This window comes from Armigeres subalbatus, chromosome 1 (assembly GCF_024139115.2).
Source record: "Armigeres subalbatus isolate Guangzhou_Male chromosome 1, GZ_Asu_2, whole genome shotgun sequence".
In the NCBI taxonomy this organism is placed as follows: Eukaryota; Metazoa; Arthropoda; class Insecta; order Diptera; family Culicidae; genus Armigeres; species Armigeres subalbatus.
In genome coordinates this window covers 301,304,257-301,441,895 of record NC_085139.1, presented here as the reverse complement: position 1 = coordinate 301,441,895, position 137,639 = coordinate 301,304,257, and the positions used below count along the sequence as shown (strand labels likewise).

The 137,639-nt window shown below is 43.3% G+C and overlaps 4 protein-coding genes, 1 long non-coding RNA gene and 1 pseudogene across 6 annotated transcripts; 3 read left to right on the top strand and 3 right to left on the bottom strand.

Moving 5' to 3' along the window:
• Positions 1-8,875: 8,875 nt before the first annotated feature.
• LOC134216535 (enhancer of rudimentary homolog) lies at positions 8,876-10,681 on the bottom strand. Its single transcript, XM_062695404.1, has 3 exons — positions 10,471-10,681; positions 10,032-10,301; positions 8,876-9,179 (listed from the first exon to the last, which is right to left on the bottom strand). Exons 2-3 carry the CDS (start codon positions 10,218-10,220, stop codon positions 9,057-9,059), a joined length of 312 nt encoding a protein of 103 aa, XP_062551388.1. The 5' UTR covers positions 10,221-10,301; positions 10,471-10,681; the 3' UTR covers positions 8,876-9,056.
• Positions 10,682-16,527: 5,846 nt separating this feature from the next.
• On the bottom strand, positions 16,528-17,636 carry LOC134216529 (uncharacterized). The gene is made up of 3 exons (XR_009980709.1): positions 17,349-17,636; positions 17,074-17,270; positions 16,528-16,995 (listed from the first exon to the last, which is right to left on the bottom strand). It is a non-coding gene; the product is annotated as an uncharacterized LOC134216529 (long non-coding RNA).
• Positions 17,637-19,393: 1,757 nt separating this feature from the next.
• On the top strand, positions 19,394-23,977 carry LOC134216516 (uncharacterized). 2 transcript variants are annotated; one of them, XR_009980707.1, is made up of 3 exons: positions 19,394-19,969; positions 20,032-20,331; positions 23,826-23,977. XR_009980707.1 is itself a non-coding variant. In XM_062695386.1 (2 exons), the coding sequence occupies exons 1-2, from the start codon at positions 19,598-19,600 to the stop codon at positions 20,083-20,085; spliced, it is 426 nt and encodes a 141-aa protein (XP_062551370.1). In that variant the 5' UTR covers positions 19,394-19,597; the 3' UTR covers positions 20,086-21,021. The 2 variants fall into 2 exon arrangements, 1 of the variants encoding a protein (XP_062551370.1); XM_062695386.1 differs by lacking the exon at positions 23,826-23,977 and having other exon boundaries at positions 20,032-21,021.
• A 2,175-nt stretch (positions 23,978-26,152) lies between these two features.
• On the top strand, positions 26,153-122,887 carry LOC134207518 (uncharacterized). Its single transcript, XM_062683223.1, has 3 exons — positions 26,153-27,116; positions 33,374-33,690; positions 122,773-122,887. Exons 2-3 carry the CDS (start codon positions 33,374-33,376, stop codon positions 122,885-122,887), a joined length of 432 nt encoding a protein of 143 aa, XP_062539207.1. The 5' UTR covers positions 26,153-27,116.
• On the top strand, positions 43,101-43,813 carry LOC134219263 (uncharacterized; annotated as a pseudogene).
• On the bottom strand, positions 46,790-71,966 carry LOC134219260 (putative nuclease HARBI1). Its single transcript, XM_062697975.1, has 6 exons — positions 71,628-71,966; positions 58,898-58,962; positions 58,404-58,833; positions 57,942-58,083; positions 57,495-57,813; positions 46,790-46,928 (listed from the first exon to the last, which is right to left on the bottom strand). The coding sequence occupies exons 1-5, from the start codon at positions 71,964-71,966 to the stop codon at positions 57,512-57,514; spliced, it is 1,278 nt and encodes a 425-aa protein (XP_062553959.1). The 3' UTR covers positions 46,790-46,928; positions 57,495-57,511.
• Positions 122,888-137,639: the final 14,752 nt, after the last annotated feature.

The window sequence follows — 137,639 nt, the reverse complement described above, 5'->3', positions numbered from 1 at the left end:
TCGAAAAATCCTCTTTGGAAATTATTTTTTCACTTACCCCACAAGTGGGGCAAGTGAAAAATTCAAACAGACTTTTTGGATTTCTAAATATTTTGTATTCTAAAAGTATTTTTCAAAAATCTTGTTCGCAGACATATAAAGATTGGATAGATGATTTGTTATAACATAAATATGATCAATTTCAATATTATATTCAACTGTTATGACTTGATGAACATTAACTATACGATTTTCTTTACCCACTTGCCCCACTGTACCTTACATATGTATTGCTAATAAAGGAATACATTCAACAATGTTTGCTTTTTCTGGGATTCAATAATTTTTGAGTGAAATTTGGCAAGAGTCCGTGATTATATTTGTAGCGATGTACACATCAACTTTATTGGACCATTGCCTTATTAAACAGAGGTTCTGGATAATTAATTCTGGATATGGCTAAATCTGATTCTTTCCTATTATTGCTAGAGCTTTTTCTAAGACCACCTGTGCTCAAATTTAGCCTGAACATTTTCTGGTCAAAGGGCTGCGAAATGGTGAGTTGACATCCGGGAAGGGGCGCCTAACATAGCTCTGGTCCTCACAAGTTCCAATAATCACGCTTCCACGGGTCTTCCGATGACAATTGACCGCCAGCTAAGGGTTGCGTACTTAGCTGGTAGTGCAGCCTGGGCACTGTTGTCCTTCTGACATCAGCTAGAGTGAGAGGGTGCGTACGAGGCCTTCTCGTGTAGAGTGCTGCACAATGGGGTCTTGTCCGACCCTATCCGGGTCGTAGCTGGTGTGAGGCAAGGATGTATTCTATCACCGTTACTGTTCCTCATCGTAATCGACGAGATTCTGCTAGATGCGATTGACCGTGAACCAAACCGCGGGCTGTTATGGCAGCCTATAACCATGGAGCACCTAAATGACTTCGAATCGGCGGATGATGTTGCACTCCTCGCGCAACGGCGCTCTGATATGCAGAGTAAGCTCAACGACCTTGCCGAGCGCTCCTCTTCGGCAGGTTTAGTCATCAACGTCAACAAAACCAAATCGTTGGATGTAAACACGGTAACTCTTTCCAGTTTCACAGTAGCCGGGCAACCAGTGGAGAATGTTGAAAGCTTCCAATATCTTGGTAGCCAAATGGCGTCAGACGGCGGTACCAAGATCGACATAGGCGCACGGATCAAGAAAGCAAGGGCTGCCTTTGCGAGTTTAAGAAATATCTGGAAAAACAGGCAGATAAGTGAACGCACAAAAATACGAATTTTCAACTCTAACGTGAAATCTGTGCTGTTATACGCTAGTGAAACATGGTGTGTATCAGTGGAGAACACTCAACGGCTGCAGGTGTTCATTAACAGATGCCTGCGGTATATAATTCGGGCCTGGTGGCCTCACAACTGGATCTCAAACAACGAGCTCCATCGTCGTTGTCACCAGAGGCCGATAGCAACAGAAATTCGGGATCGGAAGTGGGGCTGGGTCGGCCACGTAGGGGCGGAAACGAAATCTGTAAACAAGCATTAGACTGGAACCCAGCGGGACATCGCAGCAGAGGCAGACCCAGAGGCTCATGGCGGCGAAGCCTCAATAAAGAAATAAAAGAAGTCGACCGAAATCTAACCTGGCAACAGGTTAAAGCGCGATAGCCGGGTAACGCTCAGGATGGAGATCTTTCAAGTCGGCCCTTTGCACCACCGGAGGTGTACATGATCCATAAGTAAGTCTGTCGCCACCTTTGGATCACCTCAATCTCGTTCGTAAGAAGGTTCCCGTTTATGTCCTTATACATATCAGGCTGTGACACGTGGCCCTTACGTGAACGGTTTAACTTCTCATAGAACTTTCGTGTGTTATTAGCGCGGTACAGTTGCTCCGTTTCTTCACGGTCTCGATCTTCCTGCTGGCGCTTTTTCCTCCGGAAAATCGAGTTTTGTCTGTTCCGCGCCTGTTTATATCGTGCCTCGTTCGCCCTCGTGCGGTGTTGCAGCAATCTCGCCCATGCTGCATTCTTCTCTTCCACTAACTGCTCACATTCGCCGTCATACCAGTCGTTTCTCTGATCCGGGGGCACCGTGCCAAGTGCAGCGGTTGCGGTGCTACCAATGGCGGATCGAATATCTCTCCAGCCATCTTCAAGAGACGCTGCGCCTAGCTGCTCTTCCGTTGGTAGTGCCACTTCCAGCTGCTGCGCGTATTCTTGAGCTAGTCTACCGTCTTGTAGCCGCCCAATGTTGATCCGCGGCGTCCGACTTCGACGTGTGTTGTACACCGTCGAGAGTTTTGAGCGCAGGCATACTGCAACGAGGTAGTGGTCGGATTCAATATTCGCACTGCGGTAAGTGCGGACGTTTGTGATGTCGGAGAAGAATTTACCGTCGATTAGAACGTGGTCGATTTGGTTTTCCGTTTCTTGGTTAGGTGATCTCCATGTGGCCTTGTGGATATTTTTTCGGGGAAAGAAGGTGCTTCGGACTACCATTCCATTCTTAACACTATCATCCTTATTTGCTATGTTATATTTTTAGTTATTATTAATACATTTCAATTGCCTCTGGCAGTTAGAATTTTTCCTCTGGTTGAATTGAACCATGTAGGAATTACAATGTTTTCAACTTAAACTAAACTTAACCTATTTTATACTAAGGGTACAAGGAGTTAATCGTTGCAATAGAAGATTGCAACGATTTTTGTCTAGTATTAGAAATTATTTTATTGGACATTTGTTGCAATGTCTCAAGATTAGAAATTCTATGAAGTTCATTGGTACTATACCACGGAGGCAACTTCAGAATCATTTTCAAAATTTTATTTTGAATCCTCTGAAGTGCCTTCTTTCTGGTATTGCAGCAACTAGTCCATATTGGCACAGCATACAACATGGCTGGTCTAAAAATTTGTTTGTAAATCAAAAGTTTGTTCTTAAGACAAAGTTTTGATTTTCTGTTTATAAGTGGATATAGACACATAATATATTTGTTACATTTGGCTTGAAGGCCTTCAATGTGATTTTTAAAAGGATCTAGCAGAAGTCCTAAATATTTAGCTTCGCTAGACCAATTAATTGGAACCCCATTCATAGTGACAATATGTCTGCTAGAAGGTTTCAAATAAGAAGCTCTCGGCTTATGTGGGAAAATTATAAGCTGAGTTTTGGAATCATTCGGGGAAATTTTCCATTTTTGCAAGTAAGTGGAGAAAATATCCAAACTTTTTTGCAATCTACTACAAATGACACGAAGGCTTCGCCCTTTGGCTGAGAGGCCCGTGTCATCTGCAAACAAAGATTTTTGACACCCTGGTGGTAAATCAGGTAAGTCAGAAGTAAAAATGTTATACAATATGGGCCCCAGTATGCTGCCTTGGGGGACACCAGCCCTTACAGGAAATCTATCAGATTTGGAATTCTGATAGTTTACCTGCAGTGAGCGATCTGATAAATAATTTTGGATCAGTTTAATAATGTACAGAGGAAAATTAAAATTCATCAATTTTACAATCAAACCTTCATGCCAAACACTGTCAAATGCTTTCTCTATATCAAGAAGAGCAACTCCAGTCGAAAATCCTTCAGATTTGTTGAGCCGAATTAAATTCGTAACTCTTAATAACTGATGAGTGGTTGAATGCCCATGGCGAAAACCAAATTGCTCATCAGCAAAAATAGAATTGTCATTAATATGGACCATCATTCTATTTGAAATAATCTTTTCAAACAGTTTGCTTATTGAAGAAAGCAAACTGATTGGGCGATAACTAGAAGCCTCAACTGGATTTTTGTCCGGCTTCAAAATTGGAACAACTTTGGCGTTTTTCCATTTATCTGGGAAGTATGCCAATTGAAAACATTTGTTAAATAAATTAACCAAAAAGGATAAAGAACTCTCAGGAAGTTTTTTGATAAGTATGTAGAAAATACCATCATCACCCGGGGCTTTCATATTTTTAAATTTTCTAGTAATAGATCTCACTTCATCCAAATTAGTTCCCAACGAAGGGTCAAAAACATTCTCTTGATTGAGAATGTCTTCAAAGCTCCGTGTAACCTGATCCTCAATTGGACTAGTGAGACCTAGACTAAAATTATGGGCACTCTCGAACTGCTGAGAAAGTTTTTGAGCCTTTTCGCCATTTGTTAATAAAATTTTATTTCCTTCTTTAAGCGCTGGAATTGGCTTTTGAGGTTTTTTAAGAATTTTCGTTAATTTCCAAAAGGGTTTCGAACTGGGATCCAACTTCGAGACATTATTCTCAAAGTTGGTATTTCTCAGAATAGCGAAACATTTTTAATTTCATTTTGCAAATCACGCCAAATAACTTTCAACGCGGGATCGCGATTTCTTTGGTATTGCCGTCGCCTCACATTTTTAAGACCGATCAGTAGCTGAAGATCGTCGTCAATAATAATGGAGTTGAGTTTAATTTCACATTTAATAATTGCAATGGCTCTGGCTTTGACAATTAAATTTGTTAAAGATACGATAGCATTATCAATTTTTGGTATCGAGAGGAATATCAACATCAAAATTCCTATCTATATACGTTTTATACAATCAGCCCTATGATAATTGAAAGTAGAGCTGATTGGATTATAAATGGCTTCTTGTGAGATTTCAAATGTCACAGGAAGGTGATCAGAGTCAAAGTCAGCATGAGTTACCAATTGGCCACACAGCTGACTTGAATCCGTTAAAACCAAATCAATTGTCGAAGGATTTCGAGTGGATGAAAAACAAGTTGGGCCATTGGGATATTGAATAGTATAATATCCCGCAGAACAATCTTCAAATAAAATGTTGCCGTTGGAATTGCTTTGAGCATTATTCCATGAACGGTGTTTGGCATTCACCAATTACGGAGAATTTTGATTTGTTGCGAGTCAGAGTTTGAAGATCAGCTTTCAACAAATTCTTTTTCTGCCCATCGCATTGAAAAGGCAAATAGGCTGCAATGAAGGAAAATTGATCAAAATTAGTTTCAACAGAAACTCCCAAGGTTTCAAAAAGTTTGGTTTCAAACGAAGAAAATAATTTATGTTTGATACGTCTATCAATGACAATGGCGACCCCACCACAGGCGCTGTCAAGACGATCATTTCTGTAGATCAAATAATTTGGATCTCTTTTAATGGAGAGTCCGGGCTTTAAATAAGTCTCTGTTATAATGGCAATATGCACATTATGAACTGTTAGGAAGTTGAACAATTCATCTTCCTTACCCTTTAGAGAGCGGGCATTCCAATTTAGAACTTTCACACAATTATTTAGATCCATTAAAACGGAGTCCGATAACAATTTTTTGTGTGTACTTTATACCAACCTGAACAGCTTCTGGTATGGTATTTGCTTTGAACATTGCATCAATCATGTGATGCAATTGTTCAGTTAAAAAATCAAAATCGGAAGCCTACCAGCAGCGATGTTTGCATACGTAGGTACATTCGAAAAATTGGAATTTACTGAAGTGCTTGCTACCCGTTGACGAGCGGCAAAATTTGTTTGTGAATTGTGGTGGGTATGAATTGCTCGACCGGTAACTGGTTTCGAAATTTGAGCGTTTGAAAAATTTCTACCCCGTCGAATCTGGGATCCGATTGGAATTTCCCGTCATCAATTTTGCACGGGAATTCAAAACTTTTTAGCGTGAAAGGCATTCCCAGAAATTGGATTTATGATTGCCCCCACAATTTGCACATTTAAATTTATTGGAATCTTCTCTCACAGGACAGGCGTCCTTGGCGTGAGAGGTTCCACCACAAATCATACATTTAGCATCCATGTGACAATGTTTGGTTCCATGACCCCACTTTTGGCACTTACGGCACTGGGTGGGGTTTTGGAAATTGCCCCCAGGCCTGCGGAAATGTTCCCATGTAACACGGACATGGGACATAATACAGGCCTTTTCCAAACTTTTCATATTATTTAGTTCACTTTTGTTAAAATGAACTAAATAAAATTTTTGAGAAATGCCCCTCTGGGAAGTACCAGAGTGAAATTTCTTTTTCATCTTAATTACTTGGACTGGTGAAAATCCAAGTAATTGAGAAATTTCAATTTCTCCTTTCAAGACGACTTTGAACAATCGCTCAGTTTTGTCGTCGTATGTGAAGAATTTATGGCGCTTCTCAGTTAAATACTGAAGAAGACGTTTGCGATCGTCAAAGGATCCCGGCAAAACGCGACAGTCACCCTTCCTAGCAATCTGAAATGAAACCTGGATCCCCTGAAGGTTACTCAAGATTTCATTCCGAAAGCCAGAACACTCGGCAACAGATACCACAATTGGCGGAACCCGTTGTTTCTTCGCATGAATCGAATCACCTGGGCTAGAGGTATAATCGATTTGCTCAATTTCATCATTAATCAAATCGAACTGATTGCTCAGTTCGATTGGAGAAGAATTATTTCCGATATTAGAGTTAGAAGGAATATCTGAATTCTCCAGCTTCCTTCTATTTTTTCCGCGCTTGGGCAGGACGGTCTTGAAACCTTGTTTCTTTGAAGGAAGTGGAGAATTCAGAGACTCTTCCTCTTGTTTTTACTGATGCTGATTGCTGAGCGTGGAGACGTGACCTTCTAAGCGGTTTTTCCCAGAACCGTGTCCCGGTAGGATTACCGCCGCTTGTCGGAATTTTACTTCCGCAAACGGGTCCAACGTAAAACGAAGGCACGGGTCCTTGCAAAGATCGTAACGGGATCAGTGGGTACAAATAGCGCTAAGAAGCACCGTTGAAATTAAAATAGCTTCGGGTAGTATTAAAAACTTCCTTCCGCAAAGAGAGAAAGAACCGCACAGCACGAAAGCACGATGCGGTCTCTTGGCAAGTTTTCTGATGGAACGCATCAGGTTGCGATCTTTCTAGGGGCCGATTTGATCACGCTTGACATACGTGCAAAGCACGGACGTCCACTTCCCGGCTTCCGCTGCTTATTATAAGAAAGCATGAGAGTAAATCGTCGATTTCCCCTCTTGGGAAAAAATGTTGAAAAATTCAGTTTTTTTTGAAAACTAAAGCGAAATACAACCAAATGAAGCATCCACCGGATATGATTATGTCTTCGCTATTGGATGATGTAGTTTAGACACAAAAACCCTTCCCCCATCCAACTGGAGACTGCTTTTCCCCTCGGTGGGTGGTTTTATTACTGGGGGGTGGTACGAGCACGTGGCTGTCTTTCTCGTCAATGACTGAATGACGGTAATTTGAGCCTTAATGATTAAATCATTAAATTTTAATGAATTGTAATTTTTACACCGCTATTGTTATTCACCAAAAGTTTTTCGTGTGAAAAAACCACGTGGTTCGAGAGCAACATCCCCCCCCCCCCCTATTCCCGTGTGGCTTATCGTGGTCATTTCCCAAAACCCCCTCCATCTCTCCATATATGACCACGTGGTTTCTGGACGGCCCCTACTGAAAATTGGCCAGATCGGACTGTACTACATATACTACACTATTTGTATAACACACGAGAAAGGCTCCATCACCGCTGGGAGGTATAATCTGTTTTTTTTTACTTTACCCTCTCGTTCTTTCGGAACCTGCACTTTCAGAACTCTCCCTTTTCGTCAGATTCGTTGAATCATTATGGCTCCACCGTACAGTTACTCATAGACGCGTGAAATGCGTTTTTTCTTTCTGTTAATTCCGCAACGTCAAGATGTCCACTTAGCTCCAACTTCTGCGTTACTGCCAACGCTGATAAATGAGTGCGACCGCACCCTTGCACCTACAGAAGGATCGTCGATTGAGTGAATGTCAATCACCAAATAGATGTTGAGAACAGACAAAAGAGTAGATGCTTGAGCTGAACACAACAAGTGGCATATCTAAAACGTATTTCTAAATCCTATAAGTTATACACAATTGTGCGTAGAATCCGTATAATCTAATCCGTAAAATACTGTGCGAATAAGGCAAATAGGTATTATTGAGAAACTCAAACATCTAACGTAGTTTAACATGAATTTTTTGCCCTACATTGTGCTCAATTTTTATTGCATACAGCTAAAGTTTATTATCCTAGAATTTGTGAACTATCGCATAAAAATATTATTATTACTAATTTAATACCTAAGGTGAGATCATGCAAAGAAATCTATCTTAAAACTAGAGCCTTCATTAGTGTATTGCCTAATTAAATTCAGGTACAAAACTCCACCAAGAAGGGGTTAATCAGAGCCGAAGCTCAACGCTTTGAGGCGATAACGAATCACCAAAAGTAGGTCGCGATATTAAGTTGACTATATATATATGTGCCTAATTCGATTTCACATATTCATAGGAATTTTGTAATTTTACGTCCATTCTGCCGGAATAAAATTTACTGAATCAAGGATTCGTCTATCGCTCGCCAACACTTTCCATCGAGGAATAATTACGTTGATTAGCCAATGTTTGCCTCTTTTTACGGGTCGCGCAAAGGGCTGAGTACTTGTACCTTGTCACGTGTAGTAATTATCTTGTTGAGTGTCAATCAAAGGTCAATGCTTTCGGAATTCATTATTTTACGACAAAGTTTATCTTTTCCATTGTTATTTCATTTTATTCATCATTATAATTATGCTCACCTAAACACGCTTTGTTCTGCTTATTCATCAGTTAGCAAATATATTTTAAAATAAAATAGTAAATTAAATACACATAATTTCATCTTCTCATCATTCCTCGCCTACGTTGAACTGTTTTCGTGTGTGAAAACAGAACAGCAGGTCCATGTATCGCGTATTTGTCCCTCACCAAGGTCAAATTTGAACAACATAATCTAAAATTCCGTCGTGGCATTGCGTTATCCGCGTTACTCCAGAGTCTCGGTAAAGAATTGCCGATTTCGAATTAGGTACCGATTTAGTAATCGAGAGAGGGGTGAGAATCAACCAATTCTATTTGTCGTAAAATATCGTTTTATTCTTTCATGGACACATGACGTAATAGATAGCGCTTTTGTAAGAAGAAATGAATATGAAAGGAGAACTTAGGAGAATATGAGTCGGCCGGGGAGGCACGGGCTTTTGTAGATTTGTGGCGGGAGATGGGGACAGCTCACCTTCGGTCCCTGGCTCTAGTCCGTGGTACCTGCCGCTTGCCGTAACAGGACGTATATCTTCTCCTTGATCCATTCCTTGTTGTACGGGGCGTACGTATTGGTAGACTTTTGATATACGAGGCAACTCAGATCCGCTAACTGAAATGAAGGAGAATTGAAGAAATAAAATAATTATAAGCTTTTACTTGTGATACAATTGAATGTAATTTGTTCTGGCTTCGAATCGAAGACAGAACTCAATTTATTTTGAGTAAGTTAAATATTGTTGATATGTACTACATTTTCAATTTGCATTCATTTGTAACGATTTCTTAACTTCACAATCGATTATCATTTTTATGTAGACTGTTTAGGACAAAGTGATTTGTGCATCATAGATGGTACGCATTTTAAAAACTTCAAGGGCACTAAATAGTTGATGGAATCTTACGAAAATTATAGCACTCGTGTCAATCCCAGTAGCTCTGATGTTCGTCAACCTTGGAAACTTTGCTGTTATTCAGTCGGCTAATCTCTTCCTAGATCCAGAGCAGAAAAACGTATGTCATCCGCGTGTGCTCCCAGGTTCGTCACCATACGCCATCGTTGTCTTCTTCGCAGTGCTGTCGTGACCTCCAGATCACATCACACTCGCCTGAGGCACGAGTCCTTAGTATTTTAACTATTTTTTTTCAATCTGGACTTCTGGCGTTTCGATTCTACAGCGCCAGCCCCATATCATATTCTAAATTTTCCGGACCGTTATTGTCGTTGAATATGATATAAATATGTCGTTGAATATGTCTGTTCAAAGCGATATCGCAAATGTGTCAGAGCTGAACACAATTTTGATTACACTTTGTCTACATTTCCTCATGCTTTGAATCCTAAATATCTAAGAAAACAAACTGCTCGCCTAGATACTAGCATATCCAGTAATTCCGAAAGAAAACCTCGAACTGTACAAGTCGCAGACTAACACAAAGATATTGCTCCCCCTCCCGGACTCACCTGATCGACAAAATCGAACAACTGGCTGATGTCGTACGTGATCGTCGGTGTGTTCGGATTGCGCCGTTTCAAATGTTCCTCGTAGATTTTGCAAACCCCTTCCATACACTCGTTGACGCTCTCGTAGTCACTGTAGGTCCTCGTCTCCGGATTACGACCCGGCTGCACCAGCAGAATGGTATGCGACATCCTTCCGAAATGTTGCTCAACTACTTTTCGTCAGTGAACAATCAAACACGACGCTATAATTCGCCGCTAAACTTAAATTCCCTAAAATGAAAAAAGGATCGCAAATCAGTCTCCATTCCATTTGGAAGCGGCAGTGGTACAAATCCGTTGCCGGAATCTTAGGTTATGGAGCGCCCAGCCGACACAACCGAAGCAGTGTATCAACAAAACAAAAATGGAGCTCCATCGCGCACCGATCGATTGCACTTGCCTGAATATTTTTTGCACAATTTTCGCCCTTCGCTAGCGAATGAATACTGTTCCGTGGGGTTGACCGAGTGACGCACTTAACGACTGGTTTCGGACCGACCCGGAATCACTTAACATCGATTCTGGACCTTTTTAATTTGATTTCTTTTCTAAAACTTTCCGGCTAGTGCGCTGTTAACTTTTTTTTTATGAAACTCTTCGAATGTCGAATGTTTGACAGATTGAAAGCGTGAGTTACTGTCGGAGACGCCACCGCGAAGGTGGTTCAACATGGAACTAAAATGAGTGCCACATAGCTGTTGGTTCGTGTTAATTTGAACTGTCTCTTCAAATGTATTTTCAAATTAATTTATTTATTATTTATTTATTGCGATTTTTTTCACCATTTAGACTCTTATGATAAAAATTTCGTCTTATATGGGGCACACACTTGTGGTATTCGTACCATGGTACAAGGCGACAAGAAAATAATTTCAAGGCTATCTTTAATGAAGACAATTATTGGTTTGGCACTCATTTCAAGATTTTTGTACCATGGTACGAATACCACAAGTGTGTCCCCCATATTACTTAGATTTCGCTTTCGATTTCGCTGCTGGCTACCGTGCGCATTTCACTTGAAGATTGTGACAGCTGCCGCAAGCCCCCTCATGTTTACATATTTTTTCATTGTTCTTAGCTCTCCAGCTGATCATGTTTACACAACAAAACCAGCTGGTGCTTCGATGTTTACATTCAGTCCCATTGTTCTCAACCGACCACGTGGTTGACAATCAAGGTAATCTATGAAAAGGTTGTCGAAAATGCCTTGAAATACAAAATTGACAACTCTTGAATTTCGTCGATCGAATCTAATCATTCGAGAAAAATACAATATTTTACAAAATTATAATTTGTTCAGATTATGAAATTATAATCAATTAATCAATCAATCAATAAATAAAACAATCATTTAATCAATCAATCAATCAATCAGTTGAATTTAGATTAGATTGGATTTGGATTGGATTCGAATTGTATTTGGATTGGATTTAGATTTGATTTGGATTGGATTTGGATTTGAATTGGATTCAGATTGATTTTAGATTTGATTTGGATTGGATTTGAATTGAATTTAGATTGAATTGGATTGTGTAGATTACGCGTTCAGTGAGCTAACGGACACAGCAGAAGCACCGTCACGCCAACTCACCTGTCTGCGGGGGAAGACTGTACGATTTCAGGATGTTGCGCGTCGGGGGGTGGAGCCTCAGGTTTGGCCACATTCAGGATCCCGCCAACGACACCGGACACTCACAAACCTCACAGTATACAATACCACAGAATACACTTTACTATTGGCAATTTCTCACCTTTTCACTAATAATTACATAATTACTAACTTATAAGTTTTACTATACTAATTTATTTCAGAATAAGTTAGATTAAGTACATTTTAAATGCTTCTGAATGGCTTGAAGTTCTTGATAAAAGTGTAGATTTTTCTAGATTTTCATGCATGGCATACTTCGATGGTTGTTGATTTGATTACCATGACGACACGTGGATGCGGCAGACGTCGACGCCGTGGCACCTTTTATCTCGGACGCCAATGACGTCACAGATGTTCTCGCTGCTGCAGTGTTGACAACAGATTGGATTTGGATTGAGTTGGATTTGGATTAGATGTGCATTTGATTTGGATTGGATTTGGATTTGATTCGGTTTGGATTTGGATTGGATTTGAATTGGATTCAGATTGGATTTGAATTGGATTCAGATTGATTTTAGATTTGATGTGCATTGGATTTGGATTGGATTGGAATGAATTTGGATTGGATTTGGATTGAGTTGGATTTGGATTAGATGTGGATTTGATTTGGATTTGAATTGGATTTGAATTTGGATTGGATTTGGATTTGGTTTGGATTTTGAATAGATTTGGATTTGGATTTAAATAGGATCTGGATTGGATTTGGATTGGATTTGGATTGGATTTGGATTAGATTTGGATTGGATTTGACTTGGATTGGACTGCAATTAGAAGGGATTTGGATTATATTGGATTTGGTTTGAATTTCGGATTGAATTTGGATGTGATTTAGATTTCGAATCGATTTGGATTGGCTTTGGATTGGATTTGGAATAGATTTAAATGGAATTTGGATTGAATTTAGATTGGATTTGGATTGGATTTGGATTAGATGTGGATTGGATTTGGATTGGATTTGAATTGGATTCAGATTGGATTTGAATTGGATTCAGATTGATTTTAGATTTGATTTGGATTGGATTTGAATTGGATTTGGATTGGATTGGAATGGATTTGGATTGGATATGGATTGAGTTGGATTTGGATTGGATTTGGATTGGATTTTGATTTGAATTGGATTTGAATTTGGATTGGATTTGGATAGGATTTGGATTGCATTTGGATTGGATTTGGATTTGGATTAGATGTGAATTTGGATTAGATAAGGATTGGATTTGGATTGGATTTGGATTGGATTTGGATTGGATTTGGATTGGATTGGAATGGATTTGGATTGGATATGGATTGAGTTGGATTTGGATTGGATTTGGATTAGATGTTTGATTTGATTTGGATTGGATTTGGATTTGAATTGGATTTGAATTTGGATTGGATTTGGATTGGATTGGAATGGATTTGGATTGGATATGGATTGAGTTGGATTTGGATTGGATTTGGATTAGATGTTGATTTGATTTGGATTGGATTTGGATTTGAATTGGATTTGAATTTGGATTGGATTTGGATTGGATTTGGATTGGATTGGATTTGGATTAGATGTGGATTTGGATTAGATGTGGATTTGATTTGGATTGGATTTGGATTGGATTTAGATTGCATTTGGATTGGATTGGATTTGGATTTGGATTGGATATGAATTGGATTTTTGTGGGGCCCTCCTTAGCCGTGCGGTAAAATGCGCGGCTACAAAGCAAGACCATGCTGAGGGTGGCTGGGTTCGATTCCCGGTGCCGGTCTAGGCAATTTTCGGATTGGAAATTGTCTCGACTTCCCTGGGCATAAAAGTATCATCGTGCTAGCCTCATGATATACAAATGCAAAAATGGTAACTTGGCTTAGAAACCTCGCAGTTAATAACTGTGGAAGTGCTTAATGAACACTAAGCTGCGAGGCGGCTCTGTCCCAGTGTGGGGATGTAATGCCAATAAGAAGAAGAAGATGGATTGGATTTGGATTTGGATTAGATGTGAATTTGATTTGGATTGGATGTGGATTTGATTCGGTTTGGATTTGGATTGAATTTGAATTGGATTCAGATTGATTTTATATTTGATTTGGATTGGACTTGAATTGGATTTGGATTAGATTAAATTAAATAGGATCTGGATTGGATTTGGATTGGACTTGGATTAGATTTGGATTGGATTGGATTTGGATTGGACTGCATTCAGAAGGGATTTGGACAAGGGGTTAGAAACTCTACCACACCAAATTGTGTTAAACTGCTCTTCCGTGTGTTTATGTGTGTCAAAGTGTGTTTCCCGATCCCGGTGTTGACGACAGACAAAATCAAAGAAAAAAAAATCTGAGGTCAACAAAATAAACAAATAAACAAACGTCAAATGATATGCAGTGATGCCAAGATACTTTTCAGTGAATCACTGAATGTGCCGAAGTGTGTTAAAAGGTGTTTCGTGGAGCAAAAGTCGGTGTTGCCACGTAAAGACACTATAAACAAAGACGGGAAATGTTCCAATTGGAATTCCAAATTTACTGTCAGTGCTTTTCCAATCGAGCAGAAGAACTGTCATTCCAAAAAATCACGCAGAACATTTGGTAAGGGCTAATTTAACTTCCGCAAATAAACATGTTTAAATTATTGTTGTAATATTTTTGGATCAATGTAGCCTAATAAAGCCCTACAAGTGGTAGAAAATGACTCTCAACTTGTTTATATTGTATTTGCTATCTGATTTGCGTGGGTATAAGCGTTACTAATCATTTTTTTGAAATTAGGAAAATCACTTACACCAATTTGAAAACTTTATGCAATATGAGCAGTGTTGCGCATTCGGGGTTGCCTGTCGAATTATTTCCCCAGGGATCAGATTTCGCGTCTTTGTATATAGTGTCTTTATTGCCACGTTGTGGCAAAGTTTCTAACCCCTTGGACCACGCCCACCTTGATTTCTGATAGCAATCTGGATAAGGATTTCAAAAGAAAAACATGAGTATCACTAGTGTCCAATCTACGAAGTACACCGTAACTATGCTATGCTATGCTCTTAATCAGGTAGAAAGTGCTGCCGGAACTTTATATGAACTCTTAGAAACTTCAAAGGGGATTTTATTATGCAATTAGGCTTTCAGCGATCGTGTACGTACACGCACGTTTCACTCACACTTTTACTCGGTTTGTTTGCAACCACGAGCAGCTGTCACGGCAAAATCAAATGGGATTGTTTGCAACTACGAACCTGCGTTCGTGTTGGTGAGAAGTGACGAACTTTTGGTTGCAATGACGAACTTGAGGTACTCCCGATTTGTTTGCGAAAACTTCTGATTCTGACGTGCCAATTTTCAACCGAACAATGGGCAACTGTTGGCTATTGTCAAACGTAGTGGGTAGGATTGGGGCTGCCAGATACCTGTTCGCGCCCGACCGAGTTTGTGCGAAAGATGTTTTAGTTACACACACTTAATTTTTTTTACCGGGATCTCAGCAAAATGTTGAACTTTTACTGAGATTCGCACAGCCGTGCCCCAGCAAACATGTTTTGACGTTGGACTTACGTCTTTCTTTACTATACTGGGTGTCATTTAGATTTTTGGAAATCGAGAGCGTTACGCTGGAAGGGAAGATTTTGAACGTTACTAGCGCCTTTATCTTTCGATGGATTTTGAAGATTTATATATCAATCGACTCGGACACTCTCCAGTATTTTGCCTATTTCACTGAAACTTAAGATTATTAACGATAAGCTATTGAAAATTTCAATTCTTGTCAAAGCCAGCAAAAGTTTCATATGTAACCAATCCCGTGCATTCCTAACATGGACATCAGAATGCGGTATGTCAGGCCTTCGGGTCCGTCGGAAGATTTTCTTTGTGTATAAAAGAAGCAGTGCCTGCCGCGTGCGAGTCATTACAATTTGTGACAGCAGCGCGTACTGACGTGCTTTTAGCTCGCGCATTTTTCGTTTCGTTCGTTCATTCGCTGTGTTTACCTACACAGCGACAGCATGCAGTCACCAGCGGCAGAACTGCCGGAGGGTCTGCGAATATGCATGAAAGAAGTGGGCGAATTTTTTTTGTCATTCTGTGCTTGATGATGGTCGCGTGCAATGGTGTCGGTTGCGATGGATGCAATCGCCCATCGCATCGCTCGGAGTTCGGTGGTGGATGAAGAAGAATAAAATTAGAGAGATTTGGTCTGCTCATTCAGGTGATTGGTTTCATAATTCAAATGATCCCGGGATGAGTACGAGTCATGTCATATGACTGACCATATGTTAAGTTGTGCTTGTAGTACAAACGACATGTACATTAAAACATTTCTGATTTCATATAAAAAAAATCAACTACACTGATGAAAATAAAAATTTGATTAAAATAATTACTTTCATTTATTTGCAGAAGCTATTAGCAATTAAAGATGCACAATCAGCAATAGTGTTAATATCCATTTTAGATTATTACATGTTTGCTGAATTACATGTTTTAAAAAAAGTCCGCAAAAAATAATTTCCAGAAGAATATTTAAATAAACTTTATCTTATACTTTGTTTTTTATTTTCTAAGAAATTGTATCATTAAGCTTGACGTAGACATGGAGTTTGGATTCAAAACATTATATAATTTTTCGTTGATGTATTAGCAGTATCTGCTCTATTATAGTAGGGTCACTGCTCCTTGACTTGATTCTTATTGTTGTGATTTTTTTTTCATCAGTAAGCATGCATGGTAGCAAAAAGAAGCAACGAAATTGGTGTTGCATTTCTTTGTTTGCACTCAGAATAAAGTGCATATTATTGCTATTATTTTCGCACATATATTTTGACCAGTTACTTTGGCTGTTGTAAAATATGTGCGACACTAATAATTAATGATCAACGCAGTCATGATAAATTATATGTGCAGACCATTTATAATACGATAAGACCTGCGCATAGATTTCATAACGATATATTTCAAATCATTTATTAGTGCTGCACTTAATTTTGAATACAAATCTCATAGGAGAAGATAGCAAGACCGACATTATTTATGCAATAAGTAATTTATTTCTAATATTAAGGCATGTTGTCCACGTAAAGCGGCTTTACAACGCCACGTGCATCGATCCGGCAACGCTGCTTTACCGCTTTTCCCCGGTGCACACCTGCAGCATGCTTCTTTGAATTTGATTGAATTCATTTTTCTTCAAAATATTTTCTGATTGGTCCCTTCACTTTTGGTATGAAATTTGAATTACCAATTGTCTCGAAAAATGGGACCCTTCTGTTGGTGGACAACAACCGCATTCTGTTCAACATTAGTTCCTGAAGAATGTACCTGATCCGAAAAGAAAAATATACAGAATTGAAAATGTGTTGTGTTTATCATGACTAGTAAAAAAGAAATAAAACTCACGACTGCATGTTCCACGTTTGACCTGTAGCATCCTGCAATAGAAACAGAATAACTTCCGCTGTGAGATGTTCCTGTTTCATATTATAGCAAAAAACAGTAGGGTTAAGAGCTTCGGGAAAAGTAAACCTCAATTTCCAGGATGGAGCTGTTCTGCAGGCTTTTAATTTCAATTCTTAATCGTTTTTTTTGTTTCACTCCTATCTAGAAAAAAAAAATGAGAATCATATATATAGATGGTAAATACGAAACTTTGAGATCTCATTTTGGTTACTTACCGTTTAATCAATAACTGATATGGTAATGCCGGTGAAGCTGATATTGATTTCCGAGCAAATTTGTCTAGCAGATTTTTCCGGCTGAAGGTTTTTGTTGTTGTTTTTGCTTTATGACAAGCTTTTAAATTATATGTGCAGCATATTATTTTCTATTTAGTGCACTTCAAACTCATTCAACTAAATATTGTGTTCCACAAACCTTAGAAATAGTTTTTATTAGGCGCATATAAATCCTAAATTGTGCCTCCAGTTAAAGTTTTAAGTGCGAATACATTTAGAATATATCATTTGATTTATTTGAGTGTGGAAAACGGGACAGTTCCCCCAAAATAGCATATTTTGCCCAAGTCTGAAAATTTTATAAATAGAATTGTTTAACTTCAAATACTATCATCAATAAGAGATCTATAAATGCCCTACACTTGCTTGAGTAAATAAGGGCTTAATAGTTAGAAACAAAGCAATTCTTATTATGTATTTAATTATTAGTTTTATTTCCAGAAGTTTTGAATACACAAATTGCTAATATTTCAACACAACAAACAAAAGTTAAAAGTTAAATGTAAATACGTTACGTTTATACAAGTCCTACGTCTACTCGCGGTTATGTTGAAAACATTACCCATTGCTCGTTTTTTGCCGAGATTTCTGTAAAAATAGCTGAAAACCAGCAAATATTTTGCCGAAAATCAGCTAACAAACGTCATTTTTGCTGAAATATCAGTTTTAAATTTTGCTGGCGCACGGCTGTGCGTATTTTTGCCAAGCTGCAGAAATAAAAACTGAGTGTGCAAGATAAAGATTTTCGCATTGGTTCCCTTTATTGTAGGGTGCTGTCAGTACGATACACCGCGCGGCAGTTGTAATGTTTCCAAAAGCGCATTTGCACAAGATTCCACGCGGCGTTTCCCATTTGAAAGGAACAACCGCACCCTAGGAAACGCCGCAATGTTATCTCCCCATAAGAATCGAGTATACGGGCAGTAAAAAGCGCGGTGCGTCGTTTCTTTTGGGGAGCGCCGCGTGTACTTTTGGGCAAATGCGTTAATATTCTTCTGCTGTTCGAAACGTGTGTGGTACCGAACTGTCAAATCGTATGTATTTTACCTTCATAGACATTAAGCACCCTATTCTTGCCAGCGAAAGATGTTCCGGACATCGACGACAGTGACAATCTTTATCTTATAACTATATAGGGTAAAATGCCCAATAGTGGACCCTCCAGCCATTTTTTCATTATTACAGCACAATGAAAACATTTTGCTATGAAATTCCATCGGGAGAACCTACCCTACAGTCCTATGATTTGATTACATGCATTGAAAATGCTATGGAAAGTAAAATTAGATGACTTTTTACAATTCTATAGAAAATAAACACGAGAGTGTCCATTATACACTGCCAGAAATAAAATAAAGATTTTCATAATTTTTGCCTTATGAAACCGCATGAGTTCATTAGAAATTGGATCCATAAGGTTCGTACGAAATCGTTATGTTTAAATATGCATTTCATAATGTGCCTTATGAAATTCATTGGTGAATATTGTGCGAAAACATAAAACTGCTTATGAAACTAACTAGTACTTTTGGTCGAGTTCATTTGCTTTTTTAAAGTAACTGTCTTTTGATTGTTCACTAAGTCTTATCCTCGGTTTTATTAAATTTTCTTCCGTGATTTCAATCTTGTTAAGTTTCTGTTTGTTGGAAACCGGTGCCCTGTATTTCTATGGTGGATGTTATGATTTATGATGTGATGGTTACAGAGAAGATAAAGATAGATTACAGGAAATTTAAACCTAGACTTAAACAGTGAAATTAAGATGAAGCAACATTATGCAGCGGAAATCATGTTGAAATCCAGACCTGTAGTCACAGAGAAAGGCAAGTTAAAAAACGGTACACCAACAAGAACCAATTTACCGGTGGAGCTAGTGGTCTAATTCGCGGCAAAGTGCACCACTGAGCAAAACCAGTTGATTCGAGTCACTTATTGTTAATTATTGTAATCAGTAATCTTTTCCATATTTATTTATTTACAGTCGATGAAAGATCCCTTCTGTAACAATGGTATCATCCAAGAGGTAGCGGTAGGAGAACAAAATAACGGCATCGTTCCTATGATTGTTTAATAATAGAAGCCCACTCATAGTGAAACAAGTGAAACAAAACATCAGTATTCTGGAAACGCTTCCAACATCAACCTGTCAAATAACTTCCATAGTGAACCGAATGATCTAACTACTCTTCATGACTGCTTGTCGGAACCAATGTCGTCAAAGATGTGGAACACTGCACCTGGAAAACGGAACCCATACGGACGATCCGATCATCACAATCAATCAGCCTGTCCTAATCTCCAGCTTAATTTCTAAGCTCGGTGGTAAACAAATATTTCGAGGAGTCTCTATATGTCGGGGAACTGGTTTTGGCAGTGGAACTGGTAACTGGGTGACAAAACTCATCGTTACCCTGCAACGGAGTTGTCATGCCAGTGATGTTTTGGAACCAACGGATGGAACCAACGTCCGGTACAAGACTACAACAGTTAGCCCGCTGGAGGTGATGGGGCAGCCTAGCATGGTGTTAAGCGTGGATTTGTTGAAAACGTTACCTGCCCAGGTAACATTTTCCGTATTTTTAAAGCAAATTAATATTACTTGTTAACATTTATATTATTGCAGATCGATGGACCAACTCTCCGTGCGCTTTCCATGCAGGCTTGTTATCCGTATTAATTACACTACCTATATCTCGCGAGGAACCCAATTAGGTGCAAAAGGCACTGAACAATTGTGTGGTAGGCAGTAGACAACACAACTATCTGCGAATATCCCACGGATAGCGAAGTGCAAACTATTTTGTAGCACATTGAAGTTCCGGGAGGCTACAACAATAATGATAACAACATCGCGGGGGATATGACCAACAACAATTCCCAACAGTGACCCACTAGTGGTTATTAGCTGTCGAATGTTTAACGGGTATGTATATAGTATTAAGAGTAATTTGGGAATCACTTGAAGAGTTTCACTTCAGAAGGCTACTAGGCAACTTGTGATGAGCATGCAAAGTGCTTATAGAAATTATTTTGAAAATTAAGTCTTTCGAACCGTATTTAGTATGTGTATAACAAAGTGGCCCTAATTTCATTAGGATAATTTTTGTATTTTCTAACAAAAGGTCTTCGTGCCAAAGTATTGTAGTATCAAATTGATTTTGTTATTTAGTCCACTAATTAGTTATATTTACGTACCGTCAAACGGGGTGACTTGCAACACTTTTCAAGTTTCTCTCTCAATAATTCTGAATTAAAAGGATTTATTCATTCTACTAGTATATGATACTTTTAATGTGTCCTAATATTAGTGATTAGACATATAATCAGATATACAACAGTAATAAAAATATGAAAATAATATCAAAATGATGGTTGTTGCAAGCCACCCCTACTGCGGGGTGACTTGCAACACTTCATCTAATTCAATCAGAACATGTTTTAGAACAACTTAATCATAGTGATTGTTCATCCTGGGTCATTCTTCACCACTGTCAATGCAGGGGCCTTATTTGAGGGAACCCCCTCCTCCCCTCATTCCGCTTTTTTTTACGATTTCAACGGATAGATTGATATTTTCAATTCGTCGGTTTGAAAGTGCTTTATGTCGGTTTAAGAATGGTGTACACAATCGGTCATTCCCTGGATAGTTGTTTTTAAAACGGTTCTCCTTTATTTCCCTGCCATCCACATTTCCACGATTATTTTAGGATCATTCTTTTGAAAAGGCATTTCCCACTCCGCAGCAAACCATCCACCAGTCATAAGACGAGTTTGTACAATCCCATTGAATTCAATGGGATTGTACAAACGCGTCTTATGACAGGTGAAGACAATCCACTAAAAAGCTCGAAATAATTTTCTTAACATCCACCAGTGTTGGATCTTCTTGGGGATTCAACACCGTTTGACCACCATGAGTCTTAGTTTTACTATTTTCTGTATTAAGATAATGTGAAATTCTTGTTGGGGTCAAATCGTACCGTCGAGCGGCTTCCCCGACTAACTATTTGTGTTCTTAACTTCTACCGCTGCCTTCATGAAAATTTCCTTTGAAAAAATATCATACATGCGCCTTCCTGTAGGGTTCTTGTAGTTTCGTGGCATGATACAAAATTTCTGTAACATCAAAATCTATTCCAGTTAAAAAAATGTTTAAAAACTGAATTAGCAATTTTGAAAAATAAAACTAGCAGCTGTTGCAAGGGGTGACTTGGGGACAAATTTCAAAAAGTTGATATTTCAAAAACAAACAATTTTATTATTTTATAGTTTTGCGGAATTACAAACCTTATTAGATAATGTAACTGAAGAGGGATCAATTTTGGTGAAATTATTTTCAATTCGATACACGGATTTACGCCGTTTGACTTTCAATTTACGAAACAGTTTCACAAAATAATATAAAAAACAACAGTGAGTTATATTTTCACCTAAATACCAACTAGGCACAACGAATACAATGTAAACTAGGGACGCGTGATGATATAAGTCGATGTTTGGATATATTTTTATTGTAAAAAAACAAAAACTTGTGGAAAACGCAAGTGTTGCAATTCACCCCGCTGTTTCAAGTCACCCCGTTTGACGGTATTACCTATTCATTGTAGCTTTCTGGGATTTTAATGGTGTACAATAAGTGTGTTATTTTGCTAGTGTCCACGATACCTAATTTCCTCATTTAATCCTGGATCTTATTGACAACTATTTGAAAAATTCATCTAGACATACTATAGTCAAAGAAAGTAAAGTACAAGATAGTCCACTCTTGGATATCCCATACGAGTCATTAACGAACAATTTTTCCTGCCCATCGCGCTAGCTGGTGTGGAAAAGTCGAACCATTTTATTAAAATCGATCAAGGTAACATTGATTTTTCATTGGTTATCAAATGTCACAACTTCAGGTCACAACATACCAAACCGATATCATTACGTAATGCTCGTGATTTGTTCATTCCAGGTGGCAATACACGCCATAGCTATGGCTGAGTGCATCCAAACCACACTAATTTTAACTTATTAAATCACTAAGTATACTCTGAAAAAGGTAGGTTTTGTGAGCGGAAAGTTTTCTGCAGTTTGTCTGCCGAATAGTTAACCGGCGTCTTGTACTGGGTTCCGGCATTACAACCCCACCACAGGAGACATCACCAGGAGCTATTCAAACTGAAACCCATACAGTCGAATCTGCGTCATTTGGTTCCGACTGTACATTCCATAGCAGATTCAAAGCACCTGAAAAGCTCTGTTCACTATTCAGGCCTGTGGCCGATTTAAGTGATGTTTCCGGTTTTGACCAGCAAACATTAAAAACACATCTATCTTCTGCCGTTGAAAATTTCCAAAGTCTTTTCTAAAATCGAGTTCTGGTGCCAGTCGAGAGGTCACAAATGCATGCTGCTTCGAACGAAAATTTCCGAACATTTATTCTCTCTACGACATGCGTTTTATCAAATAAATATTTAAAATGAATTGTGTTCTGGTAATCAACTTGAGTCCATGAATAATGTGTTTGTCCTGATGGTTTACTTTGAATTAAAAAAATTGCAACTCATTAAACAGCAACCCTCTAGCTCGTCACATTACTTTTAAGTCTATTGGAATATTTGATTATGCCTTTTCTCGTAACTGTACCATAGTACAGATAATATAAGAAACAATCAACAATATAAGAATCTACAATATTTAAATTTTTTTCCGATTCTGTACATCGACTTGGAAACTATGCTTACAATAAAATTATGTTTTTTTATATTGCATTGAAGCATTCAGAAGTTTCAATAGAAATACATACATTCCACTATTATAAGCTACATTTTTCTCCTTAGCTAGATTCTTTCATCAGATTTAAGAACATCGGTGACAGTCGCTGAAGAAATAGGTGAAAGTGTTAAACTTTAACTGAGTCAAACCTGAGTCAAACAATATTTAAATTGCTATGGGAAGAAAGGGAGCTCAGAAGTGTCAAACTGTATAATGATGCACAGCGTTGAGTAAAAACAAAACATTGACGCGCGTCGACGCGTTTACTGCGACGACTACCGCTAAATGGTTCGACCGCCATCCGTTGTAGCGCTTCAATCGCGTGTTCGCCTGTTTTACGCAAAAGTGGACTATATTGTTAATATATAATATTTGCTATAGTATACAGACCTCTGCAGACTTGTTAAATACGAATATTGATATCAGGAACACTTGAAAAATACATATTATTATGACAAAATGTGTACTAATAGCTTTGCACATTTATTCACGAAGTATTTTTATATTTACATAAGACACAAGAACACAATCCGTTTTAAGTAAAGTAGAATGGTGGAATCGTGGAATGGTCGACTTTTCTTATATGCTTCTGTACTCGGCAAAGGCATTAATACCGCTAGGTGGAATAAAAAAGCTTTTTTTTCTATATTTCAGATACTACATACTGATGATGTACCAAATCCGACGGAGTGAGATATATTAACGTGTACATATCGCTCTGGAAATCTATAAGCGAAAGTTTTGAATTATAACAAAACTATTTTAATTATTATTTAAAATCCTTTAGAGAAGTTCGGTTGTTCTACCTCGACATCTGTATTTTTATTGAAATTTGAAATAAAATTAAAAGAATAATAAAATTGTAGTTATATATAATTATTTACTGAAATGACTTTATTTTTATAAAAATCATGAGTAAAAATATATATTGATAACATAAGAATTTCATAAATCAAACCTATGAAATTTCATAAGGATGCCTAATGCAATGAGTAAGACAAACATAAGATAAACATAAATGTTTATTTTGGACCTGGTTCATCCAAAGTTCATCCGGGTTCATAAGGCTACCTTATGTTTTTCAATCCGATTCCTTGTGGCTAATTTTCATAAGGTAAACTAATAAACTTCGGAAGGTTTTTTACGGCAGTGTAGGAATATTTTGGAGGGTCCATAATAGGGAAGAAGAACGTCCCGAAACGAAACATGAAAATCAAATGAAGTGTTGACTATAGGGAAGCAATTTCCTATTATGGACCCCCAGGGGGTCTACTATAGGGTGAATTCAGTCCGACTTTAAAATGTTAATTTCGAAGAATAACGTCGAGTATTTGAGTGTTTTATTTATGTATTGTGAAGAGGAGATGCAGAGCTTGATATTAGATATCATGCAAAATTAATATTTTGAAAATTTCCACTCATTATGCCCGGAAGAGCAAAATTTCGCTACTAGGGGGTCCACTATTGGGCATTTTACCCTAATATCTTTTGCTCGCGCCCCTTAATAATGCAGAGCAAAGAGTCAGTTCCAAATGCCATGCATCGGGAAACTAGATCTCACGCACATGGATCTCAAAAGAAAACCGCGACTCAACTCAAATCACTCAGAGGCCGAGGAGAGTGGTAACACAGAGGTTCGAAAGTATTTGGGCGCAGCTCCTAGATTTCCCAATCCAAGGATCCAAGTACCTAAAAATAAAAATAGGCACACGACGGTGTTAACTTTGACAGATCCTACAGCACAGCATAGGAAGATTAATTTAAAATGCTTATAATAAATTCAAGACAAAATGTAATTAAGATCTGATTGACGTATGATACGGAAAATGTTCCGAACCTTGCTGAGCTGCTAATTTTCCAGCCCATATTTATTTTATTCTTTTAGGTGAAAAAAAAAACGATTGCTCCAAACATATGAGTGAAGCATTCTAATTAATTATAATATTATATGTACTGATTCAATATTTAAGGCATACAGCCCCTTCACGCAAAACCTCTTTTGCCTTCACTCCCTTCACTCACTATAGCGCCGGCCGGGCTGTGACGAGACACGCTTTGCGCAAGAGCACTCTCAACAAATTTCTTTCAGCGGTCTCAACCGATAACGATAACACCCTGACAGTCTTTGCGAAAGTATTCTCTAGTATTAAATATAATTATTCTGCTTATTTTAAGTGGAAGTAGTTGACAATGCTACATGGATGAATGCAATAATTTTACGCGCAAGATAATTAACTAAAATAATGTTATTTTGTTGATAAGAGTGTTTGAAGAGTGTCGCAGTCGCAGGCCACACATGAGCGACCCGCTTAGCGCAACACACCAGCAGACTTTTATCTTTTTCTCTTCTCTTTTATTTTGTTTCCTGTGGGATATTAAACAGTAGGGTAACGAAAAATATTAAAAATTCACAAAACTTCTTTAATCGGATTCATTAGTAAGAATTTATACTTTCCGAAGAACTGCAGTTCATGTTAGTAGACTGATTTGGAAGGTACACGTTATAGTTAGCTGAGAAAATCAAAATAACGAATTTAATTATTATCTTTTTACTTCATCAACATATTTCACGAAAAATGCCTTATTTTGTTTACACTTAAATAATGATATTTTATGATTTATTTCAAAAGCATAAATCGAAATTTAATAAGGTTTGTTTATGAAATTGATTATAACTGTTTGTTACGAATTTTGAAAAGAGAGTTTTCATTGAATGTATTCTACGAGAACGACTATTGTTTTTAAGTTTAATATATGTAATTATAAAAAAATAAACGCCAGATAATGATTGTGACACAAGTAGGTAGGTATCTAAAACTAAAATTCTTATGAATAATTATACGTAATTTACAAAAAAATAGCCTTTCAGTACATCTTTGTTGCTTTCGAGAAAGGCAAACATTAACTTCTAAAGTTTTTGATGCATCACACTGTAGTAAAGTGTTCCGTGCTTACGTACCTACACAACGTACCGGGCTTCGTTCGTTCGTTCCCCTATTTTTATATGGGGAGCCTTCTCTTCAAGAAGCAAGTTTTCTAACAAACTGATGGATACAATGCTGTTGATGTTTTCCAGTGCTTCAGTGCAAATTTTTTGTCCCATCGATCAGTCCGGAATTCTGAAGCGCTGGGACTTGGATCGCGTCGTCATCGCCGATCAAACAATAGAGCTCGTATTGTGCTGAGGCTATTCGTCACACAAAACGTACCGCGAAAAATGTCAAGAATTTCTGGTTCGACTATTTAGATTCCAGTTATCGGGTCGGTTGATACAAGTGATGAAATAACGGTATTAGGTACTGCGGATAAGCAAATCATCGTGTCGGTCACCGCGCGTTCTTCGCCGCGAACGAAGGGAAGGCCACTCACCTGATCAAGGCGGTGATAAAGCTTCACGTGGATATCGCCTGCGTGGTTGTGATAGTGGCTAATCCTTAGTAGGCTTGTGTGATATCGAAAATCTGGGGAAAAAGTCGAATCGAAGCAGCCAGGTTTCTTTGGGGTTTCTAAGAAAAGAAGGTTGAATGAAAGCGGCAATGAAAGGAATGGAGAAGAAAGCAGTGTGCAAGCTGCAATAAAGAGCGAATTGCGCAAGTGCTTCTGCCGGTGAATCCGATAATAAGGCAGCGCGAAATTAGCGCAACGAGAAAAAGGTGTAGATAGATAACAGCGCGAGGAAGTGAAGAAGAGCGGCTCGTTATTTATATTTCGCTGTTTGTGATATCGTTGGCTTAGCAATCCAGCGCTACTTAGAGGAGTGCCGTGCTCCATCGATGTGATCATAGAATGGGATGTGGTGCTTAACGGTAGTGTTTGTATTTTCATACAGGTTGTTGATTTTTGTTTTCGATGCACACGTCATAGCTTGTTTGTTTTGAGAAAAAAGAAAATTGGCACGTGTACTCATTTGCGCGTTTTTAATATTTATTATCGTTATTATCTAAGGTAAATAGAATCCAATAATTGAATTCTTCGTTTAATTTACGTCATTTATTACAATTTTATGGCCATTTCTTAAACTGGTAATTATTTTATCAATCTTGTATTTTGTATCAATCGTGTTCCAGAATGTAGTAAGAAGTTCTTCTAATATTTTACAATGCACATTGCACAACCATTCTGAAATTGATGATGATGTGATGATAGATGAATGTTGATGTGGTTGAAAATGCCCAAAAATTAATGGATCTTCCCCCAGGTTGTGGAGGAAAAAAAATCATGACCAAGTCTGTAGAATCGGTGAGACTTTTCATTGCTTGTTCCAAGAACTTTGACTTTTTCAGAACCTAAAGTATTTTGACTTTTTCAGAACCTAAAATAGCATCTGGAGGAAGCTTTCTAAGTTTCTGGAGGAAGATTTCTAAGCTTTTGGTGGAAGCTTTCTAAGCTTCTGGAGGAAGTTTTTATATTATTTATTCGCGAGGTTTTCAGTCTGTGAGCTGGCTCATCCTCGTGGAGGAAGCTTTTTAAGATTCTGGCGGAGGCTTTCTGAGCTTCTGATGGAAGTTTTCAAAGATTTTGGGGGAAACTTGTTGAGCTACTGGCGAAAACTTTCTTGGATTTTGGCGGAAGCTATGGGAGTTTCATGCGCAAGCTGAAGCTGGAGCTGGAGGAAGCTTTCCAAGCTTCTGGAGGAAGCTTTTCAAGCTTCTAGGGGAAGCTTTTCAAGCTTCTAGGGGAAGCTTTTCAAGCTTCTAGGGGAAGCTTTTCAAGCTTCTAGGGGAAGCTTTTCAAGCTTCTAGGGGAAGCTTTTCAAGCTTCTAGGGGAAGCTTTTCAAGCTTCTAGGGGAAGCTTTTCAAGCTTCTGGGGGAAGCTTTTCAAGCTTTTGGGGAAAGCACTTCAAGCTTCTGGGGGAAGCTTTCCAAACTTCTGGAGGAAGGTTTCCAAGCTTCTAGAGGAAGGTTTCCAAGCTTCTGAAGGATGGTTTACAAGCTTCTGCAGGAAGCTTTCCAAGCTTCTGGAGGAAGCTTTCCAAGCTTCTGGAGGAAGCTTTCGAAGCTTCTGGAGGAAGCTTTCCAAGCTTCTGGAGGAAGCTTTCCAAGCTTTCCTTCTGGGGGAAGCTTTTCAAGCTTCCGGGGGAAGCTATTCAAGCTTCTGAGCAAACTTCTGGGGGAAGCTTTTCAAGATTTTGGGGGAAGCTTATCAAGCTTCTGGGGGAAGCTTTTCAAGCTTCTGGGGGAAGCTTTACAAGCTTCTAGGGGAAGCTTTTCAAGCTTCTGGGGAAGCTTTCCAAGGAAGCTTCTGGGGGAAGCTTTTCAAGCTTCTTCTGTGGAAGCTTGCTCAAGCTTCTGCTTCAAGCTTCTGGGGAAGCTTTCAAGCTTCTGGGAAGCTTTTCAAGCTTCTGGGGAAGCTTTCAAGCTTCTGTGGAAGCCTGCTTCTGGGAAGCTTTCAAGCTTCTGGAGGAAGCTTCTGCTTCTGGAGGAAGCCTGCTTCTGGAGGAAGCCTGCTTCTGGAGGAAGCCTAAGCTTCTGGAAGCCAAGCTTCTGGAGGAAGCCTAAGCTTCTGGAGGAAGCCTAAGCTTCTGAGGAAGCCTAAGCTTCTGGAGGAAGCCTAAGCTTCTGGAGGAAGCTCTGGAGGAAGCCTGCTTCTGGAGGAAGCCTGCTTCTGGAGGAAGCCTGCTTCTGGAGGAAGCCTAGCTCTGGAGGAAGCCTAAGCTTCTGGAGGAAGCCCAAGCTTGGAGGAAGCTTCCAAGCTTCTGGAGGAAGCTCCAAGCTGGAGGAAGCTTCCAAGCTTGGAGAAAGCTTTCCAAGCTTGTGAGGAAGCCCAAGCTTGGAGGAAGCTTCCAAGCTTGTGGAGGAAGCTTCCAAGCTGTGGAGGAAGCCATCCAAGCTGGAAGCTCTGAGGAAGCTGCTTCCTGGAGGAAGCTCCAAGCTGGAGGAAGCCTAAGCTTCTGGAGGAAGCCTAAGCTTCTGGAGGAAGCCTAAGCTTCTGGAGGAAGCCCAAGCTCTGGAGGAAGCCTAAGCTTCTGGAGGAAGCCTAAGCTTCTGGAGGAAGCTTCCTAAGCTTCTGGAGGAAGCTTCCTAAGCTTCTGGAGGAAGCTTCCTAAGCCTCTGGAGGAAGCTTCCAGCTCTGGAGGAAGCCCAAGCTTCTGGAGGAAGCCCAAGCTTCTGGAGCAAGCTTCAAGCTGTGGAGGAAGCCCAAGCTTGGAGAAAGCCCAAGCTTGTGGAGGAAGCTTTCCAAGCTTGTGGAGGAAGCTTCCAAGCTTGTGGAGGAAGCCTAAGCTTGTGGAGGAAGCCCAAGCTTCTGGAGGAAGCCTAAGCTTCTGGATTGCTTCCAAGCTCTGGAGGAAGCTCAAGCTTCTGAAGGAAGCCTAAGCTTCTGAAGGAAGCTTCCAAGCTCTGAAGGAAGCCTAAGCTTCTGAAGCAAGCTCTGGAGGCTCAAGCTTCTGGAGGAAGCCTAAGCTTCTGGAGGAAGCCTAAGCTTCTGGAGGAAGCTTCCATGCTCTGGAGGAAGCCTAAGCTTCTGGAGGAAGCTGCTTCTAGAGGAAGCTTTCCATGCTTCTGGAGGAAGCTTTCCAAGCTTCTGGAGGAAGCTTTCCAAGCTTCTGGAGGAAGCTTAACAAGCTTCTGGAGGAAGCTCTCCAAGCTTATGGGGGTGGCATTTCAAGCCTATGGGGGAAGATTTTGTAGCTTCTGGGGGAAGATTTTCAAGCTTCTTGAGGAAGATTTTCAAGCTTCTTGGGGAAGCTTTTCAAGCTTCTGGGGGAAGCTTTTCAAGCTTCTGGGGAAGCTTTTCAAGCTTCTGGAGGAAGCTTTCCAAGCTTTTCAAGCTTCTGGAGGAAGCTTTCCAAGCTTCTGGAGGAAGCTTTCCAAGCTTCTGGGGGAAGCTTTTCAAGCTTCTGGGGGAAGCTTTTCAAGCTTCTGGGGGAAGCTTTTCAAGCTTCTGAGGGAAGCTTTTCAAGCTTCTGAGGGAAGCTTTTCAAGCTTCTGGGGGAAGCTTTTCAAGCTTCTGGGGGAAGCTTTTCAAGCTTCTTCTGCTTCTGTGGAAGCTTTTCAAGCTTCTGTGGAAGCTTCCAAGCTTCTGTGGGAAGCCTAAGCTTCTGGAGGAAGCTTCTGTGAAGCCTGCTTCTGGAGGAAGCTTTCCAAGCTTGTGGAGGAAGCTTTTCTAAGCTTCTAAGCTTCTGGAGGAAGCTTTCTATGCTTTTGGAAGAAGCTTTTCCAGCCAAGCTTCTGGAGGAAACTTTCTAAGCTTCTGGAGGAAGCTTTCCAAGCTTGTGGAGGAAGCTTTCCAAGCTTGTGGAGGAAGCTTTCCAAGCTTGTGGAGGAAGCTTTCCAAGCTTGTGGAGGAAGCTTTCCAAGCTTGTGGAGGAAGCTTTCCAAGCTTGTGGAGGAAGCTTTCCAAGCTTCTGGAGGAAGCTTTCCAAGCTTGTGGAGGAAGCTTTCCAAGCTTCTGGATAAGCCTGCTTCTGGAGGAAGCCAAGCTTCTGGAGGAAGCCTAAGCTTCTGGAGTGAAGCCCAAGCTTCTGGAGGAAGCTTCCAAGCTTGGAGGAAGCCTGCTTCTGGAGGAAGCTCTGCCTGGAGGAAGCCTAAGCTTCTGGAGGAAGCCTAAGCTTCTGGAGGAAGCCTAAGCTTCTGGAGGAAGCCTGCTTCTGGAGGAAGCCTAAGCTTCTCTGGAGGAAGCCTGCTTCTGGAGGAAGCCTGCTTCTGGAGGAAGCTTCCAAGCTTCTGGAGGAAGCCTGCTTCTGAGGAAGCCCAAGCTTCTGGAGGAAGCCTAAGCTTCTGGAGGAAGCCTGCTTCTGGAGGAAGCCTGCTTCTGGAGGAAGCCTGCTCTGGAGGAAGCCCAAGCTTCTGGAGGAAGCTTCCAAGCTTCTGGAGGAAGCCTCCAAGCTTATGGGGTGGCATTTCAAGCCTATGGGGAAGATTTTGTAGCTTCTGGAGGAAGCTTTTCAAGCTTCTGGGGAAAGCTTTTCAAGCTTCTGGGGGAAGCTTTTCAAGCTTCTGGGGAAAGCTTTTCAAGCTTCTGGGGAAAGCTTTTCAAGCTTCTGGAGGAAGCTTTCCAAGCTTCTGGAGGAAGCTTTCCAAGCTTCTGGAGGAAGCTTTCCAAGCTTCTGGAGGAAGCTTTCCAAGCTTCTGGAGGAAGCTTTCCAAGCTTCTGGAGGAAGCTTCTGGAGGCTTTGCTTCTGGAGGAAGCCTGGAAGCTTCTGGAGGAAGCTTTGTCAAGCTTCTGGAGGAAGCTTTCCAAGCTTCTGGAGGAAGCTTTCCAAGCTTCTGGAGGAAGCTTTTCAAGCTTCTGGGGGAAGCTTTTCAAGCTTCTGGGGGAAGCTTTTCAAGCTTCTGGGGAAAGCTTTTCATGCTTCTGGGGGTAGATTTTAAAGCTTCTGGGGGAAGCTTTTCAAGCTTCTGGGGGAAGCTTTTCAAGCTTCTGGGGGAAGCTTTTCAAGCTTCTGGGGGAAGCTTTTCAAGCTTCTGGGGGAAGCTTTTCAAGCTTCTGGGGGAAGCTTTCCAAGCTTCTGGTGGAAGCGTTCCAAGCTTCTGGTTGAAGCTTTCTAAGCTTTTGGTGGAAGCTTTCCAAGCTTCTGGTGGAAGCTTTCCTAGCTTCTGGTGGAAGCTTTCCAAGCTTCTGGAGGAAGCTTTCCAAGCTTCTTGTAGAAGCTTTCCAAGCTTCTGGAGGAAGCTTTCCAAGCTTCTGGTAGAAGCTTTCCAAGCTTCTGGTGGAAGCTTTCCAAGCTTCTGGTGGAAGTTTTCCAAGCTTCTGGTGGAAGCTTTCCAAGCTTCTGGTGGAAGCTTTCCAAGCTTCTGGAGGAAGCTTTCCAAGCTTCTGGGGGAAGCTTTCCTAGCTTCTGGGGGAAGCTTTCCAAGCTTCTGGGGGAAGTTTTCCAAGCTTCTGGGGGAAGCTTTCCAAGCTTCTGGGGGAAGCTTTCCAAGCTTCTGGGGGAAGCTTTCCAAGCTTCTGGTGGAAGCTTTTTAAGCTTCTGGCGGAAGCTTCTCAAGCATCTGGCGAAAGCTTTCTAAGCTTCTGGTGGAACCATTCCAACCTTTTGGTGGAAGCATTCCAAGCTTCTGGTGAAAGCTTCCCAAGCTTTAGCGTGGAAGCTTTCCAAGCTTCTTGTGGGAGCTTTCCAAGCTGCTGGTGGAAGCTTTCCAAGCTGCTGGTGGAAGCTTTCCAAGCTTCTGGTGGAAGCTTTCCTAGCTTCTGGTGGAAGGTTTCCAAGCTTCTGGTGGAAGCTTTCCAAGCTTCTGGTGGAAGCTTTCCAAGCTGCTGGTGGAAGCTTTCCAAGCTGCTGGTGGAAGCTTTCCAAGCTTCTGGTGGAAGCTTTCCTAGCTTCTGGTGGAAGGTTTCCAAGCTTCTGGTGGAAGCTTTCCAAGCTTCTGGGGGAAGCTTTCCAAGCTTCTGGTGGAAGCTTTCCAAGCTTCTGGGGGAAGCTTTCCAAGCTTCTGGGGGAAGCTTTCCAAGCTTCTGGGGGAAGCTTTCCAAGCTTCTGGGGGAAGCTTTCCAAGCTTCTGGGGGAAGCTTTCCAAGCTTCTGGGGGAAGCTTTCCAAGCTTCTGGGGGAAGCTTTCCAAGCTTCTGGGGGAAGCTTTCCAAGCTTCTGGAGGAAGCTTTCCAAGCTTCTGGTGGAAGCTTACCAAGCTTCTGGCGGAAGCTTTTCAAGCTTCTGGCGGAAGCTTTCCAAGCTTCTGGTGGAACCATTCCAACCTTTTGGTGGAAGCATTCCAAGCTTCTGGTGAAAGCTTCCCAAGCTTTAGCGTGGAAGCTTTCCAAGCTTCTTGTGGGAGCTTTCCAAGTTTCTGGTGAAAGCTTTCCAAGCTTTTGGGGGGAGCTTTTCAAGCTTCTGGGGGAAGCTTTTCAAGCTTCTGGATGAAGATTTTCAAGCTTCTGGAGGAAGCTTTTCAAGCTTCTGAGGGAAATTTTCCAAGCTTCTGGTGGAAGCTTTCCAAGGAACCTTTTTAATCTTCTGGAGGAACCTTACCAGATTTCTGGAGGAAGCTTGCTTCAGAAGCTTGGAAAGTTCACTTCAGAAGCTTGGAATGCGTTCTCTAGAAGCTGGGAAAGATTCCTCCACAAGCTTAGAAAGCTTCTCCAAAAAGTTAGAAAGCTTTCTCCAGACGCATTGAGTATGAGGACTGCTTTTATCTTAAGCTAAGAATGTTTCGACCTGATTTTAATAATTTTTATTACTTGACTTGGCTTAACTAAATGACCCATTTTTGTGATATATATCTGACCTATATTTCTTAAACTTCCCTCCGGTCCATTTACAGATGCCCTACAGCAATGGGGCCACCTTGCGGTTCCTGCTACCGATCCCGTTCCGAAATAACTACCAGGACTGCAACTTGACGCGTCTGTCGCAAAGTTCAGATTCCGTCTACCACGACGAAGCGGACGACGTGGTGGGTTCTATCATTCCGCTGGCCTACCGACCGATGGGTGCCGCTGTTTTCGGTTGTGGTGGGGATAGTAGCAGTTGCAGCAGTAGCAGTAGCAGCATTAATGGGAGTTACGAGGAATATGATTTCGGTGGCGGAGTGCGTTACGAGAAAGCCAAGCGGAATCTCAACAGATCGAATGCCGTGCGGTAAGTAGATGACAATTTTGATGATTTAAGCACTGAGAAACTGGCAGCACTGCTGTCATAAAACGAAACTCGTTTTAAATTTATCACCGAGTCGTTGTGCAAATGCAAACAAAGGTGGTTATTTTTGAGAAAACGCACTTGGTTCAATGCCAGGAGACTATTTTCGATTCTCGAAAGCAATCGTGTCGAAGTTTTTGGCATATGAGTTTAACGTAAATAGATGATTAGGAAGGGGTATCGCGTTTACACCCACCACCGCAACGTTATCAAGGTCGTAAATTTTCTACGCCCCGCATTAAATGCGTACGCCCAATCGTGTTTATCAAGTTCATTATTTTTGCTCGTACGAACGACACACGATACGCTTGTTCCATCCATGTTCCTACAAGGTGTCGGGGATCGGGATTTGTTGATTAGGTGGCTTGATTGAATCCCAATAAAGATACGCTGTACAATCGCGCGAGCGCCGCGATACGACCACGAGGCAGCAGAATGAAGGGCGCGTCGGTTCTTGAAGTGTGCATTCGTACGGCACTTGATGGGATGATGAATTGGCCGTACTTGCCCCCTTGAGCTTCGAGTGGCGCGCGGTAATAAACGGGCTCAGGTGCTATAATAACGTGGATTAGAGAAGGGATAAGAATGGATTTGTGCTTCCATCGCACTTAATTGCTTTGAGATTTCCCGCCTTGCGAAGGGTTTTGCGCTCCGGTTGTTGCCAATTATATGCGTGCCGGAGTGGATAGCGCTCAAGATGCTAGAGAATAATAAATATGTTAAAGCTTTTGGAGGCTCGAGAGTCAAGACGGGTTTAACAGATTTCTGGAGATGGAATCGTCACACTGTACATGTTGACATGAATATTGATGGATTCATACCAATCGAAATGCAACCAAAACTAGTCATTTATGAAATCAAATAAGTTGAGATTACAATGGCACGAATATTTGATTGTAACGGAATGGATGGTGCCAGAAAAACTTGAAATTTAAAAAATGTTTTGTATTCTGAGCTATGAATTACAAGTCTTGTTTGAGCTCCAAAGGGGCTCTGTTCTAAAGTTTTAAAGATTTCTAGAGTAATAATAATGATTTTAGCTTATTCTTGTATTGAGTGAGAAATCTGGGATTGCTCGAATAAAGTGAGAATAATCGTAGGCAGTAATTTGAAATATATAATCGTCTCACATGAGAATAGCCAAAATCGACCAATAATATACATTTCTGGAAAGAATATTGCTGGATAATAAAATATTCTCCAAGGATTTTGCTCTATATTCCTAGTGTTCCAGAAAAGAAAACTTAAAAATTGTGATTGAATCAGAATGAGTTCCGGAGAGATTGGATAAGGTTTAAAATGGATTTATTCCATAGAGCTTCGAGGATTTTATCCGTAATCCATGGGTGTGCAACTCTCGATTCACTAAGATTGACTGAACACTTGAAAAACACTTTGAATACACCATTATGGGTGCCAAACCTAAATATGGAAAATCACTTTCAAGACATTCCAGCGTAATGACGACAATAACACCATTCTACGGGCGTCCTAGAATCTATTGAAAGCGGGCGTCCATAACACCATTCTTCTTGCGTGCGTCCCACCAACGCTGAGGAAGAAACACTTAAATGCGGCATGCGGACATCTTTTCAATGCGGACATCCACAGCTACACCAATTGAACTTTTTTGTTGAACTTTTACATCGCATTCACATATTTGTCTAATGATAGGTCAACTACATTCAAACAGAACTAAAATTTTTTTTCGAGTCTTAACAACAATAGCTTTTCTAGAATTTTGTTTTTCTAGTTTAAAATTTTTTCTTCGACCGGCTCTGTAGCATAACCAGACTAATAATATTAGCTACAAGTTACAAGTTACAAGTCAACAAATTACAAGTACTTGTAATTTGCGAATTATGATCTCTGAAAATTTATTGATTCCGCGGTTTAAGCCGGCTTCGTGGTATTGGCAGTTTTAACCAAGCCAATGTATAGCACACTGACTGGAGTCGTTTTTACGTGGTCTTTGGGATTGACTTAAGTTTTAATTAGGGCGATTTGTAAGTTACGCGTACGTATCCTCCATGATAAATCGAATCCCGATAGACTTGTTTGTTGTGTGTTTTTGAAACGGGTTTAATTTACGTGTATTGTGAGACTTATGCAAGTTTGGATTTTGCTTCTAATTCGATTATGAAATTTGAACGATTTCTTTTTTAGTTCAAAATACTAACTGATGAGAATATCGCAATAAATTCTACTCAGAATTTAGGTAGTTTTTACGTTTTTCCTTTCTTTCCCATGATTGTTGTCAAAAATAAAGAAATATGCATGGTCTTAAACGAAATTGTTTAGTACAATAATACAGTAATACAAATTTCAGTAAATTAATATATTCTCAATTTTGAGATAAATAAAGTTAACTTTGGGTAAACTAAACTCAGCTTTGGTAATATGTTTTAAGTGGATTAAGTTAAACTATTAAGGGTCGTTTTCTTCACCTCCGCTTAACTCTTAAGCGGTGCTTACCCATACGTTTAAACCTGGTTTAAGCACTAAGCGGAGGTGAAGAAAGCGGCCCTAAGTGTTAGGAAACTCATTTTACTCAAATTGGGATATTGGTACAAAGTACGGAGTTGACCTAAAACAACCCACTTTTGAGTAGTTTTGGGTTTCTGTGTACTGCATAATTGCTAATGATCTTTAGCGCTCAACCATTTGAATACTTGATGTCAGCACTTAAAGTACTTCTACTATATCCAAAGTCATTTGAAAATTTTCATAATTCTCAGTGTTATGCACTAAGCACAGTATTTCATTATATGGTAATTTGAATCAACTAGAATAATAGTTTCTTTCTCTGTCGTTAAAAACGATTAAACGATGCATAATTGAACCGTTTGTTTGAGAAACTGCATATGTAACATTTTTGGCCAAAATGAGCTTTTTATATATTCTGAATCCTCGTCCAAAAATACGTATTCTGGCAAAAAATATGAAAAAAAAATTTTTGTTCAGGAATGTATGGAAAATTTCTCGTTTGTTTGAGAAACTACATATGTCCACGTACTTTGAAGAGCAATTGAGAAGTACTGCTTACATTTTTTGCACTGAAAATGCCCCAGGGTGTTGATTTTTGCCAAAAACTATTGATCTGTATCGAAGAAATTGAAAGATTCGGTGCAAATTTGGTCAAAAACAGTTTTTTGTTGTTTTCTCGAAATAGTGTAAATGGACTTATGCAGTTTCTCAAACAAATGATTCAATTACTTTGCACAGCTAAAATAATAAAATAAGCTACTTGTAAATTAAATTACAGCACCATTCATACTTGTAAAAGAAACTACAAACCATCGCTAATAATTTTTACTTGTATTTTCTTTATGCAACAGTTACTTGTAAATTCCACTAATATTATAAGTGCGGTTTACTTGTATTATTAGTCTTGTAAATTCATACTTGTAGATTCATTATGCAACAGAAAAATACAAGAGTCAAGCTACTCTACTAATATTATTAGTAAAAGTTCGATTATGCTACAGGCCCCAGATTTGAATAAGTATTAAACTTTATATTATTGATCAACATCAAAACTTTTTGAAATCTGAACAAAAAAATAACAAAAACATAATCAAAGCACTCCGTCTAAAGACGGTCTTGGGCGTTAGAAGATTACTCGTTGACTTCATTAACCGATTCAATCCGGATTTTTTTTCGTCGTATTTCAACATAAATGTTGGACATTCTGCTTCAAAAACGTATGCAAACCATGAAAAAGTAGAAATATGGGGCAAAATATTTTTTTTGAGATCTTCTAGGGCTTCCAAACCTTCCTTGAGTTCAGATCTTGATGATCTACATAAACAACAAAGCGTTTTACGGGCCCTCAATCCTTATTTGAAGTTGGCATTGCTACTTGAGACATAATTAAACTATTTTTTATCAAATCGCAGTGTTATCAAAACATAAACGGTACTCCAAACTATTCTTGAGTTCAGATCTTGGTGGTCTACAAGATCAACATTGCAGTTCATAGGCTCCCGAGCTTGTGTAATAGTTGGAGGAGCCCCATGGAACATTATTACAGTAGTATATACAAAATACAAGACTCCCAGAATATCTACGGTACTCCAAACAATTCTTGAGTTCAGATCTTGGAGGCCTACAAGACCAACGTAGTGATAGATAGGTTCCTGAGCTTGTGTGTTAGTTGTAAAAACCCCATGGGACGTGATTATGTCAATATATAAAAACATCCACATTCCCAGAATATCTACGGTACTCCAAACCTTTCTTGAGTTCAGATCTTGAAGTTCTAGAACACCAACAGAGTGATTCATAGGGTCCTGAGCTTGTACGTTAGTTGGAGCAACCCCTTGGGATATCATTACACCAGAATATGCAAATCACAGCATTCCCAGAGTTCCTGGGGTAATCCAAGTCATTCTTGAGTTCAGATACTGGAGGTCTTCAAGACCAACAGAGTGATTCATTGATTTCCGAGCTTGTGTGTTAGCTGGAGAAGCCTCATGGAACATCATTACACCAGTATATACAAAATACAATATTCCCAGAGTATCTACGGCACTCCAAATCATTCTTGAATTCAGATCTTGGTGGTCTACAAGACCAACAGAGTGATTCAAAGGCAACTCAGCTTATGTGTTAGTTGTAAAACCCCATGAGACATCATTACACCAGTATATGGAAATTGAAACATTCCAAGAATATCTACGGTACTCCAAACGATTTTTGAGTTCAGATATTGGAGGTCTACGAGGCCAACAGAGTGAATCATAGGATCCTGAGCGTGTGTGTCAGTTGTAGAAACCCCATGGGACATCAATATACCAGTATATACAAATCATAACATTCCCGGAATATTTACGGCGCCATACATGAGTTCAGATATTGGAGGTACAAAAGACCAACATAGTGATTTATGGATTCTGAAGCTTGTTTGTTAGTTGGAGAACCATCATGGAACATCATTAAACCATTATTTAAAAATCTTATTAGTTGGAATTGCTCAAATGGACATCATTACGTACACAATACGTAAGTACGAAAAAAAACGTGTTATTGTGATCACAAACGATTCCCGGTGCCGGTCTAGACAATTTTCGGATTGGAAATTGTCTCGACTTCCCTGGGCATAAAAGTATCATCGTGCTAGCCTCATGATATACAAATGCAAAAATGGTAACCTGGCTTAGAAACCTCGCAGTTTATAACTGTGGAAGTGCTTAATGAACACTAAGCTGCGAGGCGGCTCTGTCCCAGTGTGGGGATGTAATGCCAATAATAATAATAAGAAGAAGAAGAAGAAGAAGAAGAAGAAGAAGTGTTATAAAATAAAGCTTGGTACCACGGCGTCTCTTGATGACCGGCTGGGCTATACATGTGAATTATTGCTACTCCATAATCGATCAGAATTAGAGTAAGTTGCACCCTGAAGGCGTTGGTACTCTCATACTTACTTGTTTCATACTTATTATACATATTATATATTTTATACGATATGTTTACCCAAGTGTTTACCATTTCTATACGTATTGAAACCACCAAGGGGTATCATAAGATGACAGTCTAACCAATAAATGAGGATTGCGTACCAAGAACTGAATAAAGCTCGCAATACATTCAATCGACAATATAATTGGTTTCAGTATTGCACGGAAGTGGATGTTACTAAGACTAACATTTATATGTAAGAGTAATGTAATTTACGTATGAATAATATCACAAAATTTCATTTCAAATGCTTATACTTATTTTTATTTCATACTTATCCCAAAATGAATTAAGTGTAATAGCTAAATCATGTTGCTAAAAAAATCTCTCTCTCAGTTCCTCTGCATCCATTTGATGTGATTCTGCGTCAACAGAAGGCGTTTCAGTAAAACTTTCGAATCGGCATGTTAAGCTCTGGTGCACTGCTGCAAACATGCAGCACACTAGGAGTAAACTTTTTGAAAGCAGTGTACCAAAAGGAATCAATAGTTAAGTTTCTCAATAATAATCTTCTTCATCGAAAAAATATTTAGTAGACTAACAGGTAACAGGTCATTGTATTTCTATTGATTTATTATTGATGAAATTTGTGTAACGTGGTTATTCACAAATTGCGTGACGAATAATAAAAAAAAACTAGAGGTTCATTACAAGAAGTGGCGAAGGGGAAAGGGGTGTTGAAAATAGTAATTGTACGTACTATATCAATCTTCCCTAGATGTCCTTCATCATACAATTTTTTGGCGGTAAATTCATGCTAGACCATCGTACATCTTCTTGTTGATCGATTTGAATATAAAGAATTGAACTCATGGACAATTTGTATTGTCGTACATGTTCAACGAATTCTACAATGTCTCTATAATGGTGTAACGAAGTCCAGTAGAGCTATTCCAACTCATAAAAATAGATGGGATGACGTAGATCTTCATGTTGATCGATTTGAGTATTGAGATCTGTACTCATGAACAGTTTGGAGTGTCGTCGATGTTCAACGATTTCTGTAATGAATATATAATGGTGTATCGAAGTCCCGTGGAGCTATTTCCACTCATAGAAATAGTGGAGACCTCAAAGATCTTCGTGTTGATCGATTTGAATATTGGGATCTGAGCTCAAAGACAGTTTGGAGTGTCGTAGATGTCGAGCGAATTCTGTGACGTGTCTCTAATAGTGTAACCAAATCCCGTGGAGTTATTACAACTCATAAAAATAGTTGAGACATCGAAGATCTCTATGTGGATCGTTTTGAATATTCTGATCTGTACTCATGGATAGTTTGGAGTATAACAGATGTTCAACGAATTCTGTTATGTATTTATAATGGTTTAATGAATTCTCATGGAGCTATTCCAACTCATAAAAATAGTGGGGACATCAAAGATCTTCTAGTTGATCGATTTGTAAATAGGGATCTGAGCTTGTTTGGAGTTTGGAGTGTCGTACATGTTCAACGAATTCTGTGGTGTATATCTTACTGTGTACCGAAGTTCCGTGGAGCTATTCCATCTCGTAAAAATAGTTTAGACATCGGAGATCTTCATGTTGATCGTTTTGAATATTAGGATCTGCGCTCAAAGACAGTTTGGAGTGTCGTAGATGTCAAACGAATTCTGTGATGTGTCTATAATGGTGTCACGAAATCCCGTGGAGCTATTCCAACTCATAAAACTAGTGGGGACATCGAAGATCTTCATGTTGATCGATTTGAATATTAAGACCTGTACTCAAGGATAGTTTGGAATGCCATCGATGTCGAACGCACTCTGGTGTGCCTGTAATGGTGTTACGAGGTATCGCGGAGCTATTTCACCTCATAAAACTAGTGGGGACATCGAGGATCTCTATGTTGATCGATTTAAATATTGGGATCTGATCTCAAGGAGAGTTTGGAGTGTCGTAGATATCGAAAGAATTCTGTGGTGTGTCTGTAATGATGTTACGAGGTATCCTGGAGCTATTCCAACTCATAAAACTAGTGGGGACATCAAAGATCTGCATGTTGATCGATTTGAATATTAGGATCTGTACTCAAGGATAGTTTGGAGTGTCGTAGATATTGATCGAATTCTGTGATGCGTCTGTAATGGTGTTAAGAGGTACCTTGAAGCCATTCCAACTCATAAAAACTAGTAAGGACGTCGAAGATCTTCATGTTGATCGATTTGAATATTAGAATCTGAGCTCATGGATAGTTTGAAGTGTCTTAGACGTCGAACGAATTCTGTGGTGTGTCTGTAATTATGTTACGAGGTATCCTGGAGCTATCCCAACTCATAAAACTATTGAGGACATCGAAGATCTGCATGTTGATCGATTTGAACATTAGGATCTGTACTCAAGGAGAGTTTGGAGTGTCGTAGGTGTCGAACTAATTCTGTGGAGTGTCTTTTATGGTGTTACGAGGTATCCTGGAGCTATTCCAACTCATAAAACTAGTGGGGACATCGAAGATCTGCATGTTGATCGATTTGAATATTAGGATCTGTACTCAAGGATAGTTTGGAGTGTCGTAGATGCCGAACGAATTCTGTGGTGTGTCTGTAATGGTGTAATGAAGAACCGTGGAGCTGTCCCAACTCATAAAAATAGTGGGGACATCGTAGGTTTTTTTGTTGACCGATTTGAATATTAAGATCTGAGTTGAAGAACTGATTGGAGTATCTTAGGTATTGAAAAAGATCTGTTATACTGCAGGACAGGTGCGGGATATTATCATAAAGCATTTCAAGTTCAATTATTTAATCAGAATGTGGTAAAAAATGGTGTTGATTCCTTAGAACATCAAAATTAGAACTCAAGGATAGTTTGGATGCTCTAGATCATCCTAGTGACCATAACCTGACCGGGGCAATATTTTTCCTGGATGGAACAGTTAATTTTGAACATTTTTGCTGAAGGAAGCAAGGCTCTATCTCTTAAAACTGATTTTCGACAACTGATTCTTGGGTCATATATGACCCATCCGGATTGAATCGGTTAAATGATACAATAATAAGGGTCCGTTCACAAATTACGTAACGCAATTTGGAGAAATTCCATACCTCTCCCTACTTCACAGCGTAACGTAAGGGTTTCTAACAATAAAAATAAATGTATTATATTCGTTTGTATTTACTACAAAACAAATTTTACCCCCGTTCAAAAGTATGATATTTTGAACAAAATTATTATCATTTCAAGATGGTATGCTAAGTTTAAAATCATATATTCCGAATGATCATGTTAATGAAAACGAGTTAAGAACTAGTTTCAGACTTTCAGGAGTTAAAATTTAAGTAAATAAAGCCTAACAACACTTTGACGAAAATGTTGATTTGACGATTGTGTTTATTCTGCGTGCCATGTGAAACGAAACTAGTCGATTCGACTGTTTGTTCCGATTCCCGTTTACGAATAGACTAACGCAAAATGAACTCCCCCAAAAAATTATGACGTTTGAGCGGGTCGCATAATGAACGTAAAATGAACTTTTGTTCGAGAAAACGACCCGCTCAAATGTCAAAATCCGTCGGGTGAGTGAATTCGATGAACTCCTGCATAAGTCTATGCCGTGACCAAGATGAATACACAGCTAGGTGTTCCAATCTGCCAAATTCACGATTCCGCTATCTTGGATTTTCGTATGGGATAGCCAGCCGGTTTGTTTACGTTTTGCACCGAAAACGAATTTTTCACCCCCGCCTTCTTCTCGTCCATAAATTGGGCAGATTGAAACACCTAGCTGTGTATTCATCTTGGCCGTGACTAATGTCGATGTGAATGAAATCCGATGAACTTTCAGTGTATTCTCGTTGTCGATGTTCATCGACAAAAGTCTAATTTAAGTGACGTTTCTGTGTGAGATTTGTCGATACCGTTGAACTAATCGAGAGCAGTTCAAAAAGTGAAATATGGAGGTGAAACGGTAAGTTTTTTTTAAACTGCTCAAAAATATTGATTTAATTGTAAAAATAATTCGTTTCAGAGTACGAGTAACTAATCGAAAGCAGTTTAACTTCCTCGTTACCTCAACCGGCGGTGGCCAGGGGTTTAAAATTCTGCGAAGCGTCCGGAATAAACCGCAATTCATACGACGATATATGGAGAGATCTCACCGTCCGCCTCAACAGTCTGGGACCGCCGACTCGCACGGAAAAGGACTGGCAAAAGGTTTTTTTTAACATATCAAATCTTTTTACTTTATTAATAATTATCTAATCTATTATACTTGCAGGTTTGGACTGATTACAAAAACAGTATAAAAAATAAGTTGGTGCATAATAAACGCGAAGCCAATGCTACGGGTGGCGGACCGAATGCAATGAAAATTTTGTCGCCAATGGAAGAAGTGGTAGTGAAATTATTATCCAAAATGATTAATCATGCTGGTATGTAAAAGGAAATTGTCTTGTTATAGAGTAATATACTTAAAAGTATTCCAACAACATCACAACCAGAGCGCCATCAGCATACAACTTTTGGATCGCCACTGCTTAGCAGTACTTTACAGGGGCTTCTTCCGAACAACGAAGTCGAAGAAGCAGAAGAAACAGTGGATATTGAGAAAACTGTTAATCGTTCATCGAAACGCAAGCGGCGGAATACAGATACCAGGGGCCTGTAGCATAATCGAAATTTCACTAATAATATTAGTAGAGTAGCTTGTAACTTGTATTTTTCTGTTGCATAATGAATCTACAAGTATCAAATTACAAGTCTAATATTACAAGTAAAGCGCACTAATAATATTAGTGGAATTTACAAGTAACTGTTGCATAAAGAAAATACAAGTACAAATTATTAGCGTTGGCTTGTAGTTTCTTTTACAAGTATGAATGGTGCTGTAATTTAATTTACAAGTAGCTTTTATTTTATTATGTCAGCTGTGGAAAGCAAATATAAAGCAACTATTATCCAAAGTGCATTAAATTATCATACAGTGAAATACTATGCACTACGAATAAATTTCTTGTTCCAGTACAAAACTGAGAATTATGAAATTTTTCAAAAAACTCATGAGAAAGCAGAAATACTCTAAGTGCTGACGTCAATTTAGTGTAAAATGACTCTTCTAACACCACGTTGTTTACCTTAATCCACGTAAAAACATATTACCCAGAGCAAAGTTTAGTAACTTTAGTTTACCTAAAAATGACTTGATTCAAATGTGAGTTGTTGTACTGAACAATCTCGGGTCGGGCCATGCATCTTGCCCTATTCTTGATAACAATCATGGAAAATAAAGAAAAACTACTTAAATTTTTAATAAAATTTGATACGATATTATGTAAGTATTTTGAACTTAAATTTTGAAATGATTTATCTTTCAAGAAATCGCCTAAATTTCATAATAGTTTCAACAATTTCAATTATTGGACTAAAAAAAATCCAAATCCGCATAAGTTTCGCAAAACACATAAATTGAAACCCACAAGTACAAATCGCAATAGCTGAAACCCATGTCAATCCCAAAATCCGCATATAAAAACCACGTAGAAAATCACTTCAATACCATGCCAATACAAAGAAACCGGATTGAATCAATACATTAAAGAGAGAAGGATAATAAATTCGTTTTCCGTGTATATCTATCGCAGAATTCTATGCAAAAACTTGCAGAAAAACATAAACAAATCATTTATCGCCGCATTAACAGTGAACTGTCGGATGAATTTTGACAGGTAAATGAACCTGACAGACTTGTCATTTCAACCTTACTAATAATACAAGTACTAATATTATTAGTTGGCGAATCACTTTTATGCAACACAAATTACAAGTACTTGTAATTTTTTGACTTGTAACTTGTAACTTGTAGCTAATATTATTAGTCCGATTATGCTACAGGGCCCAGGGATGATCCTCTGGACTTACTGGTCGAACATACGGGGGAAATAGCTCGCTACGCGCAAAAGTTATAAGTTGAGAGAAGACGAAGCCAGACAACGTATCGAAAGTGAGCTAAGGAAACAGAAAGCCAGAAAGGATGAGCTTGAATACAATAAGCAGCTATTGGAATATAAGAAGAGAAAACTGTGTGTGTGTGAAAGAGTATGCTAGCGAGAGGGAGGGGATAAGTTTTGGGTTTTGTCGTAAGGAAGGTTTTGTAAGGCTTGTCGTAAAAATAAATATAAATAAATGCGATGCGATGAATAAGAACAAATATAGATAATTGACAAATATGGAGATATTACAAAACATTGATTTTTGCTGGAATTTCATCGAACTGTCCTATATTGTAATTGCTGTCCTATGTGCAAGTTAAAAAAACGGGACGGAACTGACTATAAGTGGATCCACGAGACATAATTACAGCACTACAGTATATGTTTGCACATTTTTTTAATGATATTCTATCATTCATACATTTTAAATGTGGTTAAACAAAGAAATAGTCCATCATTTGCAGTTTTGTTAATAAACTCGATCAGATCAGATCAATTAGAGTATTAGACGAACGTGGAGTATGCGGTCGTCTTTAATAGTATAGGATATACCGAAATGGGAAATGATAACCAAGAGGGTTGATTACCCTTTGCAGCCCCAACCTCTTTTGCGCATCAAAATTTTGATGATGTTTTTGCTCGAATTCATTCAATTTTTGACCGATTTGTTTGAAATTTTCAGACATAAACCAAAAATTATCATAGTTTCAGATGATCGATCGATCAGTCAGTCCAACGATTTCGGATTTATGCAGAATCCCAGTGGGGTCTGTCGGGTGGCCATTTAGAACATTTTTGACTTTTACGTTTGTCATTCGTACCAACATCGTCTTTTTATAACCGTATCGCGGAGAAAATTTAATTGCGATGCCTCTGAACGAATATGGAAGCATGATGGCCAGTTTTGGGCACACTGGAATTCGTTCCGGGGCTCTAGCTGGAGACTGAAATAACTATCAAAAGTGGGAGGGAAAATGATATTGTTTTCAATAAATGAACACGTTTGTTCGGTTGCTTGTCACTAAACTTCTGATCATGTGTATTTCTCCTATTTCTTATATATCCTAATTTCTCCTATTTCCCTTTTCCTCTCTGTATGTTTCTCACTATCTCTGAGCGAGTTTTAAGCGTTATCTAACTACTACAACCCCTTCATCCTTTAGTAGACAAATTATTCAATCTTTAGATATTTTATTCCATTCAAAACATAATTCATTTAGTATTTTAAATTTTTCGAAAGCATGACTTACATGCACTAGCTTATAATAATTAATATTTACAAAATATACAATTAATTCTTATTATTCAATTCTACTTGTAGTAGACAAAATCATTTTTCTTACGCTTTTTCATAATTCTTTTTGATCGCCTAATCGAAACCACAGGTAGTGATTCAGAAACTTCATTCTGTAAATTATTTTGAATTTCCTCATTTGAAAAAATGAAAGAATCTGCAGGATAACCATAAAATTCGAAATCTTGATTAAGTGATTCTTCGGAATCAGGATCTTCATCTTCTCGTCTTCTTTTACTGCTATTTCTTAAATTGCTATCACTTCTTACTGAAGTCGGTGACAAAACAGGCTCATCAGTTCGTGCTGTTGACAAAATTAATGCTTCACGATTTTCTACAGATGGCGATATGGGTGCTGCTGATGACAAAAAGAGTGCTGGATCGGGTATGAAGTTTGCCGCTTTCTCAAAAGGTAAAATCAAAGTTCTCTTACGAGAAGAGCTCGTGGATAGCTTAAGCTGACGTCTGTGGGCCAGCACTATCCTTCCTCCAAGAGAAATCTGAAAGGTAGCATCAGAAACTTGTCTTAAAAATGTGGCTGGTAACCATCTTCTGATGTCTGTAGGGTTAATGTTTTTATAATAAATCAGATCTCCATTCTTGAGTGCAGCAAAAGCATCAGGTTTTTTTTTTCAAGACTGGTACTATTGAAAGTTTGCTCATCATGCGAGTTAGTCAAATTATTTTTAAAATTGTTTTTAGGGTTAATTAGGTCCAACAGAGTTTTTGGTTTGTAGGAGAGTAATCTTTCTGAAGGAAATTGACCTTTATTACCCAAACAAATGTTTCGATAATTGGACAGAAAATATGCTATTTGTTCATCAACGTCTAATCTCTCATCTCCAGATCAAGTAAATATTTCTTTAATACGTCTTTCACTAGTCGTACAGTTCTCTCTGCTTGACCGTTGCTCTCCGGATGATACGGTGGACTTTTCATCACAAAAATACCCTGATGTTTTAAAAATGTCACAAACCCCTCTGAATTGAAGGGTGGTCCTCCATCTGTGACTACAACATCTGGTAAACCGTATCGCGCAAAAATACCTAAAAGAACCTTTAAAACCTTTTTACAATCAGTTCCGTACCGCATGTATTCTAGCTCGATCCACTTGGTAAAGCTGTCTACGACGACTAAAAAAACTTTTCGTTCAAAATAGAAAAAATCAGCGTGAATCCTACTAAATGGCTTGATTGTAGGAATCCACTGTGAATAGGATGCCTTCTTGCTGATTGCTGTCATCTGATTGCATGTCGCACAAGTTTTCACGTAGTCTTCCACGTCTTTGTTTAGTCCGAACCAATAGACTGTCCTTCGAGCTAATTGCTTTATTTAGCTAATACTTGAGTGGTTCATATGAAGCATCTTCAGCACCTTGGTCTTCATGCTCTCAGGAATTACCACGCGATCCTGGAATAAAACACATCCTTCGACTTCTTCTAGTTCCTGGTAGTGAGAGTATACATCGAGAAAACATTTTTCTAACCTTTGAGGCCAACCTTTCTTCAGGTATTTTAATATCGTTTGTAAAAAAATGTCATTCAAGGTTTGTCTCGCTACCTCTTTATAGTCGATTGGAAATTCATCGGAAAAGTTGAGATTTTTAACGTACTCTCTGGCCAATTCTCTGGGAATCTCTTCAGGTAAAGGGAAACGAGAACAAAAATCGGCGTTGCCTAAACGTGACGAAGGTCGATATACTATTTCGTAGTCATAAATAGAAAGCTCCATAATGTATCTTTGCAAACGTGTCACTGAAATGGAATTCTTACCCTCTTTGCCTAAAATACCAATTAGAGGCTTGTGGTCGGTATAAATAGTAAAACGCATCCCGTAAAGAAATTTATGAAATTTTTTCACAGTGCTTACAATTGCTAACGCCTCAAGGTGTAAAATAGGGTAATTTTTCTGAGCATCGTTTAGGGTAAATGAGGTGAAGCTTATTGGCCTCTCTTCGTTCTCTACCAAATGTGCTATCACTCCTCCTATCCCATAGCTGCATGCATCTGTAACCACCAAAACAGGCTTATATGGATCAAAATACTCCAAAAGGTTAGGGTTTAAAAGAAATCCTTTACAATCTCTAAATGCTTTTTCACAATTGTCAGACCAACTATACGTCACGTTTTTTCTTAAAAGATTGTAAAGGGAACTGATACGAGTAGACAAATTGGGAATAAACTTGGAATAGTAAGTTACTAATCCCAAAAAAGCCTTCAATTCGGAAACGTTCTGTGGAGCTTTCGCTTCACGGATTGTTTTCACTTTGTCAGGGCAGGGCAGTAGTCCCTTGTCCGTTAGAACATGCCCCAAATAAGGCAATTGCTTTACAAAAAACTTGCATTTCTTCAAGTTGACATTTATGTTGGCTTTGGCTAGCCTTTCCAAAACCAAAAAAAGCTTCTTTTTGCAATCGTTCAAGTCCTTTCCCGCTATCAGTACGTCGTCTAAATAACACGTAACGTTTTCTAACCCACTGAGAACTTGGTCCATGACCTTTTGGAATATCGCTGCGCTAGACGATGCCCCTTGAGGCAGTCTATTATAGGTGTAAAGGCCTTTTATGGTATTTATTACCATAAACCTCTTCGACCTATCACTTAAAAGCAGCTGGGTATATGCCCCTTCAAGATCCAAAGCACAAAAGATGGTCGAACCCGAAAGTGTAGCGAACAAATCCTGCGCTACTGGCAAAGGATAAATATTTGGAAGTTAAACCTTATTAATTGAGACTTTACAGTCTATCACCAAACGTATGCTCTTATCCTTCTTAATTATCGCTATTACCGGCGAAGCCCATTCACTAGCCTCTACTGGCGTGATGACTCCTTGCTTCTCCAAATTTTCCAAATAGTCAACAACCTGTTGTCTTAAACGAATAGGAACTTCGTAAGCCTTTTTGAAAATAGGGGTGTCTTCTTTTAAGATTAAATCTCCCTTGAAACCCACTATTGGACTGGAAAAATCTTTGGTAAAAATAGTTGGAAACTTACTCTTTACTTCATCTACAACTCGATCTACAACAGTCTCCTCAGCCAAATCAATGTTCCCAACAGTCAGTGGAGGATTGGTGAAAGTGTTTCGCCATCCGGAATAGAACACGTCCAACCAGGAGCGACCAACCAGCGGGATGAAATCATTATCGCAACGCAAAACAACTATACTAAGCTGTTTTCTAACTCCAGCAAGCTGCACCTCAACGAAAATTTTTCCAACAACCTTCAATTTGTTTCCATCAATAACTACGAGTTTCTTGTTACATCGTTGCATTTCACAGTTTGCAAAATTTCTAAGATACAGCGTCTCTGGAATCACATTTTCCGCTGAACCACAATCGATCTCCATGGTTAAACGTTTTCTATTTATCAAGGCTTCCACATAACAGGGATCACTTATTTTGTTGGCGGATGAAATCATTAAACAAGGCATACCATCATCATAGTCTGAATCAGAATCTAAATCTTTTTTCAATCGCTTGAAAAGGCCTGAGTCTTTGGAAGTGGATGGTTTTGGAGAATCGAGGAATTTTACACTGGCTTGACTTTTACGAGGGCTTTTACCATGTAAACGGTAACAAAATTTTCTTGTATGACCGGTTTTCTTGCAAAAGGAACAAAGGTAAAGTGGTTTTTCTGCACCTCCACCTCTTTTGCTTTGGAATCTATTGTTGCTTCTGTTTCTTGAAGTAAACGATCGCTTCTTATCAAAACTCCTGCTCCTGCTACGGAATCTATGCCTAGACCGTGAGCCTTTCGATCGGTGACCTAATCGCGCTACTACACTAACACGCCTGTCATCATCATGTTTTAGCTGCTTAGTTCTACATGCCGAAATATCGGAATTAAGAATTAGCCTTTCTGCCTTAGCCGCAGACAATTCTTCTTCGTCACACAATCTTTTCTGCAGCTGAGTGTCGTTCACTCCTATAACAAGTATGTCACGTATAGCCCTGTCTTTAAACTCCCCAAAATCACATCTTTCTGCCAAATTCTTAACCGTTATTACAAAATCTTCCAAAGACTCATTTCTACCTTGCCTCTTTGTCAAAAATTTATAGCTGTGTACAACAGCTGAATCATTTTTATCATAACGTTTTTTCAACTCATCTGTCATTTGCTTGTATGTTAGGTCATTAAAATCTTTTCCTGGGAACAACCTTTTCAATTCCGTAAAAATTTCTTTTCCGCAAACCGCTAGGAATGACGTTTTATAACGTTCTTCCGGAAATTCATTGTGCTTAAAAATCCATTCCAGCTGTTCTTGATACTGGCTGAATGGCATTGAGTAAGGAATAAAGGGGTCTGCAATTGATGTCAAAGTCATCCTTTCCAAAGAAACGCACAAGAATATCAACACAAAAAAAAACACAAATTAAAACTTGGACCCAATTGTTATTAAAATAAAACAAAATCTCTCGCAGCACTAAATTGTAAAATGTAAACAAAAACCACGTACCTGATTTACTATGCACCAAAATAATCCAACAAAAAAGCACTCGGTAAAAAAAATGTTGCTCTGCGATTTCAAATCCGCTCCACCGCACGGTAGCCAAAATGCACCAAAATCGCAGCAACCAAAATCAGCAAAAATAAATCTCCGATGCACTTCTGTCACAGCAAACAAAATCCCACGACGCCAAAAGCACCAACACTACGACGTACCTCCGCACCTATACAGCAGCAATCCACACACCACAGCACAGTGTTTTCTAACCCAGGAATTCGTGATCGAAAATGTTTTGGCCATGAAAAGTTGATTTTAGAGTCTCAGTGACTTCGGAGAAAAGTTTCAGTATGTTAAGCTCCATATTCTGGAAAAATTTTTTTTTTGACTAATCCCCCTAAAAGTGAGATGGAAATTCTCTTTCCTTCAATTATGAAGATACATCATTGGTGTCTTCGAGAAAGTTGTAGAAAAAGTTGCTACGAAAAATTTTGCTATATAAATTTATTTCTATCTGCTATAGAAGTCGAGATATGGGTCGTTATTTATGAACGACCACCAAAAATCAGGGTTTTCATGATACTTTCGTCAATATATTTTTTAGATTTTTTAAATGTTCTACAAAAATGTCCGTCGCGATAAAAAAAAACATGAACCTTTCGAAGACAGTTTCTTCTTATTTTCAATATTGACGAAGTTATTGACGATTTTCGGTTCAAAAATGAGCATTTTGACATTAACTGCATACATGTAGGGGCAAAATGGGGCAGAATTTTATTTAGGTAATGGAAAGTATAACTCATTCTCTAATGGTTGCATTGCAACATATATGTGACATAGCTTGACATAAGTGCCGTATGAACATCTTTTCTTCTTCTTCTCGATATATAAAAATGAATTGGTCTGTATTGTGCATTACTAAGAAACGGCTGGATATATTTTCTTCATTTCCTCAGCAAATTTGTTTATCAACATGTCCGACGGATTTACAGAATATTTTCCCATGTAAGAATCTCGACCAAAATTGGAAAAAATATGAAAAATTGAAAATAAAATTTGTATGGAAATTTTAAAAAGGTAGATCGCATTCTCGCCTACTGTGCAGGACAACGTCTGCAGGGTCATCTTTAGACTTTACACTTACGCCAGAACTATGATTTAGCCAAATACAAAATTTTCTAAATGATTATGGATGGATGTTTTACAGAACTGACATGAATTTCAAAGTCCGCGGGAAGAAACAACGCGTATTTGAAAAAAAAAATATAAAAAAGTCACGTAAAAAGCGACCCCAGAGTATTTGGGCAAATTGTATTATTTTAGAAATCACCATACAGCCAGAAATGCTGATGAGAGGAAATGCAGTATCGGGTAAATCAGTAATCTTTATGGAAACTATGGTTAGCGACGCCTCAAACATCATAAGTTTAAATATAATTTTATGAAAGCAATTCGAAGGTACTTGTTTTATCTGTTTACATTTCGGAATATCCCGGCATAATAATAAGCCGGCTTGCTACGTCTAAAACATCACCATATTGCAAAACAGGTTAACAGAAAAGTGTTCCAAAAATTTTAGTTTATTTCTTTTCATTTAGCATTCTCTGGAAATACCAATATCCTGATATATTGGAATTTCTCTGTAAAATATTCGTCGATTCGATAATCATTTTCAAAATTTGGAGATTAAGACAAGACATAGGTCTGGCGTAAGTGTTATTATCATGAACTAGATGAGCCGGCAGACGCTGTCTTGCACAGTAGGTGAGAATGCGTGTTGTGATATGCCTATACAAAATACCCATACAAATTCTATTTTGAATTTTTCATATTTTTTCAGTTTAAGTCGTGACTTTTACATAAGAAAATATTACGTAAGCCCATCGGAAATTGATGAAATTGATGAAGAAATTTGAACCCAGCCGTTTCTTAGTTATGCGGAATACAGACCAATTCATTTTTTATATATAACAAGAAGAAGAAGAAAACATATCCATACGGTATTTACGGAAAGCTAAGTCACATATATGTTGCAATGCAACCGTTAGTGCATGAGTTTTACGTTCAATCTCCCAATTAAAATTCTGCCCCATTTTGCCCCTACATGTATGCAATTAATGTCAAAATGCTCATTTTTGAACAAAAAATCGTCAATAACTTCGTCAATATTGAAAATAAGAAGAAACTGTCTTCGAAAGGTTCATGTTTTTTATCGCGACGGACATCTTTGTAGAACATTTGAAAAATCTAAAAAATATATTGACGAAAGTATCGTGAAAAACCTGTTTTTTGGTGGTCGTTCATAAATAACGACCCATATCTCGACTTATATAGCAGATAGAAATAAAATTTATATAGCAAAATTTTTCCTAGAAACTTTTTCTACAACTTTTTCGAAGACACCAATGATGTATCTTCATAATTGAAGGAAAGAGAATTTCCATCTCACTTTTAGGGGGATTAATCAAAAAAAAAAAATTTCCAAGATATGGAGCTTAACATACTGAAACTTTTCTCCGAAGTAACTGAGCCTCTAAAATCAACTTTTCATGGCCAAAACATTTTCGATCACGAATTCCTGGGTTAGAAAACACTGTGCACAGCAACAAAATCCAGCAGTATCAGCACCGGTATATCCAGCAGCAGAAAACTCGAGTCCGCACTCTCAGGTCCGCACTATAGACCAATGCAAGATCTTGATCTAACCTCACTTATTTGACAGTTCACAGCGCTTGTTTACAAGGTGTTAGAAGAAAAATCGATGAGGAGAAAATTAAAATTCATATTTTTAGTTTAAAATTGCTGCGATCCGAATATTTCAATGATATTCTTTGCATTCAGCATGAAATCAATCGCAAAGGACATCTACATGCGAATAAAATGACGAAACAATTTTATCGGAAGCTTCGCCAGAGGCTAAGTCCCAGTGAAAAAGCTCTGTGAACTGTCAACCTACGTCATCATGCACTGGTCTATATGCACACAGCTGATCGTTGGGTGACAGCTTCACGGTTCGTTCACGACGTCAAATGATCCGATGTTTTTTTGTTGCACTCGATGCACTTTTATCGACGCGGACACCTCCAAAAGCCGACTCGACTGGCTCCGTTGCACTGGTTGTCGGTAGTGGTGAGCTGATCGGTAATTCACGCTGGTGAACGCACACTTCTCAATCCTGTCAACGATGTTCTCTTTTGCGTTCTCGGTCGCTGATTTCGTTGGTTCGCTGAATCACACACAGAGAAATGTGCTGATGTGGGGTCCTCGTTCAAATGCTGTAAATGTTGAATACCAAAAATGTATGTGTAGAAAATGGTCGTCGACAAAATATAACCACGTTTATTTCTCAAAATGGTGGTTTTAAAAAGTATTTTTCTCTACAGATTTCAATTTGTGCAATCTTCACAATTTCATGTTTTCTTCGCCATAAAAGGATAATGATAGGTTATTGTTCTGGCTCAAAAGAATTTTATACAAAAGACACTCTCAGAACAATGATGAACCACGCTCAAAAAATTGGCGGAAAGCAAAATTCACTGCACAAGGAGCAAACAAAATGGTACTTACGCCGAGCTCCTTGGAAAAAATCGGTAGGAACTATTTCAACCTACAAAACTGCACTTTTTTTCACACGCGAAATAAAAAATAAAATTTCATGCAAATTTTAAAATACTTTAAAAAATTCTATCCTCGTCGCCACTGAAATAACTATCAAAAGTGGGAGGGAAAATGATATTGTTTTCAATTAGGTTCTGCAGCATGACGTCACGAATGAATTCGATCCTCGTCAAATGAACTTTTTTGACAGTTCAGTAGTACTTTCCACTGACTCCGACGAGAACTCCGACAAGGGTCGAGTTCGTGATTGGTTGGCTGCCCCTGAGTCCAACAAGAAGTACTACTAATCTGTCACCAGATTGAGGTTACGTACAGACGCTGCAGAACCTAATAAATGAACACGTCTTGTTCGGTTGCTTGTCACTAAACTTCTGATCATGTGTATTTCTCCTATTTCTTACATATCCTAATTTCTCCTATTTTCCCTTTTCCTCTCTGTATGTTTCTCACTATCTCTGAGCGAGTTTTAAGCGTTATCTAACTACTACAGAGACATATATCAGAATACATTCAAATGTATCATGAGGCATATCAATCATCGACATTTTTTGCGAATGTTATATTTTTTTTAGATATCAATTTTGACCCATTTGGATTAATAGCGAAAATCCTGGGACACCTGGCACCGATTACGGAGAGTCTGTGGAAGACTTGAAGCGCCGATTGAAATTGAATCGGTGGCGGCGTGATAAATAATCTTGAGCCAGCAGCGGTGGCGTGATGGTGCGGCGGCGAGGGTCAGCGTAAACATATTTAGAGCATTACAAATTCTCCGAAGCTCCGTCAGGAATCCATCCAGAAATTCCTCCAAAAGTTCCCCCAGGAATTCCTCCGGAAGTTCCTCCAGGAATTTCTGGAGGAACTTCCGAAGAAATTCCTGAAGGAATTCCGAATGAATTCCTGGAGGAACTTCCGAAGGAATTCCCGGAAGAACTTCCGAAGGAACTCCCGGAGGAACTTCCGAACGAATTCCCGGAGGAACTTCCGAACGAATTCCCGGAGGAACTTCCAAAGGAATTCCCGGAGGAAATTCCGAAGGAATTCCTGGAGGAACTTATGGAGGAATTCCTGGAAGAACTTCCGAAGGAATTCCTGGAGGAACTTATGGAGGAATTTCTGGAAGAACTTCCGAAGGAATTCCTGGAGGAACTTCCGGAGGAATTCCCGGAGGAACTTTCGGAGGAGTTCCTGGAGGAACTTATGGAGGAATTCCTGGAAGAACTTCTGAAGGAATTCCTGAAGGAACTTCCGAAGGAATTCCTGGAGGAACTTCCGGAGGAGTTCCTGGAGGAACTTATGGAGGAATTCCTGGAAGAACTTCCGGAGAAATTCCTGGAGGAACTTCCGGAGAAATTCCTGGAGGAACTTCCGGAGGAATTCCTGGAGGAACTTCCGAAGGAATTCCTGGAGGAACTTCCGAAGGAATTCCTGGCGAAACTTCCGAAGGAGTTCCTGGAGGAATTTGTGGAGGAATTCCTGGAAGAACTTCCGGAGGAATTTATGGAGGAACTTCCGGAGGAATTCCTGGAGGAACTTTCAGAAGAAATTCCTGAAGGAACTTTTGGAGGAGTTTCTAGATGGATTCCTGAAGGAGCTTCGGAGAGTTTTTAATGCTCTAAATATGCTTACGCTGACCCACGCCGCTGCACCGTCACGCCATTGTTTTTTTTTCTGGATCTGATTATGAATCTCCAAATATGTGTACAACTAATAGCTTTGGTGATGTTGGATATAAGTCTTGTAAACGAACTTCAAATCCTTCGAGTTCCGGATTTCCCGGAAGTGGCCAGAAGTTGTATGAATACCAAAAACAATGTTATCTTACATTTTTGTCATGAAGAATCATGAAGTTTGATATGTCGCATGCTATGATCTTTTCAAAAGCTGGATTCAAGTCTTCCACAGGGTCTCCGGAATCGTTACCAAGTGTCCCGGGATGTTTCCTATGAATTTAAATGGATCAACATTGATATCTAAAAATAGTTTCAATATAACATTCGCAAAGAATGCTGATGATTGATATGCCTCATGATATATTTGAAGGTATTCTGATATGTGTCCCCAGCTAGAGTCCCGGAACCGGTTCTAGTGTGCCCAAAACTGGCCATCATGCTTCCATATTCGTTCAGAGGCATCGCAAATAAATTTTCTCCGCGATACGGGTATAAAAAGACGATGTTGGTACGAATAACAAATGCAACTTGTTGCAAACAAATCGGTTAAGGATGCCAAAAAATGAATGACAGTTTTTGCGACGTTTTGCGCACAAACACGCACACACATACATACAAACATGCACACACACACACACACATCACCTCAATATGTCGAACTGAGTCGATTGGTATACAACACTATGGGTATCCGGGCCTTCTATGAAAAGTTTGTTTTCGGAGCGAGTATGTAGCCTTTACGTGTACTTAGTATACGAGAAGGGCAAAACTTTTGATTACAAATTAAGTTATACGACTGGAAAAAAATCCTAAAAGTTGGGATTCAGAACCATCCAAAAAGTGACCACTTCTCCGGAAGAGATGAAAGTTCCCTGATGCTTTTCAAATGTCTTCTATTGTACACAAATCAGATTAATATGTGCTATACACCCGTATTCTTGATTACGTACGAACGCTTGTTCGAACGAAAGTTGATGCGCATTCTCGTTTACGCCAGCAAAATCAAATAAGTTCAAATGAATCCACACCAGTTAGTGACTCAAGTTGAAAGCAGGACAAGTTCCAGTTGGAATGTAGAGGTCTAGAAAAAAGTGTCCGCACCAACTAGTAGATATGATTGAGTGATATTTTCAATTGATTGATTGAAATTTCCAGGGATCCGAAGTAACTAGAACTCACATATATAAATCGGTTTTCGAACTTATTTTATTCCTTTTCCATGTTTTGATAGAACTCCAACAAGGTGTAAGTTGATTTCATATTAACAAATTCAAATTTTTATGAACTATAAAGTAAACGAAAGTAAATAACATGCCTAGTTATACTAATTACCACATTTGCGAAAGTTGTCATGTGATATTATACAGTATTTCTTGTCGTATTTCGCTCGCTGACATATCATTTTCTTCGCCATAGTCAGCTTCAACTAGTAGATCATCTTCGGGTTCCCATTGTATGTGATTTTCCGGCACATTAAAACGTTTTCTCAAATTATGCAATGCGCAACAAACATTCACAATTCTCGCTGCCTTTTCTGGTTTGTAGTGCAATTGTCGAGCTGCTAAAATACATCTGAAAACATTCTTCATAACACCAAATGTTCGGAATGGTGTTATTAAGTATGGCTTCAGAGGATATCCTGCGTCGCCTATATCAAAAAGATAATAAAAATATGTTTCAGAATACAATTAACAATTGGGAGAAGAATATTAAGGATAGGGAATTGGTTTATCGAAATTGGTTAATTATGTGTATATCTTATGAGAAAACAAATATCTCACCTACAAGTATTTCGCTCGCCATTAAAGTAGTTTTGGTGTAACACTCGATCTAACCGATCATTGTTCCATATGAACGAATCATGATTTGCACCAGGGCTGTTGGCATTCACGTATCGAATGATTTGTTGATGATCACAGACCTAAAATATGCAGAAAAATGCTAAAAATGGTAGAACAGTATAGGGTAAAGAAACTTACTATCATTACACACTAAGCTTTTGTTTCTCGAGCTCGGCAAAATCGGGCACCGCTGTAGCTCAGTAAATTTCAGAGCTGAACTTCAGCAGAAAATTTGGTTTATTACTGATTTTCGGAAAAATATTTACCGTATCTCGGCAAATGAAGCTTCACTTTTACTGAGGTCTCGGCAAAAATCGTGTTTGCTGAAACTCGGCGGTGCCCACCTCGGGAAAATAAACAAAAAATGCTGAGATCTCGGCGAAAATTTTTAAGTGTGTACGTTTAAACTGTGGAACCCTTTTCTGTTATAATAAAGATGCTGGATATCTTTCAACGGTTTGAAATTTTTTACGTGTGTGCCATCAACGCATCCTATCACACCTGGAAATCCGGTTCTCTCGTAGAATCCACGCTTGATTTCACAATTTTCCTCGTCTGACACTGGAAACTGTATGACTGTGGGACAGAGTTCTGCTTCAAAAACATCAATAACAGACGTCAAGATTTTTGATAGCGTCGGCTGGGCCATTCCGGCAAACATATCGTTACCAACACCTTTCTGGTAACTTCCTTCGGCGAAGAATCGCAGTGCAGCAGATAATTTCAGTGTCGCTGGAACAGACGTAGATTTAACGCCTCCTAATTTATCTTCTACAAAGTCCAGCAAATATCTGAAGAGTTCTTTCGATACTCTTAAGTATTCCATAAACCTGAATTTGAGAACAATGAAGTCAAGTTATGAAGTTAATCGACAGCACCTTATCAGAAACTTACAAATCGTGTGGTAGATCCAGAGGATTACTCATATCTCTTAATCTTCGTCGTTCGAGACGGTAAGGCTTTTAATTCTAGAATGAAATATTGTCAGCTGAAATACCAATAAATATAAATATGCGAAACTAGGAAAAAAAAAGCCTATGATTAAGAGAAGGAAAAATTCTACAATTCAACATTATCAGGTGAGACACAAATAAACATAAATTTGAAAAAGAATGGTCGATTAATACTGGATCTATGACAAAGGGTCAAAAAACAAAATATCGAAAGGACAAAAGGTCGAAAGGACATAAGGTCGAAAGCCAAAATGACGAAAGGACAAAAGGTCCACAAGACAAAACGTCGAAAGGGACAGAAGGTCAAAAGGACAAAAGGTCGAAAACGACAAATAGTCGGCCAAAAAGTCGAAAGAGACAAAAGGTCAATAAAGAACAAGTTGAAAACAAGTTCGGTGTATTCCAAAGGAATTTGAAAGATTTATTTAGCTTCAAGCAGACCTAATCCACTTATCTCATCCATCAAAGTTGAAGAATGAGCAATTTTCAAAGAAGGAGTAATTACTATGAAACAATATTATTAATATCTAGATAGTTCTGTTAGAGATAAAATCCCCGTTAAATGGTAGATCACTTTGACGTAGTGTGTTACGGTGTAAGATCTACCAAACAGAGCCCTAGCTTAATCTATTTTTCGAGCTAGGGCAATAAGTTGTGGTAATTAAGGATTCATCGTATTTAGTCCTCGCTACCAAAAACAGTGTTTGAAGTATAATAACATTAACTTTACCCTGCAGATAGCTTAGCTTAGCTTAGACCAGGCCTGCCCAACTTTTTCAAGCCACGGGCCAATTAATAGAAATCACGTTTGCTGGCGGGCCAAAAAATATTCGGTACATAACTTTCTAAATATTTTCATTTTTAAAAAAAAAATCATGTTTTTTTCATTTTCTAGGAAAATTAAACACGATCTTAACGCGTTCAAACAATATTTTTTGTTTATTTTGTTTTTGTCATTGCATTAGAGATCCATTTGAAGAAACATTAAATTAAATTATTTTCACCGTTTACCGGGTGTTAGAAATGCATAAACTGTTTGTAGAAACGAACCAGATTTCAAAAACCCTCTGTGCCAAAGTGCTTCATGTTCAAGTCATTGAGATGTTTGACGATATCTGCAAGAAAAGCCAAGTAACTCATCTATTCAGGATCATTCAGCTCGGGCAGTCGTTTTCCTTCATCTTGTAGAAATGGTGCCATTTTCTTTTCGAAACGAACCAAATCTCTCAAGCATAGTACCACGACTTAGTCACTGAAATTCGCAAGGTTGAGTTCCCTAACGTTGAAAAAGTTGATTGTATTAATAACGAGCATTGATACTTGAGAAATATTGACCGTTTTTGCATATCGATTCTTTTGATGAATATCTTATAGCAGGGACTATCGCCATACCTATGTCATTGTTCTTTTCTGTCATTGCTGATGCTCCATCAACCATAAGGTCACTTAAGTTATCAAAGGAGAAAAAAGTTCCTTCACACAGGTCTTAACAGCCGTCAGGTTTCAAATAAATGGTTTTGCTGAGCGAACTTTGATTTAAAACTTAGGTGAAAAATAGTGAATAATAAAGAGGGCTTTTCGAGCCAGATAGGTAGATGACGGGCCGAATATGATGTTATTTTTCTTACACGCCGCGGGCCACAAAAAATGAAGCCGAGGGCCGCATCCGGCCCGCGGGCCGTACGTTGGGCAGCCCTGGCTTAGACTGACTGTACATATCAATGGTTGCTACTCCGTGATTGATCAGAATTAGTGCAAATTGCACTACGCCCCAACTGAATAGTGGTTGGAACATTAACTTTACCCTGCAGATAGTTGGAAAACTCAAATTTCCACAGTTTGAGGCTAAACTGTATTGAGCGAAAGCAACTTCCCAGCAATTAGTTGAAAAAACCTCGGTACCCGGTCCTAGGTTGAACTGATCGCTGGAAAAATCGAGTTAGGGGTTTTAATGCGTACTAACTCTTCATGAACTGTTAACAATGGTAGTGAGAGGAACACACGGAAATTCTTATTACTGAACAAATTCTTTAGCTAGAAATGGTTTTGTAGATAGAACTAAATCCCGGGTTTGTAGCTTTACTGGTGATATTCTAGAAGCAAGACAAGGATGTGGGCTCCGATGCATGGCGGGACCTTGTCATTATGCTCTTGGTAAACAAAACAAAACAAACAAAAAAGAGATTAAAAGATTATTGATTTAGGGAAATAATCAAACTTATATTGTGCGAGATTGATTTTCTCCGTTTCAGTTTCTTGTCTAATTTGACCTTTTGTTCTTTTCGATCTTTTGCTCTTTTCGACTTTCCGTATTGAACTTTTGTCCCATTCGACGTTTTGTCCTTTCGACCCTTTATCCCTTTCGACCATTTGTCCTTTTCGAACACATTTGTCCCTTCGACCTTTTGTATTTCGACTTTTTGTCTTTCGAACTTTTGCCCTTTCGACCTTTCGACCTTTTGTCACTAACTCATTCATACTCGACGTTTTCCCTGAATTTTATAATTTTGACCTCTTATCCCTCAGAAAAAATATTTTAAGCTCTTTTTAGTGTCAAGAGTCAAGAACGACGCAGAAGACGACCAAACAGTTGTGGTCGAAATACGTATCTGCAAAGATATCGAAATAATTGGTGGAATTCAATGGAGTTACTTAACTTGTCTTAGTCTCTTATCCCTTCTCATCTTTTAACCCTTCAATCTTTTAAACTTAGACCTTTCAACCTTCGACCTTTCGTCTTTTCGACCTTTTGATTCAGATTGGTTCGCTTTCTTGTCCCTTCGACATTTTGACCCTTCGACCTTTTGTACTTTCGACTGACTGTACAACTTTTGTACTTTCGACTGACTGTACTTTCGACCTTCGTGAATTTAATTAGAATTTTCTTTGTGGATTCCATACGGAATTCTTTGTGGATTCTATTCGGAATCCTTTGTGGATTTAATCTAGAATCCATTGAGGACTCTATCTAGCATGGTTTGTAGATTAAATCGGAAATCGTTTGTGGATTAAATCGGAAATCGTTTGTGGATTCCATCCGGAGTCCTTAGTGGATGCCATATGAAACCCTTTTGTGGATTCATCCGAAATCCTTTGTGGATTCCATTAGGACTGTTTTGTGAATTCTATCCTGATTCCTTTTGGATTTCTTCCGGAATCTTTTGGAGATTTCTTCCGGAATCCTTTATGATTTCTTCCGGAAACCTTCGTCGATTACTCTCGGAATCATTGAGGATTCCTTTCGGAGTCCTTTGTGGATTCCTTTCGGAATCCTTTGTGGATTCCTTTCGGAATCCTTTGTGGATTCCTTTCGGAATCCTTTGTGGATTCCTTTCGGAATCCTTTGTGGATTCCTTTCGGAATCCTTTGTGGATTCCTTTCGGAATCCTTTGTGGATTCCTTTCGGAATCCTTTGTGGATTCCTTTCGGAATCCTTCGTGGATTCCTTTCGGAATCCTTCGTGGATTCCTTCCTTCGTGGATTCCTTTCGGAATTCTTTATGGATTCCTTCGGAATCTTTTGTGGATTACTTTCGGAATCCTTCGTGGATTCCTTTCAGATCTGTGGATTCCTTTTGGAATTTGATGTGGATTCCTTACGGAGTCCTTTGTGGATTACTTACGGAGTCCTTTGTGGATTCCTTTCGGAATCCTTTGTGGATTTCTTTCGGAATCCTTTGTGGATTCCTTTCGGAATCCTTTGTGGATTCCTTTCGGAATCCTTTGTGGATTCCTTTCGGAATCCTTTGTGGATTCCTTTCGGAATCCTTTGTGGATTCCTTTCGGAATCCTTTGTGGATTCCTTTCGGAATCCTTGGTGGATTCCTTTCGGAATCCTTGGTGGATTCCTTTCGGAATCCTTGGTGGATTCCTTTCGGAATCCTTGGTGGATTCCTTTCGGAATCCTTGGTGGATTCTTTTCGGAATCCTTGGTGGATTCCTTTCGGAATCCTTGGTGGATTCTTTTCGGAATCCTTGGTGGATTCCTTTCGGAATCCTTGGTGGATTCCTTTCGGAATCCTTGGTGGATTCCTTTCGGAATCCTTGGTGGATTCCTTTCGGAATCCTTGGTGGATTCCTTTCGGAATCCTTGGTGGATTCCTTTCGGAATCCTTGGTGGATTCCTTCCGGAATCCTTGGTGGATTCCTTCCAGAATCCTTGGTGGATTCTTTCCGGAATCCTTGGTGGATTCCTATTGGAATCCTTTATGGATCGGAATCCTTGGTGGATTCCTTTCGGAATCCTTGGTGGGTTCCTTTCGGAATCCTTGGTGGGTTCCTTTCGGAATCCTTGGTGGATTCCTTTCGGAATCCTTGGTGGATTCCTTTCGGAATCCTTGGTGGATTCCTTTCGGAATCCTTGGTGGATTCCTTTCGGAATCCTTTGTGGATTCCTTTCGGAATCCTTTGTGGATTCCTTTCGGAATCCTTCGTTGATTCCTTTCGGAACCCTTCGTGGATTCCTTTCGGAATCCTTCGTGGATTCCTTTCGGAATCCTTCGTGGATTCCTTTCGGAATCCTTCGTGGATTCCTTTCGGAATCCTTCGTGGATTCCTTTCGGAATCCTTCGTGGATTCCTTTCGGAATCCTTCGTGGATTCCTTTCGAATCCTTCGTGGATTCCTTTCGGAATCCTTGGTGGATTCCTTTCGGAATCCTTGGTGATTCCTTTCGGAATCCTTGGTGATTCCTTTCGGAATCCTTGGTGATTCCTTTCGGAATCCTTGGTGGATTCCTTTCGGAATCCTTGGTGATTCCTTTCGGAATCCTTGGTGGATTCCTTTCGGAATCCTTGGTGGATTCCTTTCGGAATCCTTGGTGGATTCCTTTCGGAATCCTTGGTGATTCCTTTCGAATCCTTGGTGGATTCCTTTCGAATCCTTGGTGGATTCCTTTCGGAATCCTTGGTGGATTCCTTTCGGAATCCTTGGTGGATTCCTTTCGGAATCCTTGGTGGATCCCTTTCGGCATCCTAGGTGAATTCCTTTCGGATTCCTTGGTGGATTCCTTTCGGAATCCTTGGTGGATTCCTTTCGGAATCTTTGGTGGATTCCTTTCGGAATCCTTGGTGGATTCCTTTCGGAATCCTTGGTGGATTCCTTTCGGAATCCTTGGTAGATTCCTTTCGGAATCCTTGGTGGATTCCTTTCGGAATCCTTGGTGGATTCCTTTCGGAATCCTTGGTGGATTCCTTTCGGAATCCTTGGTGGATTCCTTTCGGAATCCTTGGTGGATTCCTTTCGGAATCCTTGATGGATTCCTTTCGGAATCCTTGGTGGATTTCTTTCGGAATCCTTGGTGGATTTCTTCCGGAATTCTTAGCGGATTCCTTTTGGAATCCTTGGTGGACTCCTTTTGGAATTCTTTGTGGATTCCTTTCGGAATCATTGGTGGATTCGTTTCGGAATCATTTGTGGATTCCTTTCGGAATCCTTGGTGGATTCCTTTCGGAATCCTTGGTGGTTTCCTTTCGGAATTCTTGCTGGATTCCTTCCTGAATCCTTTGTGGATTCCTTTCGGAATCCTTTGTGGATTCCTTTCGGAATCTTTTGCAGATTCCTTTCGGAATCTTTTGCAGATTCCTTTCGGAATCTTTTGCAGATTCCTTTCGGAATACTTTGTGGATTCCTTTCGGAATGCTTTGTGGCTCCTTTCGGAATCCTTTGTGGCTTCCTTTCGGAACCCTATGTTGTTTTTTTTCGGAATCTTTTGTGGTTTCCTTTCGGAATCCTTTGTGAATTCCATTCGGAAATCATTGTGGATTCTATTCGTGATCGATTTTGGGCTACATCCAGAATCTATTCTGGATCCAACACGGAATCCCTTATGGTTTGAATCCGGAATACGTTGTGGATTCCATCCATAATTATTTATGGATTCCATCTGGAATTCTTTATGGATTCCTCTGGAATCCTTTGTGTATGCCATCCGGAATCTTTGTGGATTTCATCCAGAATCCTGTGGGGTTCCATCCGGAATCTTTTATGGATTCAATACAAAATCCTATGTGGATTCCATTCGGAAATTATTGTGGATTCGATTCGGAATCGTTTGTGGGTTACATCCGGAATCCATTATAGATTCAATTCGGAATCTTTTATAGATTCAATCTGAAATCCTTCGTGGATTCCGCTCGGAATCCTTTGAGAATTCCGTGTGGAATGCTTTGTGTTTTGAATCTAAAATCCATTGAGAATTCCATCCGGAATCTTTTCTGTACTCCATACGGAATCTTTTGTGGATGACTTCCGAAATCCTTTGTGGATTCCTTCCGGAATCCTTTGTCTTTACCATCTGAAAAACTTGGTGGATTCCATCAGGATTTTTGTTGTTGATTTCATTCGGGATCCCATGTGGATTTTTTCTGGAACCCTTTAAGATTCCATCTTAAATGCTTTATGAATTTGATCCGGAACCCCATTTGTATTCAACGGGGAATCCTGCCCCATTGTTTCCTAATGAAAATTGGCCAATTGGAAAATTGGGCTAAAAATGATGACCAAAATACTGTTTTTATAACGAACGAGAAATGCACCTTCACTGCTAGCTGGAATAATAAGAGTTTTTATTTAGAATTCTGTCGTGGATATCGAGCTTCTATCTGCAGTTTTTTGTCCAATATCATCTGAGACTGTCATTGAAACCTTTTAGCTAAGACTCGACCTCACTGCGAAGTCTGCTCAGAATAGTTTCAATAAAATTATATAAAACCGTAACATCGTACGAAATTGTTTGTCATTCATCCATTGACACATAACAAATCACCGGTGCTCTTACAAGCCTACACAAATTTATGCCGACACAAACGAGAAACCGAAAATAGATGACAAGGTCCACCCGAAAGTAACACTCTGCAATTTTCCACACTACCTCCGCCGGGGCCGCAACATCTGCACTATCACCCGGTTGGCGCGAATCTGCCCTGTTCGGAGTTGAATGATCCGATCGTTCACGTCCGCAGAGCTATTTCCGTTGTACAAAAGCATGTGATGAATTATGCGCGAAATGCTGTTTTCCGTACCGCAAAATGGGTTTTGTTGCATATGTCGGGTATGGTCAAATGATACTTTTACTTGAATCGCGAAACAGTACGATCAAACGTGAATTTGACAAACTGCAATTTTATAAAACGTCTAATGACGACACTCCGCAATATTTTAACCCTTTCAAATTGCGGGTATTTACATTTCATAGCACTCGCGGCGCGTTTGCCTTGGGGCAGTCTATTTTGGAACTGATCTTTTTTATGTGTCACATATGAATACACGCGACGTGATCACGATTTCCCTTTGACGAGAGTCTGTACTTCACAACACAACACACCATCGCCGGTCAGTGATGGGGGGCAATTGCGGAGCCAGCCAACTGCCAATGTGCCGGCAGGGGTTTCACGATCGAGTTGAAAATGCGATCACCGCTTGTTTAGAATTTTCACAGCGCAGTGCAGCACAGTGGCGGGTATCCTGAAGAAAATCAGCCCAATATGGAATAATCGCTTTGAATGGTTGGACCAGTTTAGCGCCTAATTGATTTTAGAATTATTTCTCGTGGCCCCTTTAACTATGAGGAGCCCTCGCTATCGCGAGGGCCAGCTCGTGCCCGTCAACCCGCTGCTGTGCGTTCGCTCTGGTCGCGTTTGGTGACCCCGCGCTGCTGGCTCGCACCTGATCGCACCGCGCGACGCCAATGAAAGGAAAAATGCGACCAATCGACGACGGCTTCATTGGCGACAGTTTTTCCCGGTAGTATCGTCGGAAGCGGTCGAGCGCGCGCATCTTCTTGTCCTTTTCCCAACCCGAATCGTGTGCGGTTTGTTTTTGTTTACAAATCAGCGGTTGATGTGACGGGCCTATTAAATAGTGATTTCGTGGTTTGAGTCTGTGTCGCGATCGACGTTTCGCACGTGTCGTCAACTGAATCGATTTCGGCGGTTGGACGCCATTTATTCCATGTTGGGGAATGTGCCAGTTTGAGGATGATCGAGAAGTTTTGACAACAGGCCAAGTTGCTCCAAGATGGTGGTCTTGGAAACTGTTCCGTTCAGGCGGCTGTCCAACGTAGTTACAACCGTACTAATTGACGGCAGCAGGTGTTCCAGTAATAGTGCCAATATTGTGAAGATTTCGCGAATCGCTATGAAGTGCGTTTGAAGTGGTATAAATTTGTGATTGTGAACTTTTATAATAACTCGACCAGGCCGTGAAAATATTTTAGTTAGACATTTTTTTTTGCTAACTGCCATGGGCGACAGCCAATGATGGAGGTGTTCATTGTCGGTCTACTCCGTTGGCATCGACGTCGGCGTTCGCTCGTGCCCAATTGAAAACACATGTTCCCTGGATTCGTTAGAAAAGTGAGAATAACCGGCGCGACATCGAATAACTGTGCGCCTCTGTCGGTTCGTTGTGAGTAAATATAAATATAAAACAGAGCCGTCTACAGTTGGTATCCCCCGCGGTATTCCGCGTTTTCCGCGTGCATTAGTTTTGCAAATTTGCGGGGACGGTTTGTGTTTACACACGGCATCTACGTCATACGTCTTCAGGGGTTCGCAGGTAATGCGAGACGGTGCATTTGCTGCCTCTAACTGTTTGAAAAAAAAACGCAAAGACGTGTAAATCATCGTCGTGTTTAGGTGAATGAGAAGTTATCCAACTTGATGTGAAGAAATAAATAGTGCAAGATACTATGCAAAAGATGATCTACCAACGGATTTCGAAGGCAGACAAACAGGACAAGATTACAAGGTAATATCTATTGGCGATTTTGATGTGGCACTTCGTCTCTGTTTTCTATACACTTTACATCTCAGTCATTTCTCGATCAATTTTCAATTTTCTTGGACCAAGGAAAAGTCAACGTTTTCTTACGCAACTTGCAGGGTGGCATTTTCGGCGTTACGCAAGAATCGTTGCCATTTTAATTATTCCAGCTTTGCTGCGTCGATTGGAAGCCTCCTTCCAAGAGGCTCGGAAGCCTCCTTCCAAGAGGCTCGGAAGCCTCCTTCCAAGAGGCTCGGAAGCCTCATTCCAAGAGGCTCGGAAGCCTCCTTCCAAGAGGCTCGGAAGCCTCCTTCCAAGAGGCTCGGAAGCCTCCTTCCAAGAGGCTCGGAAGCCTCCTTCCAAGAGGCTCGGAAGGCTCCTTCCAAGAGGCTCGGAAGCCTCCTTCCAAGAGGCTCGGAAGCCTCCTTCCAAGAGGCTCGGAAGCCTCCTTCCAAGAGGCTCGGAAGCCTCCTTCCAAGAGGCTCGGAAGCCTCCTTCCAAGAGGCTCGGAAGCCTCCTTCCAAGAGGCTCGGAAGCCTCCTTCCAAGAGGCTCGGAAGCCCCCTTCCAAGAGGGTCGGAGGCCCCCTTCCAAGAGGCTCGGAAGCCTCCTTCCAAGAGGCTCGGAAGCCTCCTTCCAAGAGGCTCGGAAGCCTCCTTTCAAGAGGCTCGGAAGCCTCCTTCCAAGAGGCTCGGAAGCCTCCTTCCAAGAGGCTCGGAAGCCTCCTTCCAAGAGGCTCGGAAGCCTCCTTCCAAGAGGCTCGGAAGCCTCTGTTGCGAATGCAACAAGGGAAACAGTTTTCCGAAACTTTAATTCGTTTATTGAAACTTATTAAAAGGGAACGAATAAAATTTACCTGTAATGTATACAATTCATTGTAGGACCATTTTTAGGCTGATATTTATATGCTACTCACGTTTGTAAGTTTCCTACGTTTCAGTTTAATTCGATCTCTGACCAAGCCGATTGTTATATAGTTTTCTGTGTTTAGATTAAGATGATTAGTTTAAGTTAGTCAAATTAATGAAGCGCCTACTACCTAGTGAGCCCAAAACTGCATAGAATTTACGTAAGATGATTTCACAATTGCATGTAACTACCGTCTGCATTTAAGTAAAATACTTGAGAAATAACTTTGAGGTAATCTTAATAACAATAGATAATTGCGCGCTCAAAGACTACCCTTCTACAGCAACTATTTTCCATTCTTCCTATCACATTTCATCTTCTAAACAACGCTACATCGTATGTATAGATATCATCATATAGTCAGATGTATATCACAGTCAAAGGTATGCTATTCGAAGTGTCTTAGTAGTAGGTGCGGCGTCACGCTTAGGGTGTACGCAACAGTCCCCCCCAGTAGTTGGACCCTGGTCCGGCTCACTCTCGTACGCACCTACGCCGCTAACTTACGCTCAGTTCCTACATAAGTCGTTGTTCCATACCACGTTTGCCTCACGATGTCTCATTGCGCCAACAATTCTGTAGTTTTTTGTATCTAGTTGAAACTCACTATTTCTTGGTCTGCCTAATGTGGTACGCCGTCCGTTGTTAAGAACAGTTGATTTCTTAGTCTGACTCACTCTTCTTCTTCGATAAACTACTGGTTCTTCAGCATACTTATTGCGGTTCCACTGTCGATTATCCCTATACAGATTCTTGATTGGGCCATGTGAATGGGAACACACGTGAAAATTATGTCGCATTGCGTTATTTATGGTTTCGTTATTCGATAAGTATGTTCCATAGACTGTCCATCCAAGACGCGTTCTAACCGCAATGGGCTCATTAATTTGCCCTTCGCGACTTTCCATAGCATTCATTACATTCACGTTGCTCACACCAATAAGTAGTTTTGGTTGTACATTATGATAGCATTCTATATCCAACCCCTGTAGATGAGAATATTCTTGCGAGAGTTGCTGAGCAGGTAATGATTGGAATGGAAGCTTAAGCTCCTTTACAGTGTAAACATCCGAGAGCCTGAACTGATTATTTGTTTGACGCGTGCCAGATATATTCATAGAAACAATTGTCGCATCCTTTTCATATCGACAGGTGTCTGCTGTCCATCGTAAACACAACGGGTACTTCTCACCAGTCAATTTCAAATCTTTGGCTAAACTTTCGTCAATTAGCGTTAAAGAAGATCCACTGTCCAGAAGTGCATAGGTGGGAATTTCAATTCCATTATTGTACAATATTATAGGAATATACTGCAACATCGTATGGTTGTTCCTGCCTTGATGAGAAACAGATGCTTGCTGCGGGTTACTTGAACGGAAAGCCTTTGGAACAAACACCTGCGTCTCTTGTACGTCTTTTGCTTTGTTGTGTAGCAATCGATGGTGTTTATACTGACATCCACTCTTTTCGCATAACTTTGCGTACTTGCATGGACCACGGTGATTGCTTAAACAACTATAACACAGTTTGTGTTCCCGAAGTATGTTCCACCGAGCACGATGGTCGAGTGAAAGAAATTTTTGGCACATTACCACCGAACCACAGTTCGCTTGACAGACAGGACATCCTTTGTTTCTTCCAAACTCTCTCACTGTTGCATGCTTTTCAGTATGGGTATTCAGAAATCCATCTCCTTTGCGTTCGCGGTGAGAGTTACTTTCGACGGAATCAGAAGACTGAGGCATCGTTACTGTGCTTGCTTCTTCTGCCAGATTGTATAGCCAGTCACTGAACTCAGACAGCGTTGCAGTACGTAGACTTTGTCGGTGAGTTGCCCAATTCAAGCGTATGATAGGTGGAAGGCGCTCGGTCAAACTGTGCATGAGTGTCAGATTGCATAACTGTTCCTCTAATTTGCAAGCCTTGACTGTAGCTACCATATTACGCACCGACAGAGCGAAATCAACTAACGTTCCAAGGCGATCCGCTTTAGGAGTAGGTAGACTATTAATCTTTTGTATCAGCGAATGAACGATGATTTCTGGACGACCAAAGAGCATTTTGAGAGTGTCGAGAACCTGATCCAAATTGCTGGGGTGTAGCAGTTGGCATCGCACCGCATCCAAAGCTTTTCCTTTCAAGCATTTCTGCAAACGAACCATATTTTCCTCAGCCGTAAATCCACAAAGACGTGTAGTATTCTCGAAAGATGCGAAGAATAGAGGCCACTCCTCTGGTTCGCCGTTGAATATTGGTAACTCCTGTGATACCGCGTGACGAGCGGCGATTTGACTATCATTCAACAGAAAGTTTCCTCCTGCCGCTATACTATAGACGGAAGGCAAATCATGAGCAGCAGCAGGATAGTTCTCAAACCTTGGAAGTGAATTTCTCACTGGCGCTTGTGTGCGGAAGTTACCGCATGGACGAGAAACTTCGAGAGCAGCACGACGATGATTAACTTGAAATTGTTCGGGAGCATTTGTTTGCCGGGTGTGTGCGGCTGCGATGCTTACAGAGGGTTGCACAATCGGTATGACTGGCGAAAACGGCCTGTTAAGTATGTGCGGCGGAGGCATCTGACTGGAGCACACTGGTGATGAATGATATACGGGCGCTCGATCCTTGTCCGTCGTAACATTTTCGCTATGTCCAAGAACATTTGGGAGATTTAAGCCCGCCTGGGGTTCCATTAGCATTTGGAACCTGCGTCGTAAGTATCGCAGTTCGATGGCTTCCTGTTGCTCTAAAAATTGAACACGAAGGTCCGCTGGGAGACGATTCACGAGATCTTCTTCTGCCATGACATTCTGGTTGCTATTTTGTTCATGTCGATTCTCAGTAAAACAAGAAGCAGTGTTTCCATCTGGACGTGTGACACAAGATCCACGAGGAGATGGTGTACGTGGGGAAGGAATTGGTGGTACTCTTTGAGTAGCCGCTATTTGCCCATCTAGCGGCAGTGAAATGTGTGCTTCCGAATTTCGGGGACGGGTTCTTACCGTTCGAGGGGAAGGCACTGGTGTGTAGCTTTGTAGATGGATGTTAGTCTCAAATGGTGACGGTAAATGTGATTCACCTGAAGCAGCTGTTAGCGGGTTCGAATATAGTGGCATTTGGGACATTTGCGGAGCCAACTTTGGGTCTGGCTTACAGTTCAAACAGTTCCATGAATAGTTTGCCACATCCTCGTTGACCCCGACACAGTCGAAGTGAAACCAATGTGAGCATCGATCACAAGAAACCATCTCATTGTTGTCTGGCAGGTTGCACAGTAGACAAGTTTGCTGGGTGATTTCAACCGGCAACTGATTGCTTCTAAGGTTTCTTCTGTTGGCCATTCCAAATCGATCCGTAAAACGTAAATTTTATAATTGTTGGGCTCACTAGGTAGTAGGCGCTTTATTAATTTGACCAATTTAAACTAATCATCTTAATCTAAACACAGAAAACTATATAACAATCGGCTTGGTCAGAGATCGAATTAAACTGAAACGTAGGAAACTTACAAACGTGAGTAGCATATAAATATCAGCCTAAAAATGGTCCTACAATGAATTGTATACATTACAGGTAAATTTTATTCGTTCCCTTTTAATAAGTTTCAATAAACGAATTAAAGTTTCGGAAAACTGTTTCCCTTGTTGCATTCGCAAGGCTCGGAAGCCTCCTTCCAAGAGGCTCGGAAGCCTCCTTCCAAGAGGCTCGGAAGCCTCCTTCCAAGAGGCTCGGAAGCCTCCTTCCAAGAGGCTCGGAAGCCTCCTTCCAAGAGGCTCGGAAGCCTCCTTCCAAGAGGCTCGGAAGCCTCCTTCCAAGAGGCTCGGAAGCCTCCTTCCAAGAGGCTCGGAAGCCTCCTTTTAAGAGGCTCGGAAGCCTCCTTTCAAGAGGCTCGGAAGCCTCCTTTCAAGAGGCTCGGAAGCCTCCTTTCAAGAGGCTCGGAAGCCTCCTTTCAAGAGGCTCTAAAGCCTCTTTCAAGAGGCTTGGAAGCCTCCCTTGAAGAGGCTCGGAAGCCTCCTTCCAAGAGGCTCTGGAAGCCTCCTTCCAAGAGGCTCAGAAGCCTCCTCCAAGAGGCTCAAGCCTCCTTCCAAGAGGCTCAGAAGCCTCCTTCCAAGAGGCTCGGAAGCCTCCTTCAAGAGGCCTGGAAGCCTCCTTTCAAGAGGCTCGGAAGCCTCCTTTCAAGAGGCCTGGAAGCCTCCTTTCAAGAGGCTCAGGAAGCCTCCTTTCAAGAGGCCTGGAAGCCTCCTTTCAAGAGGCTCGGAAGCCTCCTTTCAAGAGGCCTGAAGCCTCCTTTCAAGAGGCTCAGGCCTCCTTTCAAGAGGCCCGGAAGCCTCCTTTCAAGAGGCTCAGAGCCTCCTTCAAGAGGCCTCGGAAGCCTCCTTTCAAGAGGCTCAGAAGCCTCCTTTCAAGAGGCCTCAGAAGCCTCCTTTCAAGAGGCTCAGGCCTCCTTTCAAGAGGCTGGAAGCCTCCTTTCAAGAGGCCTGGAAGCCTCCTTTCAAGAGGCTCAGAAGCCTCCTTTCAAGAGGCTCAGAAGCCTCCTTTCAAGAGGCTCAGAAGCCTCCTTTCAAGAGGCTCAGAAGCCTCCTTCAAGAGGCTCAGAGCCTCCTTTCAAGAGGCTCAGGAAGCCTCCTTTCAAGAGGCTCAAGCCTCCTTTCAAGAGGCTCGGAAGCCTCCTTTCAAGAGGCTCGGAAGCCTCCTTTCAAGAGGCTCAGAAGCCTCCTTCAAGAGGCTCAGGCCTCCTTTCAAGAGGCTCAGAAGCCTCCTTTCAAGAGGCTCAAGCCTCCTTTCAAGAGGCTCAGGAAGCCTCCTTTCAAGAGGCTCAGAAGCCTCCTTTCAAGAGGCTCAGAAGCCTCCTTCAAGAGGCCTCAAGCCTCCTTTCAAGAGGCTCAGAAGCCTCCTTTCAGGAGGCTCAAGCCTCCTTCAAGAGGCCTGAAGCCTCCTTTCAAGAGGCTCAGAAGCCTCCTTTCAAGAGGCTCAGAAGCCTCCTTTCAAGAGGCTCAGAAGCCTCCTTTCAAGAGGCTCGAAGCCTCCTTTCAAGAGGCTCGGAAGCCTCCTTTCAAGAGGCTCGGAAGCCTCCTTTCAAGAGGCTCGGAAGCCTCCTTTCAAGAGGCTCGGAAGCCTCCTTTCAAGAGGCTCGGAAGCCTCCTTTCAAGAGGCTCGGAAGCCTCCTTTCAATAACACATTAAGTGTGACTTTTTTGTTTAACACTGTAGGCAGGTTGACGCACTACTTCGTCTATGACAAATAAATCAAAAGATTTTAAGAAAATGCATTTAAAGTTGTTTTTCCCACGAAGGACTTGCAATCTTATCTACACGTATTCCGCGAAGTCTTTATATTTCTATTCATTATAATTATTTCTATTCCCTTTCGTATACCTTTAAAAAGGAACCACTTTTGCCAATTTACATCCATCGTGAGTTTATCGTCCCCCTTTCCTTCTTCTATTTGAGCCTTTTTCCAACAAAGCCGAATTTCAACAATCATCATTGAACTTATGATCGCAGATTAGCTCAAAGTGGAATTCAAATTGAGTTAGCCTTCACGAGTTTTTAAACACCCACTCAAGTAGACTTGTTCCCTGTTTATGACTGAAAAAAATCTGATTCGTTCACTTACTGATAATGCTGCCTTTTCTCGACAGTAGCCAACGCACTCAACATCGAGCAAATCCGTGATAGACATATTTTAGAAACCTGAAGAAAAAGTTTCTGAAATTGAATGTAGATTGGATTTACTCAAAACTTGACTGTAGGTTGTTTCATAAAACAATTTTTTTTCTTCCCTGGAGTGAACGTATAACCTTTCATGTTATACGCAAAAAAAAGTTGAACATCATTTCCATAATATCCGCCTCAATAGAAATCTAATTTAGCCTACTTCTCATCCACTCATCATCACTCACGCGTCTCATGATAAGAAAAAAGTTTTTCCTTTTTTTTCTCCTCGCTCCGACACGAATCTTGCCCTATCACGTTTTCGTTCACCCGTTTCCCTTCTAAGCGGCCCTTCCACTTTTCCATTTCCAGTTCCTGAAGACGCAAACCACTGAATGACTGAATGAATGTTCCGACAAATTATTAGAAGCTATTAGTGAAGTGAAGACATTCGCCCGAAATTTATGCATTTATTCATTCAGGACAAGGTTTCGTTCCGCCACACCCCCAGCCTTGCAACTTCTGTTCACAATTTAGTTCCGAATGTCGATGCTCATCGTGGAAAATGGAAGAATTTGGGAGGGAGAGTAAAAGAAAAGCGCTGCAGTGTCAGACTGCAGAATCTTTTGCTGGCGAAACGCTACTCGATATTCAAGCTGACAGAGCTGGTCCAGTGCAATGCATTCAACGGAAAGGCACCGTGGAAACCTCGCTCGAGAGAATCGTTGTCAAAAACAATTAACAATTAACATTAAATTTGTAAAAAAAATGTGTTAAAAATGGCATGGAAGATTTGCAACAAATACCTAGACGAGCTTTGAAAACTCAGACATGCTTAACCAAGTGCCAATTTTCAAATGAAACAAATTGAAACATTCAAAATTAGATGTCACCATAAAAACCATATTACGGCAAATTCAACCCAAATTGCCGTTTAATATATCAAATCACCTAATTTATCAGGAAAAATCTTTTTCGGTGATCCCCACATCAGCTGTCTTTGCCGTGTTCACAAGTATTGCGCTTACTGGCGAACGATGCACCTAAAAAAGATAACACAAATGGCAGTTCTACACGACGAGCCGAGATTGTGGGTTGGGATGACGGGCGGCGGCAAGCCAAAAGCAAAATGGACCACGATGAGGACCTTCTGCCGTTGTTGCTACAACCAACGGCTTCATCAATAATTCATGACAAATTTTCGTTCCTCTTGGTTTCTCGGTTCGGGAAAGGTGCGACAGTGGTGCTCAAGTTGGAGTGGCTTGCGAACGTTGAAATTGGTTTTCGAAGAATCTCCTCTCCTAGTATTATAAGTGAGGAAATTTAGCGTGTTATTAAGTTAGGAACATCTGTAACACTTTGCCATCTCTCTTCCCAATGGTCCATAACAGAAGCTGGTGCTGCAAACACTTACATCGCTTGTTTGAAAGATGTTGACACTGACTGAACGGTCTTATACTGTCAAAGTCCACTGCACCATAAAAAAATCCACCCTCAACTGAACTCACGACTGAATACGCTATTCTGAATCCTTTTTTCCAAAAAAGTTTCCATTACAAGCACCCAAGTCTTTGAAACAAGATATTTCAACCCTAATATACGAGAAGACATCGCAAACTTGTTGGACGATCCTTTCATTGCTTACCATCATAGACGATTCCCTGTACGAAAAAAAAAAGTTCAAAGTCACGACTCATCAATCTGCACTAAACGCGATTAAATCTGCAAACAATGGACAGACAGACCAGCTGTCCTCTGTACGCGTTCGCCTTTCAATGGGCGGAAGAAGAAAAAAATGTCCTCGCGAATCGATGAACCCGCTTTCCGCCACGCCACGCCTCGTCGACCCTTCGGAAACCGATTCTCCGAAGGATATCCAAAGCGCGGCGAAAGGCCCTGATTTATGTTGTCTTGACTTTCGTTTGCTACTAGCCATCCCGTGTCCCCCGTTATCCATTTATAATTCGCGAGGACGAAGCAATATGAGGTTGTTTTCCGGAAATATCCGTTTCATTCCATTCGGGAGACGAAGTAATTACAGTGACAGACAACCCCATGGCGAAATGAAGGTCTCGGAATTTTAATTGATGAATGCCTATGTTGGGTGGAATAGAAAAGGATTTGGGTAACAGACAGGCAGACGCTTCCAAGATTGACGATGAATGGGTGTTTCAAGACGATATGTTCGTGTCATTCATGGAATTGATTATGCCAATTAAAGCATCTCGCTTACTTTTTTGGCCTATATAATGGAATTGAAGATGGAATTGGAATTCGAAATGGAATACGAAGATGCTGGGTCATTAGGGCGAATGGACATGAGGTCAAATGACAAGTGAGAAGTAATAAATGAGCAGTGGAAAATGAGTAATGAGAAGTGAGGAATGTAAAGTTAGAAGTGAGAAGTGAAAGGTGTGAAAGAGGGGAAGTAAGAAATGAGATGGAAGAGGTGAGAAGAAAGGTGAATGCAGGAAGAAGAAAGACGAAAAAACAGACAAAGGTTCATGAGGCGGTATTAAAGGGACCAGTGACTCATGGAAATAACAAGATGTAGAATTGAAAATGCTTGAAGGGACCATCGAAGAAGCCCAGAAAATATTTTTAATATGGCATATTTACTTCCATGCGTCGATAACTAGTCATAGAGCATCGACACTTGCAGGTTTGACTGTAGACGGAAAAGTAGAAAAAAAACAGCCAAAAAAAAGAAAAACGGAAAAAGAAGAAAGATGGAAAAAAGAAGTAAGTGAGAAAAAGGAAGTAAGCCCGAAAACATAAGAAGAACGAAAAAAAAAGAAGAAGAACGGGAGAAAATAAGATATATGGAAAAAAAAGAGGAAAAAAGAAAAAAAAAACAAAAGAATAAAAGAAAAAAAAAGAAGGAAGGTGGAAGGCGGAAGAAAGAAGGAAGGCGGCAAAAAAACAAAGACGGATAAAAGAAGAAAGGCCAAAAAAAGAAAGGCGGAAAAAGAAGATATAGTCAAACGTTCATGAGCTGGTTTTGAAGGGACCACTGGAAATATCAAGATGTAGAATTGAAAATGCTTGGAAAACTGTTTGAAGGGACCATCAAAGTAGCCCAGAAAATATTTTTAATATGGCATATTTACTTCCATGCGTCGATATCGAGTCATAGATCATCGACACTTGGAGGTTTGACTGAAGAAGGAAAAATAAAAAAAGGCAAAAAATAGAAAGACGGAAAAAAGAATAAACATGTAGAAAAGAAAAAAAAGAGAAAAAGAAGTAAATCGCAAAATGGAAGTAAGCCGGAAAAAAGAAGAACGGGAAAAAAGAAGAAAAACGGGAGAAAAGAATGAAAACGGAAAAAAGAAGAGATATGGAAGAAAAGAAAAAACAAAAGAATAAATGAAATGGCGCAAAAAAGAAGAAAGACAAAAAAACGAAAAAAAGAGAAAAGAAAAAAATATAAAAAACGAAAAAAAAAGAAAACGAAAAAAAAAGAAAAACGAAAGAAAAAAACCCAGATTAATCCACCTAGCGGTGATGGCGCCTTTCTCGCGCAAAAGGTAATAAATGTAGCCTTTACGCTTACACCTCGATGATGTACAAGAAAGGCAAAACAGTTACACCGTCTAATGTTATGATAGAAAATTTACACTAGTAGACGACAGATGGCGCTGCCAAAAGTTTCTCGAATTTCCTATGTTCAAATTTTGACTTTCGGACAATTTCATAGTACTATGAAACTGAACGAAGAGCATACTTACGCCTAAATGCGTGCAACACGAGCATCTTTATAGTACGATGAAACTCTTAATGGGAGCAAGCCGCGGATAAACTTTAAAAATATTCATAGATGCAAGGCATTTTTCATAACACATTATTGTTCTATGTCACTATATCTCATCACTATTTTAATATTATCTATTTTTTGCAATTTGCAATTATTATGAAATTCAATAGTGATCAACAGCGTTTTAGTCTCTGTCGGATGCAACTTGTTGCAAGAAAATCGGTTAAGAGTTTCTATGTGAAAATTTGGCTAATGTTTTTTATGGCATTTTGTGCACACACACACACGCACACACATACACACACACACGCACACACGGACAGACAGACATTTGTTCAGCTCATCGAGCTGAGTCGAATGGTATATAACACTATGGGTCTCCGGGACTTCTATCAAAAGTTCGAATTTGGAGTGAAATGATAGCCTTTCGGTACAACTTAGTTGTACGAGAAAGGCAAAAAAGAAAAATGAAGAAGAAAGAAGAAGGAAAAAGGACGAAAAAAGTAGGAAGCAGCTATTAAGAAGAAGAAAGAAGGTAGAAGGGAATAAGGAATAAGGTATAAGGAATAAGGAATAAGGAATAAGGAATAAGGAATAAGGAATAAGGAATAAGGAATAAGGAATAAGGAATAAGGAATAAGGAATAAGGAATAAGGAATAAGGAATAAGGAATAAGGAATAAGGAATAAGGAATAAGGAATAGGAATAAGGAATAAGGAATAAGGAATAAGGAATAAGGAATAAGGAATAAGGAATAAGGAATAAGGAATAAGGAATAAGGAATAAGGAATAAGGAATAAGGAATAAGGAATAAGGAATAAGGAATAAGGAATAAGGAATAAGGAATAAGGAATAGGTAATAAGTAATAAGGAATAATGAATAAAGAATAAGGAATATAGAATAAGGAATAAGGAATAAGGAATAAGGAATAAGGAATAAGGAATAAGGAATAAGGAATAAGGAATAAGGAATAAGGAATAAGGAATAAGGAATAAGGAATAAGGAATAAGGAATAAGGAATAAGGAATAAGGAATAAGGAATAAGGAATAAGGAATAAGGAATAAGGAATAAGGAATAAGGAATAAGGAATAAGGAATAAGGAATAAGGAATAAGGAATAAGGAATAAGGAATAAGGAATAAGGAATAAGGAATAAGGAATAAGGAATAAGGAATTAGGAATAAGGAATAAGGAATAAGGAATAAGGAATAAGGAATAAGGAATATGAGTCGACATCGAGTCTTACCTTCGCTGGCCCTAGGGGGTACCTCGAACAAAAATTCGTAATGGCGGACGAATTGCAATTCTAATCGAAATTTATTTATAAAGTTTTGATAATTGTGTATTTTTTTATTTCAAAACCTTGTTTTGTACATAATAGCGATTAGTAAATCCAATAGAATCATGCCCTCCACAAACATCACTTAGAGGCCTCCATTCAATAAGCCTGGAAGCCTCCTTTCAAGAGGCCTGGAAGCCTCCTTTCAAGAGTCCTGGAAGCCTCCTTTCAAAAGGCCTGGAAGCCTCCTTTCAAGAGGCTTGGAAGTCTCCTTTCAAGAGGCTTGGAAGCCTCCTTTCAAGAGGCTTGGAAGCCTCCATTCAATAAGCCTGGAAGCCTCCTTTCAAGAGGCCTGGAAGCCTCCTTTCAAGAGGCCTGGAAGCCTCCTTTCAAGAGGTCTGGAAGCCTCCTTTCAAGAGGCCTGGAAGCCTCCTTTCAAGAGGCCTGGAAGCCTCCTTTCAAGAGGCCTGGAAGCCTCCTTTCAAGAGGCCTGGAAGCCTCCTTTCAAGAGGCCTGGAAGCCTCCTTTCAAGAGGCCTGGAAGCCTCCTTTCAAGAGGCCTGGAAGCCTCCTTTCAAGAGGCCTGGAAGCCTTCTTTCAAGAGGCCTGGAAGCCTCCTTTCAAGAGGCCTGGAAGCCTCCTTTCAAGAGGCCTGGAAGCCTCCTTTCAAGAGGCCTGGAAGCCTCCTTTCAAGAGGCCTGGAAGCCTCCTTTCAAGAGGCCTGGAAGCCTCCTTTCAAGAGGCCTGGAAGCCTCCTTTCAAGAGGCCTGGAAGCCTCCTTTCAAGAGGCCTGGAAGCCTCCTTTCAAGAGGCCTGGAAGCCTCCTTTCAAGAGGCCTGGAAGCCTCCTTTCAAGAGGCCCGGGAAGCCTCCTTTCAGGAGGCCTGGAAGCCTCCTTTCAAGAGGCCTGGAAGCCTCCTTTCAAGAGGCCTGGAAGCCTCCTTTCAAGAGGCCTGGAAGCCTCCTTTCAAGAGGCCTGGAAGCCTCCTTTCAAGAGGCCTGGAAGCCTCCTTTCAAGAGGCCTGGAAGCCTCCTTTCAAGAGGCCTGGAAGCCTCCTTTCAAGAGGCCTGGAAGCCTCCTTTCAAGAGGCCTGGAAGCCTCCTTTCAAGAGGCCTGGAAGCCTCCTTTCAAGAGGCCTGGAAGCCTCCTTTCAAGAGGCCTGGAAGCCTCCTTTCAAGAGGCCTGGAAGCCTCCTTTCAAGAGGCCTGGAAGCCTCCTTTCAAGAGGCCTGGAAGCCTCCTTTCAAGAGGCCTGGAAGCCTCCTTTCAAGAGGCCTGGAAGCCTCCTTTCAAGAGGCCTGGAAGCCTCCTTTCAAGAGGCCTGGAAGCCTCCTTTCAAGAGGCCTGGAAGCCTCCTTTCAAGAGGCCTGGAAGCCTCCTTTCAAGAGGCCTGGAAGCCTCCTTTCAAGAGGCCTGGAAGCCTCCTTTCAAGAGGCCTGGAAGCCTCCTTTCAAGAGGCCTGGAAGCCTCCTTTCAAGAGGCCTGGAAGCCTCCTTTCAAGAGGCCTGGAAGCCTCCTTTCAAGAGGCCTGGAAGCCTCCTTTCAAGAGGCCTGGAAGCCTCCTTTCAAGAGGCCTGGAAGCCTCCTTTCAAGAGGCCTGGAAGCCTCCTTTCAAGAGGCCTGGAAGCCTCCCTTCAAGTGGTCAGGAGTTCAAGAGGCCTGGAAGCCTCCTTTCAAGAGGCCTGCTTTCAAGAGGCCTGGAAGCCTCCTTTCAAGAGGCCTGCTTTCAAGAGGCCTGGAAGCCTCCTTTCAAGAGGCCTGGAAGCCTCCTTTCAAGAGGCCTGGAAGCCTCCTTTCAAGAGGCCTGGAAGCCTCCTTTCAAGTGGTCAGGAGTTCAAGAGGCCTGGAAGCCTCCCTTTAAGAGGCCTGGAAGCCTCCTTTCAAGAGGTCTGGAAGCCTCCTTTAAGAGGCCAGGAAGCTTCCTTTCAAGAGGCCTGGAAACCTCCTTTCAAGAGGCCTGAAAGCCTCCTTTGAAACGGGTCGGAAGCCTTCTTTTAAAAAGCTCGGAAGCCTCACACGGAATTCTACTTTCAAGAAACTTGGAAACGTATTTTCAAGAGGCTCAGAAGCGTTCTTTCATGATGTTGTACACTTTGTACGTTAGGGATTTTTCTTTAAATCACTTAACTCGCAGCTTTGCTACATTTCAACTCAGTTCTTTATTGCATCTTTCCCTTATTTATAACTTACATGCTAGCCCTACCTACCGTTATACTATACACACAACATGCGCGTTGTTGTACTAACTAAGCCAATGTCACGCGACAAAGAAAAACAAAAGCTTCTCCTATAATAAAGCTCGACAAAGCTCAACGCTTTGTCACGTTTTATTATATGTCTATGTTTTATTATGTCTGTGTCGCGCTTCTTATGTGTTTATGACCAGAGCGGATGGCCCTGGTCGTGAAAATGTGACAAATAACTGGGGTTTTGGTGAATTTTACAAATAACTTTGGGTCTTTGGGTCTTATAAATAAATTAGGGTCTCTGCAATGTAAAGAAAGCCTCCTTTCAATTGGCTCGAAAGGCTCCTTTTAAGAGGTTTGGAAGCCTTCTTTCAAAAAGCTCAGAATGCTCCTTCTTTCAAGAGATTCGTAAGGCTCTTTTCAAAAGGCTCAGAAAACTCTTTACAAAAGGCTCAGAAATGTTCTTTCAAGTGGCTCGTAAACCTCATTTTAAGAGTCTGGGAAGCCTCCTTTCAAGATGCCCGGAAGCCTCGTTTCAAGAGGCCCGGAAGCCTACTCTCAAGAGATTCAGAAGGTCCTTTCAAGAGGCTCGGAAGTCTCCCTTTAAAGGGCTTGGAATTATTCTTTCAAGAGGCTTGAAAGACTACTGAGGTACCCAAATAATGCAAAAGTTCGAAGGGGTATCTCTCAAGAAAAAGGTTGAGAACCGCTGTTGTAGATTGTAGACGGTAATATAGGAAGAAAGGCTAAAAAACGGAAAAACGAAGAAAGATAAAAAAGAAGAAAGACGAAGAAAAAAGAAGTAAGCCGAAAAAAGTAAGCTGAATAAAAAGAAGATGAACTGAACGAAATAAGAAGAACAGAAAGAAAGAAGAATGTCGGGAACAGAAAAAGAAGACGAAAAGAAAAGAAGAAAAATGGGAGAAAATAGAAAAAAGAAAAAAAAATAATGAAAAAGGGAAAAAAGAACAAAGAAAACAAAATAAGGAAAAAAAGGAAAAAAGAGAAAAAATTGAGGGAAAAAAAAAGAAAAAAAGCATGGAAAAAAAGAAGAATAAAAAAATGCGAAAAAAAAGGTTGCAAAACAATACAGACGGAAAAATGGAAGAAGTAAGAAGGAAGAAGGAAAGAAGTATCAAGGATGAAGAAAAAAAGAAAAGAAGGACGAAGGAGGAAAGAAGATAAAAGAAGGAAAAAGAAAGGAAGAAGAAAGAAAGAATAAGGACGAGGGAAGAAGGATGAAGGAAAAAGGACGAAGAATGAATGAACTAGGAAGAAGGTACTGAGAAGCAGGAAGAAGGTAGAAGGAAGAAAGAAATAGGTAAAAGAAAGAATAAAGAAGAAAGAAGGGAAGAAGAAGGAAGATGGGAGAAAGAAGAAGGCATTAAGAAGAAGGAAGAAGGTAGAAGGAAGAAAGAAATAGGAAAATGAAAGAAGAATGAAGAAAGAAGGAAGAAAGAAGAAAGAAAGAAGGAAGAAAGAAAAAGGGAGGAAGAAGGAAGGAAGATGGAAGATCGAAGAATGAGGGATGACAACGGAAGAAGGATGAAGCAAGCAGTAAGCAGCAAGAGGGAAAAAAGAAGAAGGGAGAAGGAAAAAGAAAAGGGAATGATATTATTGGAAATAAAATTATTGGAGATGGACTTTTTGGAAATGGATTTATTGGAAATGGAATTATTGGAAATGGGATTATTGGGAAAGGAATTTTTGGAAATGAAATTATTGGAAGTGCAATAATTGGAAATGGATTTATTGGAAATAGGATTGTGTGTTACGGGGTAAGATCTACCACGGTTACACTGCCAGCTACAGGCAAATCCTGACCCAACGAATACCTTCCTCATTATCCAACTCCGTGGTACTTATGAGGGTGTCGCTAAGTCGGTGGCCTCTCGTTAAGTAAGTACTACATCAACACTTCCTTCCTCTCCCTAGTTACGGTGAAGATGGGCGTGGCCAGGAGTAGTAATCCTCATGCTTTTGTTATTTTTGTTTAAGACTGGAATCAAGGACCACTTGATTTCTGATAGCATTCTAGATAAGGATCTCAAAAGTAAAACATGAGTATCACTAGTGTCCAATCTACGAATTACACCGTAACAATGCTAATGCTAATGCTATGCTAATGGATTTATTGGAAATAGGATTATTGGGAATGGAATTTTTGCAAATGGAATTATTGGAAATGGAATTATTGGAAATGGAATTATTGGAAATGAAATTATTGGAAATGGAAATTTTGGAAATTGAATTATTGGGAATGGAATTATTGGAATTGAAATTATTGGAAATGGATTTATTGGAAATGGAATTAATGGAATTGGAATTATTGGAAATGAAATTATTGGAAGAGGAATTATTGGAAACGGAATTATTGGAAATAGAATTTTTGAAACGGAATTGTTGGAAGGGCAAAAATTGGAAATACATTTATTGTAAATGGACTTTTTGGAAATGGATTTATTGGAAATGGAATGATTGAAAATGGAATTATTGGAAATGGAAATATTAGAAATTGAATTATTGGGAATGGAATTATTGGAATTGAAATTACAGTCAAACCTCCATGAGTCGATGTTCTATGACTCGATATTGACTCATGGAAGCAAATTATTCCATACTAAAATATATTTTCTGGGTTACTGTGATGGTCCCTGCAAAGAGCTTCCCAAGGATTTTCTATTCTACATCTCGATATTGCCCTTCAATATCGACTCATGGAGGTTTGACTGTATTGGAAATGGAATTATTGGAAGTGAATTCATTGGAAATTGAATTATTGGAATTTGAATTATTGGAAATGGAATCATTGGAATTGGGATTATTGGAAATGGATTTATTGCAAATGGATTTATTGGAAATGGAATTATTGTTAATTTATTTTTTGTCATTTTTTATTGGAAATAAATTTATTAGAAATGGATTTACTCCTCGGATTTGTTAAAGAATGTTTTGAAAATCCTCAACATTATCCGAATTTTATTTTGTCGCCCCCTCAAAATATTATTTTTTGTCAAAAAAACCGAAGGTGGGGAGACAGGAGGAGACAAAATAGTTTTTAAATATTTGTATCGTCGAGTTATTGGAAATGGAATTATTGGAAATGGAATTTTTGGAAATGGAATTAGTGGAAATGGATTTATTGTAAATGAAATGATTAGAAATGGATTTTTTGGAAATTGATTTCTTGGAAACTGATTTATTGATTATTAAAAAAAAGAAAAAACAAAGAAATAAAAGGAAAAAAAAAAAGAAAAGTAAAAAATAAGCCTGAAGAAAAAAGGAGGAAAAAATAAATGCGGAAAATGAAGAAAGGCTTTCTGAGGTTTAACTGTAGACGGAAAAATAGAAAAAGGTGGAAAAAGAAAGACAAAAAACAAAAGACGGAGCAAAGAGGTAATTCGGAAAGAAAGAAGTTAGCCGGAAAAAAGAAGAAGAATGAATTATTCTTTATGGCATTATCGAAAATGGATTTATTGGGAATGGATCTTTTGGAATAAATTTATTGGAAATGGATTTACTGGAAATGGAATGATTGGAAATGGAATGATTGGAAATGGAATTATGGGAAATGGAATTATTGGAAATGGATTTATTGGAAATGGAATTATTGGAAATGGAATTATTGGAAATGGAATTATTGGAAATGGATTTACTGGAAATGGAATTATTGGAAATGGAATGATTAAAAATGGAATTAATAAAATGGTTTTGCTGGAAATTAAACTATTGGAAATGGAGTTATTGGAAATGGATTTATTATAAATGGAATTATTGGAAATGGATTTGCTAGAAATGGATTTATTGGGAATGGAATTTATTAGGAAATGGATTTGCTGTACATTGAATTAATGGAAATGGAATGATTGGAAATGATTTTTTTAAATGGATTTTTTAGAAATGGGATTGGTAATGAAATTAAGAATCTGATATTAGCTTTTGTAATTGAAATTGTATTCAAAATGGAATTCTACATGTAATATAAAACCACATTTTCGAAGAACAGGACATGGATACGTAATGGGACAATGAGCTTAAATTTTTGAACTTCAAAACGTGTAGAATTAATTCAGAAATAAACCTTGAGTTGCACTGGAAACTTAGAATTAAGTTTTAAATCAATGTCCGAGGGAATGAATTGAAAGCACCATTGTCGCGAAATGAAGATATGGGACCTTCAATCGAGCTGTATTCTAAGAACTTTAGAACGAATGTCATTAGTTCGACAAAGACCGTAACTTTGTGTTCCACTTTGACGCCAACCTTGGTTTCAAATCATCCATTCAGCGCATCCTCGGCGGAGAGTGATCCGTTCGAAAGCATAATGAAACTTCAAAAACGACTCTTTCCAGTTCTTGCTCCACTTGTTCAATTTGTCCTTCCCGTTGGAAGGAAGTTTTGCCACCGACTGGCACGGGCCACACGGGATTCACTTTGCTCCAGAAATCAAATCAATCGATTGGCAAAACTACTATCATCTTCGCCGTCGGTCGCCATCGTGGGTTGACTACTTTGTGTGGGGAGAAGAAGACCCAGGGGATCCATCACGTTGCCCGACAATGCGATGGTTGGAACCTTTCTCGTGTGGTGGCGGAGTTGTATAACTTTCTTCCGGCGAAGCAAGTTTCTTAAGGAACGGCAGTCGATTCTTTGGATTCGTCATAGGAAAAGCAGCGCCAGAGCGGTGAAGGATGAGCACCGAGCAAAGCGTCATAGGAAACTATAAATTTGTGGTTATTCGTCCGGCGTTCATATAGTTTCTCCCCAAATGGGAAGCGTGCTGTCGGTGGAAGTCGTCCAAGAGGATTCATATGAACGGCAAACGTTAATAATTGGAAAACTGTCTCCTGGGAAAGGGCGAATATTAAATGGCATTTGCAGGGAACATCTTCTGAAAGAGTCCCAATTTGTTTTTGCTGATTCGAATTTGATGAATTATGTCAAAGATGTGAAAATTTATCCAATACGACTTCTTTACCTCGCTGTTGTAGAACACGTTCAGCGAGGTTGCATTGCTGCACCGCGAGTGAATATTTTCTTCGAGCTTACTAAGTTAACCGTAGCCATGCGTAGGCCATTTCTAAAAGTTACTCTTGATTGGTTTTGCACTTAACAATTTTGAACGTGCACCAATCCGTGTTCTTGCGTAAAACTTACCATCTCCAGGGACATGAAACTTGCGACTGGTCTACGGATAAACATGACGAACATAACTTGATTGTATTCGAAACCTTTTACGAACGGCGACTTGTGGTTTCAGTATCGAGATCAGTTCAGTAACGTCGCGTTCTGTACGATTATTTGTTTTTGAAATATGATTTTTGCTAAAAGATTAAAAGATATTTTGAAGATCTTATTCTGGTCAGCCCAGATCCTGACCAGATTCCGTTAGTTTCCAATCCTTTAGTGAAGTGAAGTGTGCGTGACCCCATTCCATTACATCACCATTTCCGTATCGTCATTAGACTTCATTTGTCGTTGACATATTTATCGCAAACCATTCACCGTCGAGAAGTCAAGAATTTCAAGTGGAAGACTTCATCGGTAGTCAAAAAGTGCCTTTTGTGGAATCCAACCTAACTAACACCATCATCCAGAGGGCGGAGTGGAATGTGGATTCTGCCCTGTATTGGGAGGGGCTGGTCAAACAACTACCGACAGGAGGAGGTGACAAGAAATTCGCCAACCGTTCCGAACGAATCAGCCTGCACTAGCGCTGGCGTTATTTGCCCTCTCCTTCCCCGACTGTTGATTTGTCGGCAGTCCACTTCGATAGGAAGCTCCCCTCATAGTCTTCGAAAAGCTGCAACGATGGAAATCATTGGGTGAGTAAGCGTTCAGTTCGGGCGATGTTTAGAGGTGTTAGGAAATTTGCGTTCGCAAGCTTAATAAATTCTCAATGAAAGAAGACGGAATTAATCTATTTCCAAATTGATTTTCAAAGATCCAAAGTTGAATGAAATTTAATATATTTTACTCATGATTTCGGCTCCGTACTGCTTCACAGCAAAGAGCCTTCAGAATTCAAAAACGGTAGAAAAACATTTAATTGAAATTGTTCAAACATTATTCCGCAAGGAATGAATTTTTCAATCCTAATTCGAGTCCAATCCAAATCCAATCCAAATTCAATCCAAATCCAATCCAAATCCAATCCAAATCCAATCCAAATCCAATCCAAATCCAATCCAAATCCAATCCAAATCCAATCCAAATCCAATCCAATCCAGTCCAAATCCAATGCAAATCCAATCCAAATCCAATCCAAATCAGTCCAATCCAGTCCAAATCCAGTCCAGGTCAGTCCAGGTCAGTCCAGATCCAGTCCAGGTCCAGTCAGGTCAGTCCAGATCAGTCCAGATCCAGTCAATCCAGTCCAAATCAGTCCAGGTCCAGATCAGTCAGTCAAGGTCCAGTCAGGTCAGTCAGTCAGTCCAGATCCAGTCCAGATCCAGTCAGGTCAGTCCAGTCAGTCCCAGTCAGTCCAGGTCAGTCCAGATCAGTCAGATCCAGTCAGGTCAGTCCAGGTCCAGTCCAGATCCAGTCCAGATCCAGTCCAGGTCAGTCAGATCGGTCCAGATCAGTCCAGGTCCAGTCCAGATCCAGTCCAGGTCAGTCAGGTCGGTCAGGTCAGTTCAGGAGTCCAGGTCCAGGTCGGTCAGTCCAGTCAGGTCGGTCAAGTCGGTCAGGTCGGTCCAGGTCGGTCAGTCAGGTCCAGTTCAGGTCAGTCCAGGTCCAGTCAGATCCAGTCCAGGTCAGTCCAGGTCGGTCAGGTCAGTCCAGGTCCAGTCCAGGTCGGTCCAGGTCCAGTCCAGATTGGTCCAGTCCAGTCGGTCCAGATCCAGTCCAGTCAGTCCAGGTCAGTCCAAGTCAGTCAGATCCAGTCCAGATCCAGTCCAGATCCAGTCCAGGTCAGTCCAGATCCAGTCCAGGTCCAGTCCAGGTCAGTCCAGGTCCAGTCAGGTCAGTCCAGATCCAGTCAAGTCCAGTCAGATCAGTCAGGTCCAGATCCAGTCCAGATCAGTCCAGTCCAGGTCAGTCCAAGATCCAGTCCAGGTCCAGTCAAGATCAGTCCAGGTCAGTCCAGGTCAGTCAGATCCAGTCCAGATCCAGTCAGGTCAGTCAGATCCAGTCCAGAGTCAGTCCAGGTCAGTCCAGGTCAGTCCAGATCCAGTCCAGATCAGTCCAGGTCAGTCCAGGTCAGTCAGATCCAGTCCAGGTCAGTCCAGGTCCAGTCCAGATCAGTCCAGGTCAGTCCAGGTCAGTCCAGGTCAGTCCAGGTCCAGTCCAGATCGGTCAGGTCAGTCAGTCAGGTCAGTCCAGATCCGGTCAGTCAGATCCAGTCCAGGTCAGTCAGATCGGTCAGATCAGTCCAGGTCCAGTCAGGATCAGTCCAGGTCGTCCAGGTCCAGGTCAGTCCAGGTCAGTCCAAGATCCAGGTCAGGTCAGGTCCAGTCCAGGTCGGTCCAGGTCCAGTCCAGGTCCAGTCCAGGTCAGTCCAGGTCAGGTCCAGTTCCAGGTCAGTCCAGATCAGTCAGGTCAGGTCAGTCCAGGTCGGTCCAGTCCCGGTCCAGGTCAGTCCAGGTCAGGTCGAGTCCAGGTCAGTCCAGGTCCAGTCCAGGTCCAGTCAGGTCAGTCCAGATCCAGTCCAGGTCAGGTCAAGATCCAGTCCAGATCCAGTCAGGTCAGTCCAGGTCAGTCCAGGTCAGTCAGATCCAGTCCAGGTCAGTCCAGATCCAGTCAGATCCAGTCCAGATCCAGGTCAGAGTCAGTCAGTCCAGGTCAGGTCCAGATCCAGGTCCAGATTCAGGTCCGGTCCAGATCAATCAGTCCAGATCCAGTCCAGGTCCAGTCCAAGTCCAGTCCAGTCCGAGTCCAAGGTCAAGTCCAGGTCAGTCAGTCCCAGTCAGTCAAGATCCAGTCAGGTCCAGTCCAGATCAGTCAGGTCGATCCAGGTCAGTCCAGGTCAGTCCAGGTCCAGTCCAGATCCAGGTCAGATCCAGTCCAGGTCAGTCAGTCAGGTCCAGTCCAGGTCCAGTCCAGATCCAGTCAGGTCAGTCCAGGTCAGTCCAGATCAGTCCAGGTCAGTCCAGTCCGGTCGGTCAGGTCCAGTCCAGGTCAGTCCAGATCCAGTCCAGGTCCAGTCCAGGTCAGTCCAGGTCCAGTCCAGGTCAGGTCCAGGTCAGTCCAGGTCCAGTCCAGGTCAGTCCAGATCCAGGTCCAGGTCAGATCCAGTCCAGGTCCAGGATCCAGGTCAGTCCAGTCCAGGTCCAAGGTCGGTCCAGGAAGTCAGATCCAGGTCAGTCAGGTCAGGTCAGTCCAGTCCGGTCCAGTCAGTCGGTCAGTCAGTCCAGGTCGGTCCAGTCCAGATCCAGTCAGAGTCAGTCCAGGTCAGTCAGGTCCAGTCAGATCCAGTCCAAGATCCAAGTCAGATCAGTCCAGGTCAGTCCAGGTCAGTCCAGGTCCAGTCCAGATCCAGTCAGTCAGTCCAGTCCAGGTCAGTCCAGTCAGTCAGTCCAGATCCAGTCAGAGGTCAGTCAGATCCAGTCCAGGTCCAGTCCAGGTCAGTCCAGATCCAGTCCAGATCCAGTCCAGAGTCAGTCCAGATCCAGTCCAAGATCCAGGAGTCCAGGTCAGTCCAAGGTCAGTCCAGGTCAGTCCAGTCCAGTCCAGTCAGATCCAGTCCAGATCCAGTCCAGGTCAGTCAGATCAGGTCCAGTCAGATCCAGTCCAGATCCAGGTCCAGGATCAGTCAGGTCAGTCCAGATCAGTCAGGGTCCAGTCCAGATCCAGTCCAGATCAGGTCCAGGTCAGTCAGGTCAGTCCAAGTCCAGTCAAGATCCAGTCAGGTCAGTCCAGGTCAGTCAGTCCAGGTCAGGTCCAGATCCAGGTCAGTCAGGTCAAGGTCAGATCCAGTCCAGATCCAGTCAGTCCAAATGATCCAGTCCAGTCCAGTCCAGGTCAGGGTCAGAGTCCAGTCCAGATCAGGTCAATGGTCCAAGGTCGGTCCAAGATCCAGTCCAGGTCAGTCCAGGTCAGTCCAGGTCAGAATGGATCCAGTCCAGGTCCAGTGGTCAGGATCCAGTCCAGGTGAGTCCAGATCCAGTCCAGGTGATCCCAGGAGTCCAGTCAGTCCAGGTCAGTCCAGAGGCCAGTCCAGGAAATCGGTCCAGGTCAGTCCAAGGTCAGATCCAGGTCAGAGTCCAGATCCAGGTCAGAGCCAGTCAGGAAGGTCAGTCCAGAGTGAGTCAAAATGATCAAGTGATCAAGGCCAGTCCAGGTCAGTGATCCAGGTCAGTCCAGGTCAGTCCAGATCCAGTCCAGGTCAGTCAGATCCAGTCCAGATCAGGTCCAGAGGTCCAGTCCAGGATCCAGGGTCAGTCCAGATCAGTCCAGATCCAGTCCAGGTCAGTCCAGAGTCAGTCAGATCCAGTCCAGGTCGGTCCAGTCAGATCCAGTCAGTCCAGGTCAGTCAGATCCAGTCCAAGGTCCAGTCCAGGTCCAGTCCAGGTCAGGTCAGTCCAGATCAGTCCAGTCAGTCAGATCCAGTCAGTCCAGGTCAGTCCAGATCCAGTCCAGGTCCAGTCCAGATCCAGTCCAGATCCAGTCCAGGTCCAGTCCAGGTCAGTCAGTCCAGTCCAGATCAGTCAGAGTCCAGTCCAGTCAGGTCCAGGTCCAAGTCCAGTCCAGGTCCCAGTCAGATCCAGTCAGGTCAGTCCAGATCAGTCAGATCCAGTCCAGGTCAAGTCCAAGATCAGTCCAGGTCCAGTCCAGTCCAGTCAGGAGTCAGTCAGGTCAGTCCAGATCCGGTCCAAGTCCAGTCCAGGTCCAGGTCAGTCCAGGTCAGTCCAGATCCAGTCAGATCCAGGTCCAGATCAGTCCAGGTCCAGTCCAGGTCCAGTCCAGATCCAGTCAGGTCAGTCCAGGTCAGTCCAGTCCGGTCAGATCCAGGTCAAGTCCAGTCCAGGTCAGTCCAGGTCCAGGTCAGAGTCCAGTCCAGGTCGAGTCCAGGTCCAGGTCAGGTCAGTCCAGTCCAGAGTCCAGTCAGTCAGAGTCCAGGTCCAGGTCCGGTCAGGTCAGTCCAGATCCAGTCAGGTCAGATCCAAGTCAGTCAAGTCAGATCCAGTCAGGTCCAGTCCAGTCAGGTCAGTCCAGATCCAGTCAAGATCCAGTCCAGTCAGTCCAGTCAGATCCAGTCAGATCCAGTCCAGATCCAGTCAAGGTCCAGTCCAGATCCAGTCCAGATCCAGGTCCAGGTCAGGTCCAGTCAGGTCGAGTCCAGATCCAGTCAGGTCAGATCCAGTCCAGGTCAGTCAGGTCGGTAAGATCCAGTCAGGTCAGTCCAGGTCCAGTCCAGGTCAGTCAGATCCAGTCCAGATCCAGGTCAGTCAGGTCCAGTCCAGGTCCAGTCCAAGGTCCAGTCCAGGTCAGTCCAGGTCAGTAGTCAGTCCAGGTCAGAGTCGGTCCAGAGTCAGTCAGGTCAGATCCAGTCCAGGTCAGGTCAGGTCCAGTCCAGTCCAGGTCGGTCCAGTCAGGTCCAGTCCAAGAGGTCCAGTCCAGATCCAGGTCCAGGTCAGTCCAGAGTCCAAGTCCAGGTCCAGTCCAAGTCAGTCAGGTCAGTCCGGTCCAAGATCCAGTCCAGATCAGTCCAGGTCCAGTCCAGATCCGGTCCAGGTCAGTCAGTCCAGTCCAGATCCAGTCCAGGTCCAGGTCCAGATCCAGTCCAGAGTCAGTCCAAGATCCAGGTCAGTCCAGGTCCAGTCAGGTCAGTCCAGGTCCAGTCCAGATCCAGTCCAGATCCAGTCCAGGTCAGTCCAGGTCAGTCCAGATCCAGTCAGGTCCAGTCAGATCAGTCCAGATCCAGTCCCAGGTCCAGTCCAGAGTCCAGTCCAGATCCAGTCCAGATCCAGTCCAGATCCAGTCAGGTCAGTCAGAGTCAGTCCAAGATCCAGTCAGGTCAGATCCAGTCCAGATCCAGTCCAGGTCAGTCCAGATCCAGTCAGTCAGGTCCAGTCCAGGTCAGTCAGATCCAGTCCAGGTCCAGTCCAAGGTCGGTCCAAGTCAGTCCAGGTCAGTCCAGGTCAGTCCAGATCCAGTCCAGGTCCAGTCCAGATCCAGTCCAGGTCAGTCCAGATCCAGTCAGATCCAGTCCAGGTCAGTCCAGATCCAGTCAGATCCAGTCCAGATCAGTCCAGGTCCAGTCCAGGTCAGTCCAGTCCAGATCCGGTCAGGTCAGTCCAGATCCAGTCCAGATCCAGTCCAGATCCAGTCCAGTCAGATCCAGTCAGATCAGTCCAGGTCCAGTCCAGGTCAGTCAGATCGGTCAGGTCAGTCCAGGTCGGTCCAGGTCGGTCAGATCCAGTCCAGATCAGTCCAGGTCAGTCAGGTCAGTCCAGGTCCAGTCAGGTCAGTCCAGGTCAGTCCAGGTCAGGTCCAGATCCAGTCCAGGTCAGTCCAGATCAAGTCCAGGTCCAGTCCAGTCAGTCCAGGTCAGTCCACAGGTCCAGTCAGGTCCAGTCCAGGTCGAGTCCAGATCAGTCCAGATCCAGTCCAGATCCAGTCCAGGTCCAGTCCAGGTCAGTCAGGTCAGTCCAGATCCAGTCCAGATCCAGTCCAGGTCCAGTCCAGATCCAGTCCAGGTCAGTCCAGGTCCAGTCAGGTCAGTCCAGGTCCAGATCCAGTCCAGTCCAGATCCAGTCCAGGTCAGTCCAGATCCAGTCCAGATCCAGTCCAGATCAGTCCAAGATCCAGTCCAGGTCAGTCCAGGTCCAGTCCAGGTCCAGTCCAAGGTCAGTCCAGGTCCAGTCCAGGTCAGTCCAGGTCCAGTCCAGATCCAGTCCAGGTCAGTCAAGTCCAGGTCAGTCCAGGTCAGTCCAGATCCAGTCCAGGTCCAGTCCAGGTCGGTCAGGTCAGTCCAGGTCAGTCGGTCAGTCCGGTCAGTCAGATCGGTCCAGTCCAGTCAGATCCAGTCCAGGTCAGTCCAGGTCCAGTCCAGGTCAGTCCAGGTCAGTCAGATCAGTCCAAGGTCGGTCAGATCAGTCCAGGTCAGTCAGTCCAGGTCCAGATCCAGTCCAGGAGTCCAGGTCAGTCCAGGTCCAGTCCAGGTCCAGTCCAGGTCAGTCCAGATCCAGTCCAGATCAAGTCCAGATCAGTCAGAGTCCAGTCCAGGTCAGTCAGGTCCAGTCCAGGTCAGTCCAGGTCCAGTCCAGATCCAGTCAGAGTCGGTCCAGGTCCAGTCCAGGTCAGTCCAGGTCCAGTCCAGGTCAGGTCCAGATCCAGTCCAGGTCAGTCCAAGTCCAGTCCAGGTCAGTCAGGTCAGTCCAGGTCCAGTCAGGTCAGTCCAGATCCAGTCAAGGTCAGTCCAGGTCCGGTCCAGATCCAGTCAGGTCAGTCCAGGTCCAGTCCAGTCCAGTCAGTCAGGTCAGTCCAGGTCGGTCAGTCCAGTCCAGGTCCAGTCAGGTCAGTCCAGGTCAGTCCAGGTCAGTCAGGTCCAGTCCAGGTCGGTCCAGGTCCAGTCCAGGTCAGTCCAGATCCAGTCAGGTCAGTCCAGGTCAGTCCAGGTCAGTCCAGATCCAGTCCAGGTCCAGTCAGGTCAGGTCAGTCCAGGTCCAGTCAAGATCCAGTCCAGATCCAGTCAGGTCAGTCCAGGTCCAGTCCAGGTCAGTCAGATCCAGTCCAGATCCAGTCCAGGTCCAGTCCAGATCCAGTCCAGGTCAGTCAAGTCCAGGTCAGTCCAGATCCAGTCCAGGTCAGATCCAAGTAAGTCCAGATCCAGTCCAGGTCAGTCCAGATCCAGTCCAGGTCAGTCCAGGTCAGTCAGGTCCAGTCAGGTCCAGGTCGGTCCAGATCCAGTCCAGGTCAGATCCAGGTCCAGTCCAGGTCGGTCCAGGTCGGTCCAGATCCCAGTCCAGATCCAGTCAGGTCAGATCCAGGTCAGTCAGATCCAGTCCAGAGTCGGTCCAGATCCAGTCAGGTCCAGTCCAGTCAGTCAGTCCAGGTCCAGTCCAGGTCAGTCCAGGTCAGGTCAGGTCAGTCCAAGTCCAGTCCAAGGTCCAGTCCAGGTCCAGTCCAGATCCAGTCCAGGTCCAGTCCAGATCCAGTCCAGGTCAGTCCAGGTCAGTCCAGGTCCAGTCCAGGTCGGTCAGATCCAGTCCAGGTCAGTCCAAGATCCAGTCCAGATCCAGTCCAGGTCAGTCCAGGTCCAGTCCAGGTCCAGTCCAAGATCAGTCCAGATCCAGTCAGGTCAGTCCAAGATCCAGTCCAGGTCCAGTCAGATCCAGTCCAAGATCCAGTCCAGGTCAGTCCAGATCCAGTCCAGGTCAGTCCCAGGTCCAGTCAGATCAGTCAGATCCAGTCCAGATCAGTCCAGGTCCAGTCCAGATCCAGTCCAGGTCAGTCCAGATCAGTCCAGATCCAGTCCAGATCCAGTCCAGATCCAGTCCAGATCCAGTCAGGTCCAGTCCAGATCCAGTCCAGATCAGTCCAGATCCAGTCCAGGTCAGTCCAGATCAGTCCAGGTCAGTCCAGATCCGGTCAGATCCAGTCCAGGTCCAGTCCAGATCCAGTCCAGGTCAGTCAAGATCAGTCCAGGAGTCAGTCCAGGTCCAGTCAGTCCAGTCCAGATCCAGTCAGATCCAGTCCAGATCCAGTCAAGATCCAGTCCAGATCCGGTCAGGTCAGTCCAGGTCAGTCAGATCCAGTCCAGGTCAGTCCAGATCCAGTCCAGGTCAGTCCAGATCAGTCCAGGTCGGTCCAGGTCCAGTCCAGGTCCAGTCCAGATCCAGTCCAGGTCAGTCAGATCCAGTCAGGTCAGTCAGATCGGTCAGGTCAGTCCAGGTCCAGTCCAGGTCAGTCCAGATCCAGTCAGGTCAGTCCAGGTCCAGTCCAGGTCAGTCCAGTCCAGTCCAGGTCAGTCCAGGTCCAGTCAGATCCAGGTCGGTCCAGTCAAGTCCAGTCCAGGTCCAGTCCAGTCCAGATCCAGTCCAGGTCAGTCCAGGTCAGTCCAGATCCAGTCCAGATCAGTCCAGATCAGTCCAGATCCAGTCCAGATCCAGTCCAGGTCAGTCCAGTCCAGTCCAGGTCAGTCAGGTCCAGTCCAGGTCAGTCCAGATCCAGTCCAAGATCAGTCCAGGTCCAGTCCAGGTCCAGTCAGGTCCAGTCCAGGTCAGTCCAGGTCAGTCCAGGTCAGTCCAGTCAGTCCAGGTCAGTCCAGTCAGTCAGGTCCAGTCCAGAGTCGGTCCAGATCCAGTCCAGGTCAGTCCAGGTCAGTCAGATCCAGTCAAGGTCAGGTCCAGTCCAGGTCAGTCAGGTCAGTCCAGATCCAGTCCAGGTCAGGTCCAGTCCAGGTCAGTCAGATCCAGTCCAGGTCAGTCCAGGTCCAGTCCAGGTCCAGTCCAGATCCAGTCCAGGTCAGTCCAGGTCCAGTCCAGGTCAGTCCAGGTCAGTCCAAAGTCCAGATCGGTCAGGTCAGGTCAGTCCAGAGTCAGTCCAAGGTCAGTCAGATCGATCCAGTCCCAGAGATCAAGATTAGTCCAGGTCAGGTCCAGTCAGTCAGGCCAGTCAGTCAGGTCGGTCCAGAGTCCAGAATCGGTCCAGATCCAGTCCAGATCAGGTCAGATCCAGTCCAGGTCAGTCGGTCAGTCCAGATCCAGTCCAGGTCCAGGTCCAGATCAGTCCAGATCAGTCCAGTCAGTCCAGGTCAGTCCAGTCCAGTCAGGTCGGTCCAGGTCCAGTCCAGATCCAGTCCAGGTCCAGTCCAGGTCGGTCAGTCAGATCCAGTCCAGGTCAGTCCAGGTCAGATCCAGTCAGTCCAGGTCAGTCCAGATCCAGTCCAGATCCAGTCCAGATCCAGTCCAGATCCAGTCCAGATCCAGTCCAGATCCAGTCCAGGTCAGTCCAGGTCGGTCAGATCCAGTCCAGATCCAGTCCAGATCCAGTCCAGATCCAGTCCAGATCCAGTCCAGGTCAGTCCAGATCCAGTCCAGATCCAGTCAGGTCAGTCCAGGTCGGTCAAGGTCCAGTCCAGGTCAGTCCAGTCAGTCCAGGTCCAGTCCAGATCCAGTCCAGGTCCAGTCCAGATCCAGTCCCAGGTCCAGTCCAAGTCCAGTCCAGATCCAGTCCAGGTCAGTCCAGGTCAGTCCAGGTCAGTCCAGGTCCAGTCCAGATCCAGTCCAGGTCAGTCCAGGTCAGTCAGGTCAGGTCCAGTCCAGATCAGTCCAGGTCAGTCAGGTCAGTCCAGTCCAGTCCAGGTCAGTCCAGGTCAGGTCCAGATCCAGTCCAGGTCAGTCCAGATCCAGTCCAGGTCGGTCAGGTCAGTCCAGATCGGTCAGTCAGTCCAGGTCCAGGTCAGTCCAGGTCCAGTCAGATCCAGTCCAGGTCAGTCAGTCAGGTCAGTCAGATCCAGTCCAGATCCAGTCAGATCCAGTCCAGGTCAGTCCAGGTCCAGTCCAGGTCAGTCCAGGTCAGGTCAGTCCAGGTCCAGTCAGGTCAGTCCAGGTCAGTCAGTCGGTCAGGTCAGTCCAGGTCAGTCCAGATCCAGGTCCAGTCAGGTCAGTCCAGTCAGGTCAGTCCAGATCCAGTCCAGGTCCAGTCCAGGTCAGTCCAGGTCAGTCCAGGTCAGTCCAGGTCCAGTCCAGTCAGTCCAGGTCAGGTCAGTCAGGTCCAGTCCAGGTCCAGTCCAGTCCAGATCCAGGTCCCAGATCCAGTCCAGGTCGGTCCAGTCAGTCAGGTCAGGTCCAGATCCAGGTCAGGTCCAGGTCAGTCCAGGTCAGTCCAGGTCCAGTCCAGATCCAGTCCAGGTCAGTCAGGTCCAGTCCAGGTCCAGTCCAGGTCAGGTCAGATCCAGTCCAGATCCAGTCCAGGTCGGTCCAGGTCAGTCCAGGTCGGTCAGGTCGGTCAGGTCCAGTCCAAGGTCAGTCAGATCCAGTCCAGGTCCAGTCCAGGTCAGTCCAGGTCCCAGATCCAGGTCGGTCCAGGTCCAGTCCAGGTCAGTCCAGGTTCGGTCCAGTCAGTCCAGGTCAGTCCAGGTCAGTCCAAGTCAGTCCAGGTCGGTCAGATCCAGTCAGGTCAGTCCAGGTCCAGTCAGATCCAGTCCAGATCAGGTCAGTCAGGTCAGATCCAGTCCAGGTCAGTCCAGGTCAGTCCAGATCCAGTCAGGTCAGTCCAGATCCAGTCCAGATCCAGTCCAGGTCAGTCAGTCCAGATCAGTCAGGTCCAGTCCAGGTCAGTCAGGTCCAGTCCAGATCCAGTCCAGGTCAGTCCAGTCCAGTCCAGATCAGTCCAGATCCAGTCCAGGTCCGGTCAGGTCAGTCAGGTCAGTCCAGGTCAGTCCAGGTCGGTCAGGTCAGTCAGGTCAGTCCAGGTCCGGTCCAGGTCAGTCCAGATCGGTCCAGGTCAGTCCAGGTCAGTCCAGATCCAGTCCAGGTCGGTCAGGTCCGGTCAGGTCGGTCAAGTCAGTCCAGGTCAGTCCAGGTCCGGTCAGGTCCAGTCCAGGTCAGTCCAGGTCCAGTCCAGGTCAGTCCAGGTCAGTCCAGATCCAGTCAGGTCAGTCCAGATCCAGTCCAGATCCAGTCCAGATCCAGTCAGGTCAGTCAGGTCCAGTCCAGGTCGGTCAGATCCAGTCCAGGTCAGTCCAGGTCAGTCCAGGTCAGTCCAGGTCAGTCAGGTCCAGTCCAGATCCAGTCCAGATCCAGTCCAGGTCAGTCCAGGTCAGTCCAGGTCAGTCCAGGTCAGTCCAGGTCAGTCCAGGTCCAGTCCAGGTCAGTCCAGGTCAGTCCAGGTCAGTCCAGGTCCAGTCAGATCGGTCCAGATCAGTCAGGTCAGTCCAGTCCAGTCAGGTCCAGTCCAGGTCAGTCAGATCCAGTCCAGATCAGTCCAGATCCAGTCCAGGTCCAGTCCAGATCCAGTCCAGGTCAGTCAGGTCAGTCCAGGTCAGTCCAGATCCAGTCAGATCCAGTCCAGGTCCAGTCCAGATCCAGTCAGGTCCAGTCAGGTCAGTCCAGGTCCAGTCCAGATCCAGTCCAGGTCCAGTCAGATCCAGTCCAGGTCCAGTCCAGATCGGTCCAGGTCAGTCCAGGTCAGGTCAGATCCAGTCCAGGTCAGTCCAGATCCAGTCCAGTCAGGTCAGTCCAGGTCGGTCAGGTCAGTCCAGGTCCAGTCAGGTCCAGTCCAGATCGGTCAGGTCAGTCCAGATCCAGTCAGGTCCAGTCCAGGTCAGTCCAGGTCAGGTCCAGGTCAGTCAGTCCAGTCCAGATCCAGTCCAAGATCCAGTCCAGATCCAGTCAGGTCAGTCCAGTCAGTCCAAATTAGATCAGTCCAGGTCAGTCAGATCCGGTCCAAGAGTCGGTCCAGATCCAGTCAGGTCCAGAGTCCAGTCCAGTCCAGATCAGTCCAGATCCAGGTCAGATCCAGTCAGGTCAGATCCAGTCAGATCCAGTCCAGTCCAGGTCGGTCCAGGTCCAGTCCAGGTCCAGTCCAGGTCAGTCCAGTCAGTCCAGATCCAGTCCAGATCCAGTCCAGGTCAGTCCAGGTCAGTCCAGATCCAGTCCAGATCCAGTCCAGGTCAGTCCAGGTCCAGTCCAGGTCCAGTCCCAGATCCAGTCCAGATCCAGTCCAGTCCAGGTCAGTGGAGTCAGTCAGATCCAGTCAGATCAGTCCAGGTCCAGTCCAGGTCGGTCAGTCGGTCAGGTCAGTCCAGGTCCAGTCCAGATCCAGTCCAGGTCCAGTCCAGATCCAGTCCAGGTCAGTCCAGGTCCAGTCCAGGTCAGTCCAGGTCAGTCCAGATCGGTCCAGAGTCCAGGTCAGTCCAGTCCAGGTCAGTCAGGTCAGTCCAGATCCAGTCCAGGTCAGTCCAGGTCCAGTCCAGGTCCAGTCCAGATCCAGTCCAGGTCAGTCCAGGTCCAGTCCAGGTCAGTCAGGTCAGTCCAGATCCAGTCCAGGTCAGTCCAGATCCAGTCCAGGTCCAGTCCAGGTCGGTCCAGGTCAGTCCAGATCGGTCAGTCCAGATCCAGTCAGGTCAGTCAGTCAGGTCAGTCAGATCCAGTCCAGGTCAGTCCAGTCCAGGTCAGGTCAGTCCAGTCCAGATCCAGTCAGATCCAGTCCAGGTCAGGTCAGGTCAGTCCAGGTCCAGTCCAGGTCAGTCCAGATCCAGTCCAGGTCAGTCCAGATCCAGTCCAGATCAGTCCAGGTCCAGTCCAGGTCAGGTCCAGTCCAGTCCAGTCCAGTCAGGTCAGTCAGATCAGGTCCAGTCCAGTCCAGGTCAGTCCAGGTCAGTCCAGGTCCAGTCAGATCCAGTCCAGATCCAGTCAGGTCAGTCAGTCCAGATCCAGTCCAAGTCCAGTCCAGGTCAGTCCAGATCCAGTCCAGGTCAGTCCAGGTCCAGGTCAGGTCAGTCAGATCAGTCCAGATCCAGTCCAGGTCCAGTCCAGGTCAGTCCAGGTCAGTCAGGTCAGTCCAGGTCAGTCCAGTCGGTCCAGATCAGTCCAGGTCGGTCCAGAGTCCAGTCCAGGTCAGTCCAGATCCAGTCAGATCCAGTCCAGTCCAGTCCAGTCGGTCAGTCCAGGTCAGTCCAGGTCCAGTCCAGATCCAGTCCAGGTCAGTCCAGATCCAGTCCAGGTCCAGTCCAGGTCAGTCCAGGTCAGTCCAGATCCAGTCAGGATCCAGTCCAGGTCAGTCCAGGTCCAGTCCAGATCCAGTCCAGGTCGGTCAGGTCCAGTCCAGGTCAGTCCAGTCCAGTCAGTCAGGTCAGTCCAGATCCAGTCCAGGTCCAGTCAAGTCAGGTCCAGTCCAGGTCCAGTCCAGGTCAGTCCAGATCCGGTCCAGGTCCAGTCCAGGTCAGTCCAGGTCAGTCAGGTCAGTCCAGATCGGTCAGAGTCAGTCCAGGTCAGTCCAGGTCCAGTCCAGAGTCAGATCCAGTCACAGATCCAGTCCAGGTCAGTCAGGTCAGTCAGTCCAGATCAGTCCAGGTCCAGTCCAGGTCCAGTCCAGGTCAGTCCAGATCCAGTCAGTCCAGGTCAGTCCAGATCCAGTCCAGGTCCAGTCCAGATCAGTCCAGGTCAGTCCAGGTCAGTCCAGGTCAGTCCAGGTCCAGATCAAGTCAGTCCAGATCCAGTCCAGGTCGGTCCAGGTCAATCAAGGTCCAGTCCAGGTGAATCCAGTCCAGATCGGTCAGTCCAGTCCAGGTCGGTCAGGTCAGTCCAGAGTCCAGGTCAGTCAGGTCGGTCAGGTCAGTCAGGTCGGTCCAGGTCAGTCCAGGTCAGTCCAGATCAGTCCAGATCCAGTCCAGATCAGTCCAGGTCAGTCCAGATCCAGTCCAGGTCAGTCCAGATCCAGTCCAGGTCAGTCCAGGTCAGTCCAGATCCAGTCCAGGTCAGTCCAGGTCCAGTCAGGTCCAGGTCCAGTCAGTCCAGTCAGTCCAGTCCAGATCCAGTCCAGGTCCAGTCCAGGTCAGTCCAGGTCGAGTCAGGTCAGTCCAGGTCAGTCCAGATCCAGTCCAGATCCAGTCCAGGTCAGTCCAGGTCCAGTCCAGATCCAGTCCAGATCCAGTCCAGAGTCCAGTCAGTCCAGGTCCAGTCCAGGTCGGTCCAGGTCAGTCCAGGTCCAGTCCAGGTCAGTCCAGATCCAGTCCAGGTCCAGTCCAGATCCAGTCCAGGTCAGTCCAGATCCAGGTCAAGATCCAGTCCAGATCGGTCAAGTCAGGTCAGTCAGATCCAGGAGTCGGTCCAGATCGGTCCAGATCGGTCCAGGTCCAGGTCAGTCCAGTCCAGTCCAGAGTCAGTCCAGGTCGGTCAGTCAGTCCAGATCCCGGTCAGGTCCAGTCCAGGTCAGTCCAGGTCAGTCCAGATCAGTCCAGGTCCAGTCCAGATCCAGTCCAGGTCAGTCCAGGTCAGTCCAGATCCAGTCCAGGTCAGTCCAGGTCGGTCAGATCCAGTCCAGGTCCAGTCCAGGTCCAGTCCAGATCCAGTCCAGGTCAGTCAGGTCAGTCCAGATCCAGTCGGTCAGATCGGTCAGATCCAGGTCAGTCAGGTCAGTCCAGATCCAGAGTCCAGATCCAGTCAGGTCAGTCCAGATCCAGTCCAGATCCAGTCCAGGTCAGTCCAGATCCAGTCCAGGTCAGTCAGGTCAGTCCAGGTCAGTCCAGATCCAGTCAGTCCAGTCAGTCCAGTCAGGTCCAGTCCAGGTCAGTCCAGGTCAGTCCAGATCCAGTCCAGATCCAGTCAGGTCAGTCCAGTCCAGTCCAGTCAGATCAGTCCAGATCCAGTCCAGGTCCAGTCCAGATCCAGTCCAGGTCAGTCAGGTCAGTCCAGGTCAGTCCAGATCCAGTCCAGGTCAGTCCAGGTCCAGTCCAGGTCAGTCCAGGTCAGTCAGGTCCAGATCCAGGTCAGTCCAGGTCAGTCCAGTCAAGTCCAGGTCCAGATCCAGTCAGATCCAGTCAAGATCGGTCAGTCCAGTCAGGTCAGTCCAGATCGGTCCAGGTCCAGTCCAGATCCAGTCAGGTCAGGTCCAGATCCAGTCCAGGTCAGTCCAGGTCAGTCGGTCAGTCAGATCCAGTCCAGGTCAGTCCAGATCCAGTCCAGGATCAGTCCAGGTCCAGTCCAAGTCAGTCCAGGTCCAGTCAGGTCAGTCCAGGTCAGTCCAGATCCAGTCCAGGTCAGTCCAGATCAGTCCAGATCCAGTCCAGGTCAGTCAGGTCAGTCAGGTCAGTCCAGGTCAGTCCAGAGTCAGTCAGTCCAGATCCAGTCCAGGTCAGTCCAGGTCAGTCCAGGTCAGTCCAGATCCAGTCCAGGTCAGTCCAGGTCAGTCCAGATCCAGTCAGATCCAGTCCAGATCCAGTCCAGTCCAGGTCAGGTCAGTCCAGGTCAGTCCAGATCCAGTCGGTCAGGTCAGTCCAGGTCAGGTCCAGTCCAGGTCCAGTCCAGATCAGTCCAGATCCAGTCAGTCCAGTCAGTCCAGGTCCAGTCCAGGTCAGTCCAGATCCAGTCCAGGTCAGGTCCAGTCAGTCCAGATCCAGTCCAGGTCAGTCCAGGTCAGTCCAGGTCAAGTCGGTCAGGTCAGTCCAGATCCAGTCAGGTCAGTCCAGGTCAGTCAGGTCAGTCCAGGTCCAGTCCAGATCCAGTCCAGTCCAGTCCAGATCCAGTCAGATCAGGTCCAGTCAGATCCAGGTCAGTCAGGTCAGTCCAGATCCAGTCCAGATCCAGTCAGGTCAGTCAGATCAGGTCAGATCCAGTCAGTCCAGATCCAGTCCAGTCAGTCCAGGTCGGTCAGGTCAGTCCAAGGTCCAGTCGGTCAGTCCAGATCCAGTCAGAGTCCAGTCAGGTCAGTCCAGGTCAGTCCAGGTCCAGTCCAGGTCCAGATCCAGGTCAGGTCCAGTCCAGATCCGGTCAGGTCAGTCCAGGTCAGTCCAGATCCAGTCAGATCCAGTCCAGTCAGTCGGTCAGATCAAGATCAGGTCAGTCCAGGTCCAGTCAGGTCAGGTCGGTCAGATCGATCCAGTCCAGGTCCAGTCCAGATCCAGTCAGTCAGGAGGTCAGGTCCAGGTCAGTCAGATCAGTCCAGATCCAGTCCAGTCGGTCAGTCCAGATCCGGTCAGGTCCAGTCCAGGTCGGTCAGGTCGGTCCAGGTCAGTCCAGGTCGGTCAGGTCAGTCCAGATCCAGGTCAGGTCAGTCAGGTCAGGTCGGTCAGATCCAGTCAGGTCCAGGTCAGGTCGGTCAGTCGGTCCAGTCCAGGTCAAGATCCAGGTCAGGTCCAGATCCAGTCCGATCAGTCCAAGATCCAGTCCAGGTCCAGTCCAGGTCAGTCAGTCAGTCCAGTCCAGGTCAGTCGTCCAGGTCAGTCCAAGATCAGTCAGATCAGTCCAGATCCAGTCAGATCCAGTCAGATCAGGTCCAGATCCAGTCCAGATCAGTCGATCCAGTCCAGATCCAGTCCAGGTCAGTCAGGTCAGTCCAGATCCAGGTCAGGTCCAGTCCAGATCCAGGTCAGATCCAGTCCAGATCCAGTCCAGATCCAGTCAGGTCAGTCCAGATCCAGTCCAGATCCAGTCCAGGTCAGTCCAGATCCAGTCCAGGTCAGTCCAGGTCAGTCCAGATCCAGTCCAGATCCAGTCAGGTCAGTCCAGTGTCCGGTCAGGTCAGTCCAGGTCCAGGTCAGTCCAGATCCAGTCAGGTCAGTCCAGGTCAGTCCAGGTCCAGTCCAGGTCAGTCAGGTCAGGTCAGTCCAGTCCAGTCGGTCAGGTCAGTCAGGTCCAGTCAGAGTCAGTCCAGATCCGGTCAGGTCAGTCCAGATCGGTCAAGGTCCAGTCCAGGTCAGTCCAGTCGATCCAGGTCCAAGATCAGTCAGGTCAGTCCAGGTCAGTTCAGGTCCAGTCCAGGTCAGTCAGTCCAGTCAAGGTCGGTCAGTCCAGATCAGTCAGATCCAGTCCAGGTCAGTCCAGATCCAGGTCCAGGTCAGTCCAGGTCAGTCCAGTCAGTCCAGATCCAGTCAGGTCAGTCAGGTCAGTCAAGATCCAGTCCAGGTCGGTCAGGTCAGTCCAGATCCAGTCAGGTCAGTCCAGGTCAGTCCAAGATCCAGTCCAGATCCAGTCCAGTCAGATCCAGGTCCAGATCAGTCAGGTCAGTCCAGGTCCAGTCCAGGTCAGTCCAGTCAGTCCAGGTCAGTCCAGATCAGTCCAGATCCAGTCCAGATCGGTCAGGTCCAGTCCAGTCAGTCCAGGTCAGGTCCAGGTCAGAGTCCAGTCCAGGTCCAGTCCAGGTCAGTCAGGTCAGTCAGTCCAGTCCAGTCAGAGTCAGTCAGATCCAGGTCCAGGTCAGTCCAAGTCAGTCAAGTCCAGTCCAGTCAGGTCCAGGTCAGTCAGGTCCAGTCCAGATCCAGGTCAGGTCAGGTCAGGTCAGTCCAGATCCAGTCCAGGTCAGTCCAGATCAGTCAGATCCAGTCCAAGTCAGTCCAGATCCAGTCAGGTCCAGTCCAGGTCCAGTCAGAGTCCAGTCGGTCAGGTCAGTCCAGATCCAGTCCAGGTCAGTCCAGTCAGTCCAGATCAGTCCAGATCAGTCCAAGATTGATCCAAGATCCAGGTCCAGGTCAGTCAAGATCCAGGTTGATCCAGTCGGTCAGTCAGATTCCAGTCCAGTCAGTCCAAGTCAGTCCAGATTCAGTCAGGTCAGTCCAGGTCAGTCCAGATCAGTCCAAGATCCAGATCCAGTCAAGTCAGTCCAGATCCAGTCCAGATCCAGTCCAGGTCAGTCCAGGTCCAGTCCAGATCCAGTCCAGGTCAGTCAGGTCAGTCCAGATCCAGTCAGGTCAGTCAGTCAGGTCAGGTCCAGGTCGGTCAGGTCAGTCCAGAGTCCAGTCCAGGTCGGTCAGGTCCAGTCAAGTCCAGTCCAGAGTCCAGTCCATCCAGTCGGTCAGGTCAGTCATCTGGAGTCCAGGTCAGTCGATCCAGTCCAGTCAGTCAGGTCGATCAAGATCCAGGTCAGGTCAGTCCAGTCAAGTTCAAGTCCAGATCGGTCAGGTCCAGTCCAGGTCCAGTCCAGGTCAGTCCAGGTCAGGTCCAGGTCAGGTCAAGTCAGATCCAGGTCAGTCGATCAGAGTCCAGTCAGATCCAGTCCAGATCCAGTCCAGATCAGATCCAGGTCAGTCCAGGTCAAGTCCAGGTCAGTCCAGGTCCAGTTAGGTCAGTCAAGATCCAGTCCAGATCCAGTCAAGATCCAGTCCAGGTCAGTCCAGATCCAGTCAGGTCAGTCCAGGTCAGTCCAGGTCAGTCCAGTCGATCAGATCAGGTCAGTCGATTCGGTCAGATCCAGGTCAGGTCAGAATCAGGTCCAGTCCAGGTCAGTCCAAATCAGTCAGGTCCAATCCAAATCCAGTCCAAATCCAATCCAGTGATCCAAATCGGTCCAAAGTCAATCAGGTCAGTCCAAGTCAATCCAGTCCAATCCAAGATCCAGTCCAAATCCAGTCCAAATCCAATCAGTCAATCCAAATCGGCATAAACTAATTCTTATCGATCGTGAATCCTTTCCAAATCCAGTTTAATTTTAATTCCAATACAATTCAAATAAAATCCAAATCCATTTTTAATCCAAATCCAAGCCAAATCCGAATCCATCGAAACTTCAGTTATGATGTTTTGAATCCACATTTCAAAATCACCGAGGAAGCGTTTATTTATCTTCAGCCGCCCACCACTTTTATTGCTGAAGTGTCGAAATCTAAAGAGAATGGCCGTTTGAGTGGATGCTTATCATCCACAAGCGGAATTTTGTATGTGCATAGAATGGACGGCAGCTTGGGATTGTGTGTTATGCAAAATTGATGCCGAGATTCGACGTTCAACGTCGTTCCGACACCTCTCAGCGCAGACCAGAGTGAAGTTAGTCAAGGCGACGATGTCAGGTGGATACATACTGCGATGTGTTTGAGTTTCCAAATGCCTAACAATGCGAATCAGCAATCACCCCTACATACAACGAGAGGGAAGCACATCAGAAAGAAAGCGTTCTTATCGTATGGTCCTACCGTTTGTGGAACGAACCAATTCAGGAAAAGTGAATGGCTGGCTCTGCAGCACTGCCGGTACATGTTTGTTCGATTTAGAACAATGACTGTGAATTGATTTTCCCGCTCGGCTTTTTGCCGGAGCACATTTAGCCAACGGAATGGCGACGGATGAGTTTGTCATTTTCCACCATGTAGGGGTAGATAAAGTCGATCCAAATCAATCATTTTCTGGAGTATGACGAGAATGATGGATGGATGGTAGCTGCAGTAAATTTCTGTGAACATGTGCTTTATGGGCCTATGCCCTAGAACGGTAGTGCTGCTGCGAGCCCATGCTCAGATGTTGTATTTGTTTTGTTCAATTTGTTGAAATGATGAAAACAGGCTTTACTGTGATGTGGAAGTTGCCGGATTGCAATTTTGGTCGTCCAATTTATATTCATGAGTGCCGATGCTGGGAATTAGGATGATTTGGTAGAATTTGGGTCGAGAGTTTGGAAGCGATTTTTTTCGGATTGTGTTTAATTGGGCATTCAAATGTTATGGGTATGTTAAAATAGTGCAAGCAATGTTCAATTAAACACAAATTCAAATCCCGTTTGAAATTCAATCATTAATGCAAGCATTATCCATGTTCAAATTCATGGCTGTAACACTGTCTTTTTAATATGTAGTATTCCTATGCGTCTGTCAACGTTTCGAAGAACGATATTAAAGATTGGAAGAGGTTCTAGAGAAGATCATTTGAGTGACACATCACGAATTGGTATTGGATTGGTGATGCAATCGAAGAGATTGATGAATTCGTGTGGGATCATTGATAACTGAATCCGCGTAGAAGACGACACCAGCAGATTAATTCGGATTCGAATCGTGGCAGGGAATCGAACTTTCTTTGAACGCTCGCAGGACATTTGTATATCCTTCGTAAACGATGAGCGGCTTTGGACCGCGCGGAACGGAGAGAACTTCGGCCATACAAATTTCTAAGTGAATATCCGCTGCCAGAATTAAAACTTGAATCCAATTCAGAACCCAATGTCATGCTTCAACCTTCCGTAAGGCCATCCACGTCTTTGCACAGCACTCGTCGCAGTAACCCAGTGTGATGTCAACCGACTAACGCAACGCCAACTATGTATATGGGAAATCTGCGTCATTGAAGCAATTTCACGTGCTTACAGTAATGGAAGGTCAGTCCCTTCATGGACTCTTCCTATTTGTTACAAGTTACGTTCCAATCTATTTGTGACACAGTGGAAAGTGGAACACCGGCCGATAGGTGCAAAGATAACTCGATTAGCGTTCTGAAGGGATGCGGTCTTGCGCGCACCGCGCGAAACCTTAGAACTGTCACACGGGAAGCTAGTTGGCAGGAGGAAAAACTTTCTGTGAACTATTGAGTTGTCAGTCGCGGTTCGTTTCGGTAGTTGTTGCGCTGTGTGATTCGGTCGAATTTTCTTCGGATTATATTAGTGAATTTTTCAGATCAAATTTTTTAATCCGAGTACGCGGTGAAGTGAATTCAGCATCTGCCTAAATCATCTTCGTGCGGTCCGGATAAATGTACGGATATTGAAGGAATTCAGACGATCAACTCTCTGCAAAATTCGAAGGAAAATTCGTTGCCTCAAATTCAATTAGTGAGTTGTGATTTGTTAAAAGTGTTGTGTAAATCGTGGGGAAAATCTGATTCTAGAAGAATCATTTCAAATTCGGTCCAAAATTAGTTCACCTTTGGGCAGTCACAGTTCGGGATCGACCATTACAAAGCTTGTGTCGCCGTCGGTTGAAATTTTCCAAAAGCTACTCGATATCAAAGAACTTAACGGCGGAGGACGAGTGTTAGTCAGCATGACGGAGGATAAACCGTTGGTCGAGGAAGGACGGCAGGCCAGCAAGGCACCGATGGATACGTTGGCGGTGCCGACTGTTTGCGAAGGTGGATGCGCCGAAGATTCTGGCGAGGAGTCCGATGATGGGTATGGTTCGGTTGTTGAACAACTTTATCAACTTCATCACTTTTAGTGAAATTTTTTCTGCGCGTCACAAAGAATTAAAACTATGAAGTAAATCAATGAAATAATTAGTTCAATATATTTGGTACGGTTGGTTAATCTTCCTAGTGCATTGGGGTCTATTTTGGCCAAGAGATGATTTAAAAACGTTGTAGTTTTGTAACGAAATGAGATAGGGTTTTGAAATTTTCTGACTTTTCCCAACTTTTGGAAACGAAAATTTTTGAGTGGTAACCAGCTTTCAGCGACCTCCAGAAACGACACAACGAGAGAAGTGACACATTGTGCGTTAGCGGGTCAAAAATGACCCCACCTTCAATTCGCTTCCAAAGGTCCGGGACCAAATTGAAAATATAGATTCCGCGGATGTCGTTACGGACTGATTTTTGCAAATCGGTCATTCTGGTTCTCAGGAATCGAGAATCTTCGGCCAATTTTCGACGTGATTTCTTGTCTTTCGAAGGTTAACTTTGGAAATGCTCACAAATTTGCGTAGCTATAATCCCAATAAAATGTAGCCATTGTCTATTTCCATGAATCAACACAACTCCTGGATATTCCAACATCCGGTGCTCGAAAATTAATGAAACTCATCATAGAAGGTTGCGTTTTTTCAAAGCCTCTCATTCCCGAAAGATGAGGAACAAATTATTGTGGTGACCCATTGTGATGGACCTGAGTGGCTACCGGAGGTCCTCGAGAAGATCCGGAACATCCGTAGAAATGTTCAATTCATTAAACTCACCATAGAAGAAAGCGGTTTTCCAAAGCTTTTCATTGATTTACTCTGCGTTATAGATAATTATCGTTACCCATTCCTATGAACATGCGTGGCCACTGGATGTCCTTCATAATTATCCGTAAAATGCCCAAAATATCCTAAAAAGCTGTTGATTAACGAAACTCAACCTAGAGGGCGCGGTTTTACACAAAAATCTATAGACCTCTGCAGAAGTTCATCAAATTCACTCACTTAACCGATTCAATACGGATTTTTTTTCGTCGTATTTCAGTATAAATTTTGGACATTCTGCTTCAAAAACGTATGCAAATCATGAAAAAGTAGAAATATGGGGTACATTTTTTTTAAATCTTCTAGGGCTTCCAAACCGTCCTTGAGTTCAGATCTTGATGATCTACATAAACAACAAAGCGTTTTACGGGGCCTCAATCCTAATTTGAAGTTGGCAATGCTACTTGAGACATAATTAAACTATTTTTATCAAATCGCAGTGTTACCAAAACATAAACAGTACTCCAAACTATTCTTGAGTTCAGATCTTGGAGGTCTACAAGATCATCAGAGAAATTCATAGGCTCCCGAGCTTGTGTGTTAGTTGGAGTGATTCAAAGGCATCTCAGCTTATGTGTTGGTTGTAAAAACCCCATGAGACATCATTACTAGAATAATGAATGCAGCACACTAGGAGTGAACTTTTTGAAAGCAGTGTACCAAAAGGAATCAATAGTTTTTATTTATTTATTTATTTATTTATTTTCTGGAGCATTCTTCTTCATCGAAAAAATATTTAGTAGACTAACAGGTAACAGGTCATTGTTTTTTTTTTTTCGAGAAATGCTCTCATTATTGATGAAATTTGTGTGAGGTGGTTATTCACAAAATGCGTCACATCCTTACTGTGACGGTCTGGTCAGCGTGACGAATAATAAAAAAACTAGAGGTTTATTACAAGAAGTGGCGAAGGGGAGATGGGTGTTGAAAATGGTAATTGCTCCGCATGACGTACTATATCGATCTTCACTAGATGTCCTTCACCATACAATTTTTTGGCGGTAAATCCATGCCAGACCATCGTGCATCTTCTTGTTGATCGATTTGAATATTAAGAATTGAACTCATGGACAATTTTGATTGTCGTACATATTCAACGAATTCTATAATGTGTCTATAATGGTGTAACGAAGTCCCGTGGAGCTATTCCAACTGTTCGGAGACGAGCCAGCCTAGGGCTGAAAGTCTCCTTAATAAAGACAAAAAAAAAGAAAGCTATTTCAACTCATAAAAACAGATGGAATGACGTAGATCTTCATGTTGATCTATTTGAATATTGAGATCTGTACTCATTGACAGTTTGGAGTGCCGTAGATGTTCAACGAGTTCTGTAATGTGTCTATAATGGTGTGTCGAAGTTCCGTGGAGCTATTTCCACTCATAGGAATAGTGGGGACCTCAAAGATCTTCGTGTTGATCGATTTGAATATTGGGATCTGAGCTCTAAGACAGTTTGGAGTGTAGTAGATGTCGAACGAATTCTGTGGCGTGTCTATAATAGTGTAACTAAATCTCGTGGAGCTATTACAACTCATAAGAATAGTGGGGACATCAAAGATCTTCTAGTTGATCGATTTGAAAATAAGGATCTGAGCTTGTTTGGAGTTTGGAGTGTGGTACATGTTTAACGAATTCAGTGGTGTATATCTAATTGTGTACTGAAGTTCCGTGGAGCTATTCCATATCGTAAAAATAGTTTAGACTGCGGAGATCTCCATGTTGATCGTTTTGAATATAAGGATCTGCGCTCAAAGATAGTTTGGAGTGTCGTAGATGTCAAACAAATTCTGTGATGTGTCTATAATGGTGTAACGAAATCCCGTGGAGCTATTCCAACTCATAAAACTAGTGGGGACGTCGAAGATCTTCATGTTGATCGATTTGAATATTGAGACCTGCACTCAAGGATAGTTTGGAGTGTCGTAGATGTCGATCGAACTCTGGTGTGCCTGTAATGGTGTTACGAGGTATCGCGGAGCTATTCCACCTCATAAAACTAGTGAGGACATCAACAATCTTAATGTTGTTCGATTTGAATAGTAGGATCTGATCTCAAGGAGAGTTTGGAGTGTCGTAGATGTCGAACAAATTCTGTGGTGTGTCTGTAATGGTGTTACGAGGTATCCTGGAGCTATTCCAACTTATAAAACTAGTGGGTACATCGAAGATCTGCAGGTTGATCGATTTGAATATTAGGATCTGTACTCAAGGATAATTTAGAGGATAATAGATGTTCAACGAAGTCTGTTATGTAATTATAATGGTGTAATGAAGTCTCATGGCGCTATTCCAACTCATAAAAATAGTGGGCACTTCAAAGATCTTCTAGTTGATCGATTTGAAAATAAGGATCTGAACTTGTTTGGAGTTTGGAGTGTCATACATGTTCAACGAATTCTGTGGTGTATATTCAATTGTGTACCGAAGTTACGTGGAGCTATTCCATCTCGTAAAAATAGTTTAGACTTCGGAGATCTTCATGTTGATCGTTTTGAATATTAGGATCTGCGCTCAAAGATAGTTTGGAGTGTCGTAGATGTCAAACGAATTCTGTGATGTGTCTATAATGGTGTAACGAAATCCCGTGGAGCTATTCCAACTCATAAAACTAGTGGGGTCATCGAATGTCTTTATGTTGATCGATTTGAATATTAGGATCTGTACTCAAGAATACTTTGGAGTGTCGTAGATGTCAAACGAATTCTGTGGAGTGTCTGTATTGGTGTTAGGAGGTATCCTGGTGCTATTCCAACTCATAAAACTAGTGGGGACATCGAAGATCTGCATGTTGATCGATTTGAATATTAGGATCGGAGCTCAAGGATAGTTTGAAGTGTCGTAGGTGTCAAACGAATTTTGTGGAGTGTCTGTAATGGTGTTACGAGGTATCCTGGTGCTATTCCAACTCATAAAACTAGTGGGAACATCGAAGATCTGCATGTTGATCGATTCGAATATTAGGATCTGTACTCAAGGACCAAGGGCCATCCTTAGCCGTGCGGTAAGACGCGCGGCTACAAAGCAAGACCATGCTGAGGGTGGCTGGGTTCGATTCCTGGTGCCGGTCTAGGCAATTTTTGGATTGGAAATTGTCTCGACTTCTCTGGGCATAAAAGTATCATCGTGATAGCCTCATGATATACGAATGCAAAAATGGTAACCTGGCTTAGAAACCTCGCAGTTAATATCTGTGGAAGTGCTTAATGAACACTAAGCTTCGAGGCGGCTCTGTCCCAGTGTGGGGATGTAATGCCAATAAGACAAGACGAGTCTCAAGGATAGTTTGGAGTGCCGTAGATGTCAAACAAATTCTGTGGAGTGTCTGTAATGGTGTTACGAGGTATTCTGGAGCTATTCCAACTCATAAAACTAGTGGGGACATCGAAGATCCGCATGTTGATCAATTTGAATATTAAGATCTGTACTCAAGGATAGTTTGGAGTGTCGAAGATGTCGAACGAATTCTGTGGTGTATCTGTAATGGTGTTACGAAGTCCTCCTGGAACTATTCCAACTCATAAAACTAGTGGGGACATCGAAGATCTGCATGTTGATCGATTTGAATATTAGGATCTGCACTCAAGGATAGTTTGGAGTGTCGTAGGTGTCAAACGAATTCTGTGGAGTGTCTGTAATGGTGTTATGAGGTATCCTGGAGCTATTCCAAATCATAAAACTAGTGGGACATCGAAGATCTTAATATCAATCGATCTTAATATTAGGATCTGAGCTCAAGGGAAGTTTGGAGTGTCGTAGATGTCGAACGAATTCTGTGGTGTGTCTGTATTGGTGTAATGAGGAACTCTGGAGCTATTCCAACTCATAAAACTAGTGGGGACATCGAAGATCCGCATGTTGATCAATTTGAATATTAAGATTTGTACTCAAGGATAGTTTGGAGTGCCGTAGATGTCGAAGGAATTCTGTGGTGTGTCTGTAATGGTGTTACGAGGTCCTCCTGGAGCTATTCCAAATCATAAAACTAGTGGGGACATCGAAGATCCGCATGTTGATCAATTTGAATATTAAGATTTGTACTCAAGGATAGTTTGGAGTGCCGTAGATGTCGAAGAAAATCTGTTGTGTATCTGTAATGGTGTTACGAAGTCCTCCTGGAGCTATTCCAACTCATAAAACTAGTGGGGACATCGAAGATCTGCATTTTGATCGATTTGAATATTGGGATCTGTACTCAAGGTTAGTTTGGAGTGCCGTAGATGCCGAACGAATTTTGTGGTGTGTCTGTAATGCTGTAATCAGGAACCGTGGAGCTGTTAAAACTCATAAAAATAGTGGGGGCATCGTAGATCTTTTTGTTGACCGATTTGAATATTAAGATCTGAGTTCAAGAACTGTTTGGAGTATCGTAGATATTGGAAAAGATCTGTTATACCGCTGGGCAGGCGCGGGATGTTATCATAAAGCATTTCAATTTCAATTATTTTACCAGAATGTGGTAAAAAATGGTGTTGATTCCTTAAAGCATCAAAATTAGAATTCAAGGAAAGTTTGGATGCTCTAGATCATCCTAGTGATCATAACCTGACCTGGGCAATATTTTTCCTGGATGGAACAGTTAATTTTGAACATTTTTGCTGAAGAAAGCAACTCTATCTCTTAAAACTGATTTTTGACAGCTGATTTTCGTCTTGGGTCATATATGACCCATCCGTATTGAATCGGTTAATGGATTTTGACACTTGAGCGCGGCATTTACTCAAATAAAAGTTCATTTTGCGTTCATTTACGACCCGCTTAAACGTCATGATTTCTTGGGGGAGTTCATTTTGCGTTGATCTATTATCGCACTCTGAACTAGGCATTATTGTCGTGACCCTTACTTATTGATATGAATGGCCAGTGAAGACCTTCTCGTGAGCCATACACATAGACTTGAGTGACCACTGGAGGTTCTCCTAAAGTTCTTCCTAAAGTTCCTCCTAGCTGGTCAATACATGACACTCATCCTACTAGAGCTCGATATTTTGTAAACTGTTTGTTATTCTACTCATTGATCATCTCAATAAGGTTTTTTTTTTAAATACTTTATTTAATAGAAAGGTACACGAAACAGGTACAGAAACACGTAAATAATGTCAAAAATAGAGTTTGGAAAATAAGTGCTCTGGTGGAACTGCCCGAAGAATGTGCCTTATGCAGCGTACACACGATCAAGCAGTTTGACGAACATTGACTCCACCCCTCGTACCCCTAGAAAAAAAAAATCAAAATCGATTTTTTTTTTCAAAAACTGGTGCAATGCATTTAAATGAACGCAAATGTAAATTGATGGAAATAACAGAATCTATCTCCCTAAAGTGCAATTTTGACCTCTCTTATGTGCTTTTTTTGTTACATTTTATAATACACGAGTAAGGCATGGTACCGCTAGGTGGATTATTCAGGGTTTTCGATCTAAATATTCTTTCACCTGAACTACACTCTTTATATATTTAAATACAATTTCAATTGCTCAATTAGCAATAATTTCTTCTTGAACTGTTACTGACCTGTTACAACCAAGTATATCTTTTGTTGGAGAAACCGCTTGGAATCTTTTTAAGCACACCGATTAAGAATCATCAACGAATCAGACGAGAATAAGCTAATGGTGGAAACTTAGTTAAAAAAAAACTCAAAATCTGTGTACCTATTTTTTTAGAGAATGTTAACACCCCATCTCATTCTGCCTTGCATAATACATGTTTAGTAATCGGAATCTCATTCTACCATTGCTTCGTATACATCATATGCAAATTAGGTAGAAGTTCATAAACAAAAATATTTGAGTGCCTCGTTCAATTTGTTCTCTTTGAAATTCTCTCGGTGGTCAGTTGAATGATTATTCGTGGGGTGCTCAATTTTTGGAATATGTGGTGAGACATTCGATTCCTTCTTGATGTTTGATGGATTGAAGCAGGACGATGCCCTCTCATAGCATTCGAAGATCTGGTTTGCAAAGAAAAAAACCATCATCAAAAAGTCTTACATGCTCCTTGGTTTTGTATATGTCGATCATACAATAGTGGAAGAGACTTTCGTGCCTTCTAAACGGGAAACTAAAAGAATATGCCACCACTAAGTACTTGATGGTTGGCAGAGTACGTGGTAGTTCAAATGGTGTTGGTCCCGCGGTGGAAATGGGTGGAATGCGATTTGAGGCTGTCGACGAATTCATATATCTTGGAACACTCGTTACATGTGATAATGACGTTAGCCGCGGGGTGAAAAGACGTGTTGCGGCTGCAAGTAGGACTTTCTACGGTTTGCGTAGCCAACTAAAGTCTCGCAGCAGTAAAAAAGTTTTTAGGAGAGACTCAGATAAGAACCCAATGTAAGGGTTTTGATGAGGTGACCTAAACTAGTGATCTGGTCGACGCACTGAGGGATAGGGTTGGAGTCTAGATGCAGAACACTGCGATTCGGTCACGCAAGATTCGATTCGGTTACGCCATGCCGGTAAGCAGTTGGCCTCATTCCAGATGCCATCAGCTGGAGCTAAGAAGGTACCCGGAAAGAGACCACTTCAGGTTTGCTATAATTTCTTCGGCCATGTTGGATGTGGGTCATTCGCCATAATACCATTTGGCATAAGGTGATTTGGAATATGTACGTATATTTGGCATAATTGTGAACAGCGTCAAGGATGATGATCATTTTTTAAAAGCGTTATTACAGTCATTTTTTTTTTCAATTTTTACATAAAGCTACATTTACATCACTTGGTGATGGTCATTTGGCATAACGGACATTTTCCATAATTTTGTTTTGTGTTCACCAAATAAGTTGTTTGATTAAGTGCTGCTGAAAAAAAACCGGAATATAGAATACACACCTCATTAATATTATAAAGGCATAATCCTTACGTAGCCGGAATTAGCCGGGTATAAAGAAATGATAATTGCCCCCCCTCCATTGGATTTATGGTTTGCCCCGTGAAAAGCAAAGATTAATGTGGTGGATGTGATCACTTCTTTAACAGTAGGCACTTGCCCGGATAAAGGCAATAGTGGATGTGCTATATTTCGTAGCAAGCGTTTTCCTAGATTAAGGCAATGGTGGATATGCTCTTTTTTCCCAAAAGTTCTTTTTCTTCTGTCTCTGCTATTCTGTTCCGTAGAGCAATCCGAAAGATGCTCCCAGTCAAATCATACCTAAAGCACGACGACACGACACACCGTCCCTGAAGCCAAATACCAGAAAAAGCAGCTGAAATTGGCCTTTGTCCATCTTTTACTAATTGTTAATAATATTAAGATGATATCAACTGTACACATCACCAAGAATTGTGGCTCCGTAAAGGATTATACACTGAGCCTATCAAATAAGCAAATTTGCAAAAAATGATGGATATGATTCCTTCTTTAGAAGTAGGCGTTTGTCCAGAATAAGGTAACAGTGGATGTGAACCCCTCTTCAAAAGTAGGCGTTTGCCCGACTTGGTGGTGGATTTGATCTCTTCTTTAAAAGTAGTTTGTCCGATATCAGACAACGGTGTTTGTTTGGAATAAGTCGATAAGGGATGTGAATCCTTCCTCGGACAGTTCTGCCGTTTAGTTTGTCCGTCGTTCCGAAAAATCCATCAGCCTACCCTCAAATCAAGGCCGACCGCAAACCTGAGTCGAAGATTGCCACAATCAAACACTACCCAGTCCCATCTAATCGAGTTGAACTTCATCGTTTTATTGGAATGACCACCTACTTGAGTCGATTCATACCTAACTTGAGTGCAAACTGTACCAATTTGAGGAAGCTGATATCCGAGAAGGAGCCTTGGGTTTGGAGTAACATTCAGGACGAGGAGTTCAAAAGACTGAAAAGTTTGGTCTCGGACACAAAAACTCTACGGTACTACGAAGACGAAGTTCGTCAGCCATTATAGAATAGCGACGAATGCGACGAAAGTTCATTTGGCCTAGGTGTTTCAGCAAGAAGGCATAATCGGGTACGCTTCAAGAACGCTTTCCAAAACGGAGCGCAATTATGCTCAAATTGAGAAGGAGCTGCTGGCGATTCTGTTTGCCTGCACCAGGTTTGACCAGTTGGTTGTCAGGAACCCTAAAACGATAATCAGAACAGATCACAAACCATTGATCAACATGTTTTAAAAACCACTTCTCTCTGCACCCAAAAGGCTGCAGCACATGTTGTTGAATCTGCAGCGTTATTGTTTTGGAAATACAATTCGTAACCGGCAAGGAGAATATTGCAGAAAAAGCAGATACTATCTCTCGAGCACCATACGACGATGCAAACGTATCGGAAGAATTTTAAAAGCGAAATATTTTTAAGGATTTTTGTAAACTGGAGGATTGGAGCCTAAGCAGTTATTTGAAGGTATCAGACAACTGTTTGAGCAACATCAAGGAAACGACTGGAGATGATCGTGCTCTACAGAAGATCATCGAGTATATCTGCAATGGCTGGCCTACATCAATCGTGCGTGTTCCCGCAGAAGCGAAAATGTATTTCAAGTAACGAACCGAGATTTCAACTCAAGATGGCCTGGTGTTCAGAAACGATCTAATTGTTATCTCAACTATTCTTCAACGATCCATGATAGATATGGTGCATACTAGCCACAACGGGATTGAATCAACGTTAAGACTGGCAAGGGAAAATCTGTTTTGGCCGGGAATGAGTGCCCAGATAGTAGATGTGGTCAAGGAATGCCCCGTTTGTGCTAAATTTTCCAGCAGCCAAGCAAAACATCCTATGCAAACTACTTCAATTCCTGTGTATCCGTTTCAGATTGTGTCGATGGACGTTTTTTTCACTGAGTACGCAGGGAAACGGAGAAACTTCCTTGTAATGGTCGACCATTATTCGGACTTCATCGAGGTTGATATTCTGAAGGACCTCTCAGCTAGCTGCCTTGTCAAGACCTGCCAGATTCATTTCGCTCGTCATGGAGTTCCCCAATTGGTCATATCAGACAACGGAACAAGCTTCGTCAACTACGAAATGAAGGAAATGGCTAAGACATGGAATTTCCAGCATTCCACAATGGCTCCACACCACCATTTGGGCCATTGGAGAAACATTCCAAACAAAATCGGCACCAGACCTGCAAGCAGACTCTTCTCCCGTAACACAAGATGCGGTGTTCCAGCTGCCGCTGAAAAATATTGTCCTAAAGTGGTAACGAATGTCCCGGAAGATATTCTGGAAAACAGAAGAAGAATGAAATACTATTACGATAGGAAAACTCGAGCTCTTCCTGTCGTAGAAACGGGTTCACCAGTCTATGTACAACTACAACCGGACACAAACAAAACTTGGACTCCAGATATTAGGGGCCATCCACAAAGTACGTCACGCTCGTAGGGGGGAGGGGGTGATTCCGAGTAGCGTGACGACTCAATAAAAATTTTAGAGGTTTAGCATTAGCATTAGCATTCACAGAAAAAAATTGTGAAAAGTAAACAGCGCGTAAAACTTGAGATGCGGAAATCTACGCTATTCTACGCTGAAACGGTTCTTTTCCTAACAAGTTTGCGTACAACTTGCAAGCAATATTGATGATTCACGTTAAATATTGTATACATTTAGGCTATATCACGCGTGGAATTACGCTAATAATGATGTTCCATTTATGTGCATGATTTTTAGTGTAAATTTCAGTGAATTTTTCTATCTGTGTTGTTACGGTGTAATTCGTAGATTGGACACTAGTGATACTCATGTTTTACTTTTGAGATCCTTATCTAGAATGCTATCAGAAATCAAAAAGGGGAGTGGTCCTTGATTCCAGTCTTAAACAAAAAAAAACAAAAGCATGAGGATTACTACTCCTGGCCACGCCCATCTTCACCGTAAATAGGGAGAGGAAGAAAGTGTTGATGTAGTACTTACTTAACGAGAGGCCACCGACTTAGCGACACCCTCATAAGTACCACGGAGTTGGATAATGAGGAAGGTATTCGTTGGGTCAGGATTTGCCTGTAGCTGACAATGTAACCGTGGTAGATCTTACCCCGTAACACACTACGTAAAGGTGTCTACCCAGCATTACGGGTACTAATAAAAATTTTAGAGGTTTAATAAAAAAGGGGGGGGGAGGGGGGGGGGGGGGGTCGAAAATCGCCAATTTTTGCGTGACGTACTTTATGGATCTTCCCTTATTAACTGTAAGTTGAACGATCAATCGTACCTTGTAAATGCCGGTAGATCCTGCTATCGTCGGGATATAGTTCATATTAAACCGCGTAATGAACCAATACCTCGCCCACAACTTTTGGAATCTAGCGCACCAAATACTCAACCAGCGAACAATAAGGTTATCTGACGTTTAATCATCTTTCTCTTGCACGCGCACGGAACGGATAGGATTTGTTTTGGAAGCGTTTCCGTATAAAAACAAATCCCATCCCGTCTGTACGCGTGCAAGAGAAAGATGATAAACGTCAGATACCCTTATAACAAGACAGTACTGGCGTTGACAGAAAATCAAGAGCCCCGTACGCCTGTCACTGGCGAACGAAGCTCGTGTACTATGCATCGAAGCTTAGAACCAGTGTTAGGGCGCAATCAGTAATGCGCACATATTTATATTTATTCGCATATTTATTCAGGGGCAGCAGGGACTATGTCCAAGGGCTTGACGATCCCTCCCCAGGCCAACTGCGAGTTGTGGCCCCTGCCTAGGATGTGGTGGGGTTTGACAGTGGGCCCTGTTAAACCTCTATAAAAAGCTGCATGTATCCGCAAGTAGGCTCCGCCAAAGCGACCGTGTGCCGCTCAAAGCGCACAAGCCCAAGTCCTGGTGTTAGGTGGGATGCTAAACAGCCCTGACACGACGGCCCTCCGACGAGACAGGAGGTTTGCGCAGGCCCAATAAGCCGCCTTTAAAAACAACCATTACGAACGACATAGAAGATAATACGACTCGATATAATCAGCAAAGACCTAGGCGACGAATAAAGGATCACGACAGGAAGCTTGGAACATGGAACTGCAAGTCGCTAGGTTTTGGAGGTTGCGACAGGATGATCTAAGATAAATGACATCCTCGCAACTTCGACGTCGTGGCGTTGCAGGAGATTTGCTGGACAGGACAGACAGTGTGGAAAAGCGGCTACCTTCTACCAAAGCTATGGCACCACCAACGAGCTGGGAACCGGCTTCATAGTGCTGGGAAAGATGCGCCATCGTGTGATTGAGTGGCAGCCAATCAACGCAAGGATGTGCAAGCTGAGGATTAAAGGCCGTTTCTTCAACTATAGCATCATAAACGTGCACTGCCCACACGAAGGGAGACCCGACGACGAGAATGAAGCGTTCTACGCACAGCTGGAGCAGACATACGATGGACGCCCACTGCGGGACGTCAAAATCGTCATCGGTGACATGAACGCGCAGGTAGGAAGGGAGGAAATGTATAGACCGGTCATCGGTCCGGATAGTCCGTATCGAATGACAACGGCCAACGATGCATAAACTTCGCAGCCTGCCGCGGAATAGTAGTCCGAAGCACCTTCTTTCCCCGCAAAAATATCCACAAGGCCACATGGAGATCACCTAACCAAGAAACGGAAAACCAAATCGACCACGTTCTAATCGACGGTAAATTCTTCTCCGACATCACGAACGTCCGCACTTACCGCAGTGCGAATATTGAATCCGACCACTACCTCGTTGCAGTATGCCTACGCTCAAAACTCTCGACGGTGTACAACACACGTCGAAGTCGGACGCCGCGGCTTAACATTGGGCGGCTACAAGACGGTAAACTAGCCCAAGAATACGCGCAGCAGCTGGAAGTGGCATTCCCAACGGAAGAGCAGCTAGGCGCAGCGTCTCTTGAAGATGGCCGGAGAGGTATTCGATCGGGACCAGCTATGGCAGCCAATGCACGAACACGGTTTTCCGGATAAACTGACACGGTTGATCAAGGCTACGATGGATCGGGTGATGTGCGTAGTTCGAGTTTCAGGAGCATTCTCGAGTCCCTTCAAAACGCGCAGAAGGTTACGGCAAGGTGATGGTCTTTCGTGCCTGTTATTCAACATCGTTTTGGAGGAAGTAATACGAAGGGCAGGGATTGACACGAGTGGTACGATTTTCACGAAGTCCGTCCAGTTTTTTTGGTTTCGCCGACGACATTGATATCATGGCACGTAACTTTGAGATGATGGAGGAAGCCTACATCAGACCGAAAAGCGAAGTTAAACGGATTGGACCAGTCATCAACACGTCGAAGATGAAGTACATGATAGGAAGAGGCTCAAGAGAGAACAACGTAAGCCACCCAAAACGAGTTTGTACTGGTGGTGACGAAATCGAGGTGGTTGAAGAATTCTTGTACTTGGGCTCACTGGTGACCTCCGATAACAATACCAGCAGAGAAATTCGTAGACGCATCATGGCAGGAAATCGTACGTACTTTGGACTCCGCAAAACGCTCCGATTGAATAGAGTTCGCCGCCAAACTGACAAAACGCTTATTAGACCAGTACGCCTCTACGGACACGAGACCTAGACGATGATCGTGGAGGACCAACATGCACTGGAAGTATTCGAAAGGAAAGTGCTGCGTACCGTACCGTAAGATGGCGGTCGGTACGTGAAGAAGGCGAATGAACTACGAGTTGCATGAGCTGCTGGGAGAACCATCCATCGTTCACACCGTGAAAATCGGATGACTGCGGTGGGCCGGGCACCGATCCGATGGGAACGAGAAGGCGAGGTGCACGATCCCTCGTAGACTGCGTGGTTGGCTACGTGCCATGAACTGAGCCGAATGGATACGACTTTTTTGTATTGCACAGGCCACTCAGGCCTTATTCCGAGCAAATATAAAATAAATGCAAGATACCTCATTTGACGGCAGTAATTTCGCAAACAATGTTTCATTCAACCCACATTGGTTTAATTCGGAATCAAATACTCAATATGACCTCACGCCGGAAGAGCATATAATAAGCTAGCCCTGTCGCGAAGGCAACATAAATTTTACTAATTTCAACAGCACTACGCTCAGCTCTTCTGTGTGTAAAACACGTGCAGTTAAATCTCTCCTAAACCGCAAAATTCCTCGCAAAGAAGTCTTATATAAACACGCTCATGGTAGGTAAGCTAAAGCTGAATAGACTGAGCACAACAACCACCAAACAGGCTCGAAAACCGCTGAAGCCCTCTAAGTGCTGACCAAGTTTTCTTCGAATAGTGGCAACAAAGTTACTCCATTTCTACTATCGTTGGTCACGTGAGGCAAAGTCGTATTTTATTTTTAGCTTCCAATGTTGTTTTGTACAATTCTGTATGCCTTCCTCGTATATGTGTTAAGGTGTCATAAATGGCTGCAACATCTCTCCAAAAAGTGTTGGCTGTAGGTACGCTTTTGTCTGATTAGCATCGTTCGATTTGATAGTAACAAATTTCATTCGATCATGAATTCAGTTCTATTCCACTTCATTGTAATTTATTTCACGGCTTTGACATGACAAGAGTGAAAAATTAGACAACTCCTTGACAGCAACATTATTTTGATTGCTACTCCTCGTGTCAAGAATGACACTGTCACAGAATTCATTATTCGATTTTTGTTTTTTTTTTCATTTGGTGTGAAAATCGTCTCACAATCTGCTCCTTCTACGACTACCTTTGGGGACTAATTGGATTGCCGGGCTTCGTGTTGTCTGATTCTGACCAATGACTCTCTTGTGCACTTTTCTTGAAGCCATGTGTTGTGCGAAAGTTGCTGTTTAACAAAAAGACTACCATTTGATGTAATTTATTAAATAGTCTAGTTAAATTAAAGACTAATACGGATTCATCAGAATTCAATTACACTGCATTTGTCCAATTACGAAAACCCATACCCATACCAAATCGCTGACACAATTACCTATCAATTAAGCCCTGTGGCTCCCCGAATACCTCCCCCTAATAAAATAGAGCTACCATACCAGACCAACCACACTAATCCGGTGTCCTTTTTTGTATCTCTCTCTCTCTTTCCCGTAGATTGCTTAATTTGGCCCGTCTCGGCTATCATGTCCGATTTGAGGCGGATGTCATTGATAATGAAAAACCTCCCACGAACCAACCACCACCACCGCCACCACCATCCAGAAAGTGAGTTGTCGCTACGCCACGTTATTTTGCTTGTTGTCGGTCTTTGCCGTTTGCGCGTCGTAAATATGACGGGCAGATTTTTCCCTCGTAGGTCAGTAGGGCTTCTGGGGCACGGATGCCCTACGCTAAATAGTTGTGCTTCACTCTGTATGGCTTTTATTCCCTTCGGCAGCGTCGTTCTAGAGGCTTAACTAGATATGGAATAGGAATTAATTTAGAGGCTTTTGGAAATGCGAATATGGTAGAGAACGGTACATGTCACGAAACTGAACATGTTGTAAAAGAAAGTTATGATATTACAAAGATTTTGATTATCACGATTTTGTAACATATTTGGCATTCATAATTTCCCGCTTAATCATGAATAAACAGTTACCAGCGTCATGTTTCGGTGTATACATGAAATTTATATTGTTAAGCTCTTGAAAGCAATCCGTGTAAAATAACGAAAGCTAGTGTTTCTACAGATCCCAGGAGCCAGATCTTAGCTCTTGCAAGTGGCCATTTTGACCCATGTTTTATCCTGATTTCAAATTAGTTCCTTCGTAAATAGGATTGCTTTTTTATAAAGCTTCTTCGGGAGCATCCCAAATGTACTAAAGCCGGTCAGTTTATTAAAGTGTTTCCACCCATACTCATCTCCCAGAGGTGTAGGACTACAAGTTTTATCGTTAATATAAGGAAGCTTTCGGAAACGAAAAATCATTTGAGAGGATTGATTTTAATTGGAAAAGATGTTTAATTTTGATACACATAGTTAAGTTTGCCATCTTAGGGTGTTTTTAAGAGATATTGCGAAAAAAGATTCGGCTGCCGGTGGGACTTGAACCCACACTATTCCATTTAGTACACGGACGTATTACCAATTATACAACAGCTGCCCTTGCGAGAAGTTGTTCCATAACCAGCTAATAACGATTAGATATCAGTCAATTCCCCGTATCTATCGAATCTGCTTTGGCAACATTTCACACCCTGTTCTCTCTACCCAACTATGTGTATCAGAATTGAACAACAGTCGGTTGCGTTTGAATCACAAACATGTGCTTCTATTTGTCGTATTGAGGCGGGTTTGCTTCTGCAACGACAATAGAGGCTCGCTTGCCACCGAGCGTCCGACCAGCAGCGGTGTGTGATACTGCAGGGTATCATCGTTTCTCTTTTTCTTGATTGATGACTTGTGACGCAACCGACTGTTGTTCAATTCTGATACACATAGTTGGGTAGAGAGAACAGGGTGTGAAATGTTGCCAAAGCAGATTCGATAGATACGGGGAATTGACTGATATCCCATCGTTATTAGCTGGTTATGGAACAACTTCTCGCAAGGGCAGCTGTTGTATAATTGGTAATACGTCCGTGTACTAAATGGAATAGTGTGGGTTCAAGTCCCACCGGCAGCCGAATCTTTTTCGCAATATCTCTTAAAACACCCTAAGATGGCAAACTTAACTATGTGTATCAAAATTAAACTTCTTTTCCAAAAACGAAAAATCTGACTTCCCTCACTAGTCATAAATCAAGAATTGATTTTAATTAATTTATGACCAGACCGCATTCGGCATGCTTCTGGAATCATTCCTAGTTTAGGCAAAATATTATATCTCGATTAATGCTGAACCAAATCCATGACCCGAAATACGGGTATATTAAGTAAACTCCGGGTAGAATTTCTACTGGTTTCAAGATGGAATCTTGAACAAATTCGATATCAAAGGAAATCCTTAACGAACTCCGAAGATATCTTGAACGGATTCCGAAGGGAATGCTGAAACGGATTTTGAAGGTTTTCCTCAACGGATTTCGAATGGATTCCTTAACGGATTTCGTCGGGAATCCTTAACCGATTTCGAAATGAATCCTTAACGGATTTCGCAGAGAATCCTTAATGGATTTCGAAGGAATCCTGTCCGGATTCCGGAGGAATCCTGTCCGGATTCGGAGGGAATCCTGTCCGGATTCCGGAGGAATCCTGTCCGGATTCCGGAGGAATCCTGTCCGATTCCGGAGGGAATCCTGTCCGGATTCCGGAGGAATCCTGTCCGGATTCCGAGAGGAATCCTGTCCGGATTCCGAAGGGAATCCTGTCCGGATTCCGGAGGGAATCCTGTCCGAATTCCGGGGGGAATCCTGCCCGGATTCCGAGAGGAATACTGTCCGGATTCCGAGGGGAATCCTGTCCGGATTTCGAGGAGAATCCTGTCTGGATCCCGAGGGAATCCTGGCCGGATTCGAGGAATCTTGGCCGGATTCCGAAGGAATCCTGTCCGGATTCCGATGGGGAATCTTGTCCGGATTCCGAGGGGAATCCTGTCCGGATTCCGAGGGGAATCCTGTCCGGATTCCGAGGAGAATCCTGTCCGGATTCCGAGGGGAATCCTGTCCGGATTCCGAGGGGAATCCTGTCCGGATTCCGAGGGGAATCCTGTCCGGATTCCGAGGGGAATCCTGTCCGGATTCCGAGGGGAATCCTGTCCGGATTCCGAGGGGAATCCTGTCCGGATTCCGAGGGGAATCCTGTCCGGATTCCGAGGGGAATCCTGTCCGGATTCCGAGGGAAATCCTGTCCGGATTCCGGAGGGAATCCTGTCCGGATTCCGGAGGGAATCCTGTCCGGATTCCGAGTGGTTTCCTGTCCGGATTCCGAAGGGGATCCCTGCCGGGTTCCGAGGGGAATCCTGTCCGGATTCCGAGGGAATCCTGTCCGGATTCCGAGGGGAATCATGTCCGGATTCAGAGGGAATCCTGTCCGGATTCCGAGAAAATCCTGTCCGATTCCGAGGGAATCCTGTCCGGATTCCGAGGAATCCTGTCCGGATTCCGAGGAAATCCTGTCCGGATTCCGAGGAATCCTGTCCGGATTCCTGGGGGAATCCTGTCCGGATTCCTGGGGGAATCCTGTCCGGATTCGAGGAATCCTGCCCGGATTCCGAGGGGAATCCTTGCCGGATTCCGAGGGAATCCTTGCCGGATTCCGAGGGAATCCTTGCCGGATTCCGAGGGAATCCTTGCCGGATTCCGAGGGAATGCTGTCCGGATTCCTGAGGGAATCCTGTCCGGATTCCTGGGAAATCCTGTCCGGATTCCTGGGGGAATCCTGTCCGGATTCCTGGGGGAATCCTGTCCGGATTCCTGGGGGAATCCTGTCCGGATTCCTGGGGGAATCCTGTCCGGATTCCTGGGGGAATCCTGTCCGGATTCCTGGGGGAATCCTGTCCGGATTCCTGGGGGAATCCTGTCCGGATTCCTGGGGGAATCCTGTCCGGATTCCTGGGGGAATCCTGGGAGAATCCTGTCCGGATTCCTGGGGGAATCCTGTCCGGATTCCTGGGGGAATCCTGTCCGGATTCCGAGGAATCCTGTCCGGATTCCGAGGGAATCCTGTCCGATTCCGAGGGAATCCTGTCCGGATGCCAGGGAATCCTGTCCGGATCCTGTCCGGATTCCGAAGGGAATCCTGTCCGGATTCCGAAGAGAATCGTGTCCGGATTCCGAAGAGAATCGTGACCGGAGAGAATCGTGTCCGATTCGAAGGAATCCTGACCGGATTCCGAAGGAATCCTGACCGGATTCGAAGGGAATCCTGACCGATTCGAAGGGAATCCTGACCGGATTCCGAAGGAATCCTGACCGGATTCCGAAGGGAATCCTGACCGGATTCCGAAGGAATCCTGTCCGATTCCGAGGGAATCCTGTCCGGATTCCGAGGGAATCCTGTCCGGATTCCGAGGGAATCCTGTCCGGATTCCGAGGGAATCTTGTCCGGATTCCGAGGGAATCCTGTCCGGATTCCGAGGAATCCTGTCCGGATTCCGAGGGAATCCTGTCCGGATTCCGAGGGGAATCCTGTCCGATTCCGACGGGAATCCTGTCCGGATTCCGAGGGGAATCCTGTCCGGATTCCGAGGGAAATCCTGTCCGGATTCCGAGGGGAATCCTGTCCGGATTCCGAGGGGAATCCTGTCCGGATTCCGAGGGGAATCCTGTCCGGATTCCGAAGGGAATCCTGTCCGGATTCCGAAGAGAATCGTGTCCGGATTCCGAAGAGAATCGTGACCGGAGAGAATCGTGTCCGGATTCCGAAGGGAATCCTGACCGGATTCCGAAGGGAATCCTGACCGGATTCCGAAGGGAATCCTGACCGGATTCCGAAGGGAATCCTGACCGGATTCCGAAGGGAATCCTGACCGGATTCCGAAGGGAATCCTGTCCGGATTCCGAACGGAATCCTGACCGGATTCCGGAGGAAATCCTAACCGGATTCCGGAGGGAATCCTAACCGGATTCCGGAGGGAATCCTGACCGGATTCCGAAGGGAATCCTGACCGGATTCCGAAGGGAATCCTGACCGGATTCCGAAGGGAATCCTGACCGGATTCCGAAGGGAATCCTGACCGGATTCCGAAGGGAATCCTGACCGGATTCCGAAGGGAATCCTGACCGGATTCCGAAGGGAATCCTGACCGGATTCGGAAAGGGAATCCCGACCGGATTCGGAAAGCGAATCCTGACCGGATTCCGAAGGGAATCCTGACAGGATTCCGAAGGGAATCCTGACCGGATTCCGAAGGGAATCCTGACCGGATTCGAAGGAATCCTGACCGGATTCCGAAGGGAATCCTGACCGATTCCGAAGGAATCCTGACCGGATTCCGAAGGGAATCCTGACCGGATTCCGAAGGAATCCTGACCGGATTCGAAGGAATCCTGACCGGATTCGAAGGGAATCCTGACCGGATTCCGAAGGAATCCTGACCAGATTCCGAAGGGAATACTGACCGGATTCCGAAGGGAATCCTGACCGGATTTCGAAGGGAATCCTGACCGGATTTCGAAGGGAATCCTGACCGGATTCCGGAGGGAATCCCGACCGGATTCCGGAGGGAATCCCGACCGGATTCCGGAGGGAATCCTGTCCGGATTCCGGAGGGAATCCTGTCCGGATTCCGGAGGGAATCCTGTCCGGATTCCGGAGGGAATCCTGTCCGGATTCCGGAGGGAATCCTGTCCGGAATCCGGAGGATATCCTGTCCGGAATCCGGAGGATATCCTGTCCGGAATCCGGAGGATATCCTGTCCGGAATCCGGAGGATATCCTGTCCGGAATCCGGAGGATATCCTGTCCGGAATCCGGAGGAATCCTGTCCGATTCCGGAGGGAATCCTGTCCGGAATCCGGAGGATATCCTGTCCGGAATCCGGAGGATATCCTGTCCGGAATCCGGAGGATATCCTGTCCGGAATCCGGAGGATATCCTGTCCGGATTCCGGAGGAATCCTGTCCGATTCCGGAGGAATCCTGTCCGATTCCGGAGGAATCCTGTCCGGATTCCGGAGGGAATCCTGTCCGGATTCCGGAGGAATCCTGTCCGGATTCCGGAGGAATCCTGTCCGGATTCCGGAGGAATCCTGTCCGGATTCCGGAGGAATCCTGTCCGGATTCCGGAGGAATCCTGTCCGGATTCCGGAGGAATCCTGTCCGGATTCCGGAGGAATCCTGTCCGGATTCCGGAGGAATCCTGTCCGGATTCCGGAGGAATCCTGTCCGATTCCGGAGGAATCCTGTCCGGATTCCGGAGGAATCTTGTCCGGATTCCGGAGGAATCCTGTCCGGATTCCGGAGGGAATCCTGTCCGGATTCCGGAGGAATCCTGTCCGGATTCCGGAGGAATCCTGTCCGGATTCCGGAGGAATCCTGTCCGGATTCCGGAGGAATCCTGTCCGATTCCGGAGGAATCCTGTCCGGATTCCGGAGGAGGAATCCTGTCCGGATTCGGAGGAATCCTGTCCGGATTCCGGAGGAATCCTGTCCGGATTCCGGAGGAATCCTGTCCGGATTCCGGAGGGAATCCTGTCCGATTCCGGAGGAATCCTGTCCGGATTCCGGAGGGAATCCTGTCCGATTCCGGAGGAGGAATCCTGTCCGGATTCCGGAGGGAATCCTGTCCGGATTCCGGAGGAATCCTGTCCGGATTCCGGAGGAATCCTGTCCGGATTCCGGAGGGAATCCTGTCCGATTCCGGAGGAATCCTGTCCGATTCCGGAGGAATCCTGTCCGGATTCCGGAGGAATCCTGTCCGATTCCGGAGGAATCCTGTCCGGATTCCGGAGGAATCCTGTCCGATTCCGGAGGGAATCCTGTCCGGATTCCGGAGGAATCCTGTCCGGATTCCGGAGGAATCCTGTCCGGATTCCGGAGGGAATCCTGTCCGGATTCCGGAGGAATCCTGTCCGATTCCGGAGGGAATCCTGTCCGATTCCGGAGGAATCCTGTCCGGATTCCGGAGGAATCCTGTCCGGATTCCGGAGGAATCCTGTCCGGATTCCGGAGGAATCCTGTCCGATTCCGGAGGAATCCTGTCCGAATTCCGGAGGGAATCCTGTCCGGATTCCGGAGGGAATCCTGTCCGATTCCGGAGGAATCCTGTCCGATTCCGGAGGAATCCTGTCCGGATTCCGGAGGAATCCTGTCCGGATTCCGGAGGAATCCTGTCCGGATTCCGGAGGAATCCTGTCCGATTCCGGAGGAATCCTGTCCGGATTCCGGAGGAATCCTGTCCGGATTCCGGAGGAATCCTGTCCGGATTCCGGAGGAATCCTGTCCGGATTCCGGAGGGAATCCTGTCCGATTCCGGAGGAATCCTGTCCGATTCCGGAGGGAATCCTGTCCGGATTCCGGAGGGAATCTTGTCCGGATTCCGGAGGGAATCCTGTCCGGATTCCGGAGGGAATCCTGTCCGGATTCCGGAGGGAATCCTGTCCGGATTCCGGAGGGAATCCTGTCCGGATTCCGGAGGGAATCCTGTCCGGATTCCGGAGGGAATCCTGTCCGGATTCCGGAGGGAATCCTGTCCGGATTCCGGAGGGAATCCTGATCGGATTCCGGACTCCGGACTAGCTAAAGTCGAGTCAAGTACGAGACACTGAAGACGGCCTTACTGTTGAGGTCGAAATACGTATCTTCTGGAGGGAATCCTGACCAGGTTCTGGAGGGAATCCTGACCAGGTTCTGGAGGGAATCCTGACCAGGTTCTGGAGGGAATTCTGACCGGATTCCGGAGGAAATTCTGACCGGATTCCGGAGGGAATTCTGACCGGATTCCGGAGGGAATCCTAGCCGGATTCCGGACTCCGGACTAGCTGAAGTCGAGTCAAGTACGAGACACTGAAGACGGCCTTACTGTTGAGGTCGAAATACGTATCTCTCAAGATACAATTAAGTGGTGGAATTCAATGGGATTGTACAAACTCGTCTTATGACAAGTAAAGACATTCCACTTAAAAGCTCAAAATAATTTTCTTTACAAAATGATGAAATAAAGTAGGTACAAAACGATGCAATGAACGAATAAAATTAAAAGTTTGTTCACTGAAAAGAAGTGAAAAGAGCAAAAGAGATTTGATTAAAAACCTGTGAAACCTGATGTCGCATAGGGGAAATTACGGTTTCGGCAGGTTTTGTTTTATTATTGTCAGGGTGGTTTTCTATAACTAATTATGTTTAAATTTGACTTAAACTTTTTTTGTATATCAAAGAATATTGTGGCCAAATTTCATGAAATTTGGTCAATAAATACCCCCCTGACAATAATAGAACAAAACCTGCCGAAGCCATAATTTCCCCTGGTCAAAAAAACGATATTCCCTCATTCAATCCGAATACAACATTTGCGGCATTTCTAATCTAAATATACTTCAAAAGTGGCATTAAGAGTACTCTTCAAGCAAGAGTTACCTACCAATATATTTGAAATACGACCCGATGTGGCAGAGAGACAGAGCCCGCGTCATCCAAATACGTCCATAAATAGAAAAGACGAAAATGCTTGTAAACAAAGTAGTAGCGCCTACAGAATGAACTTCTCCTCCACGCTATAACGTACTTCAGCGGCCGACCATCCATCATCAAACGAAAACGGCATTCCCGCCAACTTAATAAAACATTCCTCCCTCGCGAGTTACCGGAAACGCCATCGCCATCGTGAGAACATGCTCCACCGGGTAGGCATTCCAAGAAGGTGACAAACAAACCCGTTAAAAATGACAGCCCGCGAAACCGCCAAAAAGCTTTTAGTCATCCCGTGGCCTCCATGTACATATAGTGCCCTGTTTCACCGTTTCGATTCCGGAAACTTTTACCGCCGCGGAGGAAGTTCCACACTTGCGGGAAAAGTGAACCGTTTGACAATTCGAGAGCCGCCTTTCTTCGGGAAAGAAATGGAAACTTATATTAATCCACCTGGCCGCGTGATGGTGTGTCTCTCTCGTTCATATATTATCGAATATAATTTCTCGTAGGGATGATAATCATGATCGTGAACAGCTGTTTGCATAATTCAATCCATTATTGGCACTGCGCTAAATCAGCGCACTGCAATTCGTCAATCTGATGCGACTGTCAGATCATTTTTTTTACTATAGTATAGGTATACCCATTTCTGATGCCATTTTCTACACGCCCGTTTTATTTCTATTTACGACTGAGTAAAATTAGGGGCCCTCCTTAGCCGTGCGGTAAGACGCGCGGCTACAAAGCAAGACCATGCTGAGGGTGGCTGGGTTCGATTCCCGGTGCCGGTCTAGGCAATTTTCGGATTGGAAATTGTCTCGACTTCCCTGGGCATAAAGGTATCATCGTGTTAGCCTCATGATATACGAATGCAGAAATGGTAACTTGGCTTAGAAACCTCGCAGTTAATAACTGTGGAAGTGCTTAATGAACACTAAGCTGCGAGGCGGCAATGTCCCAGTGGGGGATGTAATGCCAACGAAGAAGAAGAAGAAGACTGAGTAAAATTGTATTGTCATCTCCTTTTCTCATGAAAATCTTACTCATTTTTCGGAAAAAGTGGATCTACTCAAGATTTGAATCGTTCCTCGAACAAACTGTTTTTCGAAACTAACTTCTTGATACATAATCAAATCGTGAGGGAATCATGTTTAAATGAATGGCAGATGCTGCATTTAGTAGTGAGATGCATAAAACGTGAAAAAAAATCAATAATATCAGATTTATGAGCATTCCACGGTCATGTCTGTGAAATCATCGTGATATCGTATCTGCAATGAACTCTCCGCAAGTGTAAACACGACGGTGAACATTAACGTGGAACTGTGGTGAATTAAAAAATACAAGGTGAATAAATTGATTTTGATTGGGAGTTCACATCGACCGAGAGTGTTTACTGTTCTCGTTGAATCGGTTTCGGGTGGGTTCCTGTTTTGTGTGTCGCTGTCGCCCATTTTTACTCGTATCGGTTTGGTCGGAAGGAAACTAACTCAGTAGTTTCTCATAAATGAATTATGTTTCTTTTTTATTATTTGGTAATATTATTTTTATCTTTTTAAATATTTTTAATACTTCATTCACTCGTATATTCAATCGAAAAATTTATATTTTCATACATAGATTACTTCATTCATAAAACGATTTCAAATCGTCTTTGCCGATAATTCGCACCTTATTGATAATACTACATCATTTCCTTGCTCAGAATCCTTGTAGTAGATCAGCTATTAGTAATGCCCACGTTGTGCTTCGGCGGACGGAACGGTGTTCCAGATCAATCAAACGGCAACGGCTTTCATAGCTTGGAAGACGGAAGGGGTTCTGCCACGGTAATCTGCGCAATGCGAATCTCAGAAAACGACGCTGGACGGATTCAATTCTTTCGGCGCCGTTATTATAGTGTGGAGACCAGACGACCGAGCAGTACTCCAGAACGGAACGAGTCAGGCAACAGTACAACGACTTTAGACAGTAAATGTCCGTGAATTCTTTGGCAATCCTGAAGATGAAACCCAAAACCTTTGATGCTTTGCTGACAACGTAGGAAACATGCTGCTTAAAGGTGAGTTTTGAGTCTAGAATAACTCCCAGGTCCTTAACTTGATTGACTCGTTCAAGTTCTGTGTCATACAAGATATACTTGTGAATTATTGTTTCCCTTTTCCGCGAGAAAGAGATTACCGAACATTTAGATGGGTTAACATCCATTCGGTTAAGCACGCACCAACTTGCAAAGGCATCCAGTTGGCGTTGCAGAGAGTGACAGTCTTCAATGGAACAAATTCGGAGATACAGTTTGAGGTCGTCTGCGTAGCAAAGCCGTGGTCCCTTGATTGTCAGAATGGCGTCGTTGAAATAGATCAGAAATATCAGTGGTCCCAGGTGACTACCCTGAGGAATGCCTGAGGTAGCGGCAAAATGGTTCGACTGATGATCTCCAATAACCACGGTAAGGCTGCGACCGGTTAAATACGACTGAAACCATCGCAAGAGAGAACCATTGATTCCGAGGCGATCCAGTTTAGCAATAGCTATGTGGTGATTCAATTTGTCAAAGGCTGCTGTTAGGTCGGTATAGATAACGTCCGTTTGACTGCGATCCACCATGCTGCTATGGATGTAGGAGGTAATCGAAAGTTGGAAAACATGGAGTAACGGAGTGATAATGCCATCGATGTGCGTTTTCAGAAATACGGAAGGAATTCCATCTGGTCCGGAGTTGTAGGATGTTTTCAGTTTCAATGCAGCTTCGCGAACTATTCCAACATTGATATCAACCATGTTCATAGCTTGTCCGGAGATAGGAACGGAGCTCATAGCATTTCGTATTTGGTCTTCTGATAATCTTTCATTGCTGAAAACACTGGCGAATTTTTCAGCAAAAAGTCTACTGATGTCCTGAGAATCAGACGCCAAAATTCCGTTAAGCGCCATTCGCGAAGGAAGGCGTTTGTATTTGTATTTTGAAAACATCCTTAACGCTGCTCTTTTATACGACTTCAGTCGTCGCAGACCACTTGTTTGCCACGGTGCGTGGGGAGGGTTATGCTTCACTATTTTGGGAACATGTCTGTCAACGATATATGACAGTACATGAGAGAACGTTTCAGCTGCTCGGTCGACGTCCTCATGGTCCAGAATATTACCCCAGTCTAAACTAGATATTGTGTATCCGGAATAAATTTATACCGCATTTTATACCGAAGTTGGATTTTTCTCCATATACAGGCAACTTTCCCAACTTCGGAAGTAGTGCGCTGGATTCGCCTAAAGATGCGCTAAACAACGCATCAATTAGTTTGACAAATAAAACTTCGGAAGAAAGTTCGGTTCGGAAGTCCCGACTTCCGAATTCTAACTTGGTGCTACGCCGACAATATGAGATTTGAAATACTGCGATGATCAGCTTGTCTCAAGTCATAGAAGAATGCAGCGGAAGAGGTATCGACATAGTTTTCTAACTTTCGGTGTAGAGAAACCAGCAGAGGAGGATGGTAATTAACTAGTTTTGCCAGTGGTGATGGAGCCTCACATTTGAACGGCGTGACATCTTGAACGCTGACAAAACATAGGCCTAAGCTCTGTCCATTCTGATTAGTTACGTGATTTATTTGCGAGAGCGAGGCGGAGCTGTAATTGTCTAGAAGGTACGAGGTGTTCTGATGAATGACAGAGTGGCGCATATCCGGAAAGAGAGATCCATTGGAAGAATTCACCCAAGAAATTCCTGGGAGATTGAAAACGCCGATCACAATCATTTCATTGGAGGCTTTCGCTTTTTCCAGAATAGTGGAAACAGATTGACAATGAGTTTCAATAACGCTACGTTCGCGAATTTTATCGGGTGGAATATACAGAATGATATATGGGACATTGTGGCTAAACGAGCCTCATAACTACATGCAGAAGTGTTCCACGTCCTTGATTCCTAAATTCTTTGGAAAATTCCCTTTTGAATAAGCCCTTGTTCTCTTCTGTAAGTTATTCGTAAAGAAAGTTGTCAATTTTTTCCACATTTCAAAGCGAATTACCCAGTGTTCAATGAAGGAAAAAACATCATTTTATTTTTTTGTGTATTTTTTACACCACCATCATTATCGTTCATTAATTATAATTTGTTCATTTGCTTATTCATTGAGTCACTGATTTACTAGGTTTCAAAATTAATTTATTGATTTATCATTTTTAATTGTTGATATATTAGATTTTTGATTTATTAGTTTATTATTTTCTTTTTAATTAACTAATTTAGTGCCCATAAAAGCATAACTTTCCCATATAGATAGCAAATCATGTAAATATTGGACAGTTATGCTTGCAGCGGTAGTTTAGTAATTTATTAATTATTAATTGATTAGGGTGGGTGTACCAATTGTCGCCATACATAAGAACAACTATTTTTTTTTTAATTAAGTAAAAGGCATGTGGGTAGACTTTATGTATCAAGCGAAAGGTTGTACTTCCTGTTTCTTAGATAAATAAGGGGGAACTAGGGGCGGCTTAGCCCTCCCTAGAAAAAAAAATAGCCCCCTACGTTTTGAAAAGTTAGTTTAGCAGTGATATCATTTTTTAACATATAGCATATTGAATTACTGAATAAGTATGAAGACAAAACAGCTATCTCTCGTATTCACTCTATCATTTCATTTATTTTCATTTATTTAGTTAACATCTAAACAGATAACACTGAATCAACAATTTGACGCCACAATGCACGGTTCGAGGCCGCATCTCTCCATCCTCGGATACGCCCCACACGCTCGCCAAGTCGTTCTGCACCTGGTCTGCCCATCTCGCTCGCTGCGCTCCACGCCGTCTCGTACCTGCCGGATCGGAAGCGAACACCATCTTTGCAGGGTTGCTGTCCGGCATTCTTGCAACATGTCCTGCCCATCATACCCTTCCGGCTTTAGCTACCTTCTGGATACTGGGTTCGCCGTAGAGTTGGGCGAGCTCATGGTTCATTCTTCGCCGCCACACACCGTCTTCTTGCACACCGCCAAAGATGGTCCTAAGCACCCGTCTCTCGAATACTCCGAGTGCTTGCAAGTCCTCCTCGAGCATTGTCCATGTTTCATGTCCGTAGAGGACAACCGGTCTTATGAGCGTCTTGTACATGACACATTTGGTGCGGTGGCGAATCTTTTTGACCGCAGTTTCTTCTGGAGCCCGTAGTAGGCCCGACTTCCACAGATGATGCGCCTTCGTATTTCACGACTAACATTGTTGTCAGCCGTTAGCAAGGATCCGAGGTAGACGAATTCCTCGACCACCTCGAAGGTATCCCCGTCTATCGTAACACTGCTTCCCAGGCGGGCCCTGTCGCGCTCGGTTCCGCCCACAAGCATGTACTTTGTCTTTGACGCATTCACCACCAGTCCAACTTTTGTTGCTTCACGTTTCAGGCGGGTGTACAGTTCTGCCACCTTTGCAAATGTTCGGCCGACAATGTCCATGTCATCCGCGAAACAAATAAATTGACTGGATCTGTTGAAAATCGTACCCCGGCTGTTACACCCGGCTCTCCGCATAACACCTTCTAGCGCAATGTTGAACAACAGGCACGAGAGTCCATCACCTTGTCTTAGTCCCCGGCGCGATTCGAACGAACTGGAGTGTTCGCCCGAAATCTTCACACAGTTTTGCACACCATCCACCGTTGCTTTGATCAGTCTGGTAAGCTTCCCAGGGAAGCTGTTCTCGTCCATAATTTTCCATAGCTCTACGCGGTCTATACTGTCGTATGCCGCCTTGAAATCAACAAACAGATGGTGCGTTGGGACCTGGTATTCACGGCATTTTTGAAGGATTTGCCGTACAGTAAAGATCTGGTCCGTTGTCGAGCGGCCGTCAACGAAGCCGGCTTGATAACTTCCCACGAACTCGTTCACTAATGGTGACAGACGACGGAAGATGAGCTGGGATATCACTTTGTAGGCGGCATTAAGGATGGTGATCGCTCGAAAGTTCTCACACTCCAGTTTGTCGCCTTTCTTGTAGATGGGGCATATAACCCCTTCCTTCCACTCCTCCGGTAGCTGTTCGGTTTCCCAGATTCTGACTATCAGTTTGTGCAGGCAAGTGGCCAGCTTTTCCGGGCCCATCTTGATGAGCTCAGCTCCGATACCATCCTTACCAGCGGCTTTGTTGGTCTTTAGCTGTTGAATGGCATCCTTAACTTCCCTCAAGGTGGGGGCTGGTTGGCTTCCATCGTCCGCTGAACTGACGTAGTCATCTCCTCCGCTGCCTGGACTTTCACTGCCTGTACTCTCAGCGCCATTCAGATGTTCCTCGTAGTGCTGCTTCCACCTTTCGATCACCACACGTGCGTCCGTCAAGATGCTCCCATCCTTATCCCGGCACATTTCGGCTCGCGGCACGAAGCCTTTGCGGGATGCGTTGAGCTTCTGGTAGAACTTGCGTGTTTCTTGAGAACGGCACAGCTGTTCCATCTCCTCGCACTCCGCTTCTTCCAGGCGGCGTTTCTTCTCCTGAAAAAGGCGGGTCTGCTGTCTCCGCTTCCGTCTATAACGTTCCACGTTCTGCTGGGTACCTTGCTGCAGCGCGACCGCCCGCGCTGCGTCCTTCTCCTCCAGAATCTGTCTGCACTCTTCGTCGAACCAATCGTTCCGTCGACTTCGACCCATATACCCGACGTTGTTCTCCGCTGCGTCGTTAATGGGTGCTTTGACTGTATTCCAGCAGTCCTCAAGAGGGGCCCCATCGAGCTCACCCTCTTCCGGCAACGCTGCCTCGAGATGCTGCGCGTATGCAGTGGCGACATCAGGTTGCTTCAGTCGCTCTAGGTCGTACCGCGGCGGTCGTCGGTACCGAGCATTGTTGATGACGGATAGTTTTGGGCGCAGTTTAACCATCACCAGATAGTGGTCAGAGTCGATGTTAGCGCCACGATATGTCCTGACGTCGATAATGTCGGAGAAGTGCCGTCCATCAATCAGAACGTGGTC

Coding starts and splice junctions, on each gene's coding strand:
- LOC134216535 (XM_062695404.1), bottom strand. CDS start 10,220: ATGTCGCATACCATTCTGCTGGTGCAGCCGGGTCGTAATCCGGAGACG. Junction 9,180..10,031: donor TGTTCGATTTTGTCGATCAG/GTGAGTCCGGGA, acceptor CCTTCATTTCAG/TTAGCGGATCTGAGTTGCCT.
- LOC134219260 (XM_062697975.1), bottom strand. CDS start 71,966: ATGGCCAACAGAAGAAACCTTAGAAGCAATCAGTTGCCGGTTGAAATC. Junction 58,963..71,627: donor CAGTGCCTTCCCCTCGAACG/GTAAGAACCCGT, acceptor TAGAATTAAAAG/CCTTACCGTCTCGAACGACG. Junction 58,084..58,403: donor AAGGGTTCCACAGTTTAAAC/GTACACACTTAA, acceptor TGCATATTTTAG/GTCTGTGATCATCAACAAAT.
- LOC134216516 (XM_062695386.1), top strand. CDS start 19,598: ATGACTGCTTGTCGGAACCAATGTCGTCAAAGATGTGGAACACTGCAC. Junction 19,970..20,031: donor TGAAAACGTTACCTGCCCAG/GTAACATTTTCC, acceptor ATATTATTGCAG/ATCGATGGACCAACTCTCCG.
- LOC134207518 (XM_062683223.1), top strand. CDS start 33,374: ATGCCCTACAGCAATGGGGCCACCTTGCGGTTCCTGCTACCGATCCCG. Junction 33,691..122,772: donor AACAGATCGAATGCCGTGCG/GTAAGTAGATGA, acceptor TCTTTCCCGTAG/ATTGCTTAATTTGGCCCGTC.